Source organism: Mytilus californianus, unplaced genomic scaffold (genome assembly GCF_021869535.1).
Source record: "Mytilus californianus isolate M0D057914Y unplaced genomic scaffold, xbMytCali1.0.p SCAF_6, whole genome shotgun sequence".
Taxonomy (NCBI): domain Eukaryota; kingdom Metazoa; phylum Mollusca; class Bivalvia; order Mytilida; family Mytilidae; genus Mytilus; species Mytilus californianus.
In genome coordinates this window covers 82,366,943-82,511,121 of record NW_026262712.1, presented here as the reverse complement: position 1 = coordinate 82,511,121, position 144,179 = coordinate 82,366,943, and the positions used below count along the sequence as shown (strand labels likewise).

General features: G+C 32.6%; 5 protein-coding genes and 3 long non-coding RNA genes across 9 annotated transcripts; 5 read left to right on the top strand and 3 right to left on the bottom strand.

Moving 5' to 3' along the window:
- Positions 1 to 23,130: 23,130 nt before the first annotated feature.
- Positions 23,131 to 30,876, top strand: LOC127705539 (uncharacterized). Its single transcript, XM_052209865.1, has 3 exons — positions 23,131 to 23,428; positions 25,691 to 25,735; positions 28,457 to 30,876. The coding sequence occupies exons 1-3, from the start codon at positions 23,182 to 23,184 to the stop codon at positions 29,368 to 29,370; spliced, it is 1,206 nt and encodes a 401-aa protein (XP_052065825.1). The 5' UTR covers positions 23,131 to 23,181; the 3' UTR covers positions 29,371 to 30,876.
- A 15,257-nt stretch (positions 30,877 to 46,133) lies between these two features.
- Positions 46,134 to 57,177, top strand: LOC127705102 (excitatory amino acid transporter 3-like). Its single transcript, XM_052209369.1, has 7 exons — positions 46,134 to 46,211; positions 46,565 to 46,607; positions 47,745 to 47,871; positions 49,451 to 49,684; positions 50,475 to 50,669; positions 51,041 to 51,175; positions 56,699 to 57,177. Exons 3-7 carry the CDS (start codon positions 47,765 to 47,767, stop codon positions 56,925 to 56,927), a joined length of 900 nt encoding a protein of 299 aa, XP_052065329.1. The 5' UTR covers positions 46,134 to 46,211; positions 46,565 to 46,607; positions 47,745 to 47,764; the 3' UTR covers positions 56,928 to 57,177.
- A 1,732-nt stretch (positions 57,178 to 58,909) lies between these two features.
- Positions 58,910 to 71,501, bottom strand: LOC127706639 (nose resistant to fluoxetine protein 6-like). Its single transcript, XM_052211293.1, has 11 exons — positions 71,465 to 71,501; positions 70,231 to 70,458; positions 69,558 to 69,654; positions 68,833 to 68,925; positions 67,332 to 67,497; positions 66,924 to 67,003; positions 66,138 to 66,242; positions 64,526 to 64,652; positions 61,655 to 61,841; positions 60,392 to 60,534; positions 58,910 to 59,219 (listed from the first exon to the last, which is right to left on the bottom strand). The coding sequence occupies exons 1-11, from the start codon at positions 71,499 to 71,501 to the stop codon at positions 59,088 to 59,090; spliced, it is 1,395 nt and encodes a 464-aa protein (XP_052067253.1). The 3' UTR covers positions 58,910 to 59,087.
- A 1,445-nt stretch (positions 71,502 to 72,946) lies between these two features.
- LOC127704551 (uncharacterized) lies at positions 72,947 to 74,871 on the bottom strand. Its single transcript, XR_007983326.1, has 3 exons — positions 74,737 to 74,871; positions 73,526 to 73,616; positions 72,947 to 73,029 (listed from the first exon to the last, which is right to left on the bottom strand). It is a non-coding gene; the product is annotated as an uncharacterized LOC127704551 (long non-coding RNA).
- Positions 74,872 to 85,555: 10,684 nt separating this feature from the next.
- LOC127705842 (excitatory amino acid transporter 1-like) lies at positions 85,556 to 123,989 on the bottom strand. Of its 2 annotated transcripts, XM_052210190.1 has the most exons (11): positions 123,554 to 123,989; positions 123,194 to 123,268; positions 117,428 to 117,550; positions 111,428 to 111,509; positions 108,308 to 108,350; positions 107,394 to 107,520; positions 106,480 to 106,606; positions 102,115 to 102,348; positions 86,745 to 86,942; positions 86,162 to 86,296; positions 85,556 to 85,856 (listed from the first exon to the last, which is right to left on the bottom strand). In XM_052210190.1, exons 1-11 carry the CDS (start codon positions 123,696 to 123,698, stop codon positions 85,649 to 85,651), a joined length of 1,497 nt encoding a protein of 498 aa, XP_052066150.1. In that variant the 5' UTR covers positions 123,699 to 123,989; the 3' UTR covers positions 85,556 to 85,648. The 2 variants fall into 2 exon arrangements, with proteins under 2 accessions (XP_052066150.1, XP_052066152.1); XM_052210192.1 differs by lacking the exons at positions 85,556 to 85,856; positions 86,162 to 86,296; positions 86,745 to 86,942; positions 102,115 to 102,348 and adding an exon at positions 103,256 to 103,801.
- On the top strand, positions 90,515 to 96,280 carry LOC127705850 (uncharacterized). The gene is made up of 3 exons (XR_007984066.1): positions 90,515 to 90,631; positions 91,731 to 91,938; positions 96,265 to 96,280. It is a non-coding gene; the product is annotated as an uncharacterized LOC127705850 (long non-coding RNA).
- On the top strand, positions 111,739 to 116,506 carry LOC127705848 (uncharacterized). Its single transcript, XM_052210199.1, has 2 exons — positions 111,739 to 113,072; positions 116,308 to 116,506. Exon 1 carries the CDS (start codon positions 111,787 to 111,789, stop codon positions 113,065 to 113,067), a length of 1,281 nt encoding a protein of 426 aa, XP_052066159.1. The 5' UTR covers positions 111,739 to 111,786; the 3' UTR covers positions 113,068 to 113,072; positions 116,308 to 116,506.
- A 156-nt stretch (positions 123,990 to 124,145) lies between the features above and the next one.
- LOC127705852 (uncharacterized) lies at positions 124,146 to 129,816 on the top strand. The gene is made up of 3 exons (XR_007984068.1): positions 124,146 to 124,224; positions 124,769 to 124,898; positions 129,675 to 129,816. It is a non-coding gene; the product is annotated as an uncharacterized LOC127705852 (long non-coding RNA).
- The last annotated feature ends 14,363 nt before the right edge of the window (positions 129,817 to 144,179 follow it).

The window sequence follows — 144,179 nt, the reverse complement described above, 5'->3', positions numbered from 1 at the left end:
TATCACTTGCAAACATTTCAGATGCTTCATTGTGATTTAACATCTTTATACAAATTTTCTACAATTCTAAGAAATTGACCAGTTATCTTATTTAAAACAAGCTTATACAAAAGTGAGTTTCTTTGAACATAGTCAAAGGCTTTTTCAAAGTCAACGAATACACAATGTATTTTTTTTTCGTTTGACACATAGCAAATCAAACATTGCATACAATGAAAAAAACATGATCGTTGGTAGAATAGCCCTGTCGGAAGCCTGTTTGATTTTCGTTCAGCTGGTCCAAGGACACAGTTATCGTCCTTTGGTTTTCGTTGTCTACGAATATAGTCCCTAGTGTGAACAGTGTATAACTTGCTTTTTTTTTTATACACTTTCCCAATTTATTTCTTGATATTTTATACATGAAATATTAAGTAAGGGGATGAAATTACATGTTAAAAAAATTTGGCTGCTGAATCTTTATGTTAAGTAGTGATTTGGTCCAGTTAAAAAAGGTCAAAAATTAGAATGTCTGAAGCTGTCAAACTGAATTTTAGCCCCCCTTAACACAGAATTGTCAATATTTTGAGTTAGAGCTGGTAGAAGTTTCTATAATTTTGATATTATTTGTATCAATAGTAGTACACTACACTGTAAAAATCTTTTTGAGATAGAGCAGGTGCGATTTTTTTAATTTGAATTTATTGTCTAAAAGAAATGCACTACGAAATAACTGTGTTCTCGGGCCAGCTTATTTAGTTCATCAACAAATTCCCCCAGTCTATCATTAGGAATAGATGTAAAAATCTTACCTAGGCATGACAATAAAGTAAAAGGCCTATATTTTTTTGCTTCTAATTGACATCCTTTAAACTTGTTCTTGAACACTGGTATTATGTTTCCAATGAGCCAGGCCTCCGGCAGAGTACACAAATTAAAAATAAGATTATATATTTATACATTTATATCTACACTATTTAAAAAAAAAAGTTTACAAGTATGGCATACTGTAAACCAATTAATTTTCCCGAGCGATTTATTTTCACGTTTTTCGCGAGTAGAAAAATAACGCGAAATTAAATCGCCGCGAAATGAACTAGAAAGGGATAAACGCAAAATAAAGTATCCGCGAAAATAAGTTGGTTTACAGCAAGTGATGCCCTCTTCTCTAAGTGTCCATATGTAAAAACAAAAAAAAAATAACGAAAAAAAAAATAGTCGGAAAAAGATAATAGAATTAAAACCAAAAAGGATTTAAAACAGCATTAAACAGCCAAAAGATTTAGAGAGATGAAAACCAAGCGTTGAAAATTATATTAAGAGTAGGAATTATATAATATTTATCAAGCAAAGTCGATCACATTATATCTCAGTTTAAGAAAACATGGATATTACACTACAAAATATAGGAAAATAGGAAATCGCCAGTTGTAAGCCTTCCTTGAAGGAAAATTTAACTTCATTCAAAGGAAGACCTCCTTGTAGAATTTCGAGAAAGAGGAATAATATGATTTAATGAAAAACACTTACAATTTTCATTTATTAAGATTTCTTCCGGTGACTAAAATTAAAAGATAAGATGAGTGGTGCTTGAAAAGACACCAAGATTTAGAAAAAAATTTATCACATAAATTATAAGTAATTTAGAAACAGAATTTTAAAAATTGTTATTGCAATCTCACTAAATATGAAAGTAAGAAAAAAATAACCTTTACTTACTTTGATAATTTTGTTAGGAAATGGATTTACCTGATACAGTTTATGGTTACTTTAAAGGATCACGATTTAGTTCAAGGTTGTCTGAAGAAAGATACAGAGCGCAAATGAATTTTTGAATTTTAGCTATTTCGCTCAAACAGTTTATTTCGCTTGATGAATAAAACATTGCGTCAACTGTTTTAATCAATAGATACAACGTACATTTGGGATAAGTTTGTACCACTCTTAAAATCTGTCCGAGGGACAGAAGCTATCAGCAGAAGAGTTCTAGAACAGACACTTAGAGTAGTAACTATCCTAACTGTAGAACAAATTCTGCGACATCTCTTATCTTATTATTGAAATGAAAATATATAAAATAGAAGTAAAATGTCAGTAGGTTTTGATTACTACCAGAAAACTTCAAAGACAGTCAGTGCTTTAGAAGGAGTGTACAATGCATACTTCGTTGGAAGCTATTATATTACAAATCATGCTTTTGAAACCACAAAAATCCTTTGCACACAAACTGATAAGACACAAAAGGACATGAAGTCTTTGCGTTCTGAATTTCGTCATATACATTATAATAATCGAGAACAATGGGCAATAAGAGTATAAGTTTTTCAAAATTCGTTTAAACCCCGTATTAACGAAACAATGCAGTTTTTGTACAACACCAAATAACAACAGCAACAGTAACCGAAACACTGATTTCAGTTACAACATTTTTAATTATGTAACAAAATAAAGTTATCGTAGTCTTACGTAACAAAGTAATTTATACAAGTAACAATGTTATTAATAATTATGATGTTAATATACAACCGTATTCATTTGTCAGAATTCTGAAAATAGTTTTAATTGACGCTTAGCGAGGTGTATAACAATTTTTAAATTTTCTTCAAATCGCAAGTGATGTTATGCACGCTGATTATAAATTTCAAAATGTTTCCCGGTTAAAATAAAGTTATCCTCAAAATCCATTTCATATAGAAGAAACCTACTAAAAAATATAATCAAATTACCAAACTTCAAGGAAAATTGAAATTTTAATTTAAATCAGTCATGTTCCGGACACGAAAAAAGAAAAACAAAACGATAAATATATAAATCTACGTCTCCCAATTAGAGGCATGGATTTCTAGGGTTAAAATTTAATATCAGCTTGGTTGGAAAGGTCACAAAATTGAACCAACAAGGGACCCTAACATATATTGCAAAAACTTTGCTACAAATCGGTGAAATCTACTCCTATTGCCAATAGATATATTCTGCAGTTCACAACTATTCCTTATGGGTATGTCTACTTAGATAATCACATTTACAGATTTTAGTAAGCCTAAATGTGACTCTAAGATGAAGTGATGTTCCTTTGCTTTTGGTTTTGTCAAGTGTGTTTGATTTTTTTACAGTATAAATTGATACACTATATTCTTTTTTTTCTCGATTTCTTATAACGCTACTAACTTTCTAGTTATTTAAATTACGAAATGACTTAAATGTTCACTTTGATTTTGAAATGTTATTGAAAATCGTTGTAATAAGCGCTAAGAATTTTGTGGTCTTTAGTGTGATGTACGGAGTTAAGTTGCGATTTACAAGGTTTAAGGACACTCATATATGTACATTACTGTCAATAATTATATTGCTTGGCTATATCTTTAATTGCAGGTCTGCGATAAATTACCATACTTTTACAGCAGTTTGATTTTATATTGCTATGTAACATTAAACAATCTACTCTTTTTCTCTACTTCTCCCAACATAACACTTAAATCTATTGTATATCAATAAAACGTAAAAGTTAAATGATTCTATACTCTAAGATTACAGAAACCATAGCCGTAGCTTTTCCCAGGCCGTCTCCTGACCATCCATTTCGATCGGCCAATCAATTAAGTATATGTCCTTCCAAATTGTTCTAAACTCGGATGGGATATGTCTAAATGATATACCTTTTGTGATCACAATAATCTTTTGAAGTACGTTGGAAATTTTTTCATATTTGGCTCTTTCAATTTCAAAACTACTCCATTCTCTTCCTATGAATGCTGGTGTAACCAGGAAAATGATATGTCTACTTTGGTGTATTGATGTGGCTCAAACGTCAGCGCTAGATTCTCCAACTACAAAATCTCTGTCCTCGCAGCACATAGTTAACCCCCATTTGTGTTCTATGATAGGCTGTAAAACCTTTTTAACGAATGAAGTACTATCGTCTGAGTATGACACGTAAACATCATAGACAAAATTTATTTTTAAGACTTCTTCTGCACGTTTTCGAAAGCTTTTGTGGAAAAAGAATATCATGCGCCATCGGAAATTATATATCAAAGTGACACATGCAACTGTGATGCACAATGAAGTCATTAAGGCGACACCTATCTTGAGCCATATTTGACTCTCACAGTTAGCAAAATAATTATGAAAATCGTTATATACATGAATTGTAAAATTTGTTTTACCGTCCGACAAACGGCATGAATAATTTCCTTCATTATCTAACTCTGCTTTAGTATTAAATAGCCAGGTCAAAAATTCTTTTGTTTCACAGGAGCAGATGAACGAATTTCCAGTTAAATATAGTTGGAAATTATTTATTTTTATTTGTTGGCTATCTATCCATTTTCTTGTGTGTTCATCAAGAGTTATTAGGCGATTGAACGATAAGTCCAAAACCCTTATGTTTTCTAGTTTTGTCAATGACGTTGGAAAGTACTGAAAAATGTTGTTTGACATATTTAGAATATGCAAATCAGATAAATCACCGAACGAATTTTCTTTCAAATACCATATAAAATTACTGGAAATATCCAGTGCTTGCATTTTGTGTGCCCAAGAAAAAATATTGGTGTCTGTATCGATAAGCCTGCATAACTCAGTTTGTCGCATTCTTAGTGCGAGAAGGGAGTTTACCTGTGGAAATTTGCTTTTAGTGTTTAATGCACTTATTCCAGATAAATCAAGCTCACTTATGTAGTGGTCATGTTCAAAAATAAATTTAGGAAAAACTTTTGACTGAAAATAAGATAAGTCGATTAACGCTAGCGAACAATTAACTGCTCGTACTACGTCGATATTCATGTTTGCCATGAAATGCGTTAATCGAAGTGTGTTTAGCTGTTTTGGTAGAAACAGTGTTTTGATTTTCTTAATTGCGATGCTCCTTTCTTCCATAATGTTTGGTCCGTATAATATGTTTGGAAAAACTAGATTTTTGAATTCAAGAGGTAAATATGAAAAATCAAACAATTTCAAGTTTGTCATTTTATAAAAAAATGCTAGAAATTCAATATCCATTTGTTCAATGCCAAATCTATTTGCTGATAATATAACATTGATAAAACACTCTGGATGACGAAACGCAATTAACGACATTTCCCTTATAGCGACAATGTTATTGTATGAAATATCCAGAGTTTGAATGCAAATAGTTGCAATATACTGCATCATTTCTTTAGATAATATTACATCATAATCATATCTAGTTATACTAGAGTATGTTATGTGATGAAAATTTATTTCTTTCATTCTGTAGTTCTGAAGTGGATACAATGAACGTAAAGCCTGTTGTAGGTGAATGTGACTGCCAGAAAAATCAAGAACACTAATCTTCGGAAAATGTTGGAGAGCATCTGATTCAATCGTAAAAAAAGACTTGCAGTTCTGCATTCGTAACTCTGTTATATTTTTTGAAAGACTTGTAAAAGTTTCATTTGATATAGAATATATATAACAATAATCAAACCATAATTTCTGCAAACTATTCATTCCCATGAAGCTTTTACTTAAGTTAGGTCTAGAAACAAGATCCACATGCAGCTCTCGTAAATGTACGAGATCATTGAAGGCTAAGGAATAAACCACTTCATCAGTTTTGACGTTTTCCATATTACGACTTACATCTAAATATTCAAGGTTCTCTATCGGTCGGAAAACGCCGTACGGGTAGACCGATACATCCAATTTATTACCCGATAATGCCAATAACTGCAGATTCTGTATACCACAGAAAGAATATATCATGAGTGAACGCAATTGATTATCGCGAATATATAAATGTTCTAGAACCGCATATCTTGCAAATGCATAATTTGAATTGTAGTCAGATTATTCCACCTTAAATCCAATCTGTTAATATCAACAGGCAAATTATCGGGAACAGATGATAATCCCTGATGCCAACAAAATGCTGATTTGTACTCTTTCTCTATTTGTATTTTGCAATTTGCATTTGAAAACTGAATGAGTTTAAAGAGTAATACAAACATGATCCATTTCATAATCCATTTTTGTTCTTGGTATTTGTACATCTTGATTGGTATTTCAAGATCAGTTTTAAATTAACGAAGATGTCTAGAGGGATACGGACATAAAATACTGTGTCTACTCTACTTGTATCTTAATGATAAGATTGGTTTATTTGGGTCTTTATTTGACCTTAAAAGGAAAATACACTTGTAATAGGAAGTAAAACTTTAGAAATAATGTAGTCCCCCGACAATCAGTTATCGCACGATTTATAATATATATATATATATCTATTTTAAAAGTTGGGTGTGTCACTTTACTAAATCAAATTCATTATTTTAGAATTGTGTACTTAAAACACATGTTTTCTTACGGGAATATTGTGGCCTTATACGGAGAAAGATCGTTTAGTGTATACAAGTTTCAAGCCGAATTTTAGATTGCTTACGTCGTCATTGTTGAATAATAACAGGAAAACTCTTCTTTATTTTACAACATATAACTTTATCGAATATTATCATTCACGTAGGATAAGGACAAGCGTGTAATGTGTCAAGTGAAATTTGTTGTACATTTATTTTTAAAAAGAATCCGACTTTCAAATTGAATAAAAAATGTTGACAAATATAATGTCTATACCCATGTTAAAATGTGGATAGTGTATGACATGAAAGAATTAATCGGATTGTAACAGGCAGCGAAGGGCAGCCAATTTGATTTGATTTAATTGATTTAATTGCTTTGTGCTAATGCACAAAGGTAAAATAAGATGCTATCCTACCCTGTGGCTAAATGTTCCTCAAAGTTACTTTCCCCTTCGAAAATAACAAAAAATTTAAAATGTCCAGTCCAAATCACATATGACTAGTCTTAAATTGAATGATGTCTAGCCAAAAACGATTATTGAATAATGCCTAGTCTAAAATCTCTTGATGTCTAGTCTTGATATTAATTGTGTCTAGTGTTAATGAATTTTATCTAATCATATTGAATATGACTAGACTGAAACAGAGTTTGAAATGATATAAGAATAGAGTAAATTATCTATAAATAGACATAATCAATTTTGACTAGGTATGATTGAATGTTTTTGACTCATCATTTGCAATGTTAGATATCTATGGTATGCCAAAACTGTCTTTTATGATTACTTTCATTTTGTGGTGTGGTTTATCAATTATAGGATGAGATTTTACCTTTAGATGATGTGAAAACACACATTATTTGACATTCATTTGTCGTTAAAATTATGATGTGCAATTACCTTTTTATGTTTTGCGCTTGTCAATATATGTTTACTTGGCATTATATGACGTTCAAATATCCTTAAATATTATCAACATTTCGGTATATGATGTACTTTAACCATTATATGATGTGAATTTGTCCTTATATTTTTGTACATTTGTCTTTATACGCTGTGGAAACGACATAACGTGATGTGAATTTGACATTATGTGATCTGCGATCACCTTTATATGATGTGTAGATGTATGTATATTAATGTTCACTCTGTGTAACGTGGTTCATTTTACATCATTATGTAATGTCAAAAAGTCTTTATATGATAAGCTTTTGTCGTGATTTTGATCAATAAACATGATTACGATTAGATTGATTAAATCTCTACGTAATGGCTGATTCAAGAATAGCCAGTCTTCATTGTTATGATTATAACCTCTTATTTTGCCAGAATCATTCTGCATATGCTTGACGCAAACTTTCGAAATACAATAAATGTCCGTTACGTATTCTTTGTATGGCATACGCTTTTACGTGCCCCCCAAACACCTCCAATCTAGACTACATGTCGTAAAAGTTAAGTACACATAAAAAAACGTACACAGTCCAGCTATCAACAGGATGACTACTAACCCGATCAAGGAAAAAAATCCAAGCACATAATTTGAAAAGCAGTCAAAATGTGCACGCTACTACAGTAAGCTAGCTGAGGTTGCCACTGCTGGTGGTTAAGTAATAGTCGCTCAAGAAAACAGAACAACACTCCTAAAAGGTTTAGTTTAGTCTCTTCTTATTTTATTGAAATCGACGGCCAGCATTGTTGAGAGGCCAGTAAGTGTTTACAATCGTCATGTGAAGAAAGAACCTTTTTAATTTAATTAGTAAGTTAGTAGCCCTTGCTAAGATGTAAGATCATTCCCAAATTTAAATTATCAAATATATCAAGATTTGTCAAGATTTAGCTAGATATATACCAGGTTTAGTCCCCCATTTTCTGCACAAGGAAATACCTGTACCAAGTCAGTTGTTTTCCTAGTTTGATGTGTTTGAGCTTTTGATTTTGCCATTTGATATGGACTTTCCGTTCCGAATTTTCCTTGTAGTTCGAAATTTTTGCTATTTTATTTTTTACAATCTTACAGTAAACATATGAATCAGATATTGTGGGTTTTAGTTTAGATTGAATGACTTTTGTAAATGGCTTTGGTGTGGTAATTGATCCTACCCCCATTTTAGTGGTTTTATAAGGAAAGTGATACAAAGGTTAATTTCTAATAGAAATAATTAAAAATAAATGAATTTAGAATTATTAGAAAAATCTTGATCCTAAATTGTCAGAGTTAAAAGATATATGTTTGTCTGGAGAAAAATATGTCCCTCCATACCGCAACAATCGTGAAAGATCGGAGCCTTGGAAATGAAACAAATCTGATTGGTAAATACGATGATTTGGAATTCGTTTTTTGAAGTTACGATTTTACTCTAACGCTGGATGATTTGCTACACGATGATTTAGAGCATTCAACACTACGTCATTGTGTGACATCCTGTGATAAAACCAAATTATTGATTGGTGTAAAATCCAAAATATTTTCGAATCTGCCATCATTCTTAATAAAAACAAGTGCATTTTGTTTAATTTTATCAAAACCTTTTTAAAATCTACAAAACAAACTATTTTATTTGATGATTTAAAATCTTTGTCAATAAAAGTTTTGAGGGTTGAAATATAATCATTTTTTTGCAACAACTTCTGAATCTAATTTGCTCATCAAAAACTATATGAATCTTTTCCAAAAACTTTTCTTATCTATTTTTTAAAACCCTGCTAAACTTTCCCTAAACAGCTTAAAAGGGCCACCCTTCTATAATTTGAGGGATCATTGGAGCACCTTCCCTCAAAAATAGGTATAATTTTCTCTCAAACCAGAGTGATAAATCCCAGTTTTAAAGATAATGATTTAATAACTTCACAAAAGTAGATAGTTCAGCAGCTAAGTCAAATATATATTGACATAATTGATCACTTTATGGTAAAAGCATGAAACTTTGCACAGAGTAAGTTATGATGCTATTAAACATTTTTGGATATAGAGTCACGTTTAAAAACCAATAGGGCCGACATATTAAAGATGTTCGACATAAGGTATCGTAAATACAACACAATACAATTCATGTTGTCTAGTGTCTACCAATATTCAAGAGTTCATTACATATTCAAGTATAATATCAAATTAATGCCTAGGGTATTAAATTTCTAATACCCTTAGGTTTTCAACTTTATTCTTCTCACAATTGAAATATGCACACTTAACACGAAAAATGCTAAAACAAACGTGTATTCGTTATTCCCAAATAAATAAAGTATATACAGCAATTAAAAATGTGATGTTTACTGATAGTAATTGTTAAACGGAATATATTAAGCAGCATTTGACTTGTTCGAAGCATTTTTGAAGTAAAAAACAAGGAAGATGGGAAAATTTCAGATTTGAAGATTTTCCAATATTTACCTTATTTTGCATTTTTTCATCTAAACATTTTCAATCATTTATTTGATGGATACAATTCTTTAGAATATTGTTAAAGCTTTTGGATGAACACAAGAACTAGGTAATTTTATTGGAATAAAAATTACAATATTGATAGTATTACCCCTACCCCTACAAATTTCAACTGAAAACTATGAATTTTAAACACTAAACACCTTTAATCATTCAACTTAACAATAATCTACCATGATTCAGTAATATTAACATACAACAGATATATATTCAACTGTTTGGCTCGCCTAATGCAATATTTGTAACTTCTGTTTTGAAAAAGGGGAACATTTCGGATTTACAGATTTTTCAAACCTTCTCAAGTTTTGGCATTTTTGTCCTTTTGAAATAAAAAAAATATGTGTTGACTCAAAATGATTTCTTGCATGCAACAATGTATTTGATATCTTATGAACCCCCGGAGATCTATCATTTTCTTGAACAAAATATTATGGCAATGAAAAATATTACTCCTACCCTTGCACATTTGACCAAAAACACACAAATTTGACTAATGAAGTGTTTAAATCACGCATCAAGACCATGTTTTGGTTCATGTTATTTGCATTCATATCAAACACATGCATTATAATTACTCTAGATTTTTCAAAGCTATCTTCATAGGCACATATTTTGGAAAACAGACAATATCGGATTTTCTTAATTTTCTGATGTTTTCAATTTTTTTTAATTATTTTTCCCCTTCTGAACAAAAAAAAAACTATTGACTTGACTTCAATAAGTAGAAAAAAGTATTTGACATGTTGTGAATTCTAGAGATCGAAAAAATGTAGAAGTATTACTTATAAATGCTTAAAATCAAACAACTGAAATACAATCTTGTACTAATTTCATTTACTGCTTTCGAATATTTTTTCTATTCAATCTAAATTTTTCAAGCAATTTCTATAGCAACATAATTTAAAAACGGACATTTCGGATTTTCATTCTTTCAGATTTCTTCAAATTTTGCATTTATATCCGTCTCAACTAAATATGTTAATACTAACCCTATTGTCAAGATGTTCAGATTACTAGTATCAATAAATTTTACTTTTTCACTTTTTTGAGATCAAAATAATTTTTTTTAAACATATAATTTGTTTGTCGCAATGAATCAATAATATATTGGAGTTCTATAAAACTCAAATCTTTGATTATTTCTGCCTCATAAATCACAGCAAAATTGAAAAAAGATACGCTTACCTCAAAAGTTTGTTGATTTTTACATAATGTATATGTTAGGGGTGCGGGTATTATATTCCATTAAACAGCAATGTTATAGTAGAATTGATCAAAGTTCTGTATTAATGTAAAAGTAACTATATTACTGCATTCATTGAAGCTATCAAATTTAATGTTAACATAAGTATCCACTTCTCATAAAGATAAAAACAAAAAAACGGAAGATAATAGGGAATAAAAAGAAAATACGAAAAGGTCCATTTACTACAAAAATGGCTTTTGACAATCTGTATTGCTTCGAATATAAGTATTTGATATAAATGCATGTAAGCAGTTTGACCAAATCAATATTAAGTTGTGTAAATTTAAGCCTTGATTAGTCCCGATGTAACAAATATAATTTTTTGGAACAAAATTAATGTTTTCTTGTATGAATTAAGCAGTTATTCGATGATGTTTTTCTTGTTTTTCTCAAATTTTGCATGGGTAAGGATAATATTTTTCATTTTTAAAAGATTTCATACGATCAGATAAAACATCTGTTCCATTCCTCCTGCTGTTAAAGCCAGTATTGATGTGTATAACATACATACCTTGATTTTAAAAGGATAAATATGACAGATCTGAAAAGTCTGAAAATCAAAAATTGTTCCTTTTTCTCCAAATTGGGGCTACACAAATTATATTAATGTACCCAAATGGTTTTCAAATATATCTGTTGTACATAGTGACTACCGATTTTAGCCAAATTATACTACGGTTGAAGTATCAAAGTTGATCATTTGTGAATATTCACAGTTTGTAGTTGAAATCTTTCGGAGGTAGGTATAGCATTATCGATATTTTTAGTACCCATACAATTATAAAACTACCAATGTCAGGTGTTTATATGAAAGTTTAAACATTCTCTCTTTTTTTTAATTGACACCAATCGAAATGTGTTAGCAAAAACAATCAGAAGCAAAAGAAGGTTAATCTTGACAAATCTGTATCTTAAAAATATATTTCCATATTTCCTCATATTTTGACTACAAATCGTGCTTCAAACGGGAAAATACTGTCACCAAATATTTCAACTTCCTCAATGATATTATAATACATCAAATAGTCAATAGTACATTATATTTTTTGGTGTTTGTAAATAATTGTAAGATCTTTTTCTTTGCATTTTTGCCAATTTTCATGTGATACGGGTCTATAAGTATATTCAATGATTCTACTACCCATAGCCAAATACCTCCATATTTTGATAATACAGAACCACCTATTATTTCGTATTCGTACAAAAAAACCAGCAGAAGTTTGATTTTTAAATATACGTCAGTAACATCAGACGTTAATATTGAAAATAATGCTCCTTCAACTTGAGACTGTGAAACATCTAGTTTTAGATATGTTCCATATGGTCATGTCATTACAGGAGACCTCAACATCGTTGAAAGCCGTGAGGTCAAAACTTGTCTTAAGAAAGGACCTAAATATCGTCCTCCATCTATTATAGATTGGAAACAGTGTCGTCAAGTCATTAAAGACACTCTGTCTGCCTACTGTAAAAATTGGTGTAAAAGTGAAAAATCTGATAAAAAATCTCTAGACAGTTATTGGAATAAAACTATGAATACTGTTGACATTCGTATATCTCATTTTGAAAACAATTCTGAAATTGATAATAGGGTTCATGATATATCCATTTCTAGAATAAAAAAATAAACTCCATGTACTCGCAAAGCGGTTTGTGTTCGTATCGGCAGACAAAGTAGCCAATAATGTAGTTGTGGTGTGACGCATATATTACACGGAAGTTCTCCAAAAAAAATGATCAATTCTTCTACATTCAGGTCCGTACGCTCCACAAAGAGTCAAATTGTAAACAAGCATATCACTGCCACTACCCAGTTTAAAGCCTCTTCCAAACAACTGAAAGTCCCGATTATGTACTGGTTACCTAAATTACACAAACAACCATTTAAATTTCGTTTCATCTCCGCATCTAGTAAGTGGTCTACTACTAATCTGTCGGTGCTTCTAACTATCTCCCTTGTTACTATCAAAGAAGTTGTTTTTAACTTTTGAAATAAAGTTTATGAAAATAATGGTATCAATTATTTTTGGAGTGTTAAAAATTCTTTAGAGGTTTTGGATAAAATACGTGCTTTTGATGGTCCTTTTAATTCTGTTGACAGTCATGATTTTTCTACTCTCTACACTACACTTCCACACAATCTTAGCAAGACAAAGTTTTCATATCTAAATGGTCTTTTGAAAAATCTCGTTGCAAACGTATTTGCTGTAAGTCGTTTAAAGCCTTTTTTCTGTAACGAAAAAGGAAAGTATGCTAGATACACTTACTGGAAATGTGAAGATATGATTGAAGCTTTAAATTTTCTCCTGGACAACATATATGTACGTTTCGACGATAAAGTGTATCGACAGGTAGTAGGTATTCATATGGGCACGAATTGCGCTCCTTAAATAGCAGATTTATTCCTATATTGCTATGAATCACAGTGTATGGCCAAACTCAGTAAAGACACGTCATTGTTACTTTTGGTTGACACATTCAAAAATACCTACCGTTATCTTGATGATATTTTGTCGTTAAACAATCCAGAGTTCTCTAAATATACTACCGAAATTTACTCAAAGGAACTTACTTTAAATAAATTTAACATAAAGAGCAGTAGTTGTCCTTTCTAGATTTATACATTTCAATTTCTATAGGGAAATTCCATACAAAATTTTACGACAAAAGAGACGATTTTTCATTCCCTATCGTTAATTTTCCTTTTTAAGAAGGCGATGTTCCTTTGGCTCCATCATACGGTGTTTATATATCCCAACTCGTTCGTTATGCCCTTGTGTGTAGTGATGTCATTGATTTTAACGAACTTAATCAATGTATCACTGATAAATTATTAAGTCAGGGATTTCGTTACCATAAATTACTTAAAACATTTACTAAATTTTTTCATAGATACAAAGATTTGATTAGTAAATTTGGCTGTACCTGTAGAAAACTTATAAAAAACGGTATTTCATATCCTAAATTTTACAGTAATATTGTACTAAAAGCGCGGAAATCACTATGTGATCCATGTAAACTCATTGAACCTTTAAACAAACTAATTAGTAAAAGTTATCTTATTGATGTTGTTATAAGATCTTTGAATATTGTTGGCATTGGCACTAACATCGATTTTTTCATCAACAAATTAAAACATAACTAAATTTGTATTCTTTTCGAATGTTTTTTTTTGGGGATGTATAAATACACATCCAAGTTTATTTTCTATTTAGAGATTATTTTATCGATATATAACATCATACATATTTATTATAAGGTTAAATCCTAACTATGCCACTACCTGTCGTTACTTTTATTTTGGCATTGCACAAGTCATGTCTTATTTGACTGTCCATGGCGTTAAAACACTAATTCCCTGCCTGGGATGTGTTTTAATTGATTTTAATCTCTGATGCATGATTTTGTATTATTATTAATTGTTTTTGGCTTTCAACTAGCTTTCAGTAATTGCCAGCACTCTCAAATCGTACTTTCGTGTTAATTTGACCTGTTGACACAATTTGTAATGCATTTCTGTTATTCAATGTTTACTTATTTTGTGTTATATCTCGTCTCACTATTTTTAATATGTACCACCTTTGATAAGTATTTAGTATGACGATAAATTTTCACTTCTGTACTCGTACTGTGAACAACAAATTTAATTGGTCAAAAATGTATCTGTACTCCTAACAACAAAATTATTATATTTAAATTTACCTGTGTACGTTACTTTATTTAACGCCTTTTTGTCCTAGGTTAAAGTTGCCTTTTTGACATTGTTACATCCTTTTTATTTATATTGTGTCATAGATCAAACTTGTTCGTTCAGTGTATATTTACGTGTTTTTGTTTATATGTCTTTTTGATCGAGTTAAGCCATTTCAATTGATATTTTATTATGTGTCTTTATATTTTTTTAATGTTACACTACTGTTTCAGGTTCAGGTTTGAATTGTTTTACTCTAGTCATTTTGGGGCCCTTTATAGCTTGCTGTTCGGTGTGAGCCAAGGCTCCGTGTTGATGGCCGTACTTTGACCTATAATTGTTTACTTTTTACAAATTGTGACTTGGATGGAGAGTTGTCTCATTGCACTCATACCACATCTTCTTATTTATATATATTTAACTGTGAGAAGAATTGTGAACAACTAAGCTGAAAAACCTGAAAATACTTAGAAAGCTAATACTACGGGTTTTCATTTGATACCAGAAACGAATCTGTACTAAACTCTGGCATATTGGTAAACTTCATGATGTGTGTGATGTAGTATTCCCAGTACCTTATGTCGGCCATCTTTTATTTGGGCACTATATTGGATTTATCTTTCCTGGCTCCATATCTGAAATTTGTCTTTGTCATTTAATCTTTCACTATACCAAGTTTCTTGCTTTTATCATAAAGTGCCATTTGTTATAATATTTTGTTCTCGGCAAATGATTTGTCGAATTTCTATTATAACATCAAATTTTACAAGTAGTTTTATGCTTTCGACTTTAAAAAATCGTTTAATTAAAGATATTCTAAGTGAAATAAAAGTTTAAGGAAAACTTAAGTTGAGATGTTTTATTCATACGGGGCTTGATGTCCCATTTTACCTGCGACATATAGAAATGACTCATTGGACATTAAAAACTTTAACTAGATTCAAGATTCAATATTTTATTAAAGTCTCACCACTTGTATGACATAAAACATTCAACTACACATATTAAACATAGCGTATAACATAAAACATTCAAATACATATATAAAACATATCGTATATTAAAACTAACCGTAAAATATCATTAGCTTAAATACTAAAACATATACAAGCGCCATTCTATTAAGAATTATGAGAGACTATCATTAAAGACTGAGTATGTTAAAAATAATCTTAAATAAAGTCCGGTATTCTAACTACCAGTGTGTTAGACGTAACGGCTATGTAAATAAATACGAAATGTGCAATTATTTAAATGATTTGCCCTACCATTTTGCATCTGTTTTTTTTTTTATTTTCTCTAAATTTGTATGGTTAATAATAATATAAATAAGAATTGATTGTTGGCTGATTGCTTTTAGTTTAGTTGCAATTGTGTTATGCATATTCAGGAAGAGAACACAACAGTTAATACAACAGGTATGTCCTGCCATAAGTGTCGACTGGGAAGAAGGGCGGGAAATTTCGACCTCCAACAGAAAATGAAGGTATATTTGATTGGCACAACAAATAGCCTACGGACCCCTCAAAGAGTTGTTACAAGGGTTCTATAACGTGCAGAGAGCATGGCACTTTTTCTACACAAGGTATCGGACGTTACGTCCCCATTATCAACGGATGTGGCTGCGAATTTGTAAATGCCTCACAATTAAACGGATGCCCTACTTTGGAAAGGGGTTTTACAGCTTTTGGAAGAAGACCAAGTTGACAATATTTTATTCCCCAGTCAACCTTAGGATATATCAATTGGGATATCTCAGATGAAATAAGAAGACCAAGGTGACCATACTTTTATTCCCCAGTCAAACTTAGGGTGTATTAATTAGGATATGTCAGATATGTCAATACTAAACCAATGTTTATTTAAAGATAAAAACAAAATTATTTTGGATGTCATATCTAAAACATAAAAAAATGTTTGAGTAACGAAAACAAAGTATGAATGAATAAATACTGTATTCTCATAAACAAAATGTTATAAATAATATATATTGTAACATATGAACGATATAGAAAATGTGATGCCTATGTGAATTAAATACGTCTCTCTTTTTAATTAACAAACTGATTCATAACTAATAGATTATTAAAATAAGCTGATGGATATCTGCCCGTGTTAAATCTTTATTACGATACAAAGTAAAACTGTCCCTCTTCAAAATAGACCCATTATCAATCCGTTTCAAAAATTATTTAATTCTTTCAAAATTTGCATCAACTTCTGACAAAAACCCACTAACTTTTCATTCAAAAATGTTTCACTAATAACTGTCAATGAAAACAATTTTGACACAGCCATATTTCCCACATAGAAAAACCTGAAATATATTTATTTATATATGCAAGTCTAAATTGAAAACAACGTTCAAACCTATGATTGCGCTGGATAAAAACCGCAATTTTTATACGTGTGCATGCAAAACAAATGTCTTGGTAGAGGGATCTTAATACAGCACAAACAACATTTTCCAAAAGACCAAATGAGTGAAAAAGTATATTATGAATTTTATTTATATATGCATATGTATTTAGGACTTCTGTCAATATAAAAATTTTAAAAACTGGGACTGCGGAGAAGCGAATCTGAATAAGCTATGACTTAGAGGTTTAATCGATCTAATATTGACCATTATAACGACAAAAGCACCTCATATACAGACGTTTTGACATCGAAGTAAATCGAACCACGTCACACAATGGTACAAATATGATAATAATTTCACATCATATAAAGATGTTTGCATATAATTTATGGGAGAAGGCACACTTCATATATGGCAGTATGCACATAATACTAAGCAGCTCAGTGCACAAAACATAAATACATCTACACACCATATGATATTTGCACATCATATAATGTCACATTATGTCGTTTCCACATCATTAAAGACAAACGTGCATAACATAACGACAATGTCACATCATATAATGGTAAAAGAACATCATAATAGTTATAATAAAATGTTGACATAGAAGGTGGCACGGTAGTATTTCCTGGCCCATAAGGGATAATGATAGCCTTTTTAGAATTTTCACCACTTTCTAACACTGCTAAAAATTCTACATTCACAGTTAACTGAAGTACTTTCATTTTACTATTCAGAAATGAATTTGAATATGTATCATGACCGTTTACCTTTTTTGCTATCTTTAAGAACCTAAGGCCACTAGTGCTTTTAGGTCTTTTATCGTGCAGTGAATACAAAATTTAAAAAAATTCTCAAAAATTCATTTTCATCTGTATGTAAAATTATTTCATATTTTTCTACACCTGATTCATCCCTCAGTTTGGGAAAGTATGTTCAGTTGATACTGTATTTTTTGTCCAATCATAATGTTCAGATACATTGACTTAAGTAGGGTACACAAAAGAGCAACCTAAATTCTGGAATGCAAATACTACCGTGCTACCTTAAAGCTCAGTGCACAAAACATAAATACATCTACACACCATATGATATTTGCACATCATATAATGTCACATTATATCGTTTCCACATCATTAAAGACAAACGTGCATAACATAACGACAATGTCACATCATATAATGGTAAAAGAACATCATAATAGTTATAATAAAATGTTGACATAGAAAGGATATTTGCCATCACACGATGACAAGTGCTCATCATATAATAGTCAGACCAATACTGGGTCTAGACCTGCGTCGCTGCAAACAATTGATTGAGGTAACAGGTATACTGAAGCACAACTGATCACTCCTTTTCATTTAAGACAAAGAAAATGTGACGAAAATTTTCCTTGTACAATGAGTGTTGTAAACCTTCGAAACATGAAGTGGCTGGACGATGGATGTAAAACTTGCTTTCTCTATACAACTCAACATTATAAAGCAGCAGACGAAATATTAAATCATTCCCTTCAATAAGAGCCAAGAAAAAATTGACGAAAATATTCAATATTAAATTAGATCCCTTGATAGAAGCCAAGAAAATTTAACGAAAACTTTCCTTATTCAATGAGTGCTGTAAAATTCAAACAATCGGCATAGAAGAATTCGCTGCACGACGAATGTAAACATTGCTTAGTCGCTACAACTCAACGTTATCAAGCTGTATACAAAATATATGAATTCCTTACTTTCATAATAGCCAAGAAAACTTTGACGAAAGTATTCTACCTAAGGTCTTTCGGACAGACGGACGGATGGACGGAGTCGAGCGTTTACATGGGACTTGCCGACTTGTTCCTTTAATCATATGAGGCTGATTTCATACAGGAACTCCTTAGGAAGAAAGAAAGAAGTTACCAGTATCCTTAAACTTTACTTTCCGCTACATAGATGATGTTCTCTCACTAAATAATTTAAAATTTGGTGACTATGTTGACCCATCGAACTTGAGATAAAGGATACAACAGATAAAGGTAAGTCTGCCTCATATCTTGAAATTGACAATGAGGGTCGGTTGAAAACAAAGCTTTACTACAAAAGAGATGATTTCGGCTCCCCAATTTTGAACTTTCCATTTCTATATGTAGCAAAATTCCAGCAGCGCCTGACAAAAGAGTATATATCTCCCAGTTGATACGATATTCCAGGGATTGTATTTCCTATCATGATTTCCTTAATATAGGGTTGCTGCTCACAAGGAAGCTATTAAACCAAGAGTTCCAAGTGGTGAAGTTCGTAAATTTTACGGACGCCATCACGAGTTGGTTGACCGTTATGGAATATCTGTTTCACAGATGATAGCGGATATGTTCCTAGTGTCGTAACTACAATACCGCCCCCTTTACCCGAATGTGACTTACCGAATTAAACTTATTACCGGGTTGATACTAACATGAGCAACACGACGAGTGCCACATGTGGAGCAGGATCTGCTTTCCCTTCCGGAGCACCTGACATTTTGGTGGGGTTCGTGTTGCTCAGTCTTTAGTTTTCTATATTGTGTTTTATGTGCTATTGTTTGTCTGTTTGTCGTTTCTTTTTTAGCCATGGCGTTATCTGTTTATTTTCGACTTATGAGTTTTAATGTCCCTTTGGTATCTTTCGCCTCTCTTTAATAATATGGAGAGCTAATTTCAACAATGCTAATGATCCTGCCCAAATAAAAACAAAACGAGTTAAAAATGTGTAAAGCCCAGAGTGGTTAACTGCTGCAATAATAGCTGCCAGGCAAAACAGAGATTACTACCATAAAAAGCAAGACACGGACAGCTTCAAGTTTTTGGGGAACAAATGCACATAATTTATAGATAATGATGAACATAGCTATTATCAAACATCTATTGAACAAGCTAAAAATCCAAACGAATTATGGAAATATAACAAGGAGCTCAACCAAAGTAAAAGTTCTTATTTTCCACTCCAAGTAAATACACACAATGGTATGCTCCTAGAAACCCAATAAATTGTTGAAACTTTTAACAACCGTTTTATCAATATTGCCCCCATTGACCATCAAGCAACATCAGAATCATCCCATTTTGATAGTCATAAGATATATGAGGAAGTAGCTGCAACAGTACCTTATAAACATTTATGAATATCCGCTTGATTACAGGTTTGGAAGTAAAAGAGAAACTCAGCGATTTAAATTTTGCAAAAGCTAGTAACATTAGTCAGATAAAGATAAGCACTCTAAAACTATCACATGGAGTTATATCACAATCCGTAGCTTCTTTTATAAATAAAAGTATCACTGCTGGTATATTACCTTCTGGTCTGTAAAATGCTCGTGTACAGACCAATATCCATTTTGCCAACTCTTTCCAAGATTTTTGAAAAACATGTCTGCAAACGTCTTTGCTCATATTTTTTGAAATATATACTCTTAAATACCAGTCAGTCTGGTTACCAAAGCCAACATTCTTGTCAAACAGCTTTACTTAAACTTAATGACCAATGGTTAAAAGCCATTGATGATAGAGAAATTATTGGTGTTATCTTTCTACATTTAAAAAAGCTTTTGGTTTGTTAGATCACATTCTCCTTCTCTAAACACTGCAGTGCTAAAAAATTGCACATTTACTCTGTAACTGGTTTAGCTTGTATCTATCCAAGAAATAAAATAAGTTGAAAAAGAGAAAATCAAGTCGAAGTCACTTGAAAATAAATCTGACGTGCCTCAAGTCTCAATTTTAGGTCCCTTTTATTTTTATTTTCATAAATGACTTGCTTCTTAATACCATTGCATCTCATGATATTTATGCAGATGATACTACCATTCATAGCACGAGTTGCAGTCTCAGTTCCATAAAGAACAGTAGGATGTTAGATTTATATAATATTGAAGAATGGTTGTATCTACATCAATTCTACTAAAACTACATCTGTGGTCATTGTTTCGAGACAGAAATTAGCAAGCACAAGATATAATCTTAATTTGACGGTTGTGAAATAGAACATTATGGATGTAAATGGGGAAAAGTGTCTATTTTTTTTTATTGACCATCTGGAGTGGACAGCACATATTTGCTCTTTGAACCCCAAAATCAGTACAAGGCTAAATCTTTTGTCCAGAATAAAAAAATCACCCCAACCTGAAAGACGGAAAAGTACTATAAGGGAAAAATTATTTCTATTTTGGATCATTGTTGTACAATTTGAGAAATTCAAGTGATCAAAATACTAGTAGAATAGATAGTCTTGAAAAAGGGCAGCAAGAATTATTCTTGAACTACCTCATAATACACTGTTTGAAAAGTTATATTGGCTTAGATTTACTTATCGTTTAATCTACCATAAGGCCTTATATGTACATACATGTTTAAATGAATCTGTCCCAGAATATCTGTCAAATAAAATAATATAGTAACAAATAGAAATGTAACCAAGATAACAAATACAACTCAATTATGGGTATGTCAAAGGCAACAACAAACACATTTAAAAGGTCTTTTGTCTATATGGAGACACATGTCAAAAATAAATACTTTCAAATCATATTGTTTCAGTTGTTACTGTATAATCCAGGAATTATTAAATGAATGAATTTCATATTAACAATTTCTTCTATATAATATATAATGTTATCTTGGTTATGTAAAATTTTGTGTGGTTAATTGATTGATTGATTGAATTGTAGTGTGAGGGCCTCAAGGGAGAAAAGTGTTTGTACTAATTGAGCTTACATTATTGAAATAAAGGTTATTATAAGTATTAAAATAGACACAATTAATTAAGACAAGACATAATTAGATTTTAGTCTAGGCATTATTCGAATTCGGATAGTCATAATTATGTTTAAGACTTGTCATAATTGATTTAGACTAGACATTTACAATAATTTATGACGCACAAATCGCGACATAGATATCTTTTTCAAATATGCGACAACAGAATATGTGTTTAAAACTTAAACTGAAGCGATACAGTACGAACTTGAAAGACGGATATCAATATTTTGTATTTTTGTTCTGAGCCTATTTACAAACTGTGTCATGCATTTAACGGTCGTTCAATGTCGAGTCTACTTTGATATTTGGGATTATCAAGTAGCAGTTCTACTTGATATTCAATTTGAATACCAAAATGATAATACTATATGATCTTTAAGAATATGAATATTGCAATCAATAAATACTTAGAAAACAAGCATGCTGAAAGCTTGATATATATATTCTAAATTTGTTAGGATCTTTGGAGAAATGTACATGAACTTATTAAAAATGATGATTGTACTTTAAGTGACATGGTCAGTGATATCAGGTATGTCGTGTACCTCTGTTGTTTTTTTTTTGTTATCAAAGAACAATAGTATTTAAGTATATGTTCTAACCATGGAATACACAGTAAGCAAACATTACCATTATGCATTTAAAACAAGTAGTGTATCCGATTCAAAAATGTTTGTGTGTGATTTTAAATGCCATTCAATCATTTCAACTATTCAGTTTATATAAACCAGATATTTTGAACTGCAATTAAATACTTCATTTGATGTACGTATTTGCACAGTATATATGTGTGTTAAATCTGCATATTTTCAATGTTACAGTTTTAACTTGAGTAATACTGCTAAACAATGGCACAGGGAATTATAGGCGACATTGATCACCAGAACCGACTATCAGTTTTATGTGCGCTGACAGTTTTCAAAACTGGAATACAAAACTATGTGAACGATCAATTTGATATTTTTCATCAACAACTTCAAAATCAAAAGAAACACTTGAGAAATCAAAGATGTTCGATTTCTTGCAGTAAACATAAACGACAATTACAGGATTGGTGTGCAGTGTGTTCAAGCTGGAGGACCACAATTATAGGCAAGCATAGCCAACGGAAATCTATGGTAAATAATAATACAAACTGGTCGTACGTGATTCGTCAAAATGGCCAGAAGACGACAGGGAAGTTCAAAAGTGTTTTAATCCGGATTGCTGTTTTAAAGGAGAATCCAGTTCAGATGATGTTTCTGTACTTCTCAGTAGTATGAACAATTGTCACCATTTTAATCAAGATGTAAAAGAGATACGAAAAATAACGTTTCGCACAAAAGCAAGGTTAAAGCCAAAGAAAAAATAAAAAGCTGTCAAATGCTTATAAATTTTCTAAAAGATCCGGATATCTGGTCATATAAAGAAGCAAAAACTGCTTTAACCGACATTATGGTATTAAAACAAATGAATTTCATTAAAATTATTAAAACTGAGAAACGCTCACGCCTGTTGGCTGTTGTGAAGGAACAAACTTCTAAGTTACAAGAAAACTGGACTTATTATCAACTGTTTCATCATCTGTTGTCGCTCATACTGTTTATCTCTCTTTTCAAAGTACATTTTGGTAAGTTACGTACTTTTTATCTCTTTTCAAAGTACATTTTGGTAAGTTACGTACTTTTTCTCCCTTTTCAAAGTATATTTTGGTAAGTTACGTGCAATTAAAAAAAGCACACCTATGTTTCCTAACTTTCTATGAATAAGAAATCGATTTTGTTAGAATCCTTTCCGAATTTAAAAGTCAAATCAGGCAGTCCCAGCAGTTTATTTTATTTACAATTCAGTTTGGAAAGAAATGATTCCTCATGACCTCATTTGCTCATTTGTTTATCTTTGCACAATTAGATTCAGATTGAATGGACAAAACAAGAGAAACATATAATTGTAAGTTATGCAATTCAAAAGTCAAAATAAAACATATGACTACAAGAGACAATTGCTCTTTCATGTCATTGTTAATTTTAGAAACACCATAATTAAACCGGTGGCAAATAATTTTTCAATTATTGGCGTCAACAAAATTAGCCGTATCCTGCAAGCAGCCATTAAGCTAGACATTGTACAGATAACATTGACTGTCCCTAATGGATATCGTCTGCTGGAGTCCTGTTTGTATTTTAAGCAAACAGTTATTTACAAAATCTTGTTTTTGTTTCTGTTTAATTTGACATTAAATAATAATAATAATAATAATAATGATGATAATAATAATAATAATGATAAAATTAATTATAATAAATTTTTTATATAAAGAAAATAACTCATTCAGAGCAAACAAATTTTCAATAAAGCTTTCTAGATACAATATTAACTACATGAATATATTTAAAAGTATTAAGATTTGTGCGACGATACTTTTATCAGTATCGTTGCACAATCTAAAGACTTTTGTAATTGTTTTCTGTCTGTGCTGAATCGTCGATAGACGGTCAGATATGTATTGAATTTGTTGGTTGGTAGTTTTCTATTTATATATATATATATTCTTCTTATAAAAAATTATAAAACAACAATGTAATGCATAGTGGTTGAAGTAACAATTATTGCACTTTGCAAAAAATACAATGTCTTGTAAGAATATTTGAATGCAGATACGGTTTTTGATTTTTTTAATTTCACTTGATAGTGATTTCTACACTTTTGGTCCGCTAAAAGAAAGACTATAATTCTGTATTTGACTTAAGAACCTGATGATACAAGCCGAGTATTGTGTGATTGAATGCTATTTGTTGGCACAATAAGATTTGATAAATATTTTGGTGCCAATTCATGTTTTGATTTATATATTGATAATGACTTGTGGTATAGAAATCTCTTAGTAACGCGAATAGTTCCAGATTCCTCAAATATGCCTCCATTAATGGTTTTCGAATATCGTTTTCGTTTGAAATAATTCAAGCTGCCCGTTTTGCAATTTTAGTAAACTGTAAACTTAAAAATTTGCCCATACCGAACAACAGATATCCAAATGTGGAAGAATATTAGTATTGTAAAAATAAAATTCTTGTATTAGGATTCAAGTATTTATTGATTTGTTTCAGTATAGCTAACGAAGAATAAATTTTGTTGTTGTATGATGATTGATATGATCAGACCAAGACAGAGTTGAGTGAAAAAAAATTCAATGACCCTTTCACAGTGACTTTCATTCATCTGTTGGCAATTAATATATATATCAAATGTTCATTGCACGTGGCAATTCTCTGTGGACAGATCTGTGCCAAATAAAGCGAACTGGTAAAATAGTTAATTGGTGGTCATTAGAAACCGATGAAATATTTGTAACACAGGTCAATTTGATTGGCAAGCAAAGAACACCAATCAACGTTTTTTCGGTTCCTAATCAACCATTTTCCTCGGAGTTCAGTATTTTTGTGATTTTACTTTTTTCTTAGTATGCACTTTCCGTAGTCGATAAACATACAAAAAAGACTTCATATAAACAGTTCTTTAAGAACATAAAATGATTTTTTTAATAGTTTGAATAATAATTTACAAAGACATGCAGTCAAATCTTGTACATGATGATAAGATAACGCAATTTGTAGGACTTTGTCTTCAATGTATTGGGCCTTTACACAATAATTGCTAAAACTATGTGTAAATATTGTTTAAAAAATGTCTAGATAGTAGACGTTCAATTTCAAAATGATGGTACACTATTTCGTTGGATACATGCAGATTTTAGTAAATTGTTAATGTTTAAGGCAATGTGATTTCGGATGTTAATTTAAACAAATGAGGCTTAGAGAAATAGTATATCATCAATAAGAGACCGAATCAATCACATGATAATTTATTGCTAGTTTTGGTACTTCTTTTACAGCTAATGATGACCAACGAGTTCTAGAGGTGACAACTGCTGACAGAGGTAAGTTCTCCGATCTTTTTATTATTAGGTTTGTTGTAAGAAGATCAATACAAAATTAAAATAAAACTTTTGGGATGTCGAAAATACACATTTACGCCTTCTTAGTATTGAGTGTTGTTTTGTCGATGTAGTGTAGGATTACAGATTGAAATACAAAGTTACATTTTTAAACACACAGTTTCATTACATTTTGAAAAAAAAAGATTAACACTTGCGAAGGCCATTCGTTTAGCAAAACAGGCTTTTATTTCATCTTTTTCGTTTATTTTCTTACCATCAGTATTGTTCAAAGCGCTTCTGACGCATACAATTAATAAAGTGTTGTTTTCATTCTTACAGCACTACAGTCGATACCGCTGCTGGTGGATTATCAGTCCATTAGGGTATCATAAGCTCAGTAGTCATTACTTCGGTAATGACATGATTTATTACAAACTTTTCTAAAATTGTCCGTTTTTAAATTTATTTAGAAATTATAAAGAAATAAGGTGTCAACTCCCTCAGTCAGGCAAAGTTGAACTTAGACTGATTTGGATATTGTTTATGTCCTTTTGGTCATATAGTCTTTCAATTATTCGGATTTGAGCGTTCCTAGTGAAGGTAAATCAAGAAAAAGCGCTTCAGTCGCATGGATTTATAAAGTGTTGTTTACATCTGTTTTAACAAATCTTTAAACTACAATTTTCCTGTTTGTGCAGTATCGTTAATTCTAAATTCTAGACGATCCGACACTTATCAAATTTGATGCTCTCTCTGTCTCTCAATTATATATAGTTGGAGAAACATTTTATCAATTGATATATAGTGAAAGTGACTTTCTGTGATGTATTGATTAATTTGAATACAATTTAAGAGGATTTTCATCTAAACCTTTTATATATATATAGATCTAACATTGTGGGCTAAATTTGAGACGAAATATATAGATATATATACTTCGTCAGAAATTGAGCACAACAATTTTAGTCCTTGATCTTCTCTCAGCAGGGTTCGAACCCCTGCGTTCATGATAATCGTGGGAACACCGCCTGCATTGTGTCCAACGCCCTAGATCACTCAGCAAACTATGTTACATAGAATATACTTCTAAAAAAAATTTACAACAACACCAAAATAATAATAATAAAGATAATGAAAAAAAAAAATTAGAAAACAATAAATATTTCGGATAACAAAAAATATCTGCTATGTTTGATCTGTAGTAAATCTTGGAACCTATTCGTCTGTGACATTGTTTCAGAACTGCTTGTGCTGTGTCCAGTAAACTAGACCATTCGGCAAATTAGGCTATAAGATATAAATTTTGTTGGTGAAGTAATGCCTTTTTCGTAGGCTTCATCCAGGATTGTAACACAATACATAATTTATTATGGCATGTAGATGGAATACCTTGCAGATCAGCTGATTGTGTCTGTCGTAAAGAATTATTATACTTACCGTGCAGATACATCTGATTCATTTTATTATATGCGGTTAAATGTATGTAATAACATTTATGATAGCAATTTGCTGCACCAGATGGCATTTCGACATTTTCGATACGGCGTCGATACCTCTGCTGGTGGACATAGTTCCCGAGGGTATCAGCAGCCCAGTAGCCAGTACTTTGGTACTTGCATGAAAATACGGATATCGTTTGAATTAAATTTGCTGATATAAATTTCAAAATCAATTAAAATTGAGTAATGCATCTCCCACCTTGCATAACTCTGATTCCTTGTCCGGGTTTGGCTTTACTTTTGGTTCTTTTTGGTTTTATCAGCTCTTCAATGTGTGTATTAGATTTCGGACTTTCAAATATTTCAGCCTCGAACACCACTGAAGAGACATTAGTTATCGAAGTGCGCATTTGTTGCAGTAAAATCGGTACCGTCATTTATGTTAAAATATAATTAAAGACGTAGGGCCAATCTCCCATGGAGTTACTTTTCACACAAGGGCCATGCAATAATTTGTCCAATCTTTTCTAAATTTCATAGTATGACAGTTTTATGTATGCATCTTGTATGAGGTTCTTACGACATCATTGCGTATATTGAGCATGTAACCAAATGATAAATTGAGAAAGAGAACTTAAAACTGGAATTTTGGTAGATTTTAGTATTTTCAAAATTAATCATCACAAAAATAAATACGAAGGACATTCTAAAACCAAAGCCAAAAAATGCTTTCGGAAGTGAATCAATATTTTAAAACCTTTCAGATACACATTAATTCATGCTAGTTAAAGGCATCCAAACTTCATTGCGCTGAATAGCATTTTGGATTTATGGATATATGTAAATAAAAGCTGTTGTTAATTTCCTAATGTGTACTATCTAGTCGCTTTAATACTCAATTCAAGGAGTTTTTAATGAGAAGAGAGGCAAAAGATACCAAAGGAAAATTCAAACCCCTAAGTCAAAAACAAACTGACAATGTTGTGGCAAAAACCGAAAAACGATCAAAAGACAAACAACGGAATACAACACAAAAAATAGAAAACTAAAGACTGAGCAACACGAACCCATCAAAAAACGGGGAGAGGAGGAGTGGTTAGGGGGGGGGGGGTGATCTCAGGTGCTCCGGAAGGGTAAGCAGATTCTGCTCCACATGTGACACCCTTCGCGTCGTGTTGCTGGTGTAAGTACAAAACCCGGTGATAAGTCTAATAACTTGATTTGTGTAAGAAATATATTCAAGGGAAAATAATTACGAAAGTAGAATATTTATATATTTTAGTCTGCGATCTCGAATTTGGTGTTGATTTTGATATACATCTTCAACAACATCAAAAGTTTGTAGGAAGACACTGGCTGTTTGAAGGCATACATCAGCGAATGGAAGAATCAAGTGGTGTACTTTTGGTAGCTGATACAGGATATGGTAAATCAGCAGCCATGGCAAATATAATTCAAGGAAAACATAACCTAACACAAATAAATTTAATTCATCATTTATGCATCTCAAGTGAGGCTAAATTTCAGCGAGCAGATACTTTCATTTTAAATATTGTTCAAAACCTTTACTGCAAATATCCTTTATATGGAAAAATGCTAGAAAAAAGAGGCATTTTTATGTCATTCAGAGAAAACGAAATCAAAACATCATGCAAATTTAATCCTGTTAATTGTTTTGATGAATTGATAGTAGAACCACTTTCGATGTTTCTTCCACCTGAAGGGGAACGCCTTGTTTTACTGATTGATGCATTAAATGAATGCAATACTATTGGATTTGGTTATTCCGTAATTACATTACTACAGTTAAGATATAATAAATTGCCTCTATGGATTAAACTGTTGTTAACCTCCAAAAATGATTCTAAAATCATTGACAACTTTAGAGACCTTGATCACTGGCATTTATATCGTGAATCTGATAATAACAAGGAAGATATGTTGTTATACAGTAAAAAAAATTATATACCACGTACCTATCTTGAATATCTTAAGTGGAATTTTGTGCTAGTAAAAGACATGGTAGAAAAAATAAACAGAAATCATGCATTGTCTGTTGATAGTTTACCAACATCAATTGACCAATTCTTTGGAATGGAATTCCCTTATGTTTTTGAAGGTTGCAGGTCTACTGCTTTCAAAAAAGCCAAAGTCCTTTTTGAAATTATAATTGCAGGCATGAAACCTTTGAATTAAAAGATCTATTGGAAATTTCTACATATTATAGAGAGCTTTCAAAGAAAAAAAAAGACTTTGAAAGTGTATTTCAGGATATGGTCACCACATTTGACCAGAATTTCTTACATAAAGATATCATCAAACTAAAGCCTTTTCTCCAAGATTGGATGATATTTCTTTCAATAAAACATCCATGCAAAGTTGACAAAAAGAAAGATCATGCTGCAATATCGCGTTTCATGTTAAGTAACATAGATGCTAATTAGGTAAACGTGAGCCACGATTTCATTGTTGAGTTATTTATGCACATGCAAAGATCAGACAAGAAAATAGATATGGATATGCTTAACCAATTAAGTACTTACGTAAATAACACTATATGTGGACACAATTTATATGGTGTGCAATACGAACCGTGCCATTCTGTTTTAGACATGTTTGCTTCAGTCGTAGATTCTTTCCGTTTGATGAAGAAAATGATTTCTTTCTCCAAAAATAACAACAGGACACTGTCAGCTATAAATGCACTTATGAATAACACAAACTCTTTTATTGCTATTCACGAAGAAAGCTTACTCGACTTCTCTTGTCTTACAAACATAAATAGACTAAACACGTTTGTAAATTATATCTATGAAGACAATAAAGGTAGGTTTCTTACTGGTGATAGTATTACTTTACTACATATTGCGATCATAAAAGGAAATCTTCGAGCAGTTAAACTTATTGCTGAAACGGGAAAAGATAAACTTGAACAAAAAACTTCAAGTGTTAATACTCTTATTCGTTTGCCAGTCATGTATGATTACTTAGAAGTTTTCAAGTTCTTAACGACTAATTCTACTATAGAAACCGTTTTGCTACGATTTGCTGCATTTGTAAAAGCATATAAAATTTTCAGTTATATTCTTAATATTGGAATTCATGATACATGTGTAAACTGTAAGTCGTTTCAACAGATACATGTATATAAAGATTTGTATCATGGTGTTACATTCAGTCAGTATCATACATTGTTAACTGAATTAACATGTGAAAGTATTCTGAACTATGCAACAAGAGTTGGGGATCAGGTAATAGTTGAAAGCATACTTCGTGTTAGTAATGAGACTATTGAATGTAGAGACTTCCATGGATTAACGCCACTTGCTGGTACATTTGTTTTCCAACAGCCAAAACTATTCAACTACCTCATAGAAAAAGGAGCAAGTTTGGATTTCCGCTGCAAACCAGTCGATGTCTTTGAAAGAACAATGCAAATGTTAATTATGCATGTTTATAAAGAACTATACACAGAAATATCATTTTACCCTCTTGGTTCGGAATATTGTCCTTATGGGAGGTCAATTGGTTACTTATTTCTCCGTTGGCCCACTTGTAAAATAATGAGGTCTTTGCAAAGTAAGAATATTACTAGTAACATTTTATTTGATATTGACATTCACTTCAAAACACCGTTATACTTCTTAGTTTGTGAAAGTGCACTTCATAATCCTTATTCTGGTAAAATGTTTTTATTTCTTCTGACTTTGTTTCAGAAACCAATTATTCAAAACCAAATTGATATTCTAGTTGAAAGCTGCAAAGCTCAGACATTGATATTAATTTATATTCTTATTCATTTTCTAAGCTGACATCTTCAGCTCTTTGTAAAGAGCCAAGGCTGCATTTCCGCGATATCCTTAATTTTTATTTCAAAGTGAAATTTGCAGATACCATAGTAAATACTGATCCAGTTATAAACCTGTTACATCTACCATGGCCTAAAAGACAAAATTATACTGGTATTAAATTACCAGAACTGTTTCCAGTAGAATCACAGAGCTTCAAAAAAGTAGACATGTATCACAAAGGAACAAGTAGTACTAACCACCTCAACCCGCTATTTTCTATTGGTATTAGAAATAATACAAAAATGATTTTTCATTAGACCCTACTTGTTTTTTAATGTAATTGCTTAACTTATTTTTTCTCATAATAAAGAGTCGTGTTAGAACGTAATGATTATTCTATAAAGCTTAAAGCCAAAATACAGAATCTCTGATGGAAAAAGTTTCATCGTGGTAGTTGTGTACCAGTCATTAAATTGTTTGATGCTAACTGGGACTATTATACTATCAACATATTATGTCCCAGATGCTAATAAGACATCTAGAAAACTATCGTAAGTTCAAAATCTCAACTTTTGACTTTAGTATATTACTTAGTTCTTTATTTTAAAAAAAGAATGTCGTAAACATTATATGAGACATCTTTTTGTACATTTTTCTAGAAATACCTGATAAATGATATTTTTTTTAGTTGGATAGCGTTCAATATCGAAGGTTCATGTGCACGTCTAGAACAATATTAAAGTATTTCTATCTGGAAAGAATAGCTTAGAGCAGATATTGTTTATTTCCATAAAAAATTCATCAGTCCCATTGTTTACATACAGACCACTTCCAAAAGATGTCGAACAGGGGTATGAACGCTTAAAAACAAAGTACAATGTAATGTATTCTACTATCGAAATTCCGGAAATGAAACCACAAACAAGATCACCTGAGACAGTGTATGTACCTTTCCTACACAGCAGTACAGACTTTCACAAAACAGAAGTATAACTGTCTTGACAAACACTGTTAGAGTGGCCATACTGTAATCCAGCTTTTATTGGGGTGAACATTCTTGATAATCCATTTTTTGAGGTTTTCGATATTTCCAGTGAAAAATGAATTTAAATGTTCAAGATAGAATAACGATTTGATTTCTGTTTCAAAAGTTTTTTTCCGTACTGAAATGGATTCAAAATTTCTTTACAATGAATATTATTCTCCCATTTGAAACGTGTTCCTTATAGTGGAAGATATTAGCAAGCAAAATCGAGAGAATTGTGCAAATCATGATACAAGCATGAAAATTAGCATGAAGCATCATTATTATATATTTTTTAAGAAAAAACTGCTGGCCATAAAAAAAAATCATTTTTTTCAAGATGGCCACGGCCTTGTTCTAAAATGGCTGTTTTTCCAGTTCGAAAATACTTATTTTTCTCGAAAACTGTTTTTCTTTGACCTCCTTTTAGTAAAAAATTATCAGGTTTGGTGGCTACCTTCCTTACATGTGACTTTTATACTAGAAATGAATATTTGACATGTTTAAGGTTTGCGCATGCGCGAAAACGTTGCAAAATTCACACAAAAAATCTTTAATCTATTCACTACATACTTAGTGTTTTGGGATTTTCAATGATATTATGAATAGGTTTTATAACATTTTTCAAGGTTATGATAAACATGCGTTTAACAATTTCGAGCATGTGCAAACTATTTATAAACACGATTATAAACACGGCATGGGGTCCATTGTCAGCTTTCATTTTCAAGTCTCACAAATTCTTTATGGTTTGCCCCTTTGTCTGTCATCAGCCTCAACAGTGAGTTGGGAAACTGACTGGTCAAAGTGTTGTTTGTGTCATGAAGACACAGTTGAAACGTTAAAATCAACGCCGATGGGTATAAAATGTTGGCTACAAACATTCTTAAGTTTCACAAAATGAATAGATTACCTATACCACTAGACGTTTAAAGGTAAAACAACGGTTCCGGAATTGAAAGCACTTTAACAATGAATGAGGCAAAATACCATCCAAGTTGCCGAATTAAATTTAACAATACCAAATTGAAACGTGCCGAACAAAGATACGAGTCAACGAAATCAACAAAAAGTGAAACCGGTTGTTCACCTAAGTTCTTTCGCCGTTAGGTTGATCATTCAGATACAAAACTTAAACAAGATATTGTTAAGTGATTTTTATGTGACAAGGAGGCTCCCCTTTCGTCACTCTGGGAAGCAATGACAATGACTTTGATGCCACTATTTTAAAAACAAGCCCATTCAGTTGCAATGATCAAGCATTCGATGGATAAGGTGAAAGAGGTGGTTAACTTTTTTAATCCCGGACAAACACCAATTATAATTGCAGATCAACACCTTTTTGTTTTGGCAAAGCAAATTCAGTGGGAATGGCCAGATTTGTACGGAAAAGGTAAGTTTATCGTCATGTTTGGTGGATTGCACATTGCAATGGCTGGTTTTAAAATTCTGGGTGACTTTTTGCGTGGTAGTGGATGGACAAGTGCCCTCACTGAAGCCGATATTGCAACACCTGGAACGGCATATGATTCTTTTCTTGTATGTTCAAATGTACCTAGGACTAGACACGCGCATCAGATAACTATATGTGTTTTGTTTGAATTGTTAATGTCGGCTTATGAAAGCATAAACGCAGATTATATAACTGATGACTCTGTGACGTTCGATGATTTGATACACTGGTGTAAGGAAAGAGAGTCATCTCGACCACAGTTTAATTTCTGGCGTTCAATTATAAATTTAGAACTTCTTGTGCTTTCGGTAGTATGCTCATTTCGTGAGTCAGATTTCGTACTTTACAAACAGTCCATATCAAGCATGATACCGTATGTTTTTGGTCTTGATCGTGTAAATTATGCTCGATGGTTATCGATCCAACTCCGAGATATGGCTTCCCTTCTCGAATATCACCCACAGGTTGCAATGGAATTTGAAAATGGTAATTTCACTGTACGTAAGACCAGCAAGTTGTTTTCTAATATTACAATTGATCAGGCACATGAATAGAATAATGCAATTGTGAAGGGCGATGGTGGTGCCATAGCATTAACCGAAGATCCCGCAGCTTTGAGACGATGTATGGTAGCTGGACCAGACGTCAGTAGACTGGTAGATGAATTTGAAAGATCTAGTGGTTTGAGTCATTATTCAACAGATGAACGACACCATGAAGACTCTACGAAAACACAAAAGGATTTCTTCGAAAAGGATCAAAGGCTTTCTAAAGTGATGAACGAGTTTGGAAATCCATTTCTAGAGGAGTCATCAGATTAGTACAAAATTGACTCTTAGGAAATTGTTGATTTGGAAGCAGGTTAGATATGTAAACTCTAAGATATTGGGTCAAAACAATACGAAGATCTTTTGAAACAAATGAAAAACAAAGGAGAATCTGCTTTTTATGACCCGATAAAACAGAACAATTTCCAATTATTTAGCCGTAAAACAAACTCGGAAACGTCTTTGTCAAAAACAAAGCTAAAGAACATGAAAAGTGATTGCGATCTCTTTTCTCGACTTTTCATTTCATGTCAAAGTAGACCTCGAAGATTTCTTAAGCCATGAAAACCAAACTGCTCCACCGTCTTTGTCTTAGGATGGCACTTTAAACAGTGGTATTAAATCGCAGCTAATGGATATACTTGAATCATTCTGCGATTTACCATCAACTGATCCACATTCTGACGCATTTATCGTTGATGGGGCAGCGATGGTTAATTCCAAACCACCACGTGGGGCAAAAACATTTGATGATTATGCAAATGATGTCATACTGCATTACATAAAATCTTGCACCGATAATTATTCAAGAGTAGACATTGTTTTTGACGTTTACTTAAAGAATAGTTTAAAGGCTGGGACGAGAAGAAAGCGAGGTGCTGGTGCTAGACGGAAAGTTGTTGGTTCTGGTAGAACGCCAAGGGTTTGGAGTAGTTTTCTCCGTGAAGATGACAACAGAACGGAATTGTTCAAGTTTCTTGCCGACAGAATTGATTCTTTAGAGACTGATAAAACTGTTTATGTTACTCAAGGTGAAAATGTTCTTTGCAATTTCAATACGGATACTTCCCAGCTATCCTCTTGTAACCATGAAGAAGCAGATACACGAATGTTTGTCCATGTTAAGCATGCTGCTGAAAATGGTTGTAAAAAAGTAATTTTAAGTAGTACTGACACGGATGTAGTAGTATTAGGAATTGCAGCATTCGCAAGATTAGATTTTTGCGTCAGACAGAACAACAGCAGCATTTGCTGTTAACGAGGCACGATTTGAATTGTTTGCCAGGAAGCAGCAGCCTTATGATGCTATTCCGCCTTCCAGAGATGCTCTTCTAGAACACACCAAAAGAGTAGCATATCAAGGCGGACATGTTTGGGCTCAAACGGAAATATGCATTCCGCAGGTACCAAGTCCTGAACACTGGGGTTGGATGAAAGAAAAAGATAATGACAGTTGGAAACCAAAATGGACTTCTTTGCCGGCCGTTGCATCCTCGTGTCAGGAACTTTTGAAATGCGGATGCGAGAAATCCATCTGTGTTGGTAACTGTAAATGCTACCTGCCTTCCTTGTACGGGTTTGTGTACATGCAACTGTCAGTTAGATAATTATTAGATAAAGCAACCTGTCTTTCTAACCAAACTAGGCATTTGAACTGAACAAAGTAAGTGATAGCTCTTGTAAAGTTCATGTAAATGAAAAAAAAATTGACATTTTCTACGTTTTTGCCGCCATTTTGGAACGGAAGTCACTTTTTTCTTCATTAATGTATTGTCTCATCGTACTTTAGGAACTGTGATTTACTTCTTATCAAAACTTACATTGGATTATACCTACAACACAGCTTTCAAAGGATTTACGAAATGTAGCCAATTTGAAATGACGCCATTTGCAAAATGAGTGGTGGCCATCTTGAAAAATATTGTTTTTTTATGACCAGCATCTGTTTTTTTTAAATTAACATTTTGTCAACCCATATACCAAATTTCATGCTTGTATCACGATTTGCACAATTATTTGCATAATATCTCCCACTATAAGCGGGTTTTGGTATTCGTTCTATGTATGCTCGGCCTTGAATGCTTGTACGTACATGCTTTCCGTACGTATGTTCCGAATTGTTTGTCTCCAGAAAATAGTTTTAGAAAATATCAATTAAATCAATTGAAATTCGGAATTGTTGTTATAGGACGGATCATCACAGATTCAGTAATATTTGATTGAGCTCATGTCTGTCACTCTTGAGGTTTGCCCCTTGATAATGTGAAAAATGGTGAAATGTTTGGTTTTGCTGGCGATAAGCCAGCTTTAAATTTTCTTAATTTCGGAAATATTGTTAGTGACTTCGTAAGACAGAATGATCTTGTTCACATTGATACTTCCACTTTTGTCTTTAAAGAGCTATTCCACTTAATAAGAATTGTATATGATAACACTCGCCAACATTTAAGACCGGAATTACTAAATGATTTGTTTGTGTTTCCTGTACAAATTACTGCAGAGGTAGGTTTTCAAGATATATTTTTTGTCATTTGTAAAAATGGCGAATTGGACACCAATATTTTTAAAAGCCAAAGGGACATTCAAACTCATAAGTCGAGAACAAACTGACAATTTCAAGGCAAAAAATGAAAAACGACGAAAAGACAAGCAACAGTACACAAAACACATCAAAGAAAAATAAAGACTAAGCAGATCCTGCTGCACAGGTGACACCCGTCGTGTTGCTCATGTAAGTACAAACCCGCCGATAAGTCTAATTTGGTAGGCTACATTCGAGGAAAAGAGGACGGGAATGTTGTTACGACAATTGGAACATATCCGTCGTCATATATGAAACGGATATTCAATAACGGTCAACCAACTCGTGCTGGCGTCCGTAAAAAGGTTTTATTTCAACTTATAGAATATCGTATCAACTGGGAGATATATACTCCATATGCAGGTGCTGCTGGAATGTTGCTACATAGAAATGGAAAGTTCACAATTGGGAAGCTGAAATCATCTCTGTTGTCGTAACGTTTTGTTCTCAACCGACCCTCGTTGTCAATTTCTAGATGTAAGTCTAAATATGAGGCAGATTTAACAGTATCTGTTGTATCCTTTATTTCAAGTTCAGTGGAATAGATCTGTGAAACATAATCACCAACTTTGAATTATTTAGTGAGAGGACATCATTTATTTAGCGGAACGTGAAGTTAAAGGATAATGCTAGCTTCTTTTCATTCTTCCCTGTTGACAATGTTGACTGCTGATCCCCAATTTTTGACATTTTTACCTATTATGTCTGTTTGTTTTGTTCACACTTTGTTGTCAATATAATGGAATTCTATGCGACTGTCTTACAAGTGAGAGGTCTAGCTAACTATAAAACCAGGTTTATCCACCATTTTCTATAAAAGATAATGCCTGTATCAAGTCAGGAATATGACAATTGTTTCCATTTGATTGATGTGTTTGAGCTTTTGATTTTGCCATTTGATAAAGGACTTTCCGTTTTGAATTTTCCTTGGAGTTCGGTATTTTTGTTATTTTACTTTTTCCCTAAGAAGCTTATGTATGAAGTCAGTCTCGTATGAATAAAGGAACAAGTCGACAAGAATATGAGCACTGTTGGTTCCCATAGGAATGCCGATTGTTTGTTGAAAAACATGTCCTTCAAACGTAACAAATATGTTGTCAATCTAGAAATCAAGCATCTTGAAAATGTCAAATTCAGAGAATTTGTTTGAATCAAGAGTGATTGTTTTTAAAAAGTACGATTTATCCCTTCCTTAGACAAGATACTTTTATCTACGTTGGCCATTCTTTTTTTCTATGAAAAAAAGCGATACCAGTTATTTCGATTTGTCTTTTAGTATGGAATGAGGAATACTTGTTTAAAGGGTAGAAAAGTCAAATGTTTTAATACTATTGCTAGCGGAGAGAGTCATAGATTGTATGTACTCTAACAGATCTATCGATTTTTTTAATATCCACATCTGATTCAAGCCACCCTAGAGTAGGTAGTCTCACAATAACTTTGAAGCCCGGCTTTGGTTGATATATTATAAAGTCTGTGCAGAACTATATATATCAAAGTGTGATGCAATGTTCAAAATATTTGTAACTTTTGTTCCTGTATTACGTCTGGCGTCTGGCGTACAAAATTTTAATTCTGGTTTCTATGATGACTTTATTTACAACCACTGGGTCGATTTCACTGCTAGTAGAGGTTTCCTCGCCGAATGTATCACTAGCCCTGTAGTCAGCATTACTGTGTTGACATGAATTTTCATTAATATAGTCATAATTATAAATTAGCTTTAAACAAAACTTTGAATTTTTTGAAATACGAAGGATTGTCTACCACAGGAATAGATGACCTTAACAGTATTTGGCAAAACCTTTCGGAATTTTGGTCCTCAATACTATGCAACTTCGTACTTCATTTAGCCTTTTTTTATCATTTTGTTTCGAGCGCCACTGATGAATCTTTAGAAGATTAAATGCGAGTCTAGCGTATAAAATTTTAATCATTGTATCTATGATGAGTTTATTTATATATAATTCTGTAAAAAAACTAACACCATAACATGCATTTCAACTCGTAAGTTGTTATAAAAAAAGATAATCTGTAGAAAAAAAAAATAAAAAAAAAATTGAACGATTGAATAAAATTTTATTTCTACGATTATCAGTTATTGTTTATTGCAATCTCAATAAATGTATCAGAGATTTTTTATTTTCATACTTTTGATATTCTACTGGCTTTCGAAATCTCTTTTAATACTAGAAATAAGAGGCAGTACTGCTTTAGCTTCTTCGTATGGAATAAAAATTCTTCTCTCTATATCTCTACATAGACTGATTAATCTGTAATGTTAATCTAATTAAAGTATTCATGCATACTAAGTTATATCCCCATTTTTTATGAATATGTACGTCTTCTTTTTTTAAGGAACTTAACCATTTAGGAAATTGGTCATTATGAAATAATAGGTGCATTTAATCAAATTTGGCATATATTTAATTTTGAACTTCGTGTCTATATAGGAACACTTGCTATCCATTCACTACTATTTTATGATGAAGATGTGCAACATCTAGGCAAATTGTTATGTGATTTGATAAAAACTCGAATTGTGTAGACGTGCTTATCTAAAACTTCCAGCTGAATTATTTTCAGGCAAACAACAAATGGTTTACTATGTAATAGAGATGTACCTCATTTTTGTTTACATAAATATTAAGTGCATTGTATATTTAAGCCATATTTGGTATATAATCATACCAAGCTTTAACAATATTACCTACTGTTCTGAGTTCTGACATCTTTTCAAAAAGGCGATTATTTGAAGTGCATCATCGCTTTATGATACACATCTCAAACTATCTTTTCTTTTGTCTACAGTATATCTATTTTTCATAACGTTATAAAAAATAGATATACTGTAGACAGAAGAAAAAGATACAAGTTGAAATGCATGTTCTGATGTAATTTTTTTTACAGATTTATATATAATACAGGACAAAAAATTACCATAATTTTAAACATTGCACGTAACTTTTATAGATACAATTTTGCACAGACATAATAATATATCCAATAAAAAAGAAAAACATATTCTTTCAGTGTACATTTCAAATTTGATTTTCCATACCATATGAATTACCTACATGTATCAACGCGTTAAAAAAGGGAGGCGAAAGATACCAAAGGAACATTCAAAAACCATAAGTCGAAAATAAACTGACAACGCCATGGCAAAATAGAAAAAGACCAAAACACAAACAGTACACAAAACACAACATATTAAACTAAATACTGAGCAACACGAAACCAATCAGAAACCGGGGGTGGTGTCAGGTGCTCCGGAAGGGTATGCAGATCATGCTCCACATTTGGCACCCATCATGTTGCTCGTGTAAGTACAAACCCGGTGATAAGTCTAATTCGGTTGGTCACATTCGGGGAAAAGAGGACGGGATTATGGTTACGACAGTTGGAACATATCCGTCGTCTTCTGTGAAACAGTTATTCCATAACGATCAACCAACTCGTGATGGCGTCCGTACAGTTTACGAAGGGATGATTTCATATTCACCACTTGAAACAGCAATCCTCTATCAAGGAAATCATGATAGGAAATAAAAGCCCTGGAATATCGTATCAACTGGGAGATAAATACTCCATATGCAGGCGCTGCATAGAAATAGAAAGTTCACAAGTGATAATCAACGCGTTAAAAGTGAAACTAACGCGTTCAAAGTGAAAACCAAGTATTCTGTTTGTTTATACCGCCATTGACACGAATGCCCACACATACATTTCTCTAATATTAACAAAGTGATCCGTCGCGAACACTTTCCACAAAATAAACGTGTAGGGTCTTCATGGTAGCTATATGCACGAAGCAAGGTTTGTTGATTTTCACTATCATGAATCTTGAACGGACAAAGATTTAAGCATCTATTGTTCATTCAATCGTTTATGGTTAGCGTGAAATGTGTCTTGTAACAAAACTGAGAGGTGTAAGGACCATACATAAATTTATGATCGATAAATATAAACCCAGTTAACAACACAAAAACCATTTTAGTGCTAATACAAAAAAATTTCAGAATATTTCCTTTCTTCATTTGACTTTTTTTCTGCCACATCTAGATGCATTTTATATAAGCTCTTTTGAATTTAAAGTTTTTGCGCTTTTCTGTTGTTACAAAGATTCGATTTAGAACTCTATTTTTTACCTAAATGTTAAAAGGTGTAAACTATATGACAGATTGCACGACACAACAAAGCTAAACAAGACAAATACAGATCAGCATACATACCTCTACATCAGACAAGCGTATATATACAACATGTTATCGATTAACTCTCGTGAAAGCTGTAAATCAGGGATTAACACTAATGAGACAGCGATATACATATAGCAACAAAAGTTTGTCGTAAAATTTTATTGAGGGATGGGAGTTGTTAGCATATTGAATGAAAATGTTTAGTTCCTGCTTTGATTTGTCCCACTTCATATCAAAGTCGCAAATAAAAATGGAACCAAGAAGGAGCTGTTGGTAAAGAGGAGAATGCTAGATTGCTTTTCTAATTCTTCCATACTTACATATTTGCATACACAGAGCTTCCCCGGTCTCTAGTGTTATTCAGTTAATATGGAGCTAGTATTGTCACTGAATGTAGAATAATAGCATTCAACGACATGGTATATATAAGCAACTAGAACAAAATTAATTTTGGATGTAAAAAGTATTGCAGATCAATGGACTTTTCTCCTGTGTAGCTCCATAAAAAAATTTAGATCAACGAATTGAGTCCTCTATAAGCTGAATGACATCCTTGTTCTTGTTACATGCGTATTTAAGTCATGCAATGCCGCAGTAGCACCAATGAAATAATGTTGGATGAAGAATTTGATACATTTATCAAAGTATACAAAGTATTCGCTAAATCGTATTGAAGGCACTGTAAAGTTGTGGCCCATGTATGTTTGAGCGAAGTTGTGGCCCATGTATGTTTGATCGAAGTTGTGACCCATGTATGTTTGAGCGAAGTTGTGGCCCGTGTATGTTTGAGCGAAGTTGTGGCCCATGCATGTTTGAGCGAAGTTGTGAACCATGTATGTTTGAGCGAAGTTGTGGCCCATGTATGTTTGAGCGAAGTTGTGACCCATGTATGCTTAGAGCGAAGTTGTGGCACATGTATGCTAAGAGCGATTCGAAGTTGTGGCATATGTATGCTTAAAGCAAAGTTGTGGCACATGAATGCTTAGAGCGAAGTTGTGGCACATGTATGCTTAGAGCGAAGTTGTGTTCCGTGTGTGCTTAGAACAAAGTTGTGGCACGTGTATGCATAGAGCAAAGTTGTGGCCCATGTATGCTTAGAGCGAAGTTCTGGCCCATGTATGCTTAGAGCGAAGTTCTGGCCCATGTATGTTTAGAGCGAAGTTGGCTATATATTTAGATACCTTGCGTCGTGACCTCCACTTCATTATGCTCTTACGTTGTCGTCATATTGAAATTCATACCCACATGTTCCTAAATATTTTATCTTTAATTCAAATTAAATAAATAGACTCAATAGACATACATTCATTTTGTCGTTAAGTACAGAGGGAAATTTTATCTTTATATTCTCCCAGGTAAAGTCTGTGAAAAGTTCAAGATTACCTCATTAATAATTTTCTTAGATGAAAATAGATAGTAGATAAAAAAATGATAGTTTAACCCCGCCACATGTTGGTTTGCCTGTTCCACATCAGGAACTTCGTCAGTGTTTGTCTTGTTAGTAAACATCGTATAGTCTTTAACTGATAGTTGTCTCATTGACAATCATAGCATATTGACTTATTTTTATGTAAGGTCAATATATTTCTTTATATTTTTATTTACCTGGAGAAATTTGTAATGACGGTAGATGTTTGATATACGTTTTGAATGTTTTCTCACTTGTTAAAAATGGATGATGATTTAAAGCTGGGTATATTTTTTTTTTATAAACACCTATCTTTTACTGCAGACTGTTTATTGTCCTCCGATGTCTTTTGGTTATTTGTATCGTTGAGTTGCTGTTTCATTGACGTTTCCCAATCTGTCCTTTTGTACATATCATACAAGGTATAAGTTCATTTATATATTTTTGTTGCGTGCTAAACCATAAACAATTAGATGATACAACGGTTCAACCTTCACAGCATCAAATATTTACATTAAAATCTACAAACAAATGTGTCTTCTCGGTAACGAAGATATTTACCATATCATACAAGTGTATGTAATATCACATTTTGTTAACCTGGTCAACACACAACTTTTAAGATTCGAAAGGGACTCTATTAAATTTTATATTTTGTCAACTTGTTCAACACACAACTTTAAAGGCTTGAATTAAACCGACTCTATATTAATACGTCTTTGATTGAAGGAGGATAATGTCGGACGAGACCAGGAATATAAGATGCAAACAAATAGTTATTTCAAACCTACTGGTGATATTAACATTTATGGGTGCAGCTATAGGGTTTGGAATCGGTATAGGAGTTCGGCAGTTTTCTCCGTCAGAGTCTGTACTTATGTGGATAGGTAAGACATTTTCTTATATTTAAGCATTTTCCTACTTTTTTAAAGATGTAAAATGCATGCATGAATCATTGTAAGCGCGTTTAAATTTGAAACACAACTCGGTTATAAATACAATTTCGTTTGTTTTCACTGACAAAACTCAGAGTTACAGGACAAATATATTAGTCCTTTTTCAAATGGCATCTAAATATATAGCAAACTTCGTCCCATAGTTACATATGTAACCAAAGCATATTATAATGTTAAAAGCGATACAGTACGAAAAAGTGGAGGATGAATATCAACATTTGTTTTGTTGTTCAAGAAATGATCTGAGCCTATTTACAAAATGTTTCGTACATTCAACGGTCTTTCACTATGTAGTCTTTTCATATTTGTGATTATCAAGGAGCAATTCTAAATATTTTCAATTTTCATACCAAAATGATAATTAGTATGTGAACTTTAATAATCTAAATATTGCAATCAGTAAATTCTTAGATATGATAACATGCTCAAAACTTGATATATTTTCTTAATTAGGAATCCTTGGAGAAATGTACCTGAACGTATTAAAAATGATGATTGTACCTTTAGTGGCATGTTCAGTAATATCAGGTATGATTATACCTATGTAGGTCTGCTCGGTAAAAAACGAAAAACAAACATTTTAGTATATGTTCTAACTTTCAATTAACGTATTATTGTAAAACTCATATTTGTTTCCCAAAATATAAGACGCAGAGATTGAGCAACAGCAGTGTATCTATAACTTAACACAGACTTTAACAATAAGTTTATCGAGTCAACGATAAAGACTAAAAAGTACAACTCTCCAACTAGTTCTCTTTAAACAAATTATCATCGTAAATAGCTAGATGCAAAATTACCAATTTTTGTTAAAGTCATGCAGATGGAAATGATAAATGTTAAAATTCGTGATAAAATTAAGTAAATTTGGTTTCATATGTATGATTTCTGAATAATACAAATATTACAATTGAATCCGAGACATCACTGCAAACAAACGAACCATCTGAGCATTGTACACTCAAAACTAAGGTGAAAACTGAACATCAATATCAAGGAAAGGAAAATTAACAATAGGATGAAAAGTTGTCTTGTTTTTCGTATAGTTTTGGTATGAAGATAACGTGGAATTCTAATCTAAAGTTTTAAATAGGGACATTGGTCACTGTTAATATTTTGTTTACTTAGATTATATGTTACCTCAAATATAAAAAAAATTCAGGATAAAAAGATCAGACTGTGACATATGATTGATTGATTGATTGTTGTCAGCGGTCTAACATTATAAAAACCAATTTTATCATAGGAAATAAATCAAAAATAAAAATTATTGAAAAATGTTTGAAAGACGGAATGTATCTGCTTAAACAAATGCACATTTGACTCAAAAAGGAATAGGGACAATAATCCTTCTGACAAGGTAATGAAATCTAACCTTTTTACTCGAACGTTCAGATTCCATCTCCCCCAAAAACATTGTAGTGGTTAACATATATTATAAGTTATCTACGTCCATATCTACGGATATGAACGTAGATAACGAATTTATCCCCGGTCTTAGTCCAAACCCGGCGATTTTTAAGAGAAATTTGACCACAAAGTGTAACGAGAAAGCAACGTTTTTTTCATTATTTATAAAAAGTTTTATTGAAATTTGGTAGTTTGACATATTTTCAACGGGGTGTAGGGTACTACCTTTTGTAGGCCCCTACAGGTAGTCAAATATAAGACGTTTTTAATCCAGAGATAGAGAAACTGGAAGGAGTCAAATTTGGCGCTCAATGTTGTGAGAGTTACGTCATAGACGGTGTTACGTCAACGTGGATCATTCACATAGCTAGGTCAGTAGTCCCATTCATTGACAATAAACGTATTTACACTTTTGGTATTTAGCTATATTTTGCCTCCGAATGACCGTAGATCTACTCCGAATCACCTTTTGACGTCAGGCAATAATCACTTTTTAATTGTGACGTCAAATGTTTTGAATTATGATGTCAAAGTTTACGGGAACCTGTGTGATTTTACGTAATGGCGGACAAATTTGCATACAAGTGTAAATACGTCTATGTGGCAGCCAAGTGATGCATTTACTAAAATGAGTGCAAATGATCGGCATAATAGGATAAACTCGTTAGTGGATTAAATATTTAATTACAGACATCATGGATAATCAACAGAATTCAATATTTCAAAAGGAACAACCATGGAACTAAGGAAAACGCGCGTGAAGTTCCCTGGTGCAATGGTTAGCAACGTCCGGGTATATGGGTTAGCAACAACCCGGGCTATGGGTTTTGTAACGACATGCGTTAACCAATCAAAATCCTAGAAATATACTAAGCCGGGGATAAATATATATATTGTAGGAACTGCATCGTTGGATCCGAAATCGAATGGTAAAATTAGTATTGTAAGTCTGACGTTCATCATGATATCAAATTTTGTTCCATGTCTAGTTGGAGTGTTGGTATGTTTAACAATTAAACCAGGTATTTATTTATTTCTTTTTTTTTAATTCATTTTTCTTTTAAGAAACTGAACAAAAATTACGAACGAGATAATGTTCATGAGTACAATAAGTGACCCTCTTTACCTACAATATATGAATTTATACAATAATCTTATTTATTCCATATTGGTATTATTTATGTAGGTTTCTCTATATGAATTGAATTTTGAATAAAAAAGCATATTCACCTGGAGGAAAGTGATATTCACCGCGCTTAACGTCACGCGCTTTTACATGTAACGTTTTGGTAAACTGTGTGATGTACAATTGATTTTGGTAAATATTTGTCATTAATTACACTGTTTTTTCTCGGAATATGGAATAAAACAATTACTGTCTTTTGTTTCGGTAAATATGTGGTTTAATTGACTTTTGAAAAACTGATATTCACTTCGGCCGTCGGCCTCAGTGAATATCAGTTTTTCAAAAGTCAATAAAACCGCATATTTACCTCATCAAAAGACAGTAATTGTATAATATTTAAATTTTCTATTCTTATTTTTTTTTTTCATTTTATAATTTTGCTAAACATCTTCATAGGTGAAATATCTTCAACAAAATCAATTGATGGAAGTAGGAGAACAAACATCCAAACAGAAGACATATTTGCAGATCTTCTAAGGTAAATGATAGGAAATACATTGAGGAGTAATAACACACTATGTCGGGCAAGTCTGTGTCCAAAAGAAAACAATATAATCCGAAAAACATTACACAGAAAAATTCAGCAACACGAAGCCAATCAGAAACTGTGAATGACCCCAGGTGCTCCTGCTCCACCAGTGACATTCGTCGTGTTTCTCATATTACAATTATATTAGTTATAGTCAATAACTAAACTTCATTTCATTGCAGATTGGTAAATATATTTAGTTTCAACCAAAGACGGTGTTACATGAACGGACTGCCACATTTGGACATTCTTTCATTAATTAATGAATATAGTTCTATTATATTTTCCATAATTTTTTGTAGAAACTTATTTCCTGAAAATTTGATATCTGCAACTTTCCAGAAGGTAAAATTTGAAAGTTAAGCTCTTATAAATTACTGGTTATCATGATTAAAATGTATTTTGAAACAAAAAGACCTCGGGATGCGTCATCATGGTCATTGAGACGATAACCCTAAAACAAAAGGAAACAGACAAGACATTTAGCGGACATCTTACAGTTTTCAACAATAGAAAAGTGTCTATACTTTTGGTTAATCGTCTAGTCAAGTTGTGAATTGATTTAACAGAAACGGCATAATGATGTGGGATATATGGTATACACATAAGAAACTCATCAAATATCTACCAACGTAATCGTAAAGATGACAGCATCCAGATTTTGTAATTTATCTATAACTTATATTCATATAACAATTAGTCTTATAACATAGAAATTAAGTCTGATATAAAACATATAACACGGAAAATAAATCGCGAGCATTTATATGAAAAATATTATGATTTACATTTATCAAATGTAGATCTTAATAAAGAGTTATTATGAGTACATCAACCTCGTTTACATCCATACAGGCTCAAACAGGATATCAGACAGAAAACCAACAATACAATGTAACAATTAATGGTACAACAACAACTCTAATGCATTCTGTTGTGATCAGCAAAAAAGTAGAAAAATCATCTAGCACCAATATCTTAGGTCAGCAAGAATATTTGCCTTTTTGTATTTGATGTATGCAAGCATTAAATAAGTATATACCAATAAGTAGATAACTTAAACGTTTTACAGACAAATCCGTTTATCTAGAAATTCCCAGTACCGTTTCAACTTTTTGCTAAAAATGAAACCGTGTCTTTTTGCATTCATTTGCAAAATAGTACAAAATCTATGAATATAGTTTTCAAGGGAATTTTGTCCTCTTTGTTTAGGATCACATGTGTATTCCAAAGGTGAAAGATTAATTAAAACAGACAATTGAAAAAATGATTATAAAAAAGTAAAAAATATTTATGATTTCACAAAGAAAACCGACCTTTTACACTTGATCCTCAAATTGGTAATCTTCAAATGTTTTGACTTCACTATTTCCTTGAAAAGAAAAATTTTGCATCACATTTAATTCATTCCTAAAAGACAAGTGTTCAAACAATGCCAATCGTTTTGAAGAGTTACGATAGTTGACAAACAAATCTTTGTAGGAATCCTTATTGCTAGTTGCATGCTTGGAATCGCTGCTGGAGCAGCAAAAGAAACCGGTCGTCAGTTTGCAAAGTTTTTCTACTCTGCTACTGAAGTTATTCTACTGTTATTGGGGAAAATCATATGGTAAGAAACATTAATTTATCTATTTTTAATGACAATTTCAAATGCGTATTTTCCCGCAGGTATAAATAGTGTTACAAAGTCACATCTAGAGGTCTATGATGTTCAAAAATATTATATAGAAAAAATTGTCAATCCATTTAATAGACCTTAAGATCTTTCATTAATACAAATGATATAAATGCCAAAACATTAAGGTATTAGATGAAAACCACTTCCTGTCGGACAGGTACATGTGGTGGGGTTAAACTTGTTTATTGAGATCTAAATCGTACTCCTTTAAATCGAATACTGAATGAACAAAAAGGTCGTACAAAAAATTAAGTGCAGGAAAAGCACTTAAATCTATAAAACTGGTACAATAGATAACAAAGACCAGAGTTACTAGAAAAACAATAAGAACCATTCTTACAGATCTATAAATACAAATGAATCGATTTAATACCTTTAACATGTTTAAGATCAATATATTGTTTAAAAATACAAGCGATAAGAAAACTACAAAATTGTCTAGAACTTTATGGAATACACGATGGCTTTGGATTTCGGGTTGAGATGGGGTGGTGGTTCTTCAAGTCTGTATTCTTAAGGTGACAGTGTACGTATCTTGTCGAAAGTAGTCTTGGTGCATTTTAGATAATGACACTATGTAAGTATGCTCTTGAAAAAGGCCTCCTTTCGTAGCAACACCAACATGAGTTATGGTGTAAAGGAGGACAATTAACACATTGTATCGACACAGATTAATGTGAGCATCTGCCTATCTAGTTCCAAGCCTGGCCGTGAAGGTCTTACTACCAGAAAGTTAACCTTTTCCAAACACAATTCAATAAAACATTTGAAACACACGCATTCACTTGAATCGCTCATTCTTAAAAAATATCAAAAAGTGCAAAATAAAATACAAAGGAAGGAACAAAATCATCCCGAATGCCGCACAATTCGCAGTTTCAGAATCTAATGCATTCTGGGTAATATTTTCAAAAGCGTAAACCAAAACGTTGTGATTGGTTGAACCCGTACTAAACAATGGAAATTTAATCAATGACGTAACGTTTACATTTTGGTGTACGAACAATGAGATTACCAATAGTCCTTTAGGTTCGAGGCGAATTGACTTGGCAAACCGGAAACTGATAAGGACAAACTTAAATTCCAAACCGATACCGCTTAATGTCGAGCTACATTCCTAGTAAACGGAAAGCCGAAAATCCTACGGAAAGAAACTACCGATCCTTTCAGGGAACAGCTAAAACCCACAGACATCAACAATTTGATCTGATATTTTCCCAGCACATGTCTCACACTAACACGACAATATCTTCAAAAACTTTCCTCAACAACAAAAATAAATCCAAAAATGAAACATACGGTCTAGGATATTAATTTTGTCCATGAAACCAATTTGACAAAACAGTTTCGATGATGTTGCAGGATTTTCTCTGCACAAATTGTCGCGTCTCATCAAAATAAATTGTTTTTCTGTTTAAAATATTTTATGACCAGAAAAATAGGTAAAGCAGTAATTTATACCTCCGAACATTGCATTCCTTATCCCTACTGGTTTTGGTGTTTTTTTCAGGACCACTCCTATTGGAGTCGCAAGTCTAATCGCTAAAACTTTAGCATCAACGAAAAATTTAGAGGACGATTTCAATCGACTTGGACTGTTTATTGCAACTGTTATGGCGGGATTAGGAATACTATCATTCGTTGTACTTCCCATCACCTACTTTATTTTTATTAGAAGGAACCCATTTAAATTTCTCTGGACAATGTTGCAACCAGCTATGATTGTTCTAGCATCAACCAGCACGTAAGAACATATATACTATGCAATAATCATACATTATTAACATAATCATTTTCTAGTGCAATAAGTTAAACGCTGTTGCTGACTTGTATATTCATATTTTCACAAGGTCTAAGTAATGTGTGTAGTTAATTTGACAAATATAGAAAAGGAAAAAGATCACGTAATTGTACAATATTATTTATGCAAAATCAATAAAAAATATTTTTTGTTAACAGTAATCGACTGAAATCTACAATAAGTGTCTCAACTCACTATTGACATGTTTCGCGGTCTTATATCTTTTATATATATCAATATAGTCGTCTGATCTATAATTTTACCAGTTGTGTCCTTTTCCCGATTGTGACATTTTGACTGAGTGAGAATTCGCATTGAGGATGATGCATGTAAAACATGAGACGCTTACCCTGTCGACGCACCTGGTCTCGCTCCTTTTAGAGATTCCTCCAGTTTTTGTTTGTACCTTGATTTTTCTCTTCCTGATAGATTTACGAGACTTGAACATAAACTACCGTCGCTTTAATTAAATAAATACATGTTAACGATTTTAAGGCAAAAGTAAAGCTTAATTGTGTTTAGCAATCTTTTATTTCCGACATCAAAGTTCAAGAAGAGAAATTGCTTTTACTTGTTTTGTTAGAAGATTAGATATTTAAGAATAAAATTGTAGGGTACGCAATGAAAATGTTTATTTTGTGAAATAATTTATTTATGAAATAGTCTTTTTATCAAGTAAAGTACTGTCATCCCTAATTACAATACATATTTAAATTTATAACTTTCGTTGTAGTGCTGTGGCTATGCCGTCTGTCATACAACAGCTGGAAGGTTCTAATCATGTAGATAATAAAATAAGCCGTTTTGTATGTCCTTTAAACGCAGCTATAGGTCGCTGTGGTTCCTGTTTGTATATCTGTGTCTCTTGTTTATTTATAATGCAAATGGTAGACCGAAATATTGATGCAGCTACTGTAATACTAGTTTGGTAAGTCTATTTTAACGTTTATTTGCGTTTTTTAAAAATCGCATACATATGCAAAGTTGAAAGTTGTTTTCATTGCAAGAAAGGAGAAATGTCGATTAAACATAAACATTTGACAAAATTGAAATTTCAGTTATATTTTGTCTTTTATTTTACTGTTTTGGCTAGCTATAAAAGCAAGTTTAACCTACCATTTTCTTCTGAAAATGCCTGATCCAAGTCAAGAATGTGACATATGCATTTGAATTCCACGTGTTCCTTTGATTGATAACGTTTGATTTTGTAAGTTTTATGGACATACTCTTTAATTTGAATTTACATTTCAGTTCAGTATTTTTGTTTTACTATTTTTTTTTTCTTCTTAATTTTCAAAGCATCCTCACAACGTTTTCATCACTAGCCATACCAGCCGTAGCGGGAGCTTCATTGGTGACAGTGATTATTTTACTAACAGCTTTGGGAATACCAGCCGAAGAAGTATCTCTACTATACGCCTTTGAATGGTTCTTGTAAGTAATTCTTGCATTAATGCAAAGGCAGTAACTGCACTAAAAATACATTTTTATCAGTTTATTGGACAATTTTACAATAAACAACACTGCATGTAACGTTGAAAATATGCAAGTATGGGAACGACATAAAATTACTTTGCTGAATCATAAGGGTCAAACAAATAATATATCGAGATCTAAGAAAAATGAAGATGGTGATGTATAAGACATTTATTTCTATTCCGTTATATTTGGAATTTCCCTATTCTATTTCTATCTTTAGACTTGTGGTACAAGTTTGGCTAGTATGTAAATCAGAAGTGGTCTGATGTTACTGTTGTTTTCTGCACGAATATTTCGAGGGCGGTAGTACGGGTGGGGTTTTATAGGCATATATAAGTCCTGATTACGTTTGATTATTATCGATGTGCTCCAGTAACTTTGATAGACGAAGTTAACGTTAAGCTCTGCATAATATGTCCGAGGAAGGCTCCGACCATGATGAACGCCGTGCTACTACTCAACATGCTGAAAATAGTAACGAAACAGAGTTAAGTACGGACGGGGCTATTTCGCTTTTCACTTCAGCTTTAAACAATGCTTTAGAGAAGCAAAAACATTCCTTGATTAATCATTTCGAAGCTCGTTTAGGAAAAAGTGTTAAAGCAACCGGTGTCGACCAACCAGAATTTGTATTCCAAAGTGAGGGAATTAAAGTGCAACATTCGTTTAATACCGAGCGTCTGGAGAGGCTTGCTGCCGTTGAAAGTTGTATAAAGCTTGGAAACGCTTCCGAAGTTAGTGAAATTATTACCCAGGAAAAGGAAATCATCCGTAAGCGTAACAAAATTCTAAAGATAGCCGACAAGCATGGATGGGACACGGTTAAAGAGTACTTGGATAGTCTGTTGGCCGACAATAAAGAAGATGCTAGTGATTTGCGTGCTGCTATTTCCAGGGCTTCTCGTAAAAGAAGTTCCAAGCCGTACAGTAAACCAGAATCTTCCAATAGTGGTTCCGGAAAAGGAGAATTCAATTCCAGGAGTTTTTTTCGTGGCCTTGGCCAAGTCAGTGATACCGAGTTCTCCAAAGCAGGCAAGTCAGAAAGTTACAAGTGTTTCTATTGTAACCAGCCCGGGCCCTTTGCAAGGAACTGCCCCGAAAAAAGGATTCCTACAGCGACAGTTGGTGCACCAAAGTTCCAGGAACAGAACACAGGAAAGACCCAGTAACAAAACAGATACAGACATAGATGAAGTTGAGTATTGTTTTCAATTTGTTAACAAGTATGAGAAAAAATCTTGTCAAAATCTTATAAATGTGAAAGGAAATTTAAGAAAACATGCATTGTTTTGGAAAAATGTACTTAACGCTAATGATTTTATAATGAATGTTATTAATTTTGGTTATAGAATTCCTTTTCTGAGTGAACCACCGACTATTTTTCTAAGTAATAATAGATCCGCGTTAAAACACTCAGAATTTGTGGAAAATTCTATTCAAGAACTTTTAACTAAAGAATGTATAAAAGAAGTAAATCGACCATTTGTCGTTAATCCACTTACTGTGTCGGTAAATAGTACGGGTAAAGAAAGATTAGTCTTAGATTTGAGACATGTTAATAAATTTGTCGAGAAACAAAAAGTTAAATTTGAAGGGGTTAAAGAAGCTATGACATTTGTAAATTTTAGCGGTTTTGGGTTTAAATTTGATTTAAAGTCTGGTTATCACCATATAGAAATTCACCCTGATCATCAAAAATATTTAGGATTTTCTTGGCAATATGGTGATACAGTGCGTTATTTTACTTTTTCGGTTTTGCCTTTTGGACTTTCATCAGCTGGTCATATATTTACCAAGACAGTACGTGTGTTAGTTAAATACTGGAGATCTTTAGGATTTCCCATGGTGGTTTATTTAGATGATGGTATGGGTACAGCAGAAAATTTTGATACATGTTTTGAATTATCGAAAACAGTAAAAAATGATTTACTGCTTTCGGGTTTTATTACTAATACAGAAAAGAGTGTCTGGGAACCAGTACAAAATATTGATTGGTTAGGTTTTGTTTGGAACTTTAAAGATTGTACTTTAGAAATATCGCTTAAAAAATTATTTGCTTTAAAGCTGGTAATATCGAGCGTAGTAGATGGCAAAACTATTTTGACTTATAAATGTATTGCTAAAATATGTGGAAAAATCATTTCTATGATTCCTGCTCTTGGTAACGTTTGTCAAATGATGACGAAGCATATGCATATGCTAGTCTGTTGTAGATCTGCATGGGACGATGTCATCCCTATAAATGACAACATTTTGAAGGAACTAAAATTTTGGTATTTTGAATGCGAGTCATTATCTTTCCAACGCATTGTACCTATAAATAGAATACCACAGCGTGTAATTTTCACTGACGCTAGTCAGTATGCCGGAGCAGGGTTTATAACGAATGATAACAAAATTGTACATTTTATGTTTGATGGTCATGAAAGAAACAAAAGTTCTACATGGAGAGAATTGAAAACTGTAGAAAAGAATATTTCTTCTTTTAAATCTGATTTAACAGGAAAATTTGTTAAACTTTATACAGATAACCAAAATGTAGTACAGATTGTTAAAAAAGGTAGCATGAAAGTAGAATTACAAGACATTGCTTTAAGCTTATTTCATATTTGTTTGTCACATAATATTTTCTTGGATGTTGAATGGATACCTAGAGATAAAAATACTTATGCAGATTATCTGAGCAAAATTTTTGATTATGACGATTGGGGTGTTTCCTATCAAATTTTTATATATTTTGATAAATTATGGGGACCATTCACATGCGATCGTTTTGCAGATTCGAAAAACAAAAAAGTAGACTATTTTAATTCTAGATATTATTCACCAGATACTTCCGGGGTTGATGCTTTCGCATATGATTGGTCTGCTCATAATAACTGGTTAGTTCCACCAGTTTGTTTAGTTAGCAAGTGTTTAAATCACATGCGGTTATGTAAAGCTAAAGGCACTTTAGTTGTACCTAAATGGCCATCAGCATTATTTTGGCCTATCTTAGTGAATAGGTTTTCAGACAGATTTAAATCTTTTGTTATAGACTTTAGAGAGTACGTAAAACCTATGAACTTTTTTACAAAAGGTTCACAAGAAAAGAGTATATTTGCACAGAGACCTTTTAACAGTAATGTATATGTTTTGTTGTTGGATTTCTCGAAGTATTGAGATTTATGCATTGAATGTTGTATACAGACTGTAGTTGATTTAGTTTTCTGCGATGGTTATTTGCCGCAGTTATCAGATATGAGACTATATTCGTAAGAATGTTAAATTTAACATTGTGATGTTTTAACTGCAACAATTAGATATGTCATTGTTAACATTGTTGATTAATTGTTTATGAATACAGTGAGGGTTAATGCCACTGTATATATATAAGTATATGACTTTTTTAGATACTGTGAGGTTGAATGCCACAGTAAGTGTGCGAGGAAAATGCCGCATTCATTTGTTTGCGAGGAAAATGCCGCATTCATTTGTTTGCGAGGGAAATGCCGCATTCATTTGTTTGCGAGGGAAATGCCGCACTGGGTTGTTTGCGAGGGAAATGCCGCATTCATTAATAGTAGTAATCTTAATTATATTTACTTTGTTTATAGTTATTACTTGGTATTCATTATTATATTTATTTTACAGATCAATGGAAACAATTTGAGTGTTATGCCAATGATTCGAGATTTGCCAGTATCATACGAGATTTACCCTCTTTTGTCGAATCGTCTAGATCAAATTCTACAATTAAGAAATACAAGTGCTATTTTAAAAAGTTTGAAAAATGGTGTGTTTCATGTTCACTTGAGTGTTTACCAGCGACAACTACTACGATTTCTATGTATATAGGTGGACTCATTCAACAGGGATCCAGTGTTGCGATTTTAGATGCAAGTTTTTATTCAATAAAATGGTTTCATGACTTTAATTTCAAACATAATCCTTGTTCAGACAAATTCCTTGGTCTTATTTATGAAGGAGGAAGGAGATTGCTAAGTAAACCTATAAACAAAAAAGAACCTATTACGCCAGATATATTAAGGAAAATTGTTTTGAAGTTCGGAGATCATAATAATCTCAAAAAATTGCGTGTAGTAGTATTATTTCTGTTAGGATTTTCTGAATTTTTGAGGTATAGTGAATTGGCTAACATTAAGATGAATAATATTGAGTTTCAAGTCAGTCATGTTAAAATTCGCATTGATAAAAGCAAAACTGATTTATACAGAAGGGGTAATTCTGTTGTTATAGCTGCAACAGGTACAGATTTATGTCCAGTTTTTTGGTTAAATAAGTATATCAATTTAGCTGAATTGAGCAAAAATTCTGATAGCTATATTTTCAGAGCACTGTCTTTTATGAAATCGAAAGATGTTTATAAATTATGTAATATAAATAGTCCATTGTCCTATACCAGAGCGAGAGAAATTTTGTTAGAGAGTTTATCAGATATTGGTTTAGATAAGCTTAAGTTTGGGCTTCATAGTTTGAGAAGTGGTGGCGCTTCTACGGGGGCTAATAGAGGAGTCTCTGATAGGTTACTTAAAGTCCACGGTAGATGGGCTTCTGTTAAAGCCAAAGATGGGTATATTAAAGAAAATTTAAAATCTCAAATGGCTGTTTCCTTGAATCTTGGCATATAGTTCTCAAATTATTTATTCCTTTGTTTTATCGAAGTTACTGCGAGCAAACAAACCTAAATTATGACTTGTCTCTTATTTAGCCATGTATTTAGTATAGAAATGTTTTAAATTCGGACGAATTCATGAGGGAGAATTTAAATATATAAAACAATGAATAACAATAATTGTAGGAACTAGGATTGAAAAATATAACATTTAAATTATTTCAAGTAAACAGATTGTTAAAGTATCAAACATGTAAAAATGCATTGATACAATTAAATGGATGCTTCGAGTAAAAATAGACACAGATATAACGAATTTCAATTTCAGGAGGTTTAAACAACAACAAATTCAGTCTATGAGAAGCCAATCTTTTCGATTTTGTAGCCAGGAAAAGTACAAATATGAATTCACAATTTTTTTTCTTCAAAAGAACAAGGGTAAGGTTTCAAACCACAAAGGAAGCGTTAACTTCAAATTGCTTTATTATTTGTAATTTTGAGATCCATTTAGTTGTATATTTCCAAGTGTATTTATTTCTATTTTTTTGCTGTCATTATTGTTATAGCTAAAGCGTTCTTAATAAATGCAAGTGCGAACCGATCGTAGAATAAGCGGTATATTCTGCGGACATTTACAACCACTGCTTGTGAATGGTATCATCCATGCAGTGGCCAATTTTTAGGCGTTTATCATGATCTATGACTATGCTATGAAGGTAATCTGGTCTATATATCAGCACATGTTTGCTTAATATATTGATATAGTGTACATGTTTTGCTAGAACTAATGTTTTTACTTGTTTATATATTCATAATTAGAAATCTTAGAAAACTGCAAATATGATATATTTATTTTTATACAGGGACCGAATGCGTTCTACTACAAATGTGTTTGTACAAGGGTTATGCGGAGTTATAACTAACAAAATGTGTCAATCGTCCCTCAAGATATTAGAGAAATCTTCCGAAAACAACGTTGTTTATGAGAAGGAAATTGTTACTAAGGAAAAGAAAGATATAACTGTTTCATCAAATATAATTCCTGATTCAGAAACTTCTTATAAACGAGAACTATTTAACGAAAAACTGTGACTCATATATAGAGTATGAATAGTTCATTATGTTACTGGTGTATATTATATAAACGCTCTCATATTTTATGCTTACAAAACAATTAACTTATATTATATAAAAATATAGAACAGAGTAAAACTTATATTATATAAAAATATAGAAGAGAGTAAAAACTATGTATGAAGTCAGAAGGACACAACTACATGTACAAACTAATTGAATAGGAACATGGAATTCACATATGAATAAAATAAAAAATTGAAAACAACATGTTTAATAACTTCATGCGTCCGAAGCGCTTTTCTGGATTTACCTTCATCTGGAACGCTCAAAGCCAAACGTTTGAAATCCGAGGGATGTATAAGTATCGAAACAATTGAAGAGATTTATGACAAAAATACCTAAAACAAATAGCCAAATTCATCTAAGGTCAACTTTGCCTGAGGGAGTTGAAACCTTAGTTTCTTTATAATTTCAAAATTTAACAACGGAAAATTTTTAGAAAGGTTTGTTATAAATCATGTCAGTACCGAAGTACTGACTACTGAGCTGATGATACCCTCGGGGACTGATAGTCCACCAGCAGACGTATCGACCCAGTGATGTAAAAAATTGAAAACAACACGTTTAATAACTTCATGCGTCCGAAGCGCTTTTCTGGATTTACCCTCATCAGGAACGCTCAAAGCCAAACGTTTGAAATCCGAGGGATGTATAAGTCCGAAACAATTTAAGAGCTATATGACAAAAATACCTAAAACAAATAGCCAAATTCATCTAAGGTCAACTTTGCCTGAGGGAGTTGAAACCTTAGTTTCTTTATAATTTCAAAATTTAACAACGGACAATTTTAGAAAGGTTTGTTATAAATCATGTCAGTACCGAAGTACTGACTACTGAGCTGATGATACCCTCGGGGACTGATAGTCCACCAGCAGAGGTATCGACCCATAGGTGTTAAAAATTGAAAACAACACGTTTAATAACTTCATGCGTCCGAAGCGCTTTTCTGGGTTTACCTTCATCAGGAAAATAAAAGATGTGGAGTATACACAAATGAGACAGCGATCCAAAGAATGATTTATCTAAAGGATATCTAGACGGCAACATACAGATGTCAACATCAGACAGGTGTCTATAAAATATGTCAAGCTTTAATAGTCTCGAATCTTTAACACTTTTTCCGAAAATTGTTACCAAGCGCTATAATTTTGTTCTGAAATTAGTTATTGTAGAACATTAGCATCATAGGAGGGACTTCATAATTTATAGTTCATTTAGAAAAAATTAGCCAAAGAAGACTGAGTAAAATGGGTATATTTTACAGAATATATAAAACAACATGATATATAAAATGGGTAGTAAAGAAATACTACATTGTCATAAATCAACACATTAGATATTCCATATTTAACTGTAATTCACATTTTTTATTACAACCTTTCAGCTTATCAAGCATCATTATCACGTTTGGAAATTGATATTATATGTATGTATAAACGTCTCCATTAAATCTACCACTACACAAGGTGAACATTAGCATACATTATATTGATCAGCATCCCCATGACAGTCCCACAAATTGGTCCAAATCTCTTATTTTCTCTTAATTCTCTAACTCCCTGTTTCGATGGGAAATTTTATGTTGCATATCCTTAATTTATATATTTCCCCTATGACTCCGCTTTAATTTCAAGAAGAATTGTTCCTACAGAAATTCCGTTTTAAATTTAAATAAAATTCACCCATTGAATAGTTGTTTATGTCAGAAAACCACTTTAGAATAACTGGATTTGGAGACGCTACTTAGATCATCACAAATTGAGATTATTTATCGTCAAACCTACGAATTTAAATTCCTAAACTCAAAAATGAAAAAGTAGGTTTATACCACAAGAAGATGTTGAAGATAGATAGACCACGCTATAACCTTTAGATAGTGATATTTATAATGACTTCTGTAAATAAAAATAAAAAGAAGGATTCCTTTTAAAGTCTGTTTATTAAAGCAATGTTAAAAAGAACAAAAATGAATACAAAAAGTTACAGTTACAAAATATTAAAAATAAATCATATATGTATATCAAAATGTATAAAACGTTTTCTTTTGCAAAATACACTGATAACATTGAAAACCTCGTATTTGGTAAAATGCATTAACAATTTAACTCCTTTGGATTAAAGTGCATGTTTCTTCCTTTCTCGTCTGAAAATGACCTTTTCTAGTCCCATCATAGGTGATTCAAATGCAAGTGAAGCGATAAATGCAACCGCAAACGACATTACCACGTGTGCGACAAACTCGTATATCTAAAATAAAAAAGTGACATGTATATTGCAAATAATGCTTGTTCTTCGCCTGATCTGCAGATGACCTCTTTGAATCTTTAACCTTTTTCGGAGTAGATTTCTAGGTACACATAGCAGATTTAATTTAATGGATGATGAAAATTTACCATACTACAGTATTGCTATTTACTGTATTACGTGTTCAACTTACATACCTACCCGTAGAAGCACTGATTGCGTACATTTCAGTACTTCAGTTACACAGAGTAAATACACTATGTAATATGATTATAACTTGACAATAATCAATATGGTTATAACTTGACAATAATCAATATGATTAACAAACACACACACACACACACACACACGTCGTAAATAAATTTAACACGGGTTACCAAAAATCTCCAATCATCACCAAATACTGTATAAATTCATTAAATTTCGTTTAGAAACAGAGAAGACACTATAAAGGCAATCGAAATCCGCAATTTTAATATAAACAAAAAATACCATGGAGAAACGAAAAAAATGACGAACAGTATTATTATTAACGATAAACCTACTTGTGTTGGGGACCATACCATTTCCAATGTTATGATTACAGAAGTTAATAGTAAGCAAATGTGAAATGATCTACATTCTTTAGGTATAATTTGTATAATATGCGGAACAGGATCTGCTTACATATTTGGAGCATCTGAAATCAACTCCGGTTTTCGGTAGGGTTCACGTTGATCATTCTTCAGTTTTCAGCTTGTGTCTTGTAGATTGTTTTGTGTTTTTTCGTCGCTTTTCGTTTTTTGTTATGGTACTGGTTATGGTATTGTCATGTGGTCTTTAACTTACATGCATGAGTTTGATTATCCCTTTGGTATCTTTCAACTCTCTTTTGTAGTAAATCAAATCAACGAATTTGAATCCATCATGGTAAACATTTGACATCAGTTTGCTTAGTTAATTTCATCTTGCCCTGTCGACGCACCTGGTCTCGCTCCTTTTGCGATGCCCTTAGTTTTTGTGTGTTACCTTGATTTGTCTGCTCTTAATCGATTTACGAAGTTTGAACATCGGTAAACTACTTTCGCCTTAATTTGAAATCACTAAATGTTTATCACAAAAAAGTGAAACCATAGAAAAATAAATACAATTTAGCGCAGGATTGAGAGTGCTTTCGTCTTAATAAGAATTACCGTCTGGTGGTCATCCCAATATGTCATCTTCTTCTTGGATCCATAATAGTAAAACTGTACCACGGGATGTAATAAATAGGCACAAAACGTCAGCCTACTAAATGGTATAAACATCTTCCAGGATAGTAAAGTATTGATAAAGCCTACGAAAATAAATATAGACGACAAGAAACAGATTTGTATGACATAATGGAAGTTATTGTGTAGGTGAAGTATAGTTCCTTGTGCCACAATGAGACTACTATAACACAATGTGTTATAGTAGTCTTAGTGTCACAGGGCTAAACAAATACAGCTGACTTGCAATGGTAAACACCTTGTTCACAAGCGTTATTTCTTTTAAAAAAGCTGCACATCTCACATATATATTGCTATCTTTCGTTATGTATGTTAAATGCTAATCGGTAAAACATTTCAGCTGAGATGAAAGCGATGTTTTATTGAGACCTCATGACAATAAAACGCCACTGTAATTATTTTATGTGCAATGAACTGCGTTTTTACAAGTACATGTATTTTCCAATTGTCGTGACCACAATCCCGTCATATTTCCTCCATTGTGACATCTCCGGATGAGACATATCATCGGATTAGTACTTGCTTGAGCAATAGGACGGGTGCCACACGCAGAGCAGGGAAAAGTAAAATAACAAAAATACCGAACTCCAAGGGAAATTCAAAACGGAAACTTCTTTATAAAATGGCAAAATCAAAAGCTCAAACACCATTAACGAATGGAAAACAACTGTCATATTCCTGAATTGGTACAGGCATTTCCTTATGTAGAAAATGGTGGATGGACCTGGTTTTATAGCTAGCTTAACCTCTTACTTGTATGACAGTCGCAAAGAATTCCATTATATTGACAACAATGTGTTTGCAAAATACAGACATAATAGGTAAAAATGTCAAATATTGGGGTACAGCTGTCAACTTTTAAATATAATCTTAATCACTATAAAAAAAATTAACTATTTCAACAAAGAAGAACCCCGGATTTTGGTGTGTTTGTGTTGCTCAGGTTTTAGTTTTCTATGTAGTGTTTTGTGGACATTTTTGTTCGTCTGATTATTTTTTTGCCATGGATTTGTCAGTTTTTCTCCCCCCTATGTGTTTTGAATGTTCCTTTGGTATCTTTCACTTTAACAAAAAATAATCTGTATAAAATTTATGCTTTTCACCATTGCTTAACAATTTATTCTATATGTTTTGGACGGAATAATCGAGAATATACCAAATATCACACATACCAAAAGTACTCACCACCATTTCCCGTAGCACACGCAAATATTACCCAACAGATGGCAGCACCCCATGCAGATCTGTGGACCGCGTTGTAAAGAGCAGTAACATCTTCAGACATTGGATTATCGTTGTAGTTTCCATACACTCCATACAATACCAGAACAGCAATTACAGAAAATACTATCCAAAGCAAGAAGTTCAGGTACTGTAACAAAACATTTAATTGAATGATAAGTGGACCATCTTCGGGACGACCAATTCATTAGCAGTATAATCGACAAATGGGGAATTTTTAAATATCCTGTTCATGTGAAAGAGATTACTTGTATGGATCACTTATAAATCACATCAAGTATAAGTTTATTTCGGAAAGACTACGGGAACTTAACATGATGTTGAAATATCTTTAATATGCCATTTTTAAACTGCAGTACTAGAGGTTGTTTGTGTATATCAAAATATTTAGTTTTCTTGTATTTCTCTTTTGACCTTGAGTTATATTCTTATCAATGTTAGCATTATCATGTTATGAAAAAAGAAAGAAAGAAGAATTTATTTGCTAACTCTCTTTATTTCGGAGTATTTCTCTAATTAATTTTATGTTCCTTGCAATATAAGACATTTCAATTTATTCTTTGGTAACTGCAGCACAAAATGAAATGATGACTAGTACAAAATTGCATAGCTTGCATAAACGTAATTTATTTTTAACGTATCGTTTTTAAAAAAAAAAATAATATCTAAACTTGTTATAAAGACTGAGATTTTTTTTATAATTTTATTGAAAAAACTGACCGCCAGATCAAAAGAATAGGTTGTGTACTACAGAATAGTGTTGTTTTCATTAACTTAGAATATCAACATATGGCATTATGTATCACGATTCATGAATATGACTGAAACTAAACTTATATTTAAAACATTGGCCTGGGATAGGAAATGAGAAGTGTTTGTACCCAACTTTGGTATGTTTCACTGAAACTTGTAACATATTAGATCTAAAAATGTATTAGATTAAAATTCATGCAAGTTTTTTTCAAACATTGGATACTGCAAAGAAAAGTTCCAGAAAGGTGTGCTTCACAATGTATCAAAAGGCAGAAGATTTGATCAGGTTAAGAAACGAGTTTTTATCATGAAAAACTAAAAGAAAAGTCACCAGGCGATTTCGATACTGTGAGATGTATCACGGTTGAGCCATTCATTATAAGGGCTGACATATTATTTTAAACAATTTGTCCTAATTAAAAACAATAAGTGGGGACATATGATGTAACTTCAGAACACTATTTTTATTCGATGAAATGCAGTTATCCCGGGAGTTTAAATATTATTTTATCTTATCTGTACACGGTAGCCCACGAGAAATGAATATTTAATTCCAATTGGTCTTCAACAATTACGACAATCACAATATGACACCTATACAATATGAGCTCACAATTGTCACTAAAGAACATAAGTAGGCAACCACTTGCATCGTATATCTAATCAAAGCATCGTTGATGTTGTGATCCAGCCATAGCTAGTCTGATATTCTTTCTGACCATTATTTTTTCTAATTTTTTTCCTGTTTTCATTTTCAATCTTACTGTAAAATTTCTATGTTATTGTCCAAAGTAGGGAATTTTCGCAATATTGATGCAAATATAGATATATATACTGATCTTTCGTTTTAGACTCTGTCAGATTTTATTTTTGACAAGAATGGAAAGGAAAATCCTCAACCAAGTAATATATTTTATATATATGCCATTAATAATGACAGGTTTAATAATTTCCAGAAAGAGGCCTTAAAAATGCACTTTCTCAACAACAAAATATAAAAAAAAATAACTATTTTTTATCTAAATTGGTGTTCATTCTTCATTAAGAAAAAAATTACATTTCCTGTATTCAAATCTAAATGTACAAATACCTAATGCTGAGATATTTGCAATTACTGTTAAATAGCAATATAATGGGATATAAATGTAAAACAAAAAAATACATTTTATTGCAGAAAATGCTCAGGTAAGAGTTATGCAATTTTGTTTAATATTTCAACCAAATTTCTGATAATTGTAACTAATTAATTAGAACTTGATAATTGACTTATGTCAGACGATAATGGCACTGATTTTAAATAAAATTTGCTTGCATTTTTTATACATATTTTTTTCATTTTAAGTATTTTCTTTGAAAAAAAAACATCAGATTAATCATTCAGCTAGCTAGCAAAATTAACAGAATATTTTAATGTAGTGTAGATCAAAATAAATAATACATTTGTTTTTTAGTTAAGTGTGTAATAAATTGTGTCTATTTAATTATGTAACAGGTCATGAGATATGAACTGTTTTGAATTAAGCCTGGGGTTGTTTCTAATTAATACTTATTTGAAAATCATGACAGTTAATAATCATTCTGACTCTTACTTGCCTATGGAAAGAATTGGAGTAATACCATTTCAAAAAAGTGTGGGAATCAACTTAGCTATATTAATACACATGTTGACCTACATTTCATTGAACAAATTAATATAATTTACACAAGAACAAGATACTAATATAATACTTTCAAAATTCTTATCAACTGATTCAATTGATGTACAAATACTTTTTCAAATTAATTCATAAATAGTAAATCATCATAAATTTTGATTTAAAAAGGAACTATATGCAAGTGTATATCTAAAATAAAGTCACTATTCGACCAATCTTTTCTTAATTTAAGGGCAAATAACATGTCAAAAGTTTGCAGTTGATGATTAAAATGGTGTAGAAGGTTTCTACAAGTCATAAAAACACATAATTAGTTTCATGATATGTCTTCAACTTAGTATTCTGCACCATCTCCAAAACCAGAGTGATCGCATAGATCCAGCATGGCTGAATAAAAAAAACTTACCCTGTTAATGCGGTATTTACAGTTACTTTTATACAGGAGATAACCTGTGTACATTCCTAGAAGATAAGGTCCCATTCGACAATACGGCTTCTGATAGTATTCGTTAAAATGTGCGTCACCATTTTTTCTAAAATCAGAAGCAGTACTAAAATCAAATTTTGCAAGAGAATATTCAAATGTATTTATAGGAAACAAAGTATGAATAATAAAGACATGTCAATATCAAGGTGTATTTGACATAACAACTTTGACTCTTTCGTCCTCCCAGGAAAGACACATATCTAAAATTTCTTAGAAAGGTTATAAATGAGACATAATAAAAACACATTTTGCCATTTCAACGCAAATTAGCTGAGCAATAAAAATGTAATAAAAAGTAAAAGAACAAAAATACCGAACTCCAAGGAAAATTCAAAACGGAAAATCCCGTATTTAATGGCAAAATCAAAAGCTCAAACACATCAAACGAATGGAAAACAACTGTCATATTCCTGACTTGGTACACGAATTTTCTGATGTAGAAAATGGTGGATTAAACCTGTGATTAATTATAATAGAGGAGGAAGATATCGAAGGGTCAATTAAAACTGTTTAAGTCGAAGAGTGACTGACGAAATCATGGCAGAAACGAAAAGTGGGATTACGTTACCGCAAATTACTTAAAACCTTATACTCAATTCTTTCATAGTTACTTAAATTATGTGCCATATAGTTAGATCATACTTAAAACCCCCGACTTTATCAAATATTGAACAATTAAAACGAGAAAACGTACGGACTGTTTATGCTAAAATCAATAAACGAAATCAAATATAAAACACTGACAACCACTTATTTACATGATCCATATCTACATCATCCAACGTTGTCCTTTAGAAACATCCAAATCAATATGTACTTAGACTATACAATGATTCTACATAGATGACATGTAAGCAAAAAAAAAACTTTTCTTAAGATTAAGATTGAAAAAAATGAATAAAAGGAGAATGTGTCTGAGGACACGAATGCCCCCGCTAAATCTTTGCAATTTTCCAAGTAAAAAAAGTGGAATAACTCTAGAACAGTAAATGACTCCCTGTTTGGATTCGAATCCTATATGCGTTTTGTAGTTTTAAGCATTGTGTATGAGTTTCATAAAATTTGGATGAAGCGAATTTAAGTCAGAGTGCGGAAATGAAAATAAATGCAATTGTCCAAGTTATAAAGGGGCATAACTTTAGAACGGTAGATGACTCGCTTCCAAAATTCGAATTCTGTCTGCAAGTTTTAATTTGTAACATTGTGTATGAGTTTCATAAAATTTACACGAGGCAAACCTCAGTTAGAGTGCGGAAACGAAAATGGGACGGACGGACGGACGGAAAGACGGCTGATCAAGGGAAAGGCGGAGGCATAAAAACATAGAAAATAATCAATGACGCTAAGCATGTAAACAATTCTACAAAGACACAATGCAAATAAAATTCCTCAAAACCTACTTTAATTTAATGCTTTACTCTATGATTTGGAAATTTTATACATCAACTCTATTGTCTGAAAACTATAGAGCATCCTGTTCGAATAAACAATTAAATTGTGATTCCTTTTCCAGTATTCTTATAAAACTTACCCGAACGTGGAAACTCCAAGTTCAAAATGCTTAGATACAATCCCTGATGCTATTGATGTTGCAAGCAAAAAAATGCTTATAACAATTGTACCTGCTATCTTCGAACTACATATACAAATTAAAAAGAAGAAAATGAGCATAGTTTTTGAATATACAAGATAATTTGGTAAACATTTATATGAGGTTATACAAACGTATAAACTAGTAGGTACATATAGACGTTGACAAAATGTCAAGTTAATTCACACTTGAGAAAACATTCTTATAGCATTAGATTGATTGATTGTTGGTTGCTTTACGCCGCATTAGCACTATAGCATTAGAAACGAAGCGGATGAGAACACTGAAAATAAATTAAAAAGAAGATGATATTTTTTCAAAAACTTTTCGGCAAGAAACAATCTGGCTCGGTGAATTAGATGAAGAGTGCTCGCTTCAAGTGCGGAAGGTAGTTGGTTCGATACCCGGCTGAGTCAAACCGAAATGATGATGATGATGATCATCGTCATCGTCATCATCATCATCATCGTCATCATCGTCATTATCGTCGTCATCATCATCATCATCATCATCGTCGTCGTCGTCGTCATCATCATCATCATCATCATCATCATCATCATCATCATCATCATCATCATCATCATCATCATCACATCATCAGACTCATACTAATTAGTAGTAAAAAATGTCATTGTGAATATCCAGTACATAAATACGGTCAACATCTTAACTTATCAAGTCCATTTGATAACAATAAGAATAAAAGTATAAATCGATGATACTTACAAATAAAGAGGTAGGATAATGATTGGACTGATTATATAAAACTGCATATCATTTGCTAAATACCAAGCCCAGGCAAAACACTACAAAAATATAAATAAACCTGGTTTTAATAGAAAGGTCAAATGTTTATTATTGTGTGCGAGTGTATATTATGTATTCATACTTGGATCTTGAAATGGTACATATGTTTCAGGACCTTTTTATCCACATTCTTATACCGTTCGAATCGAAATAAAAAAGCTAGGCAAAACAGATATTATGCATCGTATTACATCTCTTTGTAAATAAATTCATGTGATAAAGAAGGGTGAAAATATCAATCATGTTTTACATATTTGCAGATTTAAATAACACCGGCTCATCACAACACAATCTTAATAGGATAATATTGCTGAAATGTATACTAACCTCTTCACTAACTGGTTTAAAGTTATTTATGTATAACAGATTCCACCACCACGTGTTTTGACAGTAATTTTTCTCGAAGCCATCCTTGGGCCAGAAAGGTCCGTTTCCAATGTAAGGCAATACTGCTATATAAATCCCCATAATCAACATGTAGGGAGGAGTTAATCTAATTAGAACAAGTAAAGTAAACAGAACATTTAAAACAAACATTATGAAAAAATATAATTAAGTTCTAGTTTTGGAAAATCATGAAATACACTTACTTGTATGTTTCAGATATTAAAAAATGAAAGAGCCCATTACACTTAAAACCTTATGTCAATGGTCAATGATTATTTGTTGATTTATATCAAAGTTTAAAGTAAATAACCATTCTACATTTCCATTGAATTGTGTTTGTTTGTACTAAAAATAGATGAAGTCGAACTAATTTTTGGAGTTTTGATAACAAACATGTAAGGTAGCAAAGGTTGCATGAACACTTAGAGCTAATTTCCTAATGCTTGCAGACTAAGACTTTGGTTGGCTTGCTTGCTTTGTTTGTACAAAAGTTTGCTCAAGCATTGTAATTAAGATTGAAATCTGCAAACAATATAATAGGCGGAGATCTACATTATACTTAAATTTGATTGATGTTATCCTGGAAGTTAGGAATCTAAATATAATATATACTGGTTTAACTGCTTTATATTTATATTGTTTGCAGATGTCAATCTTAATCATAATACGTTAGCAAACCTTTATACAAACACTGTAAGTAGGCAAATCAAAGTGTTACTCTACATGCATAAGGAAATTAGCTCCAACAGTAAATTCTTCAAATCTTATATTCATGATGTTTATACATATTAATCATAATTTAAGACAGCATTTTAATTGTCATTTTGCGGAAGGAAAAAGAAAGAAACACATATGTTTCTAACATGTAAGTTATATACTTAAGGCATTTTCAAAAAACAATGTATAAGTAGGTTTTGATTATATTGCATATTTTAATGTCGCTTATGACTTAATTTAAAAAATTCAGTTGTCACGTAAAGTATAGCTTACGATGGGTATAACAATATGTTAATCATTTAATTAATTAAAAATCAAGAATGACAGACAAACCTACCACTAAATACTTCAAACAATTTACCAAAGAAAAGGAAAAAAATCCAAAATGTCATTTTGTCTTTTAAAAATCTTTAAAAAAATGATTTATTTCCCTTTGAACAGAAATCTCCTAATTAATAAGTATTTCATCAAAAATTTAATTAATTAAAAATACTCATTTACCTCCTTTTATGTTATCATTTTGTTTCCTACCAACCTCCAAAAAAGATGAAAATAGAACAGGAACCAGTTAATCTTTCCTTTGCTATTCTTCATCTGTTTCAGAGTTAAATAGGTTAACAGGAGATCACTATAATCTACTAATTAATAAATATTTCATCAAAATGTAATTAATTAAAAATACTCATCTATTTCTTTTTATGTTATCATTTTGTTTCCTACCAACCTCCAAAAACGATGAAAATAGAACAGGAACCAGTTAATCTTTCCTTTGCTTTTCTTCATCTGCTTCAGAGTTAAATAGGTTAACAGAAGACCACTAAAATATAACATGAAATTCTATAACATACTTAAATACATTAAAAAAAATCAGGATAACAAATAATAAGTTCAAGCTCCATGCTCCCTTCTCAAATTAAATGGCCATTTCCCAAGCATCGAAATCTGAACAACTTATATTAAATTTTGGAGATATCAATTAGATTCTTTGTCAGTTTTTGAAGTTTCTCTCTATTCAAAATTGATCTCAATCTAATTAAAATGTAGAACTCTGGTTTCATACAGAGTTCTATATTTTAATTAGATTGAATTGATCTGAAACGTTAAACGTTCATACAAATAAGCATTATTAATATATCCAAAAAGAAATTGTTTGACAATTTTGATGTTTTACGTTATCAAGAAATAGACTCTCCAAGAATTTTTGTCCTTATCGGATTTTCCTTATCTTCTTCAGTTTTAAGACATATGAAAGCTCGTAACATTTGAAAGGAAGTTTGAACATTTTGTTTGAAATCTTAAATGGTCATTTGAAAAAAAAAATGCCTGCAAAACAAAGACAAAGCCACAACTTAAAATACAAAGCAAACTTAAAACGTGCAAAGAATATTTTGTCTAAATCAATAGCTTAAATTTCATCTACATGTATCTATACTTTCATTAAACTCATACCTGAGCGCAAAGAACGTATCTACAGCAACCAGGGCATTTACGACAGCCATAAATGAGAGCCTCTTTATATAGGTTGGAAACATCGTGGCAATATTTTCTACAGTAAAAATAAATAAATTGGCAAACAAACAATTATTTTTTTTCAAAACATAGAGGAACAAGTTTTTATAGCCCCGCAACAAAGTTGTCGGGACTATTTAGTTTTACCCTTATCCGTCATTCCGTCATTCTGTTATTCCGTCATTCCACAACGAACAGAAGGACTTTCATTTTCTAATTTCCACTTTTAAAATTGGCTTCAAGCTTTTTTCTTTTGCGAGCGGGGACATTCGTGTCACTCCGACACATCTAGTTTATGCTAATTTCAAAGGAAACAAATTTGTTTCACTTCCCTCTAGGAACAAATTGGAATACATACAGTCAGATAGAAATACGGAAATATACACAGATTGGATTGACAGATAAGCGGACGGATTAAAAGACGGATGTTCAGACGAGGTGATCCTTTGAGCTCAATTCATTGGATAAAAAATATACCCTCCATATTTGAAAGAAACTGTTTTGTAACGATTAAACGACAAGCAACCTCAAAGTTAACAAATGCTAGTTTTTGTCTGAAATATTAACTTTGTTATTGAATTAGCCAACTTTTAAATCTTTTAATAATGCATACCTACGCTGCCCTGCATAAATCCAAATACAAATGTATGACCCAGTATTATCCATGTCATACTAATGAATCTGATACCGTTGATAGCTGTTAAAGTCCCAGCTGATTGGTTTGTGCTTAGAATCTTGGAACCATTCGTGTATACGGAAAAGGATAACAGTAATTGTCCAAGGATCCCTATTAACACAAAGAAAGGAAAGTCACTCACATCATTTTCAGAAATTCTAATATCTGTATAACAATAAAACACCTAGGTATGTCTATTATATTTAAGGGGCTTCAACACTGGGGATGTGAGCTCGAACCCCGCAAGTAACAGGTGCGTTCGACTCCAATCTGAATTGACTAAGTATGCCAGTTTTCCTTACAAAGATTTTTGGTTCTCTCCGGACATTCCTGGTTTTTTCATAAATAAAATCTGGCCACCACGAAATAGCCAATGGTGTTAAAAGTGGTGTTAAACACAAAACAAATCAATCAATGACGCAATCTATCATATTTTAATCGACACTTTCACTGTTCTAAAAGAACTTAAGGAACCGATGCACTGTAAATTCAATGCTGTTTTAATTCATTTATTGTGTATGTGGTCTTTTTAATGTACATAGGTTAATTTGTAGTCATTCTGATGTAAAGAATATACATACAATTTAAATGAAAAATATTGTGTGTTTAATTTAAAATTACAATTCATAGATCATGCCAATCGTTCTTGCTGAACAAGAGATAGAAACTTTAAGTGTATATGCTTCGACGTTTTTCCCCCCAGACAAACCATTTACACGATATAATTTTCAGCCTCGGTTACCTTTATAGAAAATATGGCCATGCATGACTTCTATTAGTATTAATAGATCAATGTTGGAAAAATGCGTGGTGGACAAGACTTTAACTTATCTTTTACTTTCAGATCAGTTGATACGAATAGAGTTCAAATTCAAAATCAATAGAAAATTTGGAAGTCAATGTATTGTGTAAAAATACTAGAGCTATAGAGTAAATGTTCGTACATATGGTCTTATTATCTTATTATCTTATGGCAAACATTAAAACATTTTTCTTCGATATTTCATTTTCAAAATTTAAAATGCCCAGTAAGCCTTTCTCAAGAGCTACGTTTTTAAATTTAATCACTGAGTAAGCCTTTCAAATTTTATTGAACACTATGCGCAACAGGTTTTCAAAGTAAAAAAATATGACCTTATCTATTTTGTTCACCAAATCTATATATCAATACCCTGTACCGTGCTGATTGGTTGGTTTCTCTTCTTCATTGATACTTTGTTCTCTTGTACTAAATACTGCTGGAATATTTGCGTTTTTGGAATAGGCTTCCTCTTTTATTGCATCTGTCTCTTGTGTTTCATTAGTTGAAGAATTAACCGTATATTTACTTGTCTTGTTACGTTTTATTATGTGTCTTGTGATTATGTCATAGATTGTTGCTATTGTCATAACAACAACAAAGACAGAACAAACTGAACTGAAACAGAGATTTTAAAATAATGATAGAAATAGGACATATTAAGAATGTTAAACTATCAATATGCCAGCCCATCGTAGGTCAACAATTTAATCTGAAAAATGTGTCCAAATTGGAAATACCATCATAGGATCCAAATTGGAAATACCATTTTAGGATCCTAAATATTTGTAATAATAAGTAATTGAGTTTTAAAAGCTTGTAATTATTCTTTAGTTTGTTTAGGAAATTTTTTCTTGTCATTGTCTTAACAAGTCCCTAGCCAGTTTAGTAGTTACATAATTATATGTCAACAACTCGGTCAAAGGGTTAACGCTTATTTTGCCGATATAAAGGTATATATTATAGTAGGTCAAAGGTGAAGACTAATGGTACAGTGCTAGTAATATAAAACATGAAAACTGTTATGCAAAACAAGAATAAGTATTGCTTCGAATTAAGAAGTAAACATTTTATATCATATATAAATAATTTGTATCGTTTTCAAACGTCAGGGAAAAACTATAAACGCAGAGATTATTGTTTATTCTAAAATGAAACTAATGCTTTATTACTTTCGTGCGTCCGAAGTACTTTTCTGGATTGACCTTCATCAGGATGGCTCAAACCCAAATATTAGAAAGCCCCGGATGTAAAAGACATAAACATGTAAAGAGCTATATGACCAAAAAGATACCTAAACAAATAGCCTAATTTATCAAAAGTCAATTTTGCCTAAGGGAGTTGGAACATTAGTTCCATAATTTTTTTCTAAATTTCTAAATAACAGTTTGTTAAAAATCCTAATATTTTTTCAGGGTCAAGCTTCTTTGAATCTTTTTCACACCAGGCCCACTTCACAGACGTCTGTCAATCTCATATTTATACTCTAAGGTTCCTATAACAATATTAGCATTTCTGTGACATCATTACCATTGAATCTAACATTGCATGTCTAATTAATTTATTTTCTTATTTCCTGTATATTTCTCTTTAGGACCAAACATGAGCCTGGATTGTGCACTTATACTTACATCAGGGCTATAGCTCTGGTATCAAGTTTACGACCTGGTTCCTGGATACTTACATAAGGGCTATAGCCCTGGTATCAAGTTTACGACCTGGTTCCTGGATACTTATATAAGGGCTATAGCTCAGGTATCAAGCTTACGACCTGGTTCCAGGATACTTACATAAGGGCTATAGCTCTGGTATCAAGTTTTCGACCTGGTTTCTGGATACTTACATAACGGCTATAGCTCTGGTATCAAGTTTACGACCTGGTTCCTGGCAAGTTAAATCATAAGCATATATTCGGTTGTTGGTCAATTTAGGGACGACTGAAATAAGAATTGACATCCTAAGGAAGTTTTCCAACTCTATAGATAAAATTAAAGGTTTTATATGGTAAAAAGACACTTTGTGACACATCGCTTAATTTCAGCCACATTTGAAGCTGTAGGGTAATTGTAAACATCTGCAGTTCTCGCGATACTGATTTTGCAACATTAATGAATTAAGCCTCAACGCTATTTACCAAAGTTGGTAGACTGATAAACAACTAAGGGTCGTCCGAACTTGCAGTCACGTGAGAGCTTTTAAACCATTTTGAAGTCTCCAAAAAAGTCAAAGGCCCAAATAAAGTTACAAACTATTTAATCATAATATGAAATATTTTAATGACAAAATAATTTCAATTCATTAATAAATCTTTCTCTTTTGCTATAGATCATATATTGTACTGAAAATTGTTCATGGTCATTCTACAAAGCGTCTAACGTCCATTAATATTACAACTATGAAAATATTTTGTAATTTGTGTAGAATATAATATACCTGCACTTAACATTACAAGTTCTTCTTCTTTCGTACAAGTATCAGGTATACACATTCCAATTTTAATTGAAACTCCATCCGCTTGTGTTACCTAAAATATAGAATTTACAGTAAAACAGAATAATTGACAAGTACTTTTCAGCACAATCCCCCCTTTATGTAAAAAATAAGCACGAATTTCAAATGTTCTGCACATTTAAGCAAGTCTTTAAGATACTATGTATAAATTACTTGTCCTGTTTTACATTAACAAATCATCGAAATGTTCTAATAAACAAGTCCGAAATACTTCTTAGTCACTCTAAGTATTATAAATCAAACAAAATTCAGCACAAGTATACAGAATGACTACAAAATTTATAGAAGAAGATGAAGATGTTTTATTTCAATTAAATGGGCTCACAAGGAGCATAGTACAATATAAGACATTAATAAGACAATAACAAAAAGAAACAACAATAGTCTAGTATACATACAAAGAAAAGAAAAGGCAGTTTGAACATCTTGAACTACACACATATATAAATATATATAAATATACGTTCAACAGTGTTTCCCTTCCTTCTCGGGTACACCTCAACATGAAAAAAAATCCTAAGATAAATTGGCAATGTATTGGATATTTAACTTAACTGCAAAAGCCACGGTGCTGCATGACAAGGTGGGAGATAGACTCACATGGTATACATGAATGTAATATAGATAATTTGGTTATGATAGTATGAGCAGATGCACAAACCTAGTATGTCATCATCGTGTCTGATGCAGAATAGGTTGTTACATATTGTAAGATGACCCGACTGCAGGAGGCACCAAAGGACGATGCCAAATGACATGCCCAAGTTTTCATAGTACGAAATAGAAAAATACTTAAATATAGTATATATGGGAATAATTCTGATTGTAAATGATAAAATAAATACCGGTACAAGAAGGTACATTATTATTATTATAGGTGAGTCCAGGTTACCAACATGCTATCCTCTTCCTGATGCAGATAAGCTAGATCTATATTTTGCCTTCATCAATCAGATCACAAACAGATATTAATATATCAACATTCTTTACATTTATATGCATTGTAGAAATATATCATTGAACGATGCAAAAAGTTTCAACTATGAAATTATTAAGCAAAAACAGAAAGAAAAAAAACAACAAAAAATTCTGCATTGCATTGATTCGGACATATAATTTGTAGTATGTTTTACCGGATTTGGAATTCCTGTTATCCAAAAAGAACCTAGACAGTATTTTCCTTTAAACGTTTCGGCTGTAATACGAAGACATTCTTCATAATCTCCTTCCCAGGTTAAAATAAAATTCATCAGTCCCGATGGAGGCTTTCCGTTAGCATCGATCACTAAAATAACAAAAAAGAACATCATCGAAACCAATGTCGAAACTTTCAAGACGATTTAGAGCTAAACATATGGTAAAGACAATATTGCATGTTTTGAAGACCATTTCGGTTTTGATGTAGTAATGGGTTTCTGCCTTGTTGAGATATACCCCCTCGATTATCTTATCTTTATTCTATGAAAGGAAAATAAACCTTTAACTTTTTTAATTCTGTTTATTAGAACAGTGGTCAAGATATATATTTTGAAAAAAAAAACTACGAGTGACATCGAAATTTCAGGTCAAATATGCAAATTTCGACATTTTTTACGTCATTATATGATGAACTATTCTGCATGTAAATGCATATAGTATATCTGCATCTTCATTTATCAATAAAATTGACATATTTATTTTGAAAGGCTTGATCAATTTTACCATTTTTGCAATTTAAGGAGAAAAATAATTATCCTACTTTTTTTTCGCTTTAATGTTACATATATATTTTTGCAAAGTGCTCTCTTTTAAATCGTGTTCGTATTATTTCATCTCTCGGTGGTTTCTTCTTGCACACCATACGATATAAGTTTTACTCATTGTTGAAGACCGTACAGTGCACATGGTAGTTTATATCATTGTCATTAGGTATTTTGCCACATTGGCAATCGTGCCACATCTCTTTATTAATATCATATGTTATGTTTCATTTACAAAGTGGATTAACCAAAAGGTCAACTGAGTTTCCCTCTTTCTTTTGCATACCTTATAAACTACGCTAATCTATTCCTCTGGAACATTTGGACAAATCGGATTACATTCCTATCATTACAGCCGTGACTGTAAATGGCGATGAGGGGTAAAAAAGGCAAAATGTTAAGTTATAACCAAACTTGCTTATTTTGCTGATTTTTGTAATATAGTACTGTTCATACAGCATTACATTTTAATATTGATGCATAAAAGCCCGTCGGTAACTCTGGCGTGAATTGCATCTTGACGAGAATTACGCGCTGATTAGTAGAACTAAAATTTGGTTTCAACCATATACTGTTTTTTACAATAATGGAACGACCATATTCTTCGGTTAGGGAGGAGGATTTATTGCGGATTGACTATTCATTTTTTATCTGTTGCTACGCATGCTTATTTTTTTTCCACGGCTTCGACGCACCAAAGTTTATTCTCGCTTTTGTACACATTTGTTTCCTTCAGTTTGTGTTGCAGAATATTCATTTTCATCATGTCGTATTATTATCTGAGATTATTATACGGTCGTCCCCTAAACACAAAAAACTCCCACAACTTCTCTTATAGTTGTTCATCAAATAAAAAGAGTATAAACATTTGTATATAGATATTTAATGAAACATGACAATATAAAAAATATGTTACATCTTGACACAATGTACTACTCACTTCTTAAGGCCCAATCTTTCGATTTTTCCACTCCGGGAACAATGCTTTTGGTATCATTTAAACATTTCGAAGATTTTTTTTTTGATGGATCACTCGTCTTCATTAAATTGCTGATGTCTATAACATTTGCATTATTTGTAATTGATGATAAGATTTCTTGCACATCAAACTTTGCTAACACACCATTCAATTGTGCGTTTGTTTGTATAAATTCCGACTTATTCGCGACTTTATTCACTGTTTCAAAAGCAGACCTGACATTGGTCAACATATCATCGTAATTGTCCGTTATAGCATTTGTAATGGGTACCGTCTCGTTGTTATTCTTTATTTTATTGAATGCGAGAGCCACATTTTTAACTACATCTGCTAAACTTAGTTTTGTTGTGTCGTTATTCGCAGAACAGTCGTTTAAAAACAACAGCAAAATGCATGTAAATCCAAGATATTTCATAGTAAGCACGTATATAAATTTTTATTCTCCTTTCATATGTTATAGCATCACTAAACACATTTATTAAATGGTTAACCTATTTATGAAATATTTTACGGTGTAAACATTAACGTTATGGATGAATCCACCATTACAATTAGTGAGGTCACGTGTTCACACAGTCCGTGACCTGGCTTAACAGGAGATTAGGATCACGAAGTTTCAAGAGATTATTTTTGTCAAACCATGGATGCAGTCATACTGATCAAATGGGCTATGAAAAAATAATATAACGGATTGGTGGCAATTGCAGCATTTCCTCCATGTTTTTCTTTTTCGAGTTCATAATAAATAAGAATATGTGAAACTGTGTATTGTTGTTTGTTTGTACATCCGATTGTAAATCTAAAATTGTTACTGCCAACGGCAGGTCCACGATGATTGAAACAAATTTAATAATCAACATAAGGATTAATTATCATTTGAAGAAACAGAAACATTAATACAAATTGAAGTATTTTTACAAGTTTTGACTGTAAGAAAGTGATGTTGACATAACATAATCTTAATGGTTTGCTATGAGTGCATTTCTTTCTAACACAAACGATGCAAACGGCTAAGCGCGCACATGTTTCAATCATTTGTTTCTAACATACGTTTGCAAAGTTTACATAAACTTTGACAAACTATGCACTCGCTAAAAGTGCGTCTACAGTTTGTCGTTCATCGTTTGTTAGTACGAACGCTACATTTGTTTCTAACTTCAACTTTGAATTTAAGTAAAATTATAAGAAAACATTGGAACAATCTGCAAAAAGACAAACAATGCAGTGAAATCTTCGCCCTAGTGCCTATCATATCGTATAAACGTAACAAAAATATAAACGAATAACTTGCTAAATCAAGGCAATAGTTGGGAGACTTTTGAAAAGGGACCATTGATGCTTTAAGAGTCTAAGCAAAGAATCCCGAAACACTGTTAGTAATAATCTTAATTATAGGCAACAAACTTTCATACTTATGAAACAGAAAAAACGGTGTAAAGTCTTGAGATTTATTACTATGTTGGTTGAAGGAACCGCATTTTATTATAGCCGCGTAATAAGTCTGTTTACCAACAACATGTGCATGCATTATTGGAAGCTCGATCAGGGTCAGTAAACACTGATTAAACGATGTTTTTGTTTCTACTTTTGTAGCGTTTAGCAGACGATAACAAACGCCACACAACGTTTACAAAATTTAGGTTAGAAAGAAATGCACTCTATATAGTAAAAATTCTACTTTAAGACGTACAAGTTTGAATTTTGAAACTTATAGGTAAGTCATGGTTTTAAAATCATTAAGAATTAAAGTAAAATATTTTTATACAAGTTAAACTGAAATAAAGATAATGAATAGTTTTCATAGGTACAGTTATATCAAAAATATTTTTTTATTTTCTTTTAAGGAAAATATAATTGGAAATATTTGGTTTATCTCATTGTTGTTTGTAACTGTTTTGTATTCTTTTCGTGTTTATTTATTTTATTTATTAAAAGCTTGAATTTTGAAACTTATAGGTGTTAGTCGATCTCGGCCTGCCTCTTCATCGGCAACGACACCCGGCCTGCCTCTACATCGACAGCAATGCCATACACCATCGTAGGCATTGTCGACGGCTAGTTACCCCCGAAATAGCAGTTCTTCTTTCTAGAGTCAATACAATAGCTAACTTCACAACAAACCAACACGGATATATAACATCTGCATCTACGCGGAAAGCAACGTCTTCCATCATTTTTTTACTTATGTTGACAGTATGGGTCTAGAAGGATTAACTCATTCAGTCGACCTATAGCATTATAACACATTCAGTCGACCAAGCATATAACTAACTCCGTAGATCAACAATACTATATAAAATCAAACAGATATCAACGTATTCATTCTTCTACACAATATACGTCATCCTACTTTTTATTACAATAAATGCATATTCAGTGACTTTTAAATTTGAATCTGATTTATGCCAGGGTTTTTAGGAACGTATATTTGAAAGCCATTCTATGTAAGGCAGATACTTTAGTACCCTATATGTATTGATGTCATAATAGTTACTCTGACATTCTTCATTCATTAAAGTATTGTTTCAAACCAATAATTCTGCTTTATTTTTACTATTCATTTTCATCTGTTGCTACGCATGCTTATTATTTTCTACAACTGTTTCCTGCATTTCGTGTTGCGGAATAATTACATTCACCCTTTCTTATGCAAAGCTTTTTATTTTGAGCTCTTAACCAGACCCGAATAATAATTTTCCAAATCCTCCTGACACAATTTCCTTTCCAAGTCCCTAAGTCGTAATCCTCAGAACGGAGATAATTCCGTAAGTTCGTATTTTGTATCAAATTATGAAACTCAAACTCAAATATAAATATTCAAAAATTAAAATGAAAAACCCCGCAAAAACTGTCGTCTTCTCTGAAAATCTTATGTACAAACAACAGTCCTCAATTAACCTCAATCTGCATAAGCAGCATCTTTCGGCGGAGGACATTTTAGCGCATTGATGGGACATTTTAGTGAAAACATCGGATGTTTTAGCGCCAGAGTATAGCACCAAATATAATCCGCGTAACGGGTTATTTAAGTGTGTGCACCACATTTTTGAGGTTATTTCTTCATAGACTACGCGGGTTATTCAGTGTACGCCACATTTTTGATGTTACTTCTTTATAGCCAGAAAAAATATTACAGTCATAACTTAAACAGCACTAACACACTCACAGTGAACGTACCAAAATGTCCCTTGATATACCCCCTGTACAGAACCAGTTATTCTTAAAATTGTGACGAGAACTGTCCCTTCTCTTTATTTTATCTAGATATGGGTGCAGATTCATCTATACTTCTAATTCTAATATATGAGTTGCGTCGAATAGAAATCGACCTTATGCAAGTGCACGTATACATGTGCATATATTAGATTTTGATTGATTTTGGAACATCAAATACGAAATAAAAGATTAATGTTTTGTAGGGTTTTTGTAACAACTCAATTTTCAAACAGTTACAGACTTTGCATAGAAATTTTTTCAACCCGAAATAGGTTTACAGATGTATTGATATTAATTTGTATAAGGACGATTTCTATCCGCCGCAGCTCATATGTTGTTGTTTGTAATTTGTATCCACAAAACGTAAACCAATCTGACTTGAATTTATTATATTCTTATGTTTATAAAGGTATTACGAATTTTATGCGACTGTCATACAAGTGAGAGGTTTAGCTAGCTATAAAAAAGGTTTAATCCACCATTTTCTACGTCAGAAAATGCCTGTACCAAGTCAGGAATATGACAGTTGTTATCCATCTGTTTGATGTGTTTGAGCTTTTTATTTTGCCATTTGATTATGGACTTTCCGTTTTGAATTTTCCTCGGAGTTCGGTATTTTTGTTATTTTACTTTTTAAATACATTTTCATCAATTTATTTAATATTATTCTTGCTCAATACATTTAGCTCAAAATCACAGTATTGCTCATTGTTATATATTTTTAAAATCTCTATAACTTTATAGCTCCAATAATTAATTCTAGTATTACACTTTCGTATGGATCATTTACAATTTTAAACATTTATATTATTTCGGTCCAAACAACTATTACTTAATTTTTATAAACTTTAGTAAACAAGTGAAATGCCTGTAGGTGTTTTGTTAAAGGTCAATGTTAATAAATATATATGAAACACAATTTAGTAACTATAAAATAAGAATAAGGTTTTGGACAATAACTATATTTGGGCATGCTTATTTTGTTAAAATTTCAAAAATGCTTAAGTTGTCTTATTCGTTTTCATCATGAATAATAGAAATTGACAAAAATGGTTAATATATTACTAAATTAAAGCTTAATCAAATCGCTATTGAATTAATAACGAATTGCTGGACATATTTGTTGAGGTTTCATGCTTTGAATATAATTTATGCTGCGTTCACACGTAATTCGAATTCGATTCGCATTAACTAATTCGAATTAGTTTAATTCGCATTCGAATCGTTTTACGTCCAAACGTTAATTCTAATTCGAATTGCAACACGCGTCAAATTTGCTTTACTGTCCGAAAGACGTTAACTTTTAATTCGTATCAACAAACGGATTTCTAATGCGAATTGGTTAATGCGAATTAGCCAATTCGAATCAATTCGAATTAAAAAGGAAGAGTGTGTGAACGCGATTAGCGAATTCGATTCGCATTCGATTCGAATTCGATTCGAATTAAATGTACGTGTGAACTAGGCATTAGATTTAAAATATTTTTTTTAAATTTTAGTTTGGAATACATAAATGAAATTCATATGCAACTAGTATTTTGAATCAAAAGGTTCAAATTAACGGCTATTATTTTTTATTATTTAACATTTACTTGATATTATATGATGCATCTTATTATTGTTTATCAATTTGTTTTATCTTTTAAATTGCACTATGAAATTATATTTAATAACTTGTATGTTCTTCTTCATTTAATGAATAGCGAGTTGCTCGACATTTTAGTTTGGTTTTCTTTCTCGTTTTTGTTTCCGACCTTCTACCATGAGCCTCCCCCTAGATTGTGCCGCTGTGCATGGCAATTGTTGGGATTCAAAAATACCAACACAATAATGGTACGATTTCAAAAACTGACCTAACACATGACATTATTTTATGGTTTAAAGCACATTTCATTGAAACTTGGAAACGTCCGGGTTGTTTCTTCAAAAGAAAGACCTATCGTTCTGAAAGGAATTAACTCCACATAGGTATGTGTAAGGAGGAGGACAGGTGGGCAGTCTTCTACGTTCTCCCACCCTTCGTCTCTGTTCTCCCACCGGAAAAAATATCTCCCCATGAAAAAGATAAAAAATAAAGTTTTGTTCGCTTGTTCTTGCTCTCCTTTTTCTGTGACATAACTTGAAAACCCTACACACTTATTTATCTTGTTACTTGAACCAAACCAAAGAGTGGTATACAATATGTAGGACAAATGCCATAGGATTTTTTAACGAATACAGGAGCATCTATACCGCCTCCGAGAATCTAAGAAATTTAAAAGTTTGCTTAACAATGTATCAAAATTTAGGAAAACACACACACAATATTAAATTTATAAAATTCCAACCAATCGAAAGCGTCCACAAACAACAAGGATAATCGCATAAACCTGTAAAAAGTTTTGAAAATTCCCGTAATATTTGTAAATAAATTAGAAATTAATACTAGAGGATCTAAAGAGCCTGTGTCACTCAAAAGATTTGTGACTAAAATCTCTTTTTTTGCTGATATCATATTGCTGATAATTTTTTGTGTTTAGTTTCTCTCTCTATCTTCTTTTAAGGATTTGCCCAAAAACACGAAAAAAGGCAAAAATCGTCATTTATGGACAATAACTCCTATAAGAATTTAAGTGAAAATTTCATCTTTCTTACTTATTTGTAGATCTTGTCTTGTTGATCATGTTTGCTATTTAAAGTAATCTATCTATCTATCATAATTTTCAATATAATAGGCAAAAGGCCACAATAATGTGTAAAAAATTTCACGATAGGGCAATAACTCCAATAAAGAGTCGACTGACGATTGAAATCATGTTAAACTATTTGTAGATCTTGTGTTGCTGATAATTTTTGCTATTGATAGGTTCTACATCTATACATTATAGTTTTCAAGATAAAAGGCAACATCGCAAACAAATGTCATTAAAGGGCAATAACTCCAATTAGAAGTCAAATGATGATTTTGGACATTTAAATATTTTGTAGATCTTGTCTTCCTGATCATTTTTGCTTTTAAAGTTTCTCTTTATCTATTTTAGTTTTCAACATAATAGGCAAAAAATTAAAAAAATCGGATAAATACTTCATTTAATCGCAACAATTACTATAGAAGTCGTATGATAGTTTTGATGTACCTAAATAGACAGCAGGTAGGTCTCAACATTTTAAACAATTTTGTTCCTGTCAGATTTTTTTTCTATTTATAGCGGTTTTCAGTAATAGACAACACTTGCATTTTACCTAAATGTTCTATTTTTAGTCTTGTCAGCCATGTTGGTTAGGAGGCGAGGTCATCGGACATATTCATTTTAAAACTAGATACCCCAATGATGACTGCGGCCATGCAAGCTTGGTAAAATTTGGCGCAGTAAGTTCTGAGGGGACTGAGAATTTTTGTAGAAGTTTACGGACGACTAAGACGGACGACTAACACCAATAGAAGCGAAAAGCTCACTTAGCTCTTCGGGCCAGGTCAGTTAAAAAGGGCTACTAATATGGCAATTTCTAGAGTAAATTAAGAAACAAACTTCAGGTACTCGCATATGACTGAGGTAAATACTACACAGAAGTTCTTCAGAATAAAATAACAATTCTTATCATTCAGGTTCGTGCGCTCCACGGAGAGTGAAATATTAAACAATCATATCATTACCACAACTCAGCTTAAGCTGATCATTTGAAAGTCTGTACTACAATGTATGTATTCAAAATGGCTACATAAACTACAAAAAAAAGCCGTCAAATATCCGTTCATTTCGGCCTCTACTAAGTGGTCTATAACTAATCTTTCAGTGCTTTTAACTAGCTCCCTTACTTCTAAGAAAGAACGTACCAATAACTTGTGCAATGAAGCATATGAAAATAAGGGTATTAATTATTTCTGGAGTGTAAAATTTTTTTAAAAATGTTTTTAGATAAATTACGTGCTTTCGATGGTCCTTTAAATTCGGTTGACAGTTTTAACTCTCTACACTACATTTCCACAAAATCTTATTAAACAACAGTCTTGCTATTTAATTAAATGGTCCTTTGAAAAATTTAACTGCAACTTTCTTTGCTACAACTCATATTAAAGCCTTTTCTGTAATGAAAAAGGTAATGAGCATCTATGTACGTTTTGCAGGTTGTAGATATTCTAATGAGCACCAATTGCACCCCTTGAACAGCAGATTTGTTCCTGTATTGTTTTGAATCACAGTTTATGGTAAAACTCAATAAAGACCCGTCTTAAATTCATTTGATTAACAAATTCAACAACACCTACCGTTACAATGATTTTTCGTAAGATAATAAAGAATTCTCAAAATATACTGCCGATATTTACCCAATGTAGTTTACTTTAAATTAGTCTATTATAAACAGCAATACCTACCGTTTTCTAGATTTAGATATTTCAGTTTCACACCGGAAACTCTAAACTAAAATTTATGACAAAAAGGACCATTATTAGTTCCCTATTGTTACTTTTCCTTTTTTAAAGGTGAAGTTTCTTTGCCCCCATCTTACGGTTTTCATATATCCCAACTTGTTTGTTATATATATATTTGCCCGTGTCTGTAAAGTCATTATAGATTTCAATGAATTTTCAATTTCGTAATCTATATATTAAGTCAGGGATTTCGTAATCACAAATTATTTAAATCTTTACTTAATTCTTTTATAGATACATGTACAACTATTTGGCTTGGAAGTTCAGCTGTACTTTATTACAAGCGTGTCTGATATCACATCTTAATTTTTACGCTGATGTTGTTTTTAGAGTGTAAATTTAGATACGATCCTATTAAGCTTACCAATTTTTTGAATAAGCTTATTCTAAAAGGTTATCATTTAACACTGTAATTAGATCTTTGGATATTGTTTTTATCGGTACTATCATTGATCTTGTTATCAATAACTTAAAACGTAACTAAATATGTATTGCTGCAGTTAATAACACTTACATAATGTCGATACTTATATTTTGGCATTGCACAAGGTCAAAGAATAGAGAATAGAAACGGGAAATATTTCAAAGAGATAACAACCCGACCAAAGAGCAGAAAACAGCCCAAGGCCAGCAATGGGTCTTTAACACAACGAGAAAATTCCACACCCGGAGGCGACCTTCAGCTGGCCCCTTAACAATAATGTATACTAGTTCAGCAAAATGGACGCCACAATAAACTCCGAAACATACAAATGAATCAAAATAAAAAATTTAAAAAAAACCCACAAGACTAGCAAAGGCTAGAGGTTCCTGACTTGGGACAGGCGCAGAAATGCGTCATAATTTCCTGGACTGTTTATGACGCATTTACACTAAAGCCATTGATTTGATATTTCTTCTTTGATAAATTATTTTTTTATTAGTTTTTATTGGCTTTGAATAAGCTTCCAGTATATCAGCGAGTACTCTCAGATCGGTACTTTGTGGCTTTAAAGTTTTTTTACTTGTTCTATTGCTTTGTATTGATCAGATGAGTCAAGCCCTTTTCAACTGATTATAGTTCATTCTTATGTTGTGCTGTTGCACCACCACTGTCCCAGTTTAACCCCGCCACATTTTGTATGTGCCTGTCCCATGTCAGGAGCCTGTAATTCAGTTGTTGTCGTTTATTGCTGTTTATCATATTAGATTTCCGTTGGTTGTTTTGTACATAAATTATGCATTTAGTTTTCTCGTTTGAATTGTTTTATATTTTGCCATGTCGGGACCTTTTATAACTTGCTATGAGGTATGGGTTTGTTCATTTATATTTATAAAAACATCAATGTAAACGAATGCAAAGATGTGAACTGACCAAGTACAGCCTTTTCCATATGCCCAATGGTTTAAAAAGTAGAAAGACACAAGGAAATAGTTTTATCATTGCACAAATAACGAGTAAGCCCAGGCTTGTAACTCTTATTTTTTGTATAAAAATCTGAGACTTATCAATGCGGGAAAAATATACCTACGTTCAACAAAACTACCGTAGTTTTCTACGTTTAAACTGAAGTCATTTTTTTTGCGATCACATAGCTAAACAATGGAGGCAGTATAATAATGTTTAATAATATTTATTAAAAAGTATCTTATATACATAGCATACATGTATTCTCTACTGATTTGGAATACAACGCTTATTAAAGGGAACACACCCTGTACTACACAGATATAAATTCTGCTCTTGTTTCTATTTGTTCCGTATAGTTTTTATCTACCAATGGAATAATTGTCTCGCCTTCAATATCGTCATTCAGACCAGCCTTTTCGTTGTCATAGATTAATCGCAAAGATGATTTACAAACCTTGTAAGTCACAGCTGATGTTAAACATTGGAAATAGATGTTAGTTATTGATCTCATTCGGTCTCTGAAATAGAACAAAGCTGGTATAGTAGATATTTTATACATATTTCCAGCTTAACAGTCAACGTTTGTGATTATTTTTTTAATTATTTTAATTGAATATACAATCGTATGGCAGATGAAATAAAATTTTGAAGTACAACTTCGCAAAATGTAGTCGAATGACAGTAATCATAATTTTCTTCACACAAAAAGGGACACTAGAAATACCTTCTTCCTCGCCCGAATCCCAATGAAGTTTGGTACTGTTATGAAAGTAAAAATAAAACTAAGCAACTCATTTGGAAGATTTTTTTCGTCTATACTTACGAAAACCAATCAAATGCAAATAAAAGAGATGCTGCCTCCGGCGGAATCCCTATAGCAGAGAGTAAAATAATAATGGTGACGAGGGATCCACTTGGTATGGATGGCACAGCAAATGACATCAGCGTAACTAACAAACTAAAAAAACAATCTAATTATAATGAGGTAATCTGCACGATTGTGAAAAATGTGAAAATTATCAAAATGTTACAAGTCATGGATGTTATATCATATGCACGAGAAAGGCATACTTAGCTAAAATTTGAAAGAAATGAGATGGATTTTGTTATTCTTTTTATGTTTCTTTTTGGTCATTTAGCTCCTACGTTTCTACGTATTTATACATCCCTGGCTTTCAAATATATATTTTGGTATGAGCGTCCTGATATGATTGACAAATTTAAATGAATGTGAGAATATATTTAATTTATTTAGCAAGATTGAGTGATTGTTTGCTGTCTAAACATTGCATAAAACATAGGAAATAGGTTCAAGAAATCACTATTTTATTATTTTAAAATTTAATGATTTTTTTTAGAATATCAATAACCGTAAATATTAGCTTCAAAATTGATTTTGTACATACACAATGAGTACTATTGATCCCGCATTTTGATCTTGATTTTCTAGTTGTGAAATGAAGACACAAGATGCCGATAGAAATATACAGCTTCCAGTTCTGCCTATAGCTGCATTTAAAGGAACAATGAAGCGTGTTATACGTTTATCTATTTTATTATATGGTCCTTCTAATTTCCTCAAAGATTCAGGCATAGCTATAGATCTGGAAACAAATTATAAATACATTGATTTAATGAAAACGATGTCTCACGAATAAAACAATGTACTAAATAGATTATATATTCAAATTTCGTACAAAGATGAGTGTGTATTTATCCAATGTCAAGCAATAAGTCATAATTGTATATATCCAATGTCAAGCAATAAGTCATAATTGTATATATCCAATGTCAAACAATAAGTCATAATTGTATATATCCAATGTCAAACAATAAGTCATAATTGTATATATCCAATGTCAAACAATAAGTCATAATTGTATATTATCCAAATTTAATGTCAAATATTAAGTCATAATTGTATTTATCATATACTTAATTTAATGTCAAATAATGGTATAATTGTACCCCATGATAAAACTTATTTGTACATATATTTATTCATTAAATTTGAAGAATTGCCTTAGCCGTATGATATGACTTTTGTTATCAACTGCTTCCGGTTTATATCAACTGCTTCCGTTTCATATCAACTGCTTCCGGTTATTATCGCACGCTTTTCTGTAACGTTATCGCATGACGGCCCAAGACCACAATTAATGACCCCAGTTTTCGTTGTTCACGAATATAGTTCCCTTTAATTAAAGTGTATTTTTTCTTAATTTTTTTTCTTTGCCTTTCTCATTGATTTCTTAGTTTTTATGGGGTGGAAGTGAGAGAAGAGAGGTAAAATAAATTTTTGGATGTTGTATTTAAACTGATTTTGATATGGAAAGAGTGATTAGGCCAAGTGCAAAAAGGTAATATTTACAGTTTTCGGAACATCTCTTGACTTGTCGATAAGGGTATGGCTGTGTAGTGGCTAAATTTGTAAGAGTCATTGGTTCAATCTTTCTGAATTTTGGATATATTTTTGGACTAGTACTATACATTACACACACAAAAGATTTGACAAAAATGCAAGGTGCAATTTTTTTAATGAGACAAAACGTTATAAAGAACTAATAGAGGAATTAATTGTGGTCTGTGGCCTAAGAGGCTGATACCCAAATTCTTGAAAATAAAGAAACTTTTTTGGCAGAAAGTCACTTGAAATGATAAATATTATTGGTGTATTGTAATTTTATTCAATATTAATCTTTAAACCGATTATAATATGCAATTTTAGGCATTTTTGGCCATTTTGATGCACTGAAAGCCCTTTGACCCCAGTTTCAGCCCTTTCTGTCAATAATGTTGGACCCTTTTTATATTTTAGAATATATTACTACTCTATTGTCTTACAAAACATCACATCTTCAAAATGGATGCATTTTATCTAAAATATAGTCAAAAATTAAGAGATAGCTCTGCACCTGGCTATAATGGGCAGTGTCAAATTTGGACAGGTTTATGTACACCTAATGGCAAATATGGAGTTATTAATTGTAAATTTCCAGATGCCAGGGGGTGGAGACAAATGCATGTGCACAGTCTTGCCTACATGGTGCATCATCAGAATATTTTTATTGATAAAACTGATGATGTTTTTCACCTGTGCCACAATTCGAAATGCATTACTGTCGAACATCTGTCGTTGGAACCTCATGGTTTCAACAACAGCCGGCAGTCATGCGTTTCAACCGGTTCCTGCTTAGGCCACCCAGATCCCCTCCCTCGCTGCAGAGTGGAGTTAAAAATGGACAATAATAATTTGGGTAAAATAATTATCGGGTACTTTTTTATTTTAATTTTACTTCTTTTTTTTTCTGGGGCAGGCCAAAATTTTATATTTTTATCAGAATGGGAGAAAAAAAGGGAAAAAAATTGGAAGCTAATGTACAACAACTTTAGATTCTTTTTTTTGATATTTGGGTGGTCCTGAAAAGGACCTTTTATGGTTTTGTTTGTTGGTGGCTCTGGTATCTCAGTCTGCAGCAGGTCTTGGAAGCTTTGGTTTGCAGTAGCTGTCATGGTCCTGGAACTGTAAGGCAGGCTGTGGATCTAGTTGACCTTTGCAGTAATAGTCATGCTTTTTGTTCATTTCTCTCCATGTCTTGTGCTCTGCAAGCTTTTCTGCATTCTGCTTTAATCTCCTTTCTTGAACTGCTGGTCTTAGTATGTAATCTCGGTTGTATTGAAAGTCAGTGTCCATTTTCTTCAGGTGAATAAAATTGAGAATGGAAATGGGGAATGTGTGTCAAAGAGACAACAACCCGACCATAGAACAGACAACAGCAGAAGGTCACCAACAGGTCTTCAATGTAGCGAGAAATTCCCGCACCCGGAGGCGTCCTTCAGCTGGCCCCTAAACAAATATATATACTAGTTCAGTGATAATGAACGCCATACTAAACTCCAAATTGTACACAAGAAACTAAAATTAAAAATAATACAAGACTAACAAAGGCTAGAGGCTCCTGACTTGGGATAGGCGCAAAAATGCGGCGGGGTTAAACATGTTTATGAGATCTCAACCCTCCCCCTATACCTCTAGCCAATGTAGAAAAGTAAACGCATAACAATACGCACATTAAAATTCAGTTCAAGAGAAGTCCGAGTCTGATGTCAGAAGATGTAACCAAAGAAAATAAACAAAATGAAAATAATACATAAATAACAACAGACTACTAGCAGTTAACTGACATGCCAGCTCCAGACTTCAATTAAACTGATTGAAAGATTATGTCTTCATCATATGAATATCAGGCACAATCCTTCCCGTTAGGGGTTTAGTATCATACCATCATAACATATATGAGAAGAACATAACCCGTGTCATGCCAACAACTGGTTTTTAAATAAATGTGTTTAGTGCCGATGCAAAGACCCTATAAGTGAGTCAATATTAACGCCAAAATATGCAATCTTTAATGACCTGACAACAGTATCGTAACTATATCCCTTCTTAATAAGTCTACTTAAAGGTTTTGTTAGCTTCAGAGGTGAATACTGACATTTTTGTGCTTTATAAAGAATATTTCCATAAAAAATTGGATGTGAAATACCTGAACGTGTAAGAAGTCTGCATGTTGAGCTATATTTACGAATGATGTCCTTATACCGATGATAAAATTTAGTAAATGTTTTGACTAGTTTGTGATATCGAAAACCCTGGTGTAATAATTTTTCAGTAATACATAAATTTCTCTCGTTAAAATCTAAAACATTGTTACATACACGAGCGAATCGTACAAGTTGAGATATATAAACACCGTAAGATGGTGACAAGGGAACGTCACCATCTAAAAATGGATAATTAACGATAGGAAATGAAAAATCATCTCTTTTATCATATATTTTAGTATTAAGCTTTCCGTTAATGATATAGATATCAAGTTTACTTCGTTCTGAAAGGTCTACCCCTAGATTTGTACATTTCAGTTGTGTCGAGGTTCCCGGCATGTTGTTATTTCTATGTACTCCTGAAGCAAGTCGTCCTTCCATATTTTTGGAGTAAATTACATTCTTGGGCAAATTAAGACTCAGTGCTCTATGTACTCCTTCATTTTTGTTTGTATTGTCATATAGTTTCATACTTTCAATAGCTGCTGAAGTTAATTTCATTTTCAGGATTTCTTGAAGTAAAAATTTATCTGTTTTATCCATTTGCAGGGCAGTGATCTGGTATTGGACAAGTACGATGAACGACTCCACCAGTTAAGTGCAGCATCACCTTTGCAAACAATGGAATATTCCGGACACAGGGTGCAGTCACTATCATAGCAGCGAAGAGTTGCCTCGAGCACTTTTGGTAAGTCTTTGCTTATTTCATCAATGTTTTTGTCATATTTCTCCATCAGTTTCTTTAATATCATGGAGCATCTGCACTTTAGATCTTTACTAAACACCGTCCTCAGTTGTTTATTTTCCTCTTTTGTTTTTCCATGGAACATTCCGGCACTGTATTGAGCTCGCAAAGAGGCCCTGAATTGAGACTGTCCCAAATGTACATGATCTGCCAGTCTTTCCACTTTCCACATTGGTTCGAGAGCTGTAAGGGCGTCTTCAATACCTCTAGCTGAACGTCCATCTCCATCTGTGGTCACATACCGTACAAGACATTTCTGGAGTCCTAGCTGATTTCCTATCTCTTTTCCCAGCTCGTACTCTGACAGGGCAGCAGCTCTGTATAAATTTGCTGTACATTCTTCATGGCCAGGACATTCTATTGGAAAGCCTTTTCCTCTAAGCCAACCCCCTTTCCAACACATCTTTTTCTGCACAACTGCAGCTACTATATACTTTTTATCTGTCATTGTTTCTATTGCAAGGGCAAATGCTTGAGTGGCATTCTGACCGGGTTTCTTTTTACTAACAATTGTGTTGCTGTTGTATCGAGCATCCACAGTTATGTTAATTTCATCTTCTGGGACACCTCGCTTTCTGTTGTCTTCTTTTACTAGTTCCAGTTTCTGTGCCATGTCTGTTTTTTTCAGTTTGACCATTTCAGCTGCTACTCTACTGGATGTGCGTTGCATACTGCTTCGACATGGTGGTGGTGTGTCCATTCCTGTAAGGAGTTGCTGCACTGTTGTATTTCCAATTGGGCAGTCCTGCAAAGCAGATGCAAGGGCTACATTTGGTTGTCCTGGGTTGGGTCCTGGTTTGCCATTAGCTATTTCTTTGTACATCTTTATTCTGTCTCCAATAAAACCACAGGTTATGCATTTCAGGGTATACTGCCAGCAAGTTCCCCACTTTTTCTGTTCATGATAGTCAACATTAAATTTAGGACAGGATGGTGAGTCCACTTGGTGTTTATCATAAGTAGTGTTGTACAAGCTGAGTGTCAGTTGACTGTCTATCCACCTCATACCAAAATGTAATGCTTTATTTTCTTCTCTTTTCAGGTCAGCTTGCGAGCGAAGAGTACAGATGTTACCAGTCGTCTCTATTTTGCAGTCAGAAGATTGAAAAGTTTGCCGCACATGGGAAGTACGTGCACTACCTGATTGAGGGATCGGTATTGATGTCTGGCTTCGGCTTCTACCACTGGGTTTTCCAGCTTGGAACCATCCAGGATTTCTTGGAGAGTTGTCTTTCTTTGACCTGTTCTTGGTATAGCCTTTAGTGAACATTTTGAAAATTTAACTAGATCCTTAATATCCCAACTTGGACTGATAGCATAAACTTTGGACATCCTTATATTTATAATCAAGCATTGTATGATATCTGCTTTGATGTACATTTTTTCCTTTGATGCAGTCTGTGGTGTAGATTTCAAGAGACCACCTTCAGAGGCAACTCTGAATTAACAGAGTTTTCTTAGCAGTATCCAACTAAGCCAATTAATCTATTATTAGGGGTCCAGATTAAGATTGTTTCATCCAAATCTATTGAAAAATATTACTTTATCATTTATTGAGAGATTAATTTAACAAAGAAGCATATTTATTTTTTTTATTAATTTTTTTATAATTTTTTTTATCAAAATGCAATATATTTTTTAATAACTATTTTTCTTACAGAAATCTGTTATAAAATTAAAATCTATTTATCTATAAAAATAAACATAACAGAAAACTTCACTAAAAAGTTTATTTCAGAGTAATATTTCAAGGAATGAAGAAATTACACTAGTTTGAAATTTTCATTACATGTAATCTGACCTGATGTTACACATGAATATTGGTACCTCAGGTAAACAGGCCAAGTACCTGTGAAATTTGTCTGATTAGTGTTTATGTTATATTTTACTTATTACAGATAAGATAAGCAATTTTTTAAGATAAGTTTTGAAAGTTAATTTTCTTTTTAAATATTTTTAATGGAATTTTATTTATGTTCAGTGTTAGTATATTCACTAAATTTACAAGAATTTTAGAAAAAAAATAATTTCAATTTAAAAAACATGATTTTTGATAAATTTTCTTTCAGATTCTAGAAATTTAACCACTTAGCTACTATAGACATTTTACTTTTTTAAGATATCATGTTTAACAAGAAAGTTATTAAACTTTTACTTTTCCTAGTAGTTACATGTTTTGAAAGTTTCATGCCAGAAAACAACTAGAATTATCAACATGAGGCTAGTGATATTAAAACTATCAGAACTGCCATAAAACTTGTCGGATTGATTTGATATATGGTATGCTAGTTCGATATAGAATAAGCTTAATGCGTGCCATTTTTTGGGGTATTATATTGAAAAAAAGGGTCTAATAGGCCCAAGACCACAATTAATGACCCCACTTTTCGTTGTTCACGAATATAGTTCCCTTTAATTAAAGTGTATTTTTTCTTAATTTTTTTTCTTTGCCTTTCTCATTGATTTCTTAGTTTTTATGGGGTGGAAGTGAGAGAAGAGAGGTAAAATAAATTTTTGGATGTTGTATTTAAACTGATTTTGATATGGAAAGAGTGATTAGGCCAAGTGCAAAAAGGTAATATTTACAGTTTTCGGAACATCTCTTGACTTGTCGATAAGGGTATGGCTGTGTAGTGGCTAAATTTGTAAGAGTCATTGGTTCAATCTTTCTGAATTTTGGATATATTTTTGGACTAGTACTATACATTACACACACAAAAGATTTGACAAAAATGCAAGGTGCAATTTTTTTAATGAGACAAAACGTTATAAAGAACTAATAGAGGAATTAATTGTGGTCTGTGGCCTAAGAGGCTGATACCCAAATTCTTGAAAATAAAGAAACTTTTTTGGCAGAAAGTCACTTGAAATGATAAATATTATTGGTGTATTGTAATTTTATTCAATATTAATCTTTAAACCGGTTATAATATGCAATTTTAGGCATTTTTGGCCATTTTGATGCACTGAAAGCCCTTTGACCCCAGTTTCAGCCCTTTCTGTCAATAATGTTGGACCCTTTTTATATTTTAGAATATATTACTACTCTATTGTCTTACAAAACATCACATCTTCAAAATGGATGCATTTTATCTAAAATATAGTCAAAAATTAAGAGATAGCTCTGCACCTGGCTATAATGGGCAGTGTCAAATTTGGACAGGTTTATGTACACCTAATGGCAAATATGGAGTTATTAATTGTAAATTTCCAGATGCCAGGGGGTGGAGACAAATGCATGTGCACAGTCTTGCCTACATGGTGCATCATCAGAATATTTTTATTGATAAAACTGATGATGTTTTTCACCTGTGCCACAATTCGAAATGCATTACTGTCGAACATCTGTCGTTGGAACCTCATGGTTTCAACAACAGCCGGCAGTCATGCGTTTCAACCGGTTCCTGCTTAGGCCACCCAGATCCCCTCCCTCGCTGCAGAGTGGAGTTAAAAATGGACAATAATAATTTGGGTAAAATAATTATCGGGTACTTTTTTATTTTAATTTTACTTCTTTTTTTTTCTGGGGCAGGCCAAAATTTTATATTTTTATCAGAATGGGAGAAAAAAAGGGAAAAAAATTGGAAGCTAATGTACAACAACTTTAGATTCTTTTTTTGATATTTGGGTGGTCCTGAAAAGGACCTTTTATGGTTTTGTTTGCTGGTGGCTCTGGTATCTCAGTCTGCAGCAGGTCTTGGAAGCTTTGGTTTGCAGTAGCTGTCATGGTCCTGGAACTGTAAGGCAGGCTGTGGATCTAGTTGACCTTTGCAGTAATAGTCATGCTTTTTGTTCATTTCTCTCCATGTCTTGTGCTCTGCAAGCTTTTCTGCATTCTGCTTTAATCTCCTTTCTTGAACTGCTGGTCTTAGTATGTAATCTCGGTTGTATTGAAAGTCAGTGTCCATTTTCTTCAGGTGAATAAAATTGAGAATGGAAATGGGGAATGTGTGTCAAAGAGACAACAACCCGACCATAGAACAGACAACAGCAGAAGGTCACCAACAGGTCTTCAATGTAGCGAGAAATTCCCGCACCCGGAGGCGTCCTTCAGCTGGCCCCTAAACAAATATATATACTAGTTCAGTGATAATGAACGCCATACTAAACTCCAAATTGTACACAAGAAACTAAAATTAAAAATAATACAAGACTAACAAAGGCTAGAGGCTCCTGACTTGGGATAGGCGCAAAAATGCGGCGGGGTTAAACATGTTTATGAGATCTCAACCCTCCCCCTATACCTCTAGCCAATGTAGAAAAGTAAACGCATAACAATACGCACATTAAAATTCAGTTCAAGAGAAGTCCGAGTCTGATGTCAGAAGATGTAACCAAAGAAAATAAACAAAATGAAAATAATACATAAATACTGTAAATTCAGAAATTATTGCGTGCATTTATTATTGCGATTTTGTTATTTTAAACTAAAATGCGATTTTAATTTTTGCGATATTGAGAAAAATCCTGTTTAATTCATATAAAAAATTTCAAAATGCGAGTTTAAATTATTGCGATTATTACCCTGTCGCATTTTTCGCAATAATAAAAACATCGCAATAATTTCTGAATTTACAGTAACAACAGACTACTAGCAGTTAACTGACATGCCAGCTCCAGACTTCAATTAAACTGATTGAAAGATTATGTCTTCATCATATGAATATCAGGCACAATCCTTCCCGTTAGGGGTTTAGTATCATACCATCATAACATATATGAGAAGAACATAACCCGTGTCATGCCAACAACTGGTTTTTAAATAAATGTGTTTAGTGCCGATGCAAAGACCCTATAAGTGAGTCAATATTAACGCCAAAATATGCAATCTTTAATGACCTGACAACAGTATCGTAACTATATCCCTTCTTAATAAGTCTACTTAAAGGTTTTGTTAGCTTCAGAGGTGAATACTGACATTTTTGTGCTTTATAAAGAATATTTCCATAAAAAATTGGATGTGAAATACCTGAACGTGTAAGAAGTCTGCATGTTGAGCTATATTTACGAATGATGTCCTTATACCGATGATAAAATTTAGTAAATGTTTTGACTAGTTTGTGATATCGAAAACCCTGGTGTAATAATTTTTCAGTAATACATAAATTTCTCTCGTTAAAATCTAAAACATTGTTACATACACGAGCGAATCGTACAAGTTGAGATATATAAACACCGTAAGATGGTGACAAGGGAACGTCACCATCTAAAAATGGATAATTAACGATAGGAAATGAAAAATCATCTCTTTTATCATATATTTTAGTATTAAGCTTTCCGTTAATGATATAGATATCAAGTTTACTTCGTTCTGAAAGGTCTACCCCTAGATTTGTACATTTCAGTTGTGTCGAGGTTCCCGGCATGTTGTTATTTCTATGTACTCCTGAAGCAAGTCGTCCTTCCATATTTTTGGAGTAAATTACATTCTTGGGCAAATTAAGACTCAGTGCTCTATGTACTCCTTCATTTTTGTTTGTATTGTCATATAGTTTCATACTTTCAATAGCTGCTGAAGTTAATTTCATTTTCAGGATTTCTTGAAGTAAAAATTTATCTGTTTTATCCATTTGCAGGGCAGTGATCTGGTATTGGACAAGTACGATGAACGACTCCACCAGTTAAGTGCAGCATCACCTTTGCAAACAATGGAATATTCCGGACACAGGGTGCAGTCACTATCATAGCAGCGAAGAGTTGCCTCGAGCACTTTTGGTAAGTCTTTGCTTATTTCATCAATGTTTTTGTCATATTTCTCCATCAGTTTCTTTAATATCATGGAGCATCTGCACTTTAGATCTTTACTAAACACCGTCCTCAGTTGTTTATTTTCCTCTTTTGTTTTTCCATGGAACATTCCGGCACTGTATTGAGCTCGCAAAGAGGCCCTGAATTGAGACTGTCCCAAATGTACATGATCTGCCAGTCTTTCCACTTTCCACATTGGTTCGAGAGCTGTAAGGGCGTCTTCAATACCTCTAGCTGAACGTCCATCTCCATCTGTGGTCACATACCGTACAAGACATTTCTGGAGTCCTAGCTGATTTCCTATCTCTTTTCCCAGCTCGTACTCTGACAGGGCAGCAGCTCTGTATAAATTTGCTGTACATTCTTCATGGCCAGGACATTCTATTGGAAAGCCTTTTCCTCTAAGCCAACCCCCTTTCCAACACATCTTTTTCTGCACAACTGCAGCTACTATATACTTTTTATCTGTCATTGTTTCTATTGCAAGGGCAAATGCTTGAGTGGCATTCTGACCGGGTTTCTTTTTACTAACAATTGTGTTGCTGTTGTATCGAGCATCCACAGTTATGTTAATTTCATCTTCTGGGACACCTCGCTTTCTGTTGTCTTCTTTTACTAGTTCCAGTTTCTGTGCCATGTCTGTTTTTTTCAGTTTGACCATTTCAGCTGCTACTCTACTGGATGTGCGTTGCATACTGCTTCGACATGGTGGTGGTGTGTCCATTCCTGTAAGGAGTTGCTGCACTGTTGTATTTCCAATTGGGCAGTCCTGCAAAGCAGATGCAAGGGCTACATTTGGTTGTCCTGGGTTGGGTCCTGGTTTGCCATTAGCTATTTCTTTGTACATCTTTATTCTGTCTCCAATAAAACCACAGGTTATGCATTTCAGGGTATACTGCCAGCAAGTTCCCCACTTTTTCTGTTCATGATAGTCAACATTAAATTTAGGACAGGATGGTGAGTCCACTTGGTGTTTATCATAAGTAGTGTTGTACAAGCTGAGTGTCAGTTGACTGTCTATCCACCTCATACCAAAATGTAATGCTTTATTTTCTTCTCTTTTCAGGTCAGCTTGCGAGCGAAGAGTACAGATGTTACCAGTCGTCTCTATTTTGCAGTCAGAAGATTGAAAAGTTTGCCGCACATGGGAAGTACGTGCACTACCTGATTGAGGGATCGGTATTGATGTCTGGCTTCGGCTTCTACCACTGGGTTTTCCAGCTTGGAACCATCCAGGATTTCTTGGAGAGTTGTCTTTCTTTGACCTGTTCTTGGTATAGCCTTTAGTGAACATTTTGAAAATTTAACTAGATCCTTAATATCCCAACTTGGACTGATAGCATAAACTTTGGACATCCTTATATTTATAATCAAGCATTGTATGATATCTGCTTTGATGTACATTTTTTCCTTTGATGCAGTCTGTGGTGTAGATTTCAAGAGACCACCTTCAGAGGCAACTCTGAATTAACAGAGTTTTCTTAGCAGTATCCAACTAAGCCAATTAATCTATTATTAGGGGTCCAGATTAAGATTGTTTCATCCAAATCTATTGAAAAATATTACTTTATCATTTATTGAGAGATTAATTTAACAAAGAAGCATATTTATTTTTTTTATTAATTTTTTTATAATTTTTTTTATCAAAATGCAATATATTTTTTAATAACTATTTTTCTTACAGAAATCTGTTATAAAATTAAAATCTATTTATCTATAAAAATAAACATAACAGAAAACTTCACTAAAAAGTTTATTTCAGAGTAATATTTCAAGGAATGAAGAAATTACACTAGTTTGAAATTTTCATTACATGTAATCTGACCTGATGTTACACATGAATATTGGTACCTCAGGTAAACAGGCCAAGTACCTGTGAAATTTGTCTGATTAGTGTTTATGTTATATTTTACTTATTACAGATAAGATAAGCAATTTTTTAAGATAAGTTTTGAAAGTTAATTTTCTTTTTAAATATTTTTAATGGAATTTTATTTATGTTCAGTGTTAGTATATTCACTAAATTTACAAGAATTTTAGAAAAAAAATAATTTCAATTTAAAAAACATGATTTTTGATAAATTTTCTTTCAGATTCTAGAAATTTAACCACTTAGCTACTATAGACATTTTACTTTTTTAAGATATCATGTTTAACAAGAAAGTTATTAAACTTTTACTTTTCCTAGTAGTTACATGTTTTGAAAGTTTCATGCCAGAAAACAACTAGAATTATCAACATGAGGGTAGTGATATTAAAACTATCAGAACTGCCATAAAACTTGTCGGATTGATTTGATATATGGTATGCTAGTTCGATATAGAATAAGCTTAATGCGTGCCATTTTTTGGGGTATTATATTGAAAAAAAGGGTCTAATAGGCCCAAGACCACAATTAATGACCCCACTTTTCGTTGTTCACGAATATAGTTCCCTTTAATTAAAGTGTATTTTTTCTTAATTTTTTTTCTTTGCCTTTCTCATTGATTTCTTAGTTTTTATGGGGTGGAAGTGAGAGAAGAGAGGTAAAATAAATTTTTGGATGTTGTATTTAAACTGATTTTGATATGGAAAGAGTGATTAGGCCAAGTGCAAAAAGGTAATATTTACAGTTTTCGGAACATCTCTTGACTTGTCGATAAGGGTATGGCTGTGTAGTGGCTAAATTTGTAAGAGTCATTGGTTCAATCTTTCTGAATTTTGGATATATTTTTGGACTAGTACTATACATCTCACACACAAAAGATTTGACAAAAATGCAAGGTGCAATTTTTTTAATGAGACAAAACGTTATAAAGAACTAATAGAGGAATTAATTGTGGTCTGTGGCCTGACAGTTCGACGTCATTCGGCAAATTCCGGAAAATGTACTTTGTAATTTTTTTAGTAAAACATAACAAAGTTAAAAAGAAAATATTAATAATCAGGATAATATATTATAAAAAAAATACAAAACAAATATTACAACAAACGCATTGTTACAAAGTTTTAAAAATAGTTTTGTCTGTATGTCTTCTGCTGAAGTATATGATAAAAAGAACAAAACATGTCGTTTTTCATATCAGACCCCTTATCAGCCCATGGTCAAAATCATCCCTCGAGCCTGTCGGCTCTCGGGCTGATAACATGACCTAGGGCTGATAAGGGGTCTGATACGAAAAGGCCATGTTATAATCTATATATATATCCAATGTCAAACATTAAGTCATAATTGTATATATCTGTTACAGGCATTTTCTAAATTTAGACATTCTGTAAAATGCCTCAGTAAAACTTTAGGCATTTTCTAAAATGCCTTCAAGATTCAGGCATTTTACATAATGACTAATTTTTCTAGGCATTTTACAAAATGCTTCGAAAAATTGATAGCCATTTTACAAAATGCCTGAAATTATTTTAAAGTATGAAATGTTAAAAAAACAATTGAAAGCTTTGAACAAAGGAGCAGTTTTATTTATGATAATTATTGAATGTTAAAGCTTGCAATTTAAGAGTTTTGATAATCAAAAATAAGTTTTACTGAATTATTCCAAATTCACACAAGCACAGAACTCGATAATTATTTGTTATTTCTTATGATGTTTGGATGACAGTACTGTTACACAAGATTTGTCCTGATTTTTTTGCAAATACATTGTTTGGCGTAAAATGAGGTTTAAGCACTTCGACCACATTTGGAGAAACCTGGATCTTTCGTTACTTTTCCTGATAAAACACTTAGCGTTCGACAACATTAGGTTTCGCAATAAGCACACACGTCACACATGAATATCTTCTTTTTCATATGTTCCAAAAAGATTCAAAGTACATTATCATAATTAGTTTGACTTGTATCTTTTAGCTTATAGCTTTTAATGGACTGAAGCAGATCTGCCCATAACGGGTGATGCATCTATAACAGGAGACGCTTACCCTGTCAATGCACCGTTATTTGTCTCTTCTTGGTCGATTTTCGAGATTTTAACCACAGTTAACTACTGTCTCATTAATTCATCCGATTGCAAAAACCCAGGAATTTCCTTGAGGCAGTAGAAATGAAGATACTCATATCTTTGCATCACAACCAAACAAGGCCTTGTAAGGCGAAATCCATGCTATTGAGGGGAATTTGTTTGGATGTGGATTTATAAATGCTCATTCCTTCTGAATTGGGAAACTCAATATATTGCCGCATTTTAGTAAAGTGCAACTCTTTATACACGTTAAGGACTCTTTGACCGTTCTGCAGGTGGAATTTTCTGTCTCTATCCAAAATACCTTCATTTCAAGCGGCAGTCGAAATTCCTGTCCTTTATCCAGGTTAATCCACTGCAGAAATAACCCATATGAATTATAACCAAATTGTTCTCGTCTTAAAAATGCATGAAATATATTGCTACTGAAAGCAGACAAACAGCAACCAGTCAATTAAAAACCATCTCTTTTTCTCTGCTTCATATGTTTCACTTCACTGTTTTGAATCTGGATTTTCTAAAAATTCGTTTGTAAATTTTTATTCGATTCAAAGAACAATTTGTCCTTCTGTCATTTTGACAAATAATCATAAATTTACTGTCTGAAATACATCTAGTGAGTACATACTTAACGTAGTTTCACTAAAAAGAACATATCATATGACATACAAACTTTCCCTGGTGGTTTTTGAAGAATAAATTAATTATACCGAACCATTAGTTATTTTCTTTGCAAGATGTTGTGTTTTTGTCCATTTTTTATCATATGCATCTCAATGATATCCTTTTTCTACAAACTGTACAGGCAATTTGTTGAATATTGCTTCAAAATTTCAGTCATGATATAAAATGACTAGGCATTTTTAGTCATTTTATATCATACCTGTTAAGGTTAGGCATTTTATAAATTGCCTGAAAATTCAGTCATTTTACAAAATGCCTAAATTTAGAAAATGCCTGTTACATATTCAATGTCAAACATTAAGTCATAATTGTATATATCCAATGTCAAACAATGAGTCATAATTGTATATATCCAATGTCAAACATTAAGTCATAATTGTATATATCCAATGTCAAACATTAAGTCATAATTGTATATATCTAATGTCAAACATTAAGTCATAATTGTATATATCCAATGTCAAACATCAAGTTATAATTGTATATATCCAATGTCAACCAATAAGTCATAAATATTTGAATTGAGTTTTTATTTTGCAGTATGTGTTTGATAATGTCATGATTTGTGCTAGGTTTATGCTGTACAACGATTTATGGTAACCGATGGGATACATATAGCTAGATTGTCAGATCGAGAAGGCTTTAGAACAGGCGAGTATTTGTTAAAGGAAAAAGTTGCTTGGTTGTATTGAACTTTCCTAGTTTCTCTCTATTGTATGAATGCTGTCTTACTTGGCATTTTCCCAACAGATCTGTCATACAAAACATAGTTAAAAATTGTTGAAGCATGATCGTCAATCAAGCAAAATAAACGTAGATCCATGTGTGAAATAAGAGATAATTTGTTTTGTAATCTTTATCTTTGAAGAGAAGATTATATTTATTAGTATCTATTGAATGTCTTTTATAGAGATTTTAAAGTAACCTGTATTTTTGTACACAAGTTATAATTTCACTTAAATGTAGATTAGCACGTGTTTTTACATCTTGTATGTTGTAATGTATTTTATTATATGGTATAATACGTAAATAAATGCTCACGTTAAAGTTGTGGCCAAGACTATCAACATTGGCTCTGCAAGAGACGTAAAAAACTTCAGAGGATTTCGTCTCACGATGACAACATATATAATTGGAAGAACGATAAACAGAGCTATAATCTGTCCCAACATAAAGGTACCAATAAATATACCAAGTCTCATAAAGTTTCCTTGTAAATCATCTGCTCCCGCGACTTCCCTCATGATTAAACTGGCAACTCCAATTGGCGTAGACCTTTAAGAAGAAATAACTAATGATGTGTTTAAACAACTGAAATTGAAAATTAAATCGTATCACATACTCATATAACATTAAAACGTTTTATATTTAAACACCTAAATGTATCCCATTTGACCTGAACGTGAAAACATATGTATGTTAAATCATTTCTTATGCAGCAAAAATACTGCAATCTGATTGGTTAATTACCCCGGTGTAAATAACACCCCACCCTTGTTCACCCCGGGATAAATAAAATTTTTGCAAAAAAATTTAAAAAAATAAAATTTTGCCAAAATAAAGAAAAAATATAAAATGCTAAAAAAAAAAAAAAAAAAAAAAAAAAATTAATTAAATTTGAGGACAAAAATTGAAAAAAATAAAAAAAAAAATATTTAAACATTTTTTCCCCCGAAAATTCAAAAGAACACAAAAATTTTCTGAATTTCCCAAAAATAAAGAAAAAAAGTATTTGACAATTCGTAGCAACATCGACGTTGCAAAAAATGCTACACTGGAAATTTTTCATTACCATTTTTCATTTTTACATCCTGGTTTAAAAATGAGTAAAGGAATTGTTCACAAGAAATAAATTCGTTATCTTGGTGTAATCAGGGGTGTACGGAATTTTACACCATTGTTGAAAATTCATACACCCATTCGGCTGCGCCTCAGGGTGTATGAATTTTCAACAACGGTGTAAAATTCTGTACACCCCTGATTACACCAAGATAACTAATATTATTCGCCAAGTTTGACATAAATAAATAGAGCTGTGAGATATACGTCAATGAGACATCATGAGAAAAGTCGAATGGTTTGATATTGTTGCAATTTTAGTGAATTTGATTAAAAAAGTTCCAGCAAATCTTTAGAATTTCGAAGAATCTAATGCATTGGTAGTGTGCATCTCTTAATATTTCCAAAAGCTATGACTCTATGTAGTAAAAATAGTTGTAAAGGAGTTAAGTGGAACAGCTAGACTTTTTTTCGTGTAACGTACATGTACCTTTACAGATTCTTGTGAATAGTTGGTATCGCAAAAAAGAAGATTGGCATCGACAAATACAGTTATGATGTTCTAAGATTTTGTCATTGGTGTAAGTAAAGAAATATATGCATTATCATTTACAACAAGTGTTGAGACAAGAGTTGAGACAAGAGTTGAGTCAAGTGTCTATTTGATGTGACCTACCAAATTAGACATATCACCGGTTTTGTACTTACATGAGCAACAAGACGGGTGCCACATGTGGAGCAGGATCTGCTTACCCTCCCGGAGCACATTAGATCACCCCCAATTTTTGGTGGGATTCATGTTGATCAGTCTTTGGTTTTCTATGTTGTTTTATGTACTTTTGTTTGTCTGTTTGTCTTTTTCTTTTTTAGCCATGGCGTTGTCAGTTTATTTTCGACTTATGAGTTTGAATGTCCCTTTGGTATCCTTCGCCTCTCTTTTTCTGTGCAGCTATAATATATATTTATAACTCATGACTAAAAGCAAGAAAACGATACCATTTTAGATTCACACTCGCATTTGAATGATCACGTGATGAATTCGCTACAGTAACAGGGAAGAGGACAATTGACAAATAATCAAACCAGTTATTTTCACAAAAAGAAGCAAATATAGAAAGATTAAACAAGACGAAAAGATGAGGAATATTAAAAAAGTCTTTCTTTCTTCCATACAAATCATTACAGTCCTATGATCCTTCAAATATAATAATAAAATGCTCCGCAGGGAGCAGCTTGATACGACCACAGAGGTCGAACTCCGAACATTTGGGGCAAATATGGACACAACATTAAAGCTTGATACAGCTCTGAATTTGGATTGTGATTTAATATTTTACACAGCAAAGGTTTCTGACACAGTATGAATGTGGTAGAACTTAAAATTTGAAATTGGACATTTACCTACTATGGTCCAATATCCAAAATCTAAATATATGGTTAGATTCAGCATATCAAAGAACCCTAGAATTCAATTTAAAAATAAAATCAAACAAAGTTTAATTTTGGACCCTTTGGACCTCAATTTGGACCAACTTGATATCGGGGTCCAAAATCTATAATCCAAATATGAGTACAAGTTTAGTTTCAGCATATCAAAGATTCCCAAGAATTCAAATTTTGTTGAAATCAAACAAAGTACAATTTTGGACCCTTTGGACCTTAATGTGGACCTATTTGAAAACTGTCCTCAAAATCAAAAATCAAAATACACGGTGAGATTCGGCATATCAAAGAATTCATTTTTTTGTTGAAATCAAACGAAGTTTAATTTGGACCCTTTGGACCTTTAAATGGACCAATTTGAAAACGGGGTCCAACATTAAAAATCTAAAGTACATAGCTAGATTCGGCATATCAAAAAACCCCAATAATTCAACTTTTGATGGAATTAAACATACATGATTTTCAAAACGATGTACATTTCCTACACATGCCATGTTTGATGCCAGAACAGGACATATGATGTCATACTGGTTTGTGCAAAAGATTAGTTCAAAGAGTCGCAATATTTTCTATCAATACAAATTTAGCAGTACTTCTCGGTATTTAACACGAAAATAGTGTTTAACCATAAGAGAAATCGGTTAAACAACTCGTGATAATTGGATATCGTTTGATATTAACTCTTGCTATTTGATTTAAATAGTAATAATAAACTCGCAAAAGGCTCGTTTTTTATTACTGTATATTGAAATTCAATAACTCGAGTTGATATATATATATATATATACAGCAATATCCATTTCTCACTCGTTTTGAAACCTATAAATATTCAAGCGTGAATGTTCAAATGTATACGACATGAAGAATGTTAACGGTGCATTGGACATTTTTTACTCCCATTTTATTCGTTCGAACAAAAATAACTAGGAAAAAACTGTCTTTCAGACATCGTGTGACATACAGTAATTATGGCAATAACATATTTATATTTTAATTGAGATACTAACATGCATTATTTCTAATGAACAACCATGAGAACGCAATTATGATATGTAGAGTTCATCATACTTAAGTCGAATCCTAAATACATCATCGAAATCTAACATAATGCGTATAAAAATAAGGAGATATGGTTTCCAATGAGACAACTATCCACCAGAGCTAGAATGAAGTTGTAGCAAGCAATTATAGACCACCGTACGACCTCCAACAATGAGTAAAACCAATCACCGTATGGTCCGAGGACACAGTTATCTACCTTCAATTTTCGTTGTCCTATGTAGTTCCCTTTAATTTCAGTGTTTTTTTCTTATTTTTTTTCTTTGTCTTTTTTTGGAATTTTTCATTATTTGTTTGCATTTAGGTGAAAGATAAGACTTCAAATATACTGTCTGAAAAAAATCTTTTTGAAATTTTCTGTAGAAATGAGTGATTTGGTCAGGTAAATAAAGGTGGAATTTCCTCTTCTCGGAAGCTCTCTGGCTTCATCCTTACCGGTGTCCTTATGTTTGGGGTTACCTGGAGAGAATGAGCTGGTAGACTTTTCTGAATTTTTGATGTTTTGGGATAAAAGTCAAACTTTATGCACACCAAATCTTATTAGAATAGAGCAGGTGGAATTTTTTTTAATTGCCATTATGTTTTAATAGACAAATAGGGGAAAATAACTGTGTTCTCGGGCCGTATAGTTGGATATAAAAGGCTCCGACATGAAAAATGTGAAACAATTCAAACGAAAAAATTAACGACCTAATTCAAACCTAAACAATTTACGAAAACAAAATCATATATGACAGACATGAACCGACAACAACCTCTGTACTACAAGCTCCTGACTTGGGACAGGCACATACAGAATGTGGCGGGGATAAACATGTTTGTGAGCGCTCAATTCTCCCCCTAACCTGGGATAGTGGTGTAAAAGCACAACATAAGATCAAACTGTAATAACCAGTTTCAATTGGCTAAACTCAAAATATCGGTACTGAATGTTTGACACATGTGATTGCTGCAACCTTATTTTTGGAATCATATAATCTTCAAACCTGTAATGACTGTCACTAAATATTCAGAATAGCAATTGTAAAAAAGGATTCCAATTGTCAATCACTTCTATGATAAACTTATTTAATTGAACAGTTTCTCCCAGTATGTACTCCTATTTCCATATAGTATAAAACAAACCATAATATCTTTTCCAGAATCACAAGGACTATTTCAGTCGCTGCATAGAAAAACTTGTAAAATGGACGTCCAATTTTACCGGTAGCAGCTGTTGCCATCCCGAAAAATGAACTTATGACCAGTATTCCTAAAATGGAAAAAAAGGAATCGGCAGTAGTTTCGAATTACTTGTTAAAACATAGTTGTTACAACTTACGCGTAACTTTATTGTTAAGTTCCTACAATATAGATACAAGCGACAATTTCTTAAGTATAAGATAAAAACAGAAACATTTTCATGAGAATCGTGGATTTAGTTGAGACCATGATAATGATGAATAGCTGCTTAACGTCCAGCGGCAAATTAAATGCATATTAAGGACGAGAGCATGTTAATATAATATGAATATTAAACCTGCTTTGTACTAGACCGACATGCTGAGCAGGATCTTTTACGTGCTAGTTCACTAAATAAGAGTCCACAGGAAGACATGTCACCCTACCCGGACTCATTATTCTGACTCCGAGCCACCGGTCCTTGTTTTTACTCCTTAATGCCGCGTGCTTAGCGGAGGAGATGATTGACATCATATAATATAACTCAAAGTGAAATGTATTTAGACAAATGTGCCATGACGACTTCTCAAGTCTTCAAAAGATTGATAGATAGTTGTTTGCTTAACGTCTTCAATGTAGTGTTACTCTGTATTAAAGTGCACTGATCTGCAAATTCATGACATTTAACGTGGATATATAATTTCGCTTAAAAAGACATTCTTATCTTACAATTGGATACATGTTTATCTTCCAGCTATACGAATGTTTTGTTTGATTCCATTTGGTTTTAGGTTGTAAGATATCTTAAAATTCTATATAAACCATTTTAACGTTAAATGGAATGTGAAAATGTATGAGTGTTTCTGCATTTTACGTACCAAGCATGTTGACACTATTTGAAGTACCGAGCTTTTTGCTTTTTATAAAATTAATGACATCTTGCGAGTGCGTTCCATTCATTGTTGTGTTGACAATACGGTCTCCGATTTCGTATTTCGTCATTGTCTGCAAAATGAGATGTTTGAATATAGTAAAACATAAAAAATGTGCATAATGTACCTGATTATCCTACACTTCAGTGGATTTAATCCGAGGCTACTAGTTTTTAGTGTTTAATTGTTTTTATAACATAATGTTAGAAAGAAAATATTTAATTCTTAAGTACACGATTGTCCAATACCTGTTTTTGAAATATTCCATATTTTTCGCTATTTTATGGATTTTTCCTTTGATCTTGCTGACTGATAATTTCCGTTCTCAGCGGAGTCGAGTGATCTGAAAACGGAGTCGAACGATATGAAAATTATCGCTAGAAACTAAGGGAACACGTGCCGTTGTCAAGGAAATTAACAACGTCTTAAAGGGTAAAATAGCGATAAACAGATTATCATTGGTCATCTCAACTCGATTGCTTTACACGCTTTCGCCGTACCGGCTCAAGCGAGAAAATCAAACTCGTTGAGATAACCAACGATAATCTATAAATATTGATAAGCGTATGTAGACGTTCCATAAATCAATATTAAAGTAACAATTTCCATTTCACGTTTCAAAAAGTGCTTAAAAATTTACAAAAGTTACCTGGTTTAATCTGACAGCTCTGATTCCAATATTTCAAAGCAAAATGTCAAATTTAAAACGAAATCAATGTTTACTCGAGACTTCGAAATTATGATAATAATGACGGTAAAAAAAATATATATAATTTATTTTTGTTGTTTTAACAAAAGTTTCTTGAAAAATTAAAAGAGATATAATACTATCATGGTGTGTAAATGTAAAATTATCTTACAACTTGAAAAGTCGCAGCGACCAAATTTTCTGGTAAAATATTCCTAAAAAAGAAAATAACATTTGATAAGGTCATTGTTAATTATGCCCTTTAATCGATTTGACGACTGCGTACGACTAATTATGCAAATAGGAATAGGATCTCAGATAAAAGGGAACCACTCTGTCCTTGAATATAATTCCCTTAAATACCATTAACTGATGCTATAGTCGTGTCGTAGACATATATTTGAAATTTTACAGTTTGTATTATTGAAAAAGGTTTCATTCTCTGTCTAATAAGTTCTGGGTTTGATATGTATCTATAAAGGTAGATTATTTGGTGAAATGGTAACTGTACGGGGATTTGCTTGCTCTTTGTTGAAGGCCGTACATTAATCTATGTTTGCTTTGGGTTCTGGAAGATAGTAGTCTCATTGGCGAACATACATGTATATACCCAATCTCCTTATTTTTAATGACGTTATTTATTTCAATATAGATAGTTGAAACAGAATTCTATTTTACATACCAATTCAAGAAATGTGTAGAAACAGAAATGCCAACACAAGAATTAATGAGGTTAGAAAAAAAAATGTCACTTATATAAAGGAACACATGTTTTTTTTTATGTATTTTCTTTACTTATAACACCATTGGAGAGTGGGGTCTAAATAACAAGATCATATTATCACAAAGGAAGCACAGAATGGAACACAGCATGAAACCTTTATGATCCTTATCTTATTAAAATCTGATTTTTTCATTTTTTGGGTCGGGTTCCTGGGGCAGAACTATTAAAGCAGAGAGCAAACTATAAAATATTCTTCTTAGACTTATTTGACACGGAAACAATCCTACCGAATTCAAGTGGATTCGATTTTTAAAATCCAATTTTGATGATTTGGTCTTTACTAGTTTTATATGGAACGAACAATTAGTTGTAAATAATCATTGGTTAAAGAATTACTGAAGTTAAACAGCGATAACAGATCAGTACTATCAGCATTAGTTCTCACAGATACATAATGCATCTAGGAGGGAATACAATTCTTTAGTTAAACTTTAGTTTTGTTAAGAACCATACTTACTACAATTATTACCTCGGGACAGATATTATATTTCTAAAATTCGATGTATAAACTTGCAGTAACATATTGATACTTGGAGACGGGCAGGGATTCCTCGAGAAAATAGAATATGTACTTTATGTAACGAGGGAATAAAAAGTGAGTTTCATGTTTTGGTAACTGTAAAATGCAGATATTTCTGCTCTTAGAGGAGGAAAGATTAAAAATGACACTCCGTTAATTTTATGGACACCATCACGAATTGGTTGATCCATACGATGTGTCTGTGTCTAAACTAACTAATGACATTTTTACCACTTCTTAGATTGTGGTTTAACATCTATGTCGTCTGTCTGGTAAGTACCGAACGTGAACTATTCCCGAATATGACTGTTAAACCGAGTGTGAATTTGCATTGCTATACGACGTGTCTCGGTATTTTGTACATCCAACATTCGTGTATTTATTTTTTATGTTTCTGTTATGGTTTCGGTTGGATAATGTGTTTTGTCTTATCGTTTGTAGTCCAAATAATTATAAAATTGCCTTTCAATACCATCATTGTCATATTCCCGAATATGACTGTTTTACCGAGTGTGAATTTGCATTGCTATACGACGTGTCTCGGTATTTAGTGCATCCAACATTCATATATTTATTTGTGATGTTGTTATGATTTCGGTTGGATTATGTGTTATGTCTTATCGTTTGTAGTCCAAATAATTATGAAATTGCCTTTCAATACCATCATTGTCATGAAATTGTTTGGACTGGTATTGTTAAAATGATTGTATAAAGTTCGAGATTGCATGTTCGTTACGTAAGGGCGTCACTGTTTGTGATATCCTGTGGTGTCTGTCGTTGATGGAAGATGTTCGTTGTTGTTCTGCAGTTTGCATGTTGTGTCGACTATTATATTATTTGTTTGTGCGTTTCTCTGTGATGAGTGTTCTTGCGTATGTTTGTGCTGTATTTCTGTCATGTAGTGTTGTCATTTTAGCGATATTTTTTAACATTGTCATATAAGCGGGTGGTTTGGCTAGCCATAAAACCAGGTTCAACCCACCATTTTTCTTAAAATGTCCTGTACCAAGTCAGGAATATGGCAGTTGTTATCAAATAGTTCGTTTCTATGTATGTTGGCGTTTATTTTTGTTGCGCTTCAGTGTTCCTGTTGTTCCTTTGTTTTCCTCTTATAGTTGATGTGTTCCCCTCGATTTTAGTGCGTAACCCGGATTTGTTTTCTCTCAATCGATTTATGACTTTTGGACACCGGTATACCACTGTTGCCTTTATTAGATCAGAGTTTATACCATATTATTTTGTAATTAATGCAAGCATGAACACATTTCTTGTTCTGCTGTCTTTATGTAACGTACAAGTGCAAAAGAAATGATCTATTTTCTTTAAGAAAATTATGAAATACTTCAATTAATAGAAAATGTTTTTATACCACACTATGTATTAGTGTTTGGCCTGTCCTGTCTCGCTATTTATGATCTTATCTTGTATTTATATTGTCATCTAGTACACTACATTTGTCTGAGGTTATAGATAAAATCTTGAATCTTGAATCGTATTAACATTCTTTGAAAAGCATGATGAATTTAATAGGGTTAATAGTTATCTAATTTGTTCATACATGTGTATATCTGGTTTTATTTTTCAATGTTAATGAATTAATGACCTTTGAACCTTTAAATCTATTCCTCGTATTGGTAGAAACAACACTTTTTTCAATAAAACAAGATAGTATTACGTACCTTAATAGTTTTTACAACACTGGCTTCGAAAAGCTGATGTTTTTTTTATTTGCCCGCCGATTTTTTTTTTATCTTTGAGATATATATAAATATCCATTTAACTAGGGTTTGCTTATATATAAACTGCACCATGTATCATGGTACCGATGCTAGTATTAAATACCTAAATAAATCGGCAAATGTATCATGATGCCGATGTTAGTATTTATTACCTTAATAAATCGTCGAATGTATCATGGTGTCGATACAAGTAGTTATTACCTAATAAATCGGCGAATTTATCATGGTGCCTATGTTAGTATTCAATACCTTAATAAATCGGCAAATACATCCTGTGTTTGTATATTGGTTTTTGCTGCAGAAACTGGTCCCAATTTTGATGATCGGCCACCTGCAATAAAACTCTATATTACATACTGGATTATATTTCTAAGATTTTCGTGAGATATAATAATGCATTGACCTTCAATTCTAATCAAATAACAGCTCTTTAAAGTACACCCCTGAATAAAAAATGTTACAATCCAGGTAATACCTTACTGCGCATGCCCATAGGTAACATCGTATACCTCGGGCTACAATAGATTGACTTTCAATTTAGCTCTCTTTGAGTTAAGACGTTTTTTCCAAATTATTTAAAGGTTAGTGGGTTTATTATTTTAGTTAGCATGGCTAACGCCCAACTCAATGACATTCCGTTAGGGATGCCTACACCGTCTCGAGAGAGCGGTGCACTTGATTCGGAAGACCATAGGGTCATTGAAGAAAATGAAAGTTTTACCGCAGTGGCGGTAGAAACTGATAAGGTAGTCGAGTCTTTGGGCTCTTCTCACAAGGCGAGGAGAAATATCTCTTCTCGTCAAGATGATGAAATGTCGTTGGTCGACGGGACAGAAGAAGATGTCAGACAGAGCTGGTCTGACCTAGATACCAAAAACCCTAAACGGAAACGGGACGATTCCGTACCTAACAGAAAAGGTAAGATTAAACACAGGAAAGTTGTTAATCATTCTAGCAGTTCCTCTGAAAATACTAGTAGCAGTGAATCATCTTCTAGTAACTCTGAATCAGAGAGTTCAGAAGACAATGAAGCGTTTGACCCAGAACCTTCTTTGTCTAAAGATAAAAAAGAAAAAGTACCATCTCATATTACCAAATATATAGAGAAGTATGCTCTAAAGGGTATAAGTAAAAAGACGAGACAAGATATGTCTTTGAATTGGCCTATTCCTTCTTCTAAAGGATTAAAGGCTCTTGAAACAGATAGATTTTTTAAGAAAAATTATTTTCAAGGTAGAAAGTGGAATGCTAGACTAGAGAGAAGTAAAATTAACACACAGCTACGCATTCTAGATGTTATGGGTCCTCTGTCCCGTTTATGGTCTGAAGCACATAGGATTAAGAAAGGTAATCAAGGTATGGACCCTGCTGATGTAATTCAATTAACACAGAGGGCTATTGTGCTAGCAGGTAATGCTCACTATGTTTATAACACTGACAGGAGAAAAGCAATGTTAGTTAAAACAATGCCAGATAGTCTAGATTTTTTAAATGAGAAGAAAGGTAAGAAAGCTTTGGCAAAATCTAAGGGTCAACTTTTTGGTAATAAATTTCTAAAATCTTTGGCTAAAGAAAACAAGGATAACAAAGAACTTAGAGAAATGTTGTTGTTTTCTAACAAGAAAAAACATGCTGGTAAACCTCATTTTAATAGGAAAAATGATCAGTTTTTTCAGCAGGGGCCCACAAACAACCTGCAGTCTGTGGGCGGCAGACAAGCTCTCCATCCACAAGTTTCAGGGAAGAGACCTTGGCAGGGAAACCAGTCACAGAACAGACAGGGGAACAGTTATGGTCAGCGCCAGAATCAGCGCCAGAACCAGACCCAGAACCAAATCCAGACCCAACCTCAGAACAACCAAGTGTTCAAGAAACCTGCAAACCGATAGAACGGGTAGGTCAAGAGAAAACTTTAAGTCATATACAAAACTATTTCCAATTACCAATGAATTGCATTATCAATCAAAATTCTATTCCTGTAGGGGGAAGGGTAAGTCTTTTCCTACAGAATTGGAACTCAATAACAAAAGATCCTTGGGTTCTCCAGTGTGTAAAAGGAATAAAATTAGATTTTTTAGCAACACCTTACCAAAATCAAATACCAAATCAAGCCTTTTTCAATCAAGAGAATCAGGAATTGATAAACAAAGAAATAACAGGACTTTTGAACAAGAAGGCCATAACACAGTCTTTCCTGACAAAGGATTCGTTCATAAGCAACATTTTTCTGGTACCAAAGAAGGGAGGGGGTCAAAGACCTGTTATAAATCTAAAAGGCCTAAATGTTTTTTTACGTTACGAACATTTCAAAATGGAGGGAATTCATTTGTTGAAAGATCTTCTTTTGAAGAACGATTGGATGGTAAAAATAGACCTAACGGATGCATATTTGACATTGCAAATAGCAAAAGAACACAGAAAATACCTCAGATTTTTTTGGCAGGGAAAAATAATGGAATTCAGGTCCCTCCCGTTTGGGATTGCAGTAGCCCCAAGAATATTCACAAAACTGATGAAGGTTCCCATGACTTTATTGAGACGTTTGGGTGTACGTCTGATAGTTTACCTAGACGATATTCTAATAATGAATCAGTCAAATCAGAAAATTTTGTCAGATCTCTCAACAGTTTTGTCAATATTAAGGGGCTTAGGTTTTCTGATCAATACAAACAAGTCCGTAATGGAACCTTCACAAACAATGGAGTTTCTGGGTTATACAGTAAACTCAAAGTTGTTGACTTTGTCTCTCCCGAAAGAGAAGGTAGAGAAAATAAAGAACAGTTCAAAATTAATGCTAGAACACAAGAAAGTGTCAGCAAGAGATTTAGCTCAGTTGATTGGTCAGTTAACAGCAACCAATCAAGCTGTCCTTCCAGGTCCTCTGCATTATCGCAGTTTACAAATATTGAAAACAAAAGCCCTGCATTTGGGGGGCCATTACGATCACCAAATCCAGTTAAACGAGGAAGTTCAGAACGAGTTGAATTGGTGGGTAACCAAACTGAGGTCTTGGAACGGGAAAGCGTTACTAAGACCAGAACCCCATTTAACCATTCAGTCGGATGCAAGTATGTCGGGATGGGGAGCAACATGTCAACAGATAAGTATAGGTGGGCTTTGGTTAGACGAGGAAAAATCCCTCCATATAAATCAGCTCGAGCTAAAAGCAGCTATGTTCGCAGTACAATCGTATGCCAAAAATCTACAAAACAAGCATATTCTTATACAAATGGACAACACGACAGCAATTGTATATGTAAACAAAATGGGGGGAACGGTGTCAAAAAAACTAAATTCCCTTGCAAATCAGTTTTGGGATTGGTGTCTTCAAAGGCAATTAACAATCACTGCGGACTATATCCCAGGAAAAAGCAATGTTATAGCAGACTGGGAAAGCAGGCATTATGCGGATTTCAGCAATTGGCGGTTAAGTCCGATACTTTTCAAAAGTCTCATGAAACGCATAGGCCCATGCAATGTAGATCTGTTTGCAGACAGGTCAAATACTCATCTGAATCAATTTTTCAGCTGGAAGCCAGATCCCCAAGCGAAAGCGGTAGATGCCCTTCTCCAATCCTGGAGAGAGATAAAGGGTTATGCTTTTCCCCCGTTCTGTCTAATAAGTACGTGTCTGGCGAAAGTTCGGGAGGAGAACAGTCAGATAATTCTGATAACTCCAGTTTGGCAATCCCAGGCTTGGTACCCTCTGTTACTTCAAATGTCAGTAGATTACCCAGTGTTACTTCCCATGAGTCACAACACTTTATTGTCTCCCATGAAAGAGCCACACCCACTGATTCTGAACAAAACATTAAAATTAGCAGGGTGGACGGTCTCCGGAGATCATTTAACTCAATTGGAATTTCAGAGGAAACTAAAGAATTACTCCTTGGGTCTTGGAAATCAGGAACAAGATCTTCTTACGACAGTGCCTGGAATAAGTGGTCTAGCTGGTGTAACTCACGGGAAATTGATCCCTTTTCAGCACCTTTGGCCGCTATCTTAGATTTTTTGACTTGGATGTATAAAGAGGGGTATCAATACAGAACTTTAAATGTTCACCGTTCGGCCATATCTTCAGTCTTGCCATATATCGATGGCGTCCCAATTGGTCAATTACCTATAGTAAAACAGTTAATGAAAGGTGTTCTACAAAATAACCCACCTTTACCAAAATACCAATTTTCATGGGATTTGGATATTGTTCTCAAATATTTATCCGCTTTACCAATAAACAAAAAACTTGATTTTTCAATTTTAGGTAAAAAGTTATCAATTTTATTGGCTTTGGCAGCGCCTAAAAGGATATCTGAAATTGCAAGGTTAGACAGAAGATTCATGTCCAGAGACAAAAGTAGTATAATTTTTCACTTACCGGGTCTGTCTAAAACACAAAAAGATTGCAATAACAGATCAGTGAAATACTGCAAATTTTCAAAGAAAAAATTATGTGTTATTTCTTGTATACATGAATATGAATTGAGAACTGAACATTTAAGGCCTGTAAGTAAAAATGAACCTGATCCTTTATTAAGGTCAACTAAGAAACCTTTTAAAGGTCTATCTTCACAGACAGTTGGAAATTGGATTAAATGGGTTATGAAGGAGGCAGGAATCGACATCTCATTGTTTCAAGCACATTCTTGTCGCATGGTCTCAACTAGCAAGGCAGCTATGAGTGGCATCAGTATGGATGATATTTTGTCCATGGCAGATTGGTCCAACACTAGAACGTTTAATAAATTTTATTTTAGGACTAATGAAAAAGCGGGTTTTGCAGATAAAGTTTTAGAAATGGTAAGCTTGCTTTAAACGTGCATTATTATATCTCACGAAAATCTTAGAAATATAATTTCAGATTTTATGAGGGCGCAAAGCGCCCGAAATGAAATATTGATTATATGATAAGATTAGAGTGAGATATAATAATGCATTTCCCACCCATCCCACCCAAATGCATTATTATAGAGAAATTAAATACATTGCAAATAGATGTGGTATGATAACAATAAGACGACTCTTGATCTAAGTATTTCTAAACAGTATTTAATAAAATATGAAATATTACACAGAATGTTTATTCTCGAATGCAAACTTGAAATATACATCTATATCATTATATTTTTCAGAACGGATAGCGTTGGATGGACATGTATATGACTGGTATTCCAAACAATAATTGCAGTATTGTGGCAGTGTGGCGGAATATGATAAAGAACATTTATATGCAGTTTTTTCGTGGACTATAAAGAAATTACTGACTTTACCGTGTATACTCTGTGAAATTTTTTGATGTACATTTGATAATACAAATGATTATTTTCTGTAGTTATTTTTTTTTAAGTAACTGCCTTATTATATCTATTCAGTCCAAACAGTTCAGTCTTCAGATGTTTGGTCAGACTTCACAGGTGGTAATACTTGGTCTTGGACACCAGGAAAAAAGACTTTAGATGTTGGATTTTGCTTTTTGCTTAGTGAAGTGATAATTGGTATTTTGGGTGTCAATTTGTTTATTCATTATCCAGATGCGTAGAAATATGTCTATGGTAAAACTATATCCATTGTTTACTGAATCGGTTACTTTCGTAGCAGATCTACATCATTTGAACAAGAACATGATATTTTATTGGTTCAGATCTTGGTTTTGGTTGTTTTATATCAAACATAATTGTTTGAAGTTTTAGGTTTGGCTTCATTGAAAGTCAATCTATTGTAGCCCGAGGTATACGATGTTACCTATGGGCATGCGCAGTAAGGTATTACCTGGATTGTAACATTTTTTATTCAGGGGTGTACTTTAAAGAGCTGTTATTTGATTAGAATTGAAGGTCAATGCATTATTATATCTCACTCTAATCTTATCATATAATCAATATTTCATTTCGGGCGCTTTGCGCCCTCATAAAATCTGAAATTATGTACATGTATATTGCATGAGCTAGCATTGTATACATAGATGAGCAATTTGGGTAATCAATATAGTAGATTTTTTCTTTAAAAAAGTAAATAAGTATTGGTTGAAAAATCTTGATAAGTTCGGATAATTTTCAGAAAAAAATACGCAACTTTTTCATGACGTAAAAAATGGCACTTGCAAAACTTGTTCTTGATTGTTTTAAACGTATGCAACCGATTTAAGTGCGAAACAATAAGTGTAAAAAAAAAGCAGAACTTAAAACATTTTCATGTTTATAACTAATAAGAATGAACAAATACATGATTTGAAAGAAACAAGAGGAAACTAACCTGGATTTATAACTACACATAGCACAGTTCCAAGTACTGTTCCAAAGAAGTTTGTTATTAAAATAAATGATATTCCTACCAAACTTATTTTACCGTTGAATTTTGGGTCTAGTGAGGCTGTCCCTACAAAAATAAGCTGGTATATAACGACTTATGTATAACTACATGCTTACAAGTATTAACATACAACATACAAAATTCTTTCGTTATGTACATGATTAAAACAACATCACAAGCCCCTTTCCTTGATTTGGGCATTATTATATACGTGTACCTCCAATCACTGATTCCGCGAAAGTCAAATGATCATAGTGCGACGTAAGGACTTATATAGTATTTGTTAGTCTTCTTACTATATAAATCCCTGTGTGACGGTAGACAATTTGTTTTCACTGTCGCTGTCGTTGTCCCTCGAGAACATTATCTTTATTGAATTTTTATCGTTAATATTTCACGAATTCAAACACATATTTATGAAATAAAAGGACCTACCAATAATATGAAAAAGTAAAGATTAACTATTATAAAATACTCTTTGGTATAGAAATACGTCTAAAATAGTGATCCAATTAAAGTCTAGTAGTTACCAAATATAATTTGGCTACTGCATGTATAATTGCATCAAGCAATCGTGTGTCTATATGTATTACTCAGAAATGCTGATTATACCGAAGATGGTTATACATGTATTAGCAAAACTGAATTTTTATGGATATTGCTCACTAATGTTTGATCGAGGCTTGCGACATGCCATCTCTTTCTAAACATGCGTTTTGTAGGTTTTATCGTAACAGTTGGGTAAAGATAAAACTCCATCAGATGACAGAGGGTACAGTTGGAACGAGCGAAAACCCCATCAGGTGTCGGAGGTGTAGGGGTGGAACGAGCAAAAACTCCAACAGATGATGACGGAGGAGTACAGGTGGAAAAAGCGATGACTCCATTAGATGTTGGATGGGTACGGTTGGGACAAACGATAACTCTATCAGATGTTGGATGTGTACGTTTGGGACAAACGATAACTCTATCAGATGTTGGATGGATACGGTTGGGACAAACGATAACTCTATCAGATGTTAGATGTGTACGGTTGGGACAAACGATAACTCTATCAGATGTTGGATGTGTACGGTTGAAACTAGCGATAACTCTATATAAATAACACATAGCTGAGAGGGTGATAGAGCAGATTGTTACCCCGAGAAAACATTGTCAACCACGGCGAAGCCAAGGTTGACAATGCTTTTTCGAGGGGTACCAATCTGCTCTATCACCATCTCAGCTATGTGTTATTTAATTTATCATACTGAATGTCCTATCATTATTGTCTTTTACAGATTAATTTCATTGTAAAAGTATTTTCAATGACGTCACGTAGATAACAACGTTATGGGTATTAGAAAAAAACAACAAAAGTGAGACAAGATGTTTTATTTTTTTATTTTGACAGTCAAATAATAAAATCTGAGCCAACACGTAGAACTTAAGCATTGTATTTAATTACTTGATGTAAATTCAATTCATTATCCTTTAAATTTCCGATTTTTGATTGGTCTTGGACGAGAGGGTGACATTCAAAAAAAAGTCACCAGCTCAGCCATGTGATAGAGTAAATAAACACCCTCGTATTAGCCAATCAAAATATGGCATTTTAACGTGAAGTATAATAATATCAGATGTTGGATGTGTACGGTTGGGACAAACGATAACTCTATCAGATGTTGGATGTGTACGGTTGGGACAAACGATAACTCTATCAGATGTTGGATGTGTACGGTTGAAACAAGCGATAACTCCAAAAGAGACAAGGAGTACAGTTTGAAAAAGCGATTACCCCATCAGGTAACGGATTTGTACGGTTCACCGTTGAACAAGCGATAACTCACTCAATTGACAGAGGTGTACGGTTGAAACAAGCGAAAACTCCATCAGATGACAGAGGAGTACAGTTAGGAAAAGCGATAACTCCATCAGATGTCGGAGCTGTATGGTTGGAAAAAGTGATAACTACATAAGAAGTCGGAGGCGTACGGTTGGAAAAAAATAATTGTCCATTGGAAATAAATCAAGGCTTTTTTAATTCTCTAATTGTCTTTCAAAAGTTCAAAACAAGTTTTAAAACTGTACACAGTCATATAGAAAAGTTTGTACATATTGACCCATTGAAACGGGCATATATGTAACACTAATATTAGTTGATTATTCAACGCCATGCACATTATAACACAAAGAAGTGTTGACATTATCATACATCAGGTTATGGTCTTACGTCCAGAACGAATTAGCCAGATAAGTTTATAATTTTATAAGAGTTAGAAGGTGAATCATTATACGTACTAACAATAAAAATGATAAGGTTAATAAAACTATCGTTGCAATAATAAAAAAAAATACTGTCTAGACATAATGTGTCTACTTTATGCATACATGTACATGCAAATTATTTGGTAACTATTTACGAAAATTATATTAATACTAGATGTATTTCCTCCCCGCGGGTTGACTGGATTATAGAAATATGGTCACTCTTGGTCTTCTTCCTTCCGGTAGTAAAAGCCCTTGCAGAGTGGGGCTTCAGTTAAGGTGTGAAGAATATATAAATGTGCAGTCAGAATGGAGACGTTATATCAGATGGCTCGTGCAGAGAGAGAGCGTACGCTCTAGACACGTTAAGAACCCTTGTAACAACTCTTTGAAGGGTATGTAAGGTGTTTGTTGCAAGGAAAAAATTATCTTCCTATCAAATACTAGTATACCATCATTTTCAATTGCATTCCAAATTTCCCGCCTGTCATCCCGGTCGGTGCCCTATTGCAGAATCTAGCTTGTATAGTTATAATGGTTAATTTGTTCTCGTCCTGAACATGCACGAAATATTTGCCATTTAGAGGTAGAGAGTTTTCAGGTCATCTAAACTGTGACTGAACGAAGAATTCTTAAATACATGTATACGAAATACTGTATTGCTGATGTCTGATCGGTCGAAAAGTAAATTTGACCTTCAAAATTATGTAATTAGATTACGTAAACAATACTGAAGATGTTTTTATCATATAGGACCATTTAAGTGCATGAACTAATGTTGATAATAGTCTGACAGCTTAGAAAATACAGGAACATCTTCTTTGAGACATTTTTAATTTGTAACAGATTAATCAGTGAAAATTGACTTTGTTTGAATTTGTTCTATATGTATAATTCAGCTATTTAATGAAATATTGAAGCAGTAATGTAAATTTGGATATCCTTATTAAGGGCGTTGTTTGTTTCACAACGTTTTGGTGTACGCTTTTGAAAACATTACCCACAATGCATTAGATTCTGAAACAGCTAATTATCAAAGATCATCAAACACATTATTTGAAGCTAAAGTTTATGGTGGATAGACATTAACCATATATATATTAGAGTTTTAATCGCATACCGAACACACGGCTAAATCATATTCTGTTCGAAGACATGTTATAATTATGAACTATATTGTTTGTCCGGGCGTAAAAATATTCTTACGGTGCAATTTACGTCAAATCAAGATCAAACCTAAGGTTAAGAACTGACAATTTCTCTTTTCTAAAGATATCTGCATTATTGCATATTCTGTCTTCTGAATAACAAAATAGTGTACAAAAACAAATATATTTTTTTTTAAAGATATTTAACGTCATTTATCAAACGAATGTTTACATATTATGACGTATGTTAAATACACAGCGCCTATTTTTAATGAAATGCTAGTAAAAATAATAAAACTGAGTGAAAACCAAATTATTTCTTTTTGATTCAACGTCAATTACCTAAAACCAAATTAAAATTAAGTCAGTTTTCAACATCATTAATTTACTATAGTCACTCATAATGCTAACTTAACAACCAATCATAACATATAGTTGCCCACTATACAACCATCTGAAAGAACTCAGCTTTTAAGCAGTTCTACATTAAAAGAGTATATAGATAATATTAGGTTGACGGAACACCATTCTAAAAAATGTGAAAAAGTTTAAGGATATAAATACATGTGGTATTCCTGATTGTGGTGTAAATTTAGGGGGCGGAACTTTGATATTTCAATATGTATTGTACAAAATGTAACTTCCAGCCTGAAAAAAACAAACTCTTTCTATTTTCTGTAATTTCATAACAAAAATTAAGAGAAATAAAAGACTTTCTTATGTCAATTAAGTCTGCCAAAAATAGATAAAACGATAAATAAATAAATAATATATGATTAATGAAAAGTGGAATTCTAAATTATCTAATATAAATTAGAAAACTCGTCTCCTTGGCTGTTTCAACTGCATCGTGCATTGTTCATTGTATACATTCAAAAATTCGTCGACCTTAAAAGGTATATAAAATTATCCACAAAACCGAAAGTGCTATTTTAGTAGTAGGTGACTTTCGGTATCTCACCCGTCACTCATTGATAGAAAATTGACTCATCGAAAGGTGAAACATTTAAATGTACATACATGTATATATACAAGTCTAAATTGAAAGCGACGTTCAAACCTATGATTGCGTTTAATAAAAACCGCAATTTTTATACGTGTACATGCAAAACAAATTCCTTGGTAGAGGGGTCTAAATACAGCACAAACAACATTTTTCCAAAAGACCAAAAAAGTGAAAAAGTATATTTTAACAAAACGCATTTGACTAGCAGGTCGAACAACGGATGTTCTTAAAACCTGCTGACTGCCACGGCGATTGCCAAATAAACGGATCACCAGATGTAACAAAATGGATCTTAATTATTAATTTAATACCAAACAGAAAACAATAAATGTATATATATATATATAAGCATGAGTTCGAATCCCGGCCAGGGAAGAACAAAAAATTTGCTTCCGCAAATTTACAGATCTAACATTGTTGGGCTGTTGTTTAGACGAATTATATATATATGGTTAAACCGAATTTACATATTAGGTAACATATTTATACAGCTGTCTGATATAAACTGACATAGTTTTTTTTAAGAATTGGTTTGCATAATATGAAGAAAAGCGTAAAAAACGAAATAACTTTGATAGTTCGTTAATATTACACAAAGTTCAACTGAGTCGTTCCAAAGGCAGGTTACTAATTGCAATTATGCCACCGATTTAAGATCAAAGTCAGTTGGCATTTCATCAAGACTTCAATGACTTGAAAAATCAATAAGTTTGACTTAAAAAAAAACACACAAATTTTACCGTATAAAGTTCGTAAATTCATTTTCCCTTTTTAATTTTTCCTTCTTTAATTTTGACAAATTATTTTCTTCCTGATATTGACAACAGTGAATATGTTTTCTATACATAGAACAGCAAAATGATCCCTATATGCAGATGGCGGTATTATAGGGCAAGTGTAAACGCTTCAAGAGAAGGCTGTATCGGCGAACAAAAAAACAAAAACAGCACTAATTGCACTGTAAAATGATTAAAAAAAAAGCTTTTACATATAACCGATAATTTTTAATTCATTTTGGGCAGATCAATATTGACCCTATGACATATTTGGCTTTTATAGCAATTGTTTCATTTTTGAGGAATTTTTAAGAACTGCATTTTCTGTAAATATTGCGCAATAAACGTCTTAATTTGTGTTTGATTTGGAATTATTTTATTATTTCATACAACCGGTCAGAACAGAAAGTACAGATAATCAGCTTTTGAATGCTTTATATAGCTGTGTATTAGGTTGGTGCATTTAAGTCGTTAACTAAGAGTGTTTTTGAGAAATTGGATTTTTTGATTTTATATGAATAAAAAAGAGTACCTGATATTATAGAAGATGCTACCAGTGGAACAATCATCATTTTAATGACATTTAGGTACAGCTCACCAAGGATACCTATAGAACAACAGACATTTTGTATTTGTAATAAAATCCCTTTAAAAATACTTTAAAAAATGATTCACTAAGACGAAATTATTACACACAAAAAATCCATATGGCAATTTTGCATTCAGAGCTAAATAACAATAATTTCAATAACACATTATATCAATACTTTCATGTCTAGAAATTTGCTTGTAAGTTCATAGTTACTATTAAGTTGTAACGTTTATGTTCAAATGTATCCATCTTTATTGAAATCTACCAATATGAATATCATGAATATAGAGTGAAACTTACCGATCCACATAAGAGCATCTGCAGAAGGGTGAAGCTCACGGACAGAAATTCCAATAGCAAATCCAACAATTACTCCAATCAGTGTCAAAATCACCAAGAGATTGGTTTTTATGAAATATAAACAACTTTTATCACTTGACGCCATTTTCACTCTTGTAGTAATTTGATACTGTTAACTGACGGTTTATCAATACCTAGCCTGTGTTTTAATTGTATGAAATAATCTACGGATAGGTACATTGTAGTATCAACACTTGCCATTTACCTGATAATGAAGTCTGCATAACAAATGTATATATATATATTTACCAACAAGCAATTAAACAAATGTGTCGTCTTTAATAAATACTTCGTTGTCAATAAGACATTTTTGTTCGAGATATGTACAAAGCTAATTCATCTAACTGTCTGTTTTATTCCTGAGTTCATTTGTCAAGACATCATTGTTTTGACATGATCCGCAGATGTAGCAATATGTATGAGGGGACAATTGCACAATACAACATGTAAATTAGTCAATAAATGAAATATAAGAGTGCATTCCTTTCTAACACAAACGATGCATACACTTTGAAACTATGCACTCGCGTAAAATGCGTCGTTTAATTATCAACTATCTACACGAGTTTCCCCCGCTAAAATAAAGATGGATTCTGACAAAAGAAAATGAGGTATATATATTATTATTGATTTTTCATTAACATATAGTTTAATTCTGTAAACATAAAAAAGGTTTTTTAAAAGTAGATTTGTGTCATTTTTAGCAAAATAAAAAATAAATGTTTTCTATATTTACAGAGCATAAGTCTTTAAAAAGTCAAGGAGGAAATGAAGTAGGAAATGTACTGCTATCTTTATCGTTAGTGTTAATTGTTATATAATTATGTCTAAACACAATGATATTTTTAGTATTTAATTTGTTTAATTATTCATTTGAAGATGGCGATTGTTACCACAAACATAATATAACCAGATAGGTGCAGACATCATGCATAGCTACTTTGAACAAGAAATTGTATATCTAAATATACAACTCTTTGCTTTGACACATTTATCATATTAGTAAAAGAAAATGAGAGTGTAAAAAAGTAGGCTTGTTATTCTAACAAGTTTTCCGTGTTTCATAGTTATGTACAATTCATACATGTTTATACATCGATATCTATTGTTTACCTTGAAATATTCGTATTTTCTTAAATTTGATGGTAATCACAGCTACCAGTACTATGATTCCCCCTTTCATGTCCAGTACCTGTCCATCATACGCAGGGTCATTCATCAGAGGGTTCTACACTGAAATGGATCAGGAACCGAGACTTGTTAGTACAAACAATTTACTAGCCAGGTATGGAATGAATACTACTATATACTGCAAACACAACAATCTACCACTTATTCTCCAATTACATGTACCTATCATCTAATAATTCTATAACAACAACCGGTATAATAACATTTAACGACAACGATAATACAGGGAAAGGATGGCCTTGATGTCAAAGCATTAAATCGCCAAATTTACCCCCCACCCCCTTTGATAACCTCAACGTAAGCGCGAAAATGCAGGACGTTTCGACGTCCCCTGCAAGGTTTAATACCGGAGTAATTTTTCAGGTTTATATATATTGCTTATTTCGAGCTGTTTTAAAATAATAATACTGTTTTCGGAAATGAAAAAAAATTGTATCATAAATACCTCTGTTGTTAACCATCTTTTTTGCCATGAGCCAATAGTGAAAATACGCGTTCAGTGCCAAGGCATTTTTTCCATCCAGACTGGCTGTGCATTAAAGTTCCCAAACGTCTTAATATAGGCGTACTGCAAGAAAGTGTTAGCGAAAAAACGCGGGGGGAAATGAAAATTATAGGAAAGTTGAAATATTGAGATTTTTTTGTGAATAGGCATAATTTTAATCTTATATGCATAAAAAATAGGAGAAATGTTAGTGATTATGATAATTTGACGTTACTTACAAACCTTTATTTATTGTCTATACACACTTGTACTTTATTTATTGTCTATACACACTTGTACTTTATTTATTGTCTATCAGGAGCGTAGCTACCGTCTTAATGAAGTGGAATCACAAACTAAAGGGCGAAGGGTTAGGGGGCCGCCTAAGGCACCCAGTAGTTCCAGGGCAAATCTCTGGTAGGGGGCCAGGGGAAGATCAGCATTTATAGCGTTTCAAAACAATCACAACCATAATAAAACTTGTACATTTTTGTTGTGGTTTTTTTGGTCAACTATTTGTTTAATTTCGAGTCGAATGAAGACTAAACATTGTCGTTTGCGTTTTTTGTACGCCGTCAGAGCTTTTAAAATCACTGAGATTTGTTCCATATGCTAGTATTTGTATTGAGCAAAGTAGATGTATAAAAAAAAAAAACAATATACAAAAACACAATATTATATGTGGAGTTTCTGTTAGAATAAACATCTTTGGATACCAGATACTTGGTGGACACATTCTCTAATATTTTGCTGAACATATGGATTTAGATGTTTAAAAATTCTGTGTGTAAACTCTACAAGAGAGAGATAAGAATTTCTAATTTTACGCAATTAGGAATTCTCGAACTTTTTCAGAGGAAATGGTACTTTGATCGCGATATTTCAGTCATGATCTGCGTTTGTTAATTATCCAGCTTATTAACAAATACATGTGCATTCGACCAGTTGTATGGCAATATCTAGATGATAAAAGTGAAGATAAGTGTGTTAAAAGTTTGGTGTTTCTTTCGAACAAGAATCAGCAGTTTAGTGTCCGACTCGGACAGAAAATTCATTATAAAATTGAATGACCAAATAGTCCAGTAAAACGAGTTAGAATTAACACTTTATTTAAATGCTTTTACAATCAACTATTCGTATAACCGGCCCATATAGAAACGATTTCGAATTATCGAATCTATATACAAGATGTTTTTTGTAAAATAAATACATAATACATGTACTGGAAAATGTGTACTTTCTTTATAATAACAGCAGTTCCAACTTCTCATCTATTAGTTTACGGAAACTATTGATTGATCGAATGGTTATTAATGTCCAGTAGCAAATATTACATGCACACCAGGACTGGAATACGTTTACGTGTTGTGAAAATGAAGTATTCGTGTTGTCAAGACCTACATACTTGGTCAATTTTGAACTAGTTCACAAGGTAACAGTCATTATTCCCGGATAGATACGAGTTGAAGAGTCTTCGTTCTAGTAAGATGTGTGCTTTGGGGCGAAGCGGAAAATAATATTTTTGAAGTTTTTTTGTTAACCCTAAAGGGATTATGTTTTTTTTTTGCTCTCAAGGCGAGTATACGTTATGGTGGTGGTACCGACAACTATGTAGCTTGTTTTTTTTCTAAACAATGTCCACAATATAAAAAGTTCCGCCATGTTTACACCAATTGTATGTATTTATCGTACACATGAATACATGTCTTACAGGATTAAAAATTTCGCTGCATGTGTATTCCTCTTGCTCTTATTCTTTGTGTAGTTTTTAAAATGCATACTTAAAAAGACTAATTCTTATAAGTTAACTTTGACCCTCACTCTCTCTCTCTGTGTTTTATTTTTAGTGAAAACGACGTGGATGCACGTGCTGTCATGCCTCCGGGTAGCTACGCCCCTGTCTATACACACTTGTACTTTATTTATTGTCTATACACACTTGTACTTTCCGGTATACCTTGTCGTTTCATGATAATAGTAAACTACAAATTGTTCTGTTCTTGAATTTATTTTTAGTATAGATATTTTTTAAAGAGATTTATAAATTACTGTCATACAAGTTTATACCGTTTGATCATTTTTTTCACAATAATAAAAGTACTTTACTAATATTTATATTAAGGTGAAATTCAAATCCAAACTTTTTTCTGAACTATACTAAAAGTAGATCTAGATCGGCATAGACCGACGTGAAATAGAACTGCTGAGCAATCAAGATGAGAGCTATTCCTCGTTACGATGTCACCATAACTACTCGGGAAAATTTTGGGAACGATAATATATGTTGCCAAAATACATTATCAAGCCCAAAACGAAATATGTAACGTTATGTTGCCTGTCCAAGTTACGATATGGAGTACCCCAAAATTTTTATTAGCGGATAGTAACACTGAATTACAAAATATGTTAAACAAATATGCCATATATTGTAACAAATGGCAACTTAAGGTAAATGTTGATAAAACAAAAGTTCTTGTTTTTGCAAATGGTAGAATGCCACAAAATTTGAATTTTTCTATTAATGATACTGAAATTGAAATTGTTAAAAATTATAAATATTTAGGAATATTTTTTTCAAAAAGTGGTTCATTTTTACAGACTAGAAAATATTTACGAGACCAAGGAATAAAGGCTATATATTCTATCTTGAAGAAGAGTAGACTTAATAATTTATCTATTGAATGTCAACTAGACCTCTTTGATAAGGCTGTTTTGTTATATGTTGTTATATGGGTCAGAGATTTGGGGTTTTGTTGAAAACTTTGACTTATGAGAGCGGGTGCACCTAAAATTTTGCAAACTCATTTTACATTTGAAGCAATCAACCCCAGACTGTATAGTTCATGCTGAACTAGGCAGATTCCCAATATTTCTTTATGCAAAAGTTTGTATGATTAATTTTTGGGGCCGAATTATACACGGTACAGAGTGTAAAATTTCTCATGTTCTTTATCAATTATTACTTATAAATTTAAATAACTATGGTTTTGAAAGTAAATGGTTGATTTATATAAAAAATGTTTTAGATAATTGTGGAATGTCTAATATTTGGAATATGCAGTTTGCTGACAAATGGGTATCAAAAAGTGTGGAACAAAAACTTAAAGATCAGTTCACACAGTTATGTTTGTCACAGATAGATAGCTTACCTAAATGCCTATGTTATAGAATTTTTAAGACTAATTTGAAATTTGAGAATTATCTCAACATATTGCATAATAATTTATTATTTGTTTTAATGGTTTATTCAATTCAGACAATGCTATCCTTTTAGAAAAATTATGTAAGTTTTTAAAAATAATACAGGTGAAAGTGAGTCTTCCAAGTTAAGTTACGTTTGTTCACACATGTGCATGCTTATATATAAATATAAGTAATTATTGATATATATTTTCTCTGTAACTATAACATGTAGTTTTGTGAGAATAAAGTTCATTCATTCATATTCCTGACTTGGTACAGGCATTTCCGTATGTAGAAAATGGTGGATTAAACCTTGTTTATAGCAAGCTAAACCTCTAACTTGTATGACAGTCGCATAAAATTCCATTATATTGAAAACAATGTTTGAACAAAACAAACATACATAATAGGTCAAAAAAGCGAATCATTGTCATTGCGTGTTGGTTTCGTCTAATTGTGAGAAGCAATAGTTTGATATCACAAAACTGTTGTTGCTAAATTCTAGAAGCAAATGATGGAAGTGCAGCTGACAAACACTTTAAATACGAACACGTGCGTCCTAGTTCATTGGAAGTTCAAACAAAACATTACCAAGTTCGGACAGAGAATAAAAGAAACATTAATATAAACACCGATTACAAAATTTCTAAATATAAAATATATCTCTTTCAGGCAAATTCCATTCGAGTTTAACACAAATTGGAAGGTCATATACTTAATTGACTGACCAAACGAAAAGCATTGTCAGGAGATTGTTTGGAAAAAACTACGATTGATGTTTCTCTGAATGCAAAAAAAAAAAAACAAAACCCAACAAAACAGTGTAAATTGTAGTCTGTAATACACAATGTTTTATTATTCTCATGACATTCGTCGTCGTCGTCCATTTAGTTCTACAAAAATCTTCTCATAAAAAACCACTGGGCCAATTTGACCACATTCATCCTTGATGTATCTAGTTTACAACATGTGTCAGATGATCCCGCTTTCCGACCAACATGGCCAGCATGGCTAAAAATAGAAATAGGTGTAAAATTCTAGTTATGTCTCAATACATTAGAGCAGACAATCATACTATATTCCTGATCAAACCATCATTTATTAAAAGAGAATGGAGTAGTTTTGAAATTGGAAGAGCTAAATATGAGAAGTTTAAAAAGGAACTCCAGTATAGATGATATATAAAAAATATATCTTTTTCAGGCATATTCCACTGGCCAAACGAAAAGGATTCTCTAGAGCTTGTTTGGAAAACCTAAGAATGGTGTTTCTCTGGATGCAAAAAAAAACCAACTCAAAACAATAACACTGTAAATTGTAGTCTATAATACACAATGTATTATTAGTCTCATTTTTTATTCCCCACATGGCATCAGTCGTCGTCGTCCATTAAGTTTTACAAAAATCTTTCTTCCCCTCAAAAACTACTGGGCCATTTTGGAACCAAACTTGACCATAATCATCCTTGGGGTATTTAGTTCACAACATGTGTCAGATGATCCCGCTTTCCGACCAAAATGGCCGGTATGGCTAAAAATAGAAATAGGTGCAAAATTATAGTGATGTCTTTTATTTTGAAAATCTGACAGGTGGTAGAAATGTTTATAATGTTGAGATCTACCTACTTTCAATTGACATAAAAACCACCAGACGTCTCCTCATAGGAAACATTTCCCCTAAATGACGGTTTTCACCAATGTCTTGTATGTTTGTCTGTTATCTTGAAAACAATTATTGCTAAAGAGAAACTTTAAATCGCAAAAATTTTCAGCAGGACAAGATCTACAAAAAATAAAAACAACACTTTATAAATTTCACTGGTCCGAAGCGCTTTTCTGGATTTACCTTCATTATGATCGTTCAAAGCCGAATATTTGAAAGCCAAGGATGTAAATGAACGAAACATTTGAAGAGCTTTCGACCAAAAAGGACCTAAAATAATAACCAAATCCATCTAAGGTCAAATTTGCCGGAGGGAGTTGAAACCGTTGTTTCTTAATAATTCATTTATTTATAAACGGATTATTTAAGAAATGTTTGTTATAAATCATGTGCACCGAAGTACTGACTACTGAGTTAATGATAACCTCGAATTTGTCTAATGACCGAACTCGTTCGTCGACTCCTTATAGAAGTTATTGCCCTTAAATAACGATATTTATTGATTTATGCTTTTTGGGCCAAAAATATAGATAAAAGAAAAACTGCAAACAGCAAAAATGATCATTAGAAGATCTTTAAAGATGGCAGAAATCGTCGGTTGCCTCCTTATAGGTGTTATTGTCTGTAAATGATGATTTCTTCCATTTTTTGCACAATTAGTCAAAACTATAGAAGATAAAGAAAAATTATAAACAAAAACATATCAGCAGAACAAGAGCTACAAATATATCAACACAGCTGAAATTTAATTCGATTCCTTAGAGAAGTTATTGCCCTTTAATGATGATTTTTATATATTATGCAAACACTATGATATATACATATAGAGAGAAACTGGAAACAGAATAAATTATCACCTGTACAAGATCAACAAAAAGGGAGTCATGATTTATATTCTAGTCTTAAATGTTGGAGAGTGGCCATTGTTGAAAATTCACATAGATCAATGAGAGCAACACATGCTCTTTAGAGCCTCTAGTTAAAACGAGGCTGTACTTACAGACAATACAACAATAAACCACTGAGATATGAGATACAGCCTTACAGTATATTATTTTATTAATAAATGTTAATACAAAACATCAATAAATTTACTATCATTACCTTAAAAATCAATGTAAATCAACCAAGGCTCTAGGAAACGGATTAATATAAGTTAATAGTTTGTTTCCAGATTCTATTAATTATTTAATTAGTTTATGCCAAATTGTGCATATTATTTAACTTGAACTCAATAAATAAAATATGTTTACACTAAGGCGCTATAGCCACAAAAATGTTAACAGTTCGAAGTATAATAAATTAACCTGAAACACAATAAACTTAACAATTGAAAAGTTGAAGTCATCCCTTCTATAGTTTTACGGATGCTATTATGCTTTGGTTGACCGTCAAGGAATATCTGACCACGAATATGTCTCAATTATTGTAATCAAAATCCCGTTCACATATCACCGATCGTGGCATCACCGAATGCGAACTCTTTACTTGCCGTGAGCATGAGCAACTCGACAGTGTCATTAATGAAGCAGGATCTGCCTATCCTTCCAGAGCACCTGCTACCACCTTGGGTGAAGCGACATTTTTATCTCATATCATTACCCCCACTATTTTACTCGAATGTATGAACTTTAACCACCCTAACCAGAAGTGGTGATTTATTTTTACAATTCCTGTCTGTTTTACATATTTTCAGCTCATTTTGTTGTATTTCAAATAGTTGTCATCACCTATATCACGTTAAAAAATGGTGTGATCTGTTTTCAATCTCCACTTTTATTGAGCAAAATGATGTCAATTTTAAATTCAAGATGGCCGTCGTGAAAAGATAAAAATAATATGTTGGCTACCCCTCTAATATGCTAAAGTACACCATAAAGAACGTATGTGCCAAATCCTATGCTTGTATCAGCTTTTGCATGATTTTGTCAAATTTCAGTTCTTAGCCCCCCCCTCCACTAGTAGTATTTTTTATACTTTTGTTTGTTTTATTGTCTTTCTTCATTATGGCCTTAGTGTTATCTCCGACTAATGATTTTTTAACAGTCCCTTTGGTATTTTCTGTCCCTCTTTTACATTTCAGTAAATTGATGACATTTGGTTACCAGTTAGTCTTGTCTTCTCAATTTTATATATTTTGTCATTTAGTTACATAATGTTGAATAACGCTTCTTCTATATACGAATGGTAAATGTAGTTACCAGTTTCGTGTTGCGGGTCTGAAAAACCCTCTAAACTTGCGAAACAAACATCTGGCATATTCCTTTTAGTGTTCACTATATTTTTAGGGTTTCCTTTCACTCAACAGCTAGTTTGCAGATGGTACATACAGTTCCTATCTTTGACAGTTACTACCGGAAGTGATTGTGGAATCGTGTGACAGGTGGTGCAGCCATCCTGTAATATATGACCGATTTTATATCAGCTAGTTGGTTACCTTGAGCTTACTGTGTTAACGTTAACTATTTTGTTGTATCACAGTTTTATTTTAACCATCGTTTTTGTACCTACAAACTACTACAGGGTTTGTATTAGGCAATGTTGTCTTTTTTTCCTATTTGAGGAATTTTTGTTTATTGCAGATCTTTGTTTAAATTATTTTTTTCACAACCTTTTTTTTATACTCTGGACGATTTATAGTTTGACATATTGTATAGACCCTTGTCTTATATTAAAGACTGCAATATGTTGACCCCTAGACATCTCTCATTTATTTTTGTCGTTAGATCGCTGTCGCATTGGTGTATACCTCACATTTCCTTTCATTCACATAAGAGACGATCTAATCTCACTCCATTAACTATTTTGCAATTCTGTTGAATGTTCGCCCAAATATCTTAATAAAGTTCTAACGGACCTTGGTGTACTACAATATATTTTCAAACGGTTACCTTAGCTCCTGATTGTCTGACCTTTCCTTTTATTCTTTTTTAAATTTCAGTCTCCAATGTTTAAATTTATATATTTACCTACTGTCCGTTTACATCAAACTGTTATACGATTTCTTATTGAGTTATTGCCCTTAAATGACAAATTTTGCTATTTTTGCCTAATATCTCAAAAACTATAGATAGATAGATTCATTCAAAGCACAAATGATCAGCATGACAAGATCTACAAATAAGAGTCACCGTCGTATTTATATCTACTTCTTTGCCAACCGAAGAATTGGTACCTCATAGTAAGAAAGAAAGAAACAGATAGTGCACAAGTGAATCCAATAGAGTCGACGATGAGACACAGATTTTAGAATCTGTAAAAGATAATAAAGGTACAGAAAGTGTTCATGAGTATTCAGATGAGTCAGATTCTGAATTTGATGATGCTTTGATGCCTTTTGTACATCCAGGTCGGTATAAGGCCATATCAAGTAGTTCTCTAAATCCTTCGGCTGAAGAGTTTAGTCCACTGCGTTCAATAGCTTCAGGATTCCAAAGGAATCAAACTCATACCTCAGATACTCTCAATTTGAGTAATAGTACAGGTAATGCACATCTTACATCTGGAACACATACGGGTCTCTCTAGTGGACATATTGAGGAAACACTTACTAGTAGTAGCTTAACGCATGAACAATCCTCTTTAATTGCTCAGAATTCAGATATTTCCAATGAAGTAGGTAGCGTTCCAGAAAGTACATATGTACCCGTGGAACAGTTTAATGAACCGGTTTTACGTCGTACATCTAGACAGTCTAGGAAGCCAGATCGATATGGTGATTATTTTTATTTTTAGGGATAGTACTTATTTTTTTTGTTTTTTATTTTTACGATTCCTTATATATTGCTGTTTTCTTTGACATTTTTTGCTCGATAATCTTGATATGCACAGAGAGGCAGTGGCCACCTAGGCATATTGAGAGGTCGATCGGAAAGTTTGATATTTTAACAGTGTTAGTACATTATAGTATTGTTTTACTTTCCAGATATGTATAGTAGTTCTTACATTTTTTGCGTCAAGTCGTGGTAGTAGCATGAGTCAGGTAGATTGTAAGCAGGTTAACATTATTCCTTTTGGAACTTATGATAGGTTGTGTAGTTTGGCTGAAAAGCGACTTCATAATACATTTAATATCGTTCATCCTAAAATAGTATATTTTGTTGCCTTTGTATAACAGTGACACCTAACATCCACGCATTCCATCATCAATCTGAATTCCAATAGCAAAAAATCTTATTCAGAAGACTCCGTATACATACTATTAGTATTTTATTGTAATTATATTACAAAAGTAATGATCATATGATGCTAGTATTACTAGACTTGCAATTGCTTTACATCAATCCCCTATGCAGACCAATTATTTCTCAATGCAACTCTGTCACCGAAAGGATTAGCACATTTATTGATTACTTTTTGTTACCTATAGTTAATAGACAGACCAGTTGCATTAGAGATAGTGGGGATTTCATAAATAAAATGGATTACCTTTTAATCTCTTTTGACTGCATCAGCATGTATACCAACATGGAGTTCAATGAACTCATTCAATCTGTTGGACGGGCTTATAGCAGTGCAGTAAAAGAAGATTATCCGATAAAATTACCTAGCTGTGAAACAATTAAATCGTTAGTAGCCACAGTGTTGCAAAAACAATTATTTTGAATTTAATGACCGATACTTTGTACAGAAAATAGGCGCTAGTATGGGAAGTAAATGCAGCCCAGAAATTTGTGATATTAGAGCTTTCGAAGTTATCAATGAAGTCATTGAAAAATATAAGTATAAAAATAAGATTTTATTTAACGGAAGGTATAGAGATGATACGTTTATAATAGCTCATTCATCACGAGAAGAGGTTGAGGAGTTCTTTAAAATAGCAAATGATCATCACCCTTTATTAAAGTTTACTTATGAAATTTCAAACGAAGAAATTATTTTTCTCGATACAGTCATACATAAAGGGAAGAGGTTCAGGAACAACGGTATCCTTGATATAAAGATCGATCGAGCTACATCAGACCTACTATTACATTTCAATATTTAGATAGGACGTCTATGCATAACCCAACAGTCTTCTATGGATTTATAAAAAGGGAAGCTATTCGCCATAACCGAAACAACAGCAACACACAGAATTTAAAAGATACAATTTGTAAATTCAAGGGCCATCTTAAGCAAAGGGGATATAAGGAGCATGAAATATATCGTAACTGTGAATCGGCTCTCGATATCGAACGATCAGAGTTACTCCGCTTTAAACAAAAATCTGACAAGCAGATACCACTAGTATTTGTAACTAAATATCACTTTTCATTAGGAAATATAAATAAAGCTCTGCGTAAACATTATAAAAAACTACTTCGCAATGCGAAATGTAGGGAGCTATTTCAAAAACAACCAATGGTGGCGTATAGTAGACATCGGAACTTAAAAGAAATACTGACTAGCTCGGTAGTCAAAGCTTAGTACAACATGAAGGATTGGGTCAGGACCCCTGAAGAAGCAGCACCCACCCTTCATATGAGCCACGGAATATTGTAGAGTTTGTCCTATTCTGTACTGCAGAAACACGATGTGTTGGGTCCTGGAGAATAGGCAAACGTGGCTGTTAGGTACTTTCAGACATTCAACAATCGTTACATTTATTCGCAGTTAGTTGATGGAGTACATCCTAATCATACATTGGGCGCCTCATGGACACGTCATAAGGAAGCCACAATGGATAAAAATGAGCGAAATCTATAAATAATATTATAGTGTATTTGCCGACATACATTCTTCGATAATTCAGGGATGAATTATTTTTTTCTTGGTGGGGGAATATGTCACCGTCGTATTTATATGTATAATTAAAATGTTTGATTTGTCATTCATCAGTTCATTTCACTTTCTGTTTCATCATACTCATTATGACGTTTGACTAAGACTGACGACATTTCTAATACACGTCACTGCACAATTTCAGATACACGTCATTACACACATGAATGATTTAGATAGAATAAAATATGATTGCACGCACGCGGGAAAATAAATATACGCCTTATATATATATATATATGTTTTAGTATTTCATTAACTGAATAACCGCCTTTCATAGTGGATGCTTTAACGCTGACACAATATTTACAGGTTTGTTAATTTTGTTATTTGAAAAATCTAATTTACAGTTTCTCGATAGAATTTCATTCAGTAAAAGTTATATGGAAATATTATGATAGTTTTATCGTTAAAATCTGTAATAAGATTCAATACGGCTTTTCCGTACTTTTTACATAGTTTTCTAGTAAAGTTCAAAATTACTAAATTATAGCTATACATTGTCTTATTTGCATTATGAGTTCACGGCGTAATTTTGTAGTGCTTTGCCGAATTTATTAGTCCGTCAGTTCTTAGTCTCTATTTAGTTTGAGGTTTTATATTTAGGTTATGAATGAATGTAATTGTTTTCCGAATTTGTTGAAAGATTTGTATATGTTGAAATAAATATGTATTTACAGTTAATAACAGTGGTACCAAGTCACTGTCGGTTATTGGCCATAAACGTTAAATTTGGTGCATGTTCAGTTCACTGTGACATAAGTGTAATGGCTGAAATGTTCTATCAGTCGACTCCTTATTGGAGAATTATTATAATGACAATTTTTATCAATTTGTTTGCTTTTTTTACTATTATCTTGAAAACTTTAAAAGATAGGTAGACACTTTAAATAGCAAAAATGATCAGCAAGACAAGATATACAAATGAGTCTATAGGAAAGATTGCCCTTAAATGACGATTTTTTTACCCTTTTTTGTGTTTTGGGCAAAACCCAAGAAGATAGAGAGAAACCGTTAACAGAAAAAATGATCCGCAATACAAGATAATAATAAAAAGAGATTTTTGACATGAATCTATTTAAGTCTACAATGTTAGGGAGTGTCCATTGTTAAAAATACACAAAGACCTAGGCGAGCGACACAGGCTCTTAAGGGCCTCTAGTTGTCCTTATCTCGCTCTCTCTATTTATAACATAAACACGTATATCAAATATAGTCTAGTAGCCAATATGTTAGATCCGACATGATATATTCACACCAGAGAAACTATGTTATCTACATATACATGTATTACACTAAATTATATGTATTCCACTAAATTACATGTATTCCACTAAATTACATGTATTCCACTAAATTACATTATTACACTAAATAACATCATTACACTTAATTACATTATTACACTAAATTACATGCACCATTGGATACAGAATATTCAAATAGAAGGCATTACAATACCACATCCATATTTAACGCATCTCGAACCAACTATAAAACACTAGTAGATTCAATAAAATCACAAGAAAGATTAAAAATAATATATAAAATGTACGAAGTAGATTTCATTTTATATTAAGCAGTCTTATTTGGGGGATGTTTTATCCACCAGTCGTACGATCTCATATAAATCGGTGTATTTATAGGAATGTCTTGAGGTTCAATCTTTGGAATACGTTTATTCCCAAGAAACCATTTTCCATTAATGATATGCTCATAGATAACATATGATTTCATCATTTCTGGATTATCTGCAATGCGTGGTAAATCAACATATGGCGAAGATTTTAATTTAATTTGAAGATCTTCTATTGAAAAACACCATCGGCAATGCCATCCTCCTTTGGAAATAGTCCATGTTTTTGGTTGTTGACGAATAAAAAGTGGTGATTGGAATATAGTTCCAAAAGAAGAGGGACGATATAAAACTGAATCAAGGAAAAAGAATCCGAACAAAAATGTATCATATCCGACTCCAGTCGGATATGGGGAGGAGTTGTAATACTTAAGAAAATGAAGAACTTCTGGACGGACAATTTCGTCTAGATCGTTAAAAATAACAAGCGAGTTTAAATGTATGTCCTTGTATAAATTATGTAATGTAGTATTACCTAGGCGCATTTCGTCTTGAACATCCCAAGAATGTTTATTTGTAGTCTTTATCTGAACATGATGCTGACGTAATTTAACCAAGGACGATAACTCCTGCTCGTGATTTTTCACATAAAATGTTTTCGGTTCTAATGCAAATGTCTTATCTCCTTCAATGACAATAAACTCATCCGTGTAAGGAAGGGAGTTTTCTATCTTTAATTTTAACATGTCTATCTCATGGTTTACAATTGTAGCCTGGACTATATAACAGGGCTCGTCTCTTTCAGATACAGTGACATGACTTGGATGCGGTGGAATCCCACAATCCTTTCCACTCCATCCATTCAAGCATGTTTTGCACGTATCATTCGACATTTTAATTAAACATCTCCTTGTGCTCTTCGATTGGTACATTTTCTTCGGATAAGCTTTGTTATTAGCTGTGTACCGTATTTCAATGTCTGCAAGAATCTCTTTCAGAGCGGGGAGAGAAATGTATAATACATATGTGTAAAACATCACTATTATAGTTAACTTAAAAAAACAGGTCTTATTTCGTCGCCAGTACATCATTGCTGTTTCAAATTCTCTGAAAAATGGAATATCATACATTAATTTACTATTTAATGTTTTCAAATATTCGGCTTTGAGCGTTCCTGATGAAGATAAATCAGGAAAAGCGCTTCGGACGCATGAAATTTATTAAGTGTTGTTTTCTTTTCTTTTTTAACTTTCGTTTATTAATAGAATTCACGGTAAATGACTGGTATCTAAATGAACATAACTAAATCTTCTGAGCTAGGAATGTTTTTTTTTGTATTTTCTGTTTTTATTATCATTTTTTAAAATTTTTTTGTCATTGTATTATATTGTCATAGCCACGTATCATCTTACATAATCTCGTTTTATTTTAAAGCGGAGAAGTATAAATTTAATGGATTTTCCGTTTTTGATGTTGACCTTTTTGTTTAAAATAATCTATTCGCGAATAAGGAGTTTTCTTTTATGATATCAACAATTGATTTAGATATGATTTGCTTTAGGAGCATCTATTGACGGATACAAAGAACGTTAATTTATAATTATGACCATATCAATGATAAGTCATATCAACACATATTTGAAGACTACAATGCTGGTTGTACCATCGGGAAGGAATCTTCAACCAGCAGTGGCATCGATCCAGTGGTTGTAAATAAAGTTATCATAGATACCAGGCTTAAAGTTTTGTACGCCAGACGCGCGTTTTGTCTACAAAAGACTTACTAGTGACGATCGAATTTAAAAGTTAAAAAGGCCAAATAAAGTACGAAGTTCAAGAGCATTGAGGACCAGAAATTCCGATAGGTTTTGCCAAATATACAGCTAAGGTAATCAATTCCTTGGACAGAAAATTCTTAAAATTTTAGTATTTTAAAATATTCTAGTATAATTAAATAAACAAAGTGTAATTTAAAAAATCAATAAAAGGAGATATGGAGTATACGTCCATGAGTCAGCAACCCAGCGACAAAATAACCAAAAGACATTTTATATTGATTCTACGATTAGTAATATATAAACATATAAAATTTACAATTAGCCATTGTACAAGATGATATTTCAAAAAGAGGTTATGTACATTTCAAATTCAATATACTGGGAACAGACAAGGTGCGATAACGGACTTTTTTGCCTGCAGGTGAGTCATGAGTGTAAATGATCATTCACTTAGGGAGCTACCATTTGATTTTTAGGGGGGGGGGGGGGGGGGATAGGATGAAAAATTTGTCCTGCATTTTATACGCCCGTTTACGGGACGTATTATGGTATACTGTTGACCGTCTGTCCGTCCGTCCGTCGTCAACATGTCGGACATTAACTAAAAAAACTTTAACCAATATGCATGAAACTTTGGTGAATTGTTTATATCTATTGAAGTAAGCTCCCTTTCGTTTTTTATAAGTTTCAGATTTACCGTTTCCGAGTTTTGGGGTTTTATTCATTAAAAAAGGGGGGATTTTCCAGTTTTCCGACAAGAACTGAAGAATGCTTTCACCAACTTGCAAGAAATTTTTGTGAATTGTTTATATCTATTGACATGAGCTCCCTTTTGGATTTTTATAAATTTTAGATTTAACGTTTCCGAGTCACAGGATTTTATTCATAAAAAAAGGGGGATTTTCCTGTTTTCGGACAATAACTAAAAAATGCTTTCAGCAGTTCTCATGAAACTTTGGTGAATTCTTTATATCTGTTGATGTGAGCTCCCTTTAGAATTTTATAAATTTTAGATTTTACATTTCTGAATTATGGGGTTTTTATTCATTAAAAAAGGGGGGATTTTCCAGTTTTTTTTACTATAACTCAAAAATGCTTTCAGCAGTTCTCATGAAACTTTGGTGAATTATTTAAAGCTATTGATGTAATCTCCCTATTGATTTTCATAAATTTCAAATATGACATTGAGAAGAAATTGGACTTTTTTTGTTTATAGTCTAACAACAGATTTACTAAGTATTGCTCAACAGCACAGTGTATTGCACAACATCAAGAAATCTTTAATTGAATATAAATTCAATTCATATAACCAATTTCAAGTTCTTTGACTACATTTATTCAGAAACCTATAATATGTCAAATATTTAATTACAATCCAAATTCAGACCTGTATCAAGCTTGAATTTTGTGTCCATTTTTGCCCCAACTGTTCAGGATTGGACCTCTGCGGGCGTATCCAGCTGCGCTCAGCGAAGCAGTTTATTTTTAAGTTGTATTTTCTGTCCTGCATTTTTATTTTTCACTCTATTTGGTCCTGCATTTTTTTTTATTAGTATATCCTGACTTTTTTATGCCCCTACAGCGGAGGGGTGATTAAATTTTACCCTTGTCCGTTTGTACGTTTGTCTGTACGTACGTCTCAAAGTTGGTTTCCGTTCTCTAACTTTAGTTTGCCTCAACCAAATGTTATGAAACTTATATACACAATGCTTATTACTACATAATACAGATTAAGTATGAAATTTGGTGGTGATATTTTTACCATTCTTGAGTTATGTCCCTTTATAAACATAAAAGTTGCTGAATTTTTCGTTTCCGTTCTTTAACTTTAGTTTGTCTCAACCAAATGTTATAAAACTTATACACAACCGTTCTAGAGTTGTGCGTGTCTACATATAGAACAAATTGCTGAATTTTTAGTTTCTGTTTTCTACTTAAGTTAGCCTGAACCAAATGTTATGAGACTTACACACAATGCTTATTACTACAAAACTCAGATCAAGTCCAAATTTGGGTAGCATCACTTTTACCGTTCTTCAGTTATGTCCCTTTATAACTATATGAAATGCAAGCGGGGGCATCATCTGTGTCCACATGTGGACACTATCCACATTTATATACATAAATTGTCATCCTGCCTTTTTATTTACCGAAAACTCCTGTCCTGTCTTTTTTTTGCAAATTTCATCCTAGCCCTCCCCCCAAAACAAAAATCAAATGGTAGCTCCCTTATACATATATACAGGTAATCAGTGTTTGTAAGCATAGATTAATTTTTTTGATCCTATTGTCCGTCAATCCTGTTCATATCTAAAAGAATTTAAATCAGTTTGTAGGAGTTATGAGAATCTGTATTGGAATTTGCCGAGTCTGGTATATTATTGTTACTTAAAACTATAATATATCTTCATAGAAACAATTTTCACATTTAAACAAATTTTTTTACTTATGATACTGGAAAGATCCTGACCAAATTTTCAGTTTTATGTGGACAAACCCAAGTAAGAAATGACCACCTCAAAGGAACATAAATAAAACCATACAAATATTACATGCATGCAGGTTCTCGGACACCATCTTGCATACTAAAATCACATCATGCAGAAATGCACCTAATGTGGTCCTCTTATTTTGAGTTTTTGCTGCTATCCAAAATCAAATTTTGGAACTTATTTTATCGGAATCATTTGGCAATCCTTTCAATCTTCCACTTCTTTACGTAAATCTCTCCAGCGTTGGAGCACACATAACTAGCTGTGTTCCCTTATTGGATCATTTCTTAAAATGTTAATGTATTCATATGCACATAGAAGTTATTTCAAAGTTAAAATGTTGAAAGGAAATCCTCCAATGAAACGTTGCACATGCACATTTTTTTTTACAGGAATGTTAATACTATATACACGAAGCACTCATAGTAAGTTGGCCAGTATGTAGATTTGATATTAAATGTCTAGCTAAATAAAATCTATGAACGGTCGGCACTGATTTAAAGTAGTGTCTCTTCCATGACAGTCGAACATTAAAACTCAATATTAAATAAGTCTTCGGCACTGCTATTTTCAGTGTTTGGTACAGGTTGCTGTCACTGTGCACAACAGTTCAACATAGAACCCTATGGGGAAAACCAGAGAACTCTTTTTTGTCAAAAAACACTGTCAAACATCCAAACATACTATCCACACTGATCTGTGTCCACACTTGTTTATATAAACAAAAATTCTACCAGACTTCCAAGAGATTGCGTTTGTGAATCATTTTAGGGATCACCTTTGTGTATCCATATTTTTGTTACACTTTTTTTTAATCACAACAGTGCTAAAACCCCATCGCGGTGTATGAAAAGTACTCAAAATATTTGTACTCTCATTTTATTTAAAATTTGAATATCTGTGATTGTCTTGGCTTTTGGAATAAACTAATCAAGGATCGAAGAAAATAGCAAGAGAGAAACAGAATAAGTGCATAGTTTGCACCCGTTCTAACCATCGTCGCAGGACAAGTACATACTGCTCCATGCAGATGCAACAAAGGTGATCAGTGATTAGACGAGCGCAAACGCTTCATTTGAAAAAGGAACTATCATAATACAATAGAAATAATAATTTTTAGACTGATCTTGAACACCAATTCAGACGTATTTCTATCAATCATATCTTAAAGGAGTAGAGCCAGGAACCCCAATAAACGGCCCTGTAAAGGTTTTTTTTCTAACTTCAATTATTAAAGTAAATCTAATGGGTATGCATTGCTAAATGTGTGATATTTAAAACTATAAAACGAAAATTGTATATCTGCTTCATATTTATAAATATATTATCCTGAAATAGAAAGAGATTTAATTTTCGTTCATTTTTTAGAAATTTGTCAACTTTTCCATCTTTTTTCATGATTTCGTATGTGGCGCCACCCCTCGCCCATTGATATTTTTATTGAAAAGTAAAGAATATGGTATATAAAGGATATTTCAGCAAAAATATGTGTGGGCGAAGGGTGGCGCCACTGTTATATTTTAAGAAAACTGTCATTAATTTGGCAGAATTCTGCAAAAAATCAAGTTTTTACGAAATTCCCCTTCATTATGACGTCAAAATTACGTCACTTATGACGCAATTGGTGAAAAGATGTTTTTTAACCCTCTTACTGCGGGAGGGACATAAGTGTCTTCCCCTGGCTTACTGCGGGAAGGACATATATGTCCTCTGTGTAAAAAAATAGCTTATTTTTTTCCCTTATTTAATATTTCTAAAAAATACCCCTTCCTTCATTTATTGTATACATTTCATATATTTTAATCATTATGTGGTTATAATTAGATCTTTCCACTTTTCTGTGGAAAGACCTATTGGTTTTCTTCTGATTATTTTTTTTTTTTTTTTTTTTTCGCCAAATTTTTTTCTTGCGATAAATTTTTGTTTCGCAAGATGTCGCTTAGATGTTTTGTATTTGATATCGAACATAAGTATATACAAACTATATATTTTTGGAATCAGTGTGAATAAAGCTATCATATGAGACCGGAAGTGACATTTTCTAAACCGGAAAGTGGCAATTATCTCCCTTATTTAAGGCAAAAGTATATAGAAACCATTTATTTATTTATTGAATCAGTATGAAGAAATCTATACTTTGACGCTATTAATAACTTTTGAGTAAACCAGAAGTAGCTTCCTATCAATTATTTAGAAAATTGATGTGGAAAGACCTTCAATTGTTCTTTGAACAATTGGTTTTTAATTTTGTTATTTTTTCTTCTTCATTAAAACGTCATCATTACGTCATATATTATTTGTCGTCATTTGACGTCGTAATTGAGTTGTGAAGACAAGATAGCGCTTCTTTTTAGAATGAGCCATTTAAATGCTTCTGATTGATAAGATAACACAGAATCATACAGAAAAAGACAAATAATCATTGAGCTGTACAAGC

Bases quoted from the DNA above. Each gene is read 5' to 3' on its own strand.
- LOC127706639 (XM_052211293.1), bottom strand. From the start codon at position 71,501: ATGAAGAAGAGAAACCAACCAATCAGCACGGTACAGG. The intron at 66,243-66,923 runs GTAAGTATCATC...TTGTATATGTAG, and splicing joins ATTATCCTACCTCTTTATTT to TTCGAAGATAGCAGGTACAA. The intron at 59,220-60,391 runs GTAATTCTTATT...TTTTTATTTTAG, and splicing joins ATTGGGATGACCACCAGACG to ATATACGAGTTTGTCGCACA.
- LOC127705848 (XM_052210199.1), top strand. From the start codon at position 111,787: ATGGCTAACGCCCAACTCAATGACATTCCGTTAGGGATGCCTACACCG.
- LOC127705539 (XM_052209865.1), top strand. From the start codon at position 23,182: ATGCTTATAAATTTTCTAAAAGATCCGGATATCTGGTCATATAAAGAA. The intron at 23,429-25,690 runs GTAAGTTACGTA...CTTCTTTTACAG, and splicing joins TCTTTTCAAAGTACATTTTG to CTAATGATGACCAACGAGTT. The intron at 25,736-28,456 runs GTAAGTTCTCCG...TATATATTTTAG, and splicing joins GGTGACAACTGCTGACAGAG to TCTGCGATCTCGAATTTGGT.
- LOC127705842 (XM_052210190.1), bottom strand. From the start codon at position 123,698: ATGGCGTCAAGTGATAAAAGTTGTTTATATTTCATAAAAACCAATCTC. The intron at 106,607-107,393 runs GTACGTAAAATG...TTTCCATTTTAG, and splicing joins AAATAGTGTCAACATGCTTG to GAATACTGGTCATAAGTTCA. The intron at 85,857-86,161 runs GTAAGTATAGAC...GTTCTATTTCAG, and splicing joins TTTGCATTTGATTGGTTTTC to AGACCGAATGAGATCAATAA.
- LOC127705102 (XM_052209369.1), top strand. From the start codon at position 47,765: ATGCTTGGAATCGCTGCTGGAGCAGCAAAAGAAACCGGTCGTCAGTTT. The intron at 47,872-49,450 runs GTAAGAAACATT...TGTTTTTTTCAG, and splicing joins TTATTGGGGAAAATCATATG to GACCACTCCTATTGGAGTCG. The intron at 49,685-50,474 runs GTAAGAACATAT...CTTTCGTTGTAG, and splicing joins GTTCTAGCATCAACCAGCAC to TGCTGTGGCTATGCCGTCTG.